A 144179-nucleotide genomic window follows, 5' to 3' on the forward strand; every position below is an offset into this window, starting at 1 on the left:
TGAACCCTGCATGGTGGAACTAAACGTAAGTGATAATTGGCCAAAATAACTTAATGAACTGAAACTAATTGTAAAAGTAACTATCTTGGACCTAACTATACGTATATTGTAAAATGTTACAGGAATATAATAATACTCTGATCAATGAACGTAATACCCATTCATTCGGTTGTTCTCTTTGGTGTTATTATATCGGAAATCATCTCGTGCAATTAGTTGGCAAGGCCAACAGAATTCAATATCGTTGTTTGCGTATTGCTCTTGGCTGTATGCATTCAACGCATAACATGAGCCTGGAGGTGCTTGCTGGAGTCACTCCTTTAAAGCACCGTTACTGGGAGCTCTCACTCAGAATACTGATCAAATGTGGAACAAGTAACACACTTGTATTAGAAAACTTCGATAATATGCTTGAACAGGCTCATCGTTCAAGATACCTGCGAGTCTATCTCAACTACATATCGTCAGATCTCTGTCTTCCATGTTATAATCCACCTCGAGTTCACTTCGTCAACGATAGTTCCTCAATTGAATACGATCTGTCCATGAAACACGGTTTTCAAGGAATACCAGATCATTTTCGACAAATATCTATTCCCTCCATTTTTTCAGAAAAATATGAACATTGCAATATTGCAATAACAGATATTTCACTGATGGTTCTCGCATTAACGGATCCACTGGCTTCGGTGTTTTCAACGTAAGTTCAACCACCTTCCGAAAACTTCAAGAACCATGTTCGGTTTATGTTGCTGAGCTGGCAGCAATTAATTTCGCTTTGGAGATAATTTCCGATCAGCCCGTAGACCATTATTTCAAATTCTATCGAGGCACTCCGGTCGATGAAACCTGTTAAGCACGCATCTTACTTCCTTACAACTATAGGAGAGCAGATGCGTGATTTGGTCGAAAGATCATTCAAGATTACCTTTGAATGGGTCCCATCCCATTGCCTAATCTATGGAAATGAGAAGGCGGACTCGCTAGCAAAGGTGGGCGCACAAGAAGGTGAATTTTATGATAGACAATTCTCGAGCAACGAGTTTTTCCCATTAGTCCGTCAGAGTACTCTTCAAAATTGGCACATGATTTGGTCACACAATGAACTTGGACGGTGGCTATTTTCCATAGTTCCTAAAGTTTCTGCGCGAGCGTGGTTCAGAGGTGAGGACTTAAGTCGAGGCTTCATTCGCACGATGTCGAGGCTTATGTCCAATCACTATTCACTAAACACACATCTCTACAGAATAAACCTGGTCGATAGCAACCTATGTAGGTGCGGAGCCGGTTACGATGACATCGATCACGTAGCTTGGTATTGGTCGGAAAATGACGCCTCCAGAGAGCAACTATTGGATACCCTTGTGGCCCGAGGTAAACAACCCTTCCGGGATATAAGAGGTGTTTTGGGAGATCGCGATGTGATATATATGCAGGCCATCTATGCCTTCCTTTGCTTGGCTGACATCAAAGTTTAATGCCTATATTCTTCTCTTTCTCAGTTTTTTTTTCTTGTCCGATTCTGTTTCTATGTACCATGTACCCCGAAGCTCTGGCCATCCGGAAGATGCTCCCTGACGAACCAAAATCGAGCACGACGCCACGCAAAACCATTTTCAACGTTCAACGTCAAACGCCCGGATGAGCAGCTGAAATAACCTAAACCCAAATCTAAGTTTTTCTAACCTTGAGTCGCCACGAGTATTATGGTCTATGTCCCCTCCCAACTAACTGTTAAGATAAGACGATATACCATGTAAAAATATCATACTTGAGAATTGCGGCTCCGCAAAGTGTCACACACGACTGAGCCTATAAAATAAATGAACATCAGACAGGGAGACCATGCGAGGGTTGACACTTGCGTGTTCAGAGCCGGGTCAACGCTAGTCAGGAAGGACATCTGATCCTCTAAGGTGTCCCAGAAAGTAAAGGCACGAACTAAGTTGTACCTATAGACACTATAGGTTCCATAGACGAGCTGAGGGCGAAGGCGAGTGTAGCCAAACGAACTGTCAGTTAATGTAGCGAAACGAGCATGACGTCACCATTGCAATCCTAGCAACGGAGCGTGTGACGTCAAATTCACGTGGTACATTGTGAAAAAGTGATAAAACACACTTAATCGAAATGACCCACCCGTTCCTCCGCTCGTCTATGGAACCTATAGTGTCTATAGTTGCTCCGAAAGGCTATCATAATAAAGTTAAAAAAACATCTGTTGGTATATGTTATAACAAAGATTTATTGTATTAATTATGTATGAGTTATTCAAAAAAGGAACATTATTAAAGCCTGCATTCAAAACGCAAGCATAATTTACATTTATCAAAAATGCCAAATACCTTAATACTACTTAAGATCGTTGGCCTCCCCTTACTTCCCTTGTGCATATTTAGCGGCCAAACAGTCCAACAACGAATTGAATCCTCGTTCCCGATCGGATTGGCGCATCGCAATCTGCTGCTCAAGTGATCCCTGCTTCTGAGCCTTTCCCTTTTTCTGCACCTCTTTCTTCGAGGCAGCTGCTTCCTTCGCCGCCTTCTTGCGACGACGTTCGCGCTTTGCCTTGGATTCCTCCGTGAAAGCCTTGTACTCTGGAATCTCTCCCGATGCGATCATCGATCGCAGAATTTCGAAGATTCGTGGCTCATTTTCGTAATCCATGTAAGGGACGTACTGCGACATGTAGTCTACGCAACCCTTGCCACCAAGATAGGCTTGCTTGAGGTCGCGTCGTTCCTGCTGCGATCCTTTGTAGTCCTTTTCGAAGTCATCTATGTCGTCGGTGGAGACGGGCTTGAAGAACTTCTGCCAAAAGGCCAACCAGTTGATATCGGATGAGTCGGCGTCATCGTCATCGTCGATGGTACCCTGCTCGTCGTACAAGGCTCGTTTGTTCCGGTCCGAAAGAACGGAGTAGATTTTGCTCAGCACTTTAAACTTCTCGCTTGCTACCGCTTTTTCCGCCTTTTCGACACGATCCGGGTGCACTTTCAGGGATAGTTTGTAGTAGGATTTTTTAACTGAAATAGGGTATTACAAAAACGTGAATTCGTCTAATTAGTTGCTATTCAAACATGTTATCAAGATTTACGAGATTTGCATAAGGAATTTGTTCGGGATTTTAAAACTCCTACCCCTCGATCCCCTCTTCTATATGCAAGTAAATAGAAGTAAATAACAAAAACAAACTCACTTTCACTCTCCTTGGCGTCCTTGGAAACTCCGAAAACCTTGTAGAAATCTCGGGTTCCGTAGTATTTTACACACAACGTCGATGTGGACGGCATGATACAACTTATGATGATTAATTTTTGGCACAAAAATAAGTCAGTAATAAAATTAACAATAATAGAAAATTTAAAATGTTATGTTGTAAAAGTTCAACCAGATTCCGAAAAAAATTGTGCGAAATGAACAAAAAAAATAGGTGCAAACAATCCGTTATAATCCGCTTCAAATTTTGCGCTCATCGCAAACAAGGTATTCGGGAAACAGGTAACATATAAAGAACCGTTACTGGTGTTATGCATGGACATTTCGACACTTATTTCCAGCCCTATGCTAAGGCTCTGTCTCATTTCCCGAATTAAATTTAATTTTACTTAAAACTGACAGTTCGAAAATTTAAAAATCACCCAGCCATAAGAATGGCTGCGTGCTACCCAGCAATTCCAATAAGACATCGATCAAGAATGATTCGATATCTGTCAAAAGTAATCCTGCTCATCCAGCAGGGTTATTCGATAATTATTGAACTGTCACTTTTAAGTTTAATTTGAGTTTAATTATCCAATTGAGACAGACCCTAAGAGCTCATGTTTAGCGTAGCCAACACCAACACCAACGCCGAGCAACGTATACGTATACGTATACGTCAAATCTAAAAAAGCCTAACATCATAAAACATCCAAATTCAGCTTTCTTCAATATTCAACTTTAATCGGGAATTTTAATTAAATATGACTAATGAGTTTAATTGATTCAAAACTTATCTACATGATCAATTTTGATTTTACTTACATGGAGAACAAGAATTTGTCTTTTATTTCATCGTGAAAAGCTTGAGCAGAATTTAAAAATAAATCCTGCTCTTTTATTGTTGTGGATATTTTCAATTATCAAGCTACAATCATTGGTGTTGTTGACGATTGTTGACATCTCATGCAACTGACAGCGGTCTATCTGCACACTGTGCCCGGGACATGGTGGCTATTTTTGGGCTAAAGAGCTGAGCAGAATGGATACGTTTGCGTGCGTTTTGACAGTTTTACCATGGGAAAACTGCCAAAACGTACGCAAACGTATCCATTCTGCTCAGCTCTTAAGGGAGTTAAGCCCTCAGTACACTGTTTGTCATGATGACAAATATTTGTCAAGTTTATCCGGATATCTGTCAGACTGACCAGAAATCGACATGGATATCAGGCTGACTTGACAAATATTTGTCATTATGACAAACAGTGTACTGATAGCTTTAGATAGGGATGTCTATAACCTGCTTATTGTAGAGTATTTTTAAATGTTATGCGAGATAAAGAGTAACATTAGTAACGTTAAAACATGCGTAACTCCAATCTGACAGTTCCGTTGTGCTTGATTTTCGCGACCGCCAGGAAGTTCCCCCATCCGCCGGTTGTATCAAAACAAAAACGCAAATAATTACAATCTGCCTTGTACGCCTTGTAACTTGTATGTTTATTCGTCCGCCGCGGATGTTCAGTATTAGTTCGTTCGTGGGTCGCGTTGGTTCGATTGTTGTGTGCTTCGTTAGTATCTTCTCGAGTCAAAAAGGTAGGCTATCTGTGGCTCAAACGTACCGGGTACCGGCACGGAAGTGTGGGCAGAAAGGGAACCCCGCGATTTTATGGTAGGGTGTCCCATTAGAGATTCCACCTAGCAGGGCCGTTGTCTTGTATTATGAAGGGTTTTGAACCTTTGCTTCCCACGGTAGCTAATAAAGCACAATCAAATGTTCCCACCTTCCAAGCTATTAATATCATTTTTTTCTAAATCATAAATAAAGATCTTTTTGTTTTATTAGATTATATAACAATCTATTTTATATAATAATGATAATTTTTTTTCCTGTATTTTTTATCAAAGGCGATCTTCCTATTGATTTTTTTTTGATAAAAGTTGTGGGAAGGAAATAGTAACGTGGAGCTAAAAAAAAGCACTTTGTTTAAATAGATAAGATATAGGGCCCATAAGTTAGGCAATACATAAACAAAAACGCATTTTCTTTTATTTAAACACTGAAAATTGCGTTGCATACTAGCTGGTCAATTAATAAAATCTTGAATCTCTGTATTGCGGGCTTCAATATTCTATTAAGGGCTGTTAGTCTTATACTCCTTGATATTGACCTATCTTTTGTGCATTTTTATATACCATTGCCTTTTGTAGTACACGAGATAGGCAATGGAGTGCTCTAATAAAATCCTCCTGTAAATTTTTAAATTTGTGGTAATTGGATGAGAGTGAGCTAACTTTCACTGAATTCTTTGAAATAGTTGCAAAAGATGATGAATTTCAGTTTTGATAAATAACGAGGTGAACTGGCCCAGGGCCGAAAACCTCTTTGATGAAGATAATAATAATAAAGTTTTGATAAAGATATACAAGCTTATAGATAAGCTTGTTTTATAATCAGGGGCTGAGAACTTTTTTTTGGGGCACCCTGGTTAGTGCGCTCGGGAGGTGACGCCTATGACATAATCGAGTGTGATTTCTTCTTTCTCTACAGTCGGTCGGGTGAACATTTTGTTCATCTTCATCAGACTGAGTTCGTCCGGATTAGGCGGAAGATATCACAATAGAGAGAGGACCAATTGTCTGTGTAGTGAGCTGACCTTGAGGAAATAATAAATAAGTGATTCTACCTAATAGGAACGCACCGAGGTCTGCTGTGAATATCATTGATACTGGGCAGAGTTTTGCTAAGAACAGTGATGTGACCAGACACAATAATTGTCATATTCTATTGCCTTCGATGATATAACTGCGTGGGCTCATGCGTTTGCTCTGCTTTCTTATCTGGACAGTGTTTCTTATCGCGCGACGTGAGATTGGTTATTCGGCATATTTGTCTGAGAGGGAGCAACCTCCAGTCTGAGAAGTTCGCCTGGAAACAGCGGTTCGAAAACCGGTTCTTGACAAATTCCTCCTGGATTGTGGTCGTTGGATGGAAATGCGTTCATCATTTTGCTAGATTCTGGTGCAATACCTGTGAAATATAGAAGTGGGACGCCTTATCCAGTTGAACATTTTGTGCCAGTGCAAGTGATCGATCCGGCAGCTTAGTTCATAGGTAAGTGAACTTAATGATTATGACCTTTCATGACAATCCGAATGCAATTTTGTTATGGTGCAACTATGAAAGCGAATCTATTTTTATGATAACCTGACTGAGAGTGCGGTACATGTAAAAGCATCTGAAACGATTAGCGGCGTAAATGTCCCAGGGATGGTAGCGGGTCACTTTTTAGTGGTTGGTTCGACATATTTAACCTCGAATTCTAACCAGTTTTTGTTTGTCTGGTCTGGTAAACATTCTTCTGTGGGTGTTGCTTTGCGATAGGCCTTCATGGAAGGGAATAAATTCCACATTGACTTAATATGATGGTTCTTCTCTGGCCGCGCTTCATGATAGGAGTAGCATGCAGAATGAGGGTTGCACTTCGTATCAGCCTATGCGAAAGAGTGGAAACGATTCGCTGCGTTGTTGTTGATGCCTCGCGCTGCTGACCCTAAACACTTGAATTATATAAACGACAATTTGTCGAGAACAATGTGCATTATCTAGGGTGGCCTAAGCAAGAGGAAAGTAAAATTGAAATTGATGATTTTTTCTTCACTTTCAAAATTTTCAACAGTTCTACATTTCGCTACAAATCGGGGCTCGAATAATTTATCGAAAAACTTGTTTTTTTTAACCACATATTAACTACAAGAATAGAGGAGGAGTCTTATTCCATAGAGCATTCAATTTGATTCTACGAATTTTGGAAATTTATATTATTTTCAGCAGTGTTAACGAACGCTATATTTCATCGTTTTACAGCCACCCTACCAAATAAAGTATTGTGTACTTACTACTCTTGTTCCTAAGCACCTCATACATGCTAATATCTAGATATAGCTTGATAGTGTTTTGTATAGGAAAAAATAACGAATAGCTTCAGCTCCAACTGACTTCTGATGAACTAGTTGGATATATGCTCATGTTTGTTTATAGGAAAGCAATGTGCTGTAGAGGCAAAATTGAATCTGTTAGCTTGTTGTATTGAAATCGACACTAACAATACTGCTCCCTTTAAAGCAATTAATTTAAGCAAATTTAAGCAATTAATGTTCAACAAAATCATGGGGCCGACGATTTAGTAATTTGGTTTTGACCGTTTGGTGATTTTTCGGTGACTCGTTTCTGAGGCTGGTTTCCTGCTTAAGGGAGTTAAGATAGTGGAGAAGTTGTGAATGTGAAGAAAGAACGATACGGTGATAGTGACCGCAATAATGATGACCGGTGATCATGATGACTATGTTAACATTAACGTAATGATAGTATATATGATGCGTGATTTCATTGCTTATACTGAGTGAAATGATTCGTAGTGGCAGAAAAACTTATATAGTTTTGTAAAGGTAAAAAAGAAGAAGAAAAGAGTGATGTTGATATTAGTGATGGTAGTTTGACAATACTAAGTGCTTATAATGATGGGGGTGGGCTGTTATACAAATCCTTGTTTTCATCAACACGGCACATAACAGTGACCACATGAGCAACATCGCTTAGGAACGTCTGTGTGATGATGAAAAACGGGAGGCTCATAGAAGCCAATATGGGCGGGGTACAGTGTAGATTAATAGCAAGGGACAGCTGCCATTGTAACCACCACAAAAAAAAAAAAAAAAAAAAAAAAAATGTGCTGTAGAGGCAAAATTGAATCTGTTAGCTTGTTGTATTGAAATCGACACTAACAATACTGCTCCCTTTAAAGCAATTAATTGCTTTTCTGAATACTGATTGAATTCTACAATGAACGAAGATTTTCGTTTATCTCGTAATGGGTACTTTTATGGACGAGCTCGGTGGTCTAGTGGCTACCGCTTCTGCCTTATAAGCAGGAGGTCGTGGGTTCAATTCCAGGCTCGTCCCTTTCCTACTTTGTATTTCTATCTTAGTTCTTTCTGCGTTTCACGTTCTACCAAAACGATTCCTACTGTTATAACCTTCCACACAATCCCAAAATCTCCCATGGCACCTATGAGAGGTCGTAGAGTTCTCTGCATCTTTCTTAAGTAGGTGTCTAACTAACCATCCTTCCCCTTCCTCAGCATTCGCAAGGACGTGGCCAGGACAGATCTCGACTATTGGAGAGTGCATTGCTTCCATCTAAGAGATAGTGATTAGTCCCAAATCAATATCTGTGGTAACGGATGGAAGTGATGCTACCCTCATACAATAGTCTTGGCTTGTACCACCTACGAATTTGTGCGAATTGCTCAATGCTAATGCTAATGCTAATGCTAATCTCGTAATGGGTACTTTTATGTGCTACCTCTTTCTGTCTGTAAAAAAGTTAAATAAAAATAACTCATTAATTAGTTTCTCTAATTTCAATCAAATCTTTCGGGAACCTATCATAAAACCTCACGAATTCAAATTACCGCAAAAATGCCTGCTACTTTGAGGAATAGGATAAGTTTTGTTTCACTCGCCTTGTCGTTACGGAGCACGTCTCTGATGCTTCCCAACTGATGGGTGGTTCTAAGGTAATCCAGATGGGGACATTCGCAGAGTACGTGCTCCACAGTGTTAGGGGTGTTGCAGATGTCGCAAATCTTGCAAAATGGTGATTCGCCAGAGAAATCGTGCGATATCCTGGAATATCCTGTTCGTAGTCTAGACAGGACGACTTGTTCTCTCCAGTTATGTCCGTCTTTCCATTTTCCCGTATCTCCTTTTATTTTTCGGAGGAACAATGATTGTTCACCTTTCCATTCCCTCAACCATGCGTTTTCAATTGTCCGCCTACACCATAGCTTAACGTTGCTTAACATCTGCCCTTACTTACTTACTTATGGATTCTGTACACCTCCGGTGGTGCAAAGGGCTGACTTGAAAGATCTCCATCCTGAGCGATGCCCGGCTATCGCTTTAACCTGTTGCCAGGTTAGATTTCGGTCGACTTCTTTTATTTCTTTATTGAGGCTTCGCCGCCATGAGCCTCTGGGTCTGCCTCTGCTGCGATGTCCCGCTGGGTTCCAGTCTAATGCTTGTTTACAGATTTTGTTTCCGCCCCTACGAAGAGTGTGGCCGACCCAGCCCCACTTTCGATCCCGAATTTCTGTTGCTATCGGCCTCTGGTGACAACGACGATGGAGCTCGTTGTTTGAGATCCAGTTGTGAGGCCACCAGGCCCGAATTATATACCGCAGGCATCTGTTGATGAACACCTGCAGCCGTTGAGTGTTCTATATTGATACACACCATGTTTCGCTAGCGTATAACAGCACAGATTTCACGTTAGAGTTGAAAATTCGTATTTTGGTGCGCTCAATTATCTGCCTGTTTTTCCAGATATTTCTTAAACTCGCAAAGGCAGCCCTTGCTTTCTTGATCCGTGCGCCTATGTCGATCTTGGTACCGCCGTCTGACGCCATTTGGCTACCAAGATATTGGAAGCTTTCAACATTCTCCACTGGTTGCCCGGCTACTGTGAAACTGGAAGGGGTCGCCGTGTTTACATCCAACGATTTGGTTTTGTTGACGTTGATGACTAAACCTGCCGAAGAGGAGCGCTCGGCAAGGTCGTTGAGCTTACTCTGCATATCAGAGCGCCGTTGCGCGAGGAGTGCAACGTCATCAGCCAATTCGAAGTCGTTTAGATGCTCCATGGTTATAGGCTTCCATAACAGCCCGCGGTTTGGTTCACGGTCAATCGCATCTACCAGAATCTCGTCGATTACGATGAGGAACAGTAACGGTGATAGAATACATCCTTGCCTCACACCAGCTACGACCCGGATAGGGTCGGACAGGACCCCATTGTGCAGCACTCTACACGAAAACGCCTCGTACTGTGCTTCGAAGAGGCCGATGATTTTCTCAGGAATCCCCTTGCATCTCAGGGCGCCCCACATATTCTCGTGATTGAGACGATCGAAAGCTTTTTCGTAATCAATGAATACAAAGTAAATGGACTCTTGGAATTCGTTAACCTGCTCCAGACTGATGCGGAGCGTGACAATATGGTCCACACAGGATCTTCCGGCACGTAATCTGGCCTGCTGCCGCCGGAAAGTCGCATCGATCTTCTCCTGAATCCGGGCTAGGATAATTTTACACAGAACTTTGAGAACGGTACACAGCAACATAATGCCTCGCCAGTTATCGCATACAGTCAGGTTACCCTTTTTGGGCAACTTCACTAAGATACCTTGCATCCAGTCGACCGGGAAAGTTGCGGTGTCACAGATATTACGAAATAAACGATGCAGTAGTTGAGCGGATGTCATGGGGTCAGCTTTGAGCATCTCTGAGAATCTCTAGCAGTGATGGAGCTTCGGTATTGACGCGTGTTATACGTCGGATCCTAGGCAGATCATGCCGAGGTGGTGATGGCCTGGCTGGCACTTGAAAAAGTTGTTCGAAGTGCTCGAAACAGCGTTTCAGCTGGTCAGTTGGGTCGGTCAATAAGTGATCATTCGTGTCTTCCACAGGCATCGTTGCATCCGTCTTCGCCCCGCTTAAGCGTCGTGAGACATCGTAGAGGAGGCGAATGTCCCCGGTTGCGGCGGCTCTCTCTTCTTCGTCGGTCAGAGAGTCTGCCCACGCTCGCTTGTCCCGCCGACATGAGCGTTTTACTTCATTCTCAAGAGCCGCGTATCGTTGACGGGCTAAGACTTTGGCTCCTCTGTTTTTTGATCGTTTTTTTCTCTGGGTGCGCAGTTCGCCCAGATTATGCTCGCTGGTGGCGATGAAGGCATTCTTGATGGCGGTCCATTGGTCTTCCACGCTGCCACCTTCCGGAATATCTGCAGTACGCGCCTCCAGTTCTTCAACGAAGGACCGTTTCACCGTGGCATCTTCCAGTCGGCGTGTGTTGAATCGTCGTCCAACTCTTTCCGCCTGCCGACGATCCGCGCAATGCGCAGGCGTATTTCGCCGATGAGGAGGTGATGATCAGACCGTACATCAAGAAGGCTCCGTTTCCATTTTCGGCTGATGCAGATGTGGTCGATTTGATTTTCTGTAAAGCCGTCACGGGAAACCCACGTGACCTTGTGAACCGGTCGATGAGGGAAGAGCGATCCCCCGATCACCATGTCGTTATTACCACAGAATTCTGCGAACAGCTCTCCGTTTTCGCTCATTTCTCCGAGACCATGGCATCCCATAATGCGCTCATGGTTCGAGTTGTCGGATCCGATCTTCGCATTGAAGTCGTACAAACAGATCTTGATATCACCCTTCGGGATTCTATCTACGACGGCATTGAGTTGGCTGTAGAAGTTCTCTTTGTCTTGTTATGTTATGCATCGGTTGGCGCATAACATTGGATTATAGTAAGGTTTCGGACCCATGTTCTAAATCTGGCAACGATTATCCTTTCACTTATAGGTTTCCACTTTATAAGCGCAGAGTGTGCCTGAGCACTCAATAGGAAGCCAACTCCGCGATGCCAGGGAGCATGTTCACCTCGTAAACCAGAGTATAGCAGAACTTGTCCCGACGGCGTTTTGTGTTCTCCAAAGTTTGGCCAACGGACTTCACTCAGTCCCAGGATCTCAAGCTTCATGCATCGTTCCTCATTGGCAAGTTGTGCCAATTTACCCTGCTGGGCTAGGGTTAAAACGTTCCATGTTCCTATTCGTGTCCTATATGTTTCGGGAACAGTAGATTGTTGGCCCAAGGTTCCCTATCCACCGGGATGGGACTGCCATCTTAGATATAGCTTCCGGGGAATAGCATTTCATACGCAGCCGCTGGATGCCAGAACAGACGCTGTTGGAACCGCACCTCCTCGGTGAACAGACGCTCGATCAGTCGGGTCAAATTTGTTTAAAGTCCCACCCAACACCAGGACTAGGCTAGTGCGCTTTGACTAGGCTAGTGCGCGCTGTTTAGAGGCAGCAACATAGAGGGCCGCTGCTTCCGCCGAGAAGACGGAACATTGTTCGGGTAGGCTGTAGAATTTCTTAACGTCATGTCCAAAAATACCCACACCAACGGTATTGACCACCTTTGATCCATCGGAGAATCTCATAGAGTCATAGTGGATGTGAAGTATTAATGATTGGTCATTTCAGCAAAAAGCGTTTTTGCCCGTGTAGAGTTCGTTCCTTTTTGAAGATGAGTATTCATCGTTCGGTCGAATATGATTTTTCTTGCCATAGTTCCATAGCGCGGCAGGTGATTTCAATGCTAAAAAAGAGTCGGCTCCTGGTGCGATTGTTAGTGATATTTCTGATTAGACAAACTCGATTTCAGCTTGAGGGAGTGGTTGCGAAAAGTCAGGTGCCTATCAATGTTGATGCCTAGGATTTTAAGGTTACGCTTAGTTGGTATCGGCTGTTTGTTGATTAGGATGGGTTTCGATGGTGGAACATGGTTTGATCCACAAGCGTGTAATCTGACGCATTTTTCCTGTGCCCATTTGGCGACCGCGGTAACTGCTGCATGTAACTTTCGCCTGACACTTCTCGGGTGTACGCCGGTCACGATGAGAAGGATATCATCAGCGTAAACGAGTATAAGTTCCACTGGGGAGTACGGAGAAGATACCGCTCCCCGAGCAGGAGAAATTGGCTAAATAATACTTAATTCTGTTATTGATACCTTACTCTGTTATGAACTAGCCCTGCATAAGAGGTAAAATACCAAAGGAATAATACCAAAAATTAATATGCACAATACTTGAGCGATAACATACTCTGTTATTAAATTATATTTCAAAACCAAATGCATAACCAATTATTATTCGTTTGGTATTGAAATACCTAAACATGGTATGCTTCAAGTATTCTGCATTTAAGTTTTTGGTACTATTTTTTGGTACTTTACCTCTTATGCAAGGCTAAATCATACCAATTTCTGTTATCGATGTAGTCGCTCCTGCTCGGGTCATGGCCACAAGAAATAGAGTTACCGCAATTACCGAACCCTGTGGAACGCCTGTTTCTTCTTTAAATATATTTGATTCGCAATTGCCCACGAGAACCTGGAAGGTACGTCCACTCAAAACGTTCTTAATGAAAGTAAGCAAGTTTCCAGTAATTCCCAAACTCGCCATCTTATATAGGATACCAGGACACCAAGTTCTATTGTAAGCCTTGGCGAGATCCAAGGACGCCATCTCAATGTGGAGCCCTTTTTTTGTTGCGTCATCGACTCATCAATGATCTGTCCAAGAGATGCCAGATAATCGCAGGTTCCGAGGCCGGGCCGGAAGGCGTGCTGTCGATAGTCTAGTCTCCGGTTTTCTGCTAGAAACTCGATCAGCCGTCGATTAACCATTCGCTCCATTATTTTAGAGATGCAGCTGGCCAGAGCGATTGGCCGGTAGCTGCTGACATCTTCGGCAGAGCCGCTGTTTTTAGGTATAGGTATGACGAAGCTATGACTCCAGCTGCTCGGAAGCGTTCCGGCAGTCCACTCTTGGTTGATGGTGGAGAGAAGGGTGGTCTTTCCTCTGAACGGAAGATTCTTCAGCATCGGGTATCCTATGTCGTCTGGACCCATCGATTTCCCAGAGGCCTTTTGAAGGGCATAATCCAACTCTGCCATTGTGAAGGGGAGGTTGAAATTCTGACCTTTATCTGGTGGGACTGGAAATCTGAGTACTGCTGTTTCGGGAAGTGGGTGTCGTTTTAAAAATGGGTCTGAATAGCGGTGTAGTGAAGATAGCTCGTGGAAATATTCCGCTAGGGAATCAGCGATGATCTTCAGATCTCTTGTGGTTGTACCTTTCACTTTGATAGTCATTCCTTTATACCGTCTTTTTCCTTGTATACTATTTATTCGCATCCAAATCTCTGATGAGGACTGGTTTTCATTAATGGAGTCGAGAAACTCAGTCCAGGACTTGTCTTTCGCTTCCCTTATCACCTGCCTGCAGCTATTACGGGGAGCTTGATACTCCTCCAGGGTGCGAATGGTGTCGGGGTGTTCTTCAGGTAGGTTTCTTCTTGTTCGTTTGACTGCTCGTAATAGTTTTCTTCGCAATTTGACTGCTTTTTTAACGTCCTCGTTCCACCAGTGGAGCGCACGGCGTTCAGGTTTTGTACTGGTTCTCGGGATATTGGACGAGGCTGCAAGGTTGATAGCCGCGGTAAAGTCCGAGATTGAGACATTGGAGCATCGGTGTCCAGTTCGGCTTCAAGTGTGGTTTGGAAGCCCGTCCACTCAGCTTGGTTGTAAAGCTACCGGGGTCTTCTCGAGGTCCCGGATGCAGCCCTGTTTTCCAGTGTGATACAGATTGGGGTGTGGTCGCTTCCTCTGAAGTCGGCGTCCACGGACCAAAGAAAACGGTTGGTGATGAGAGCCGATACGAGCGAAATATCGATCGCAGATTCTACTTGGCCGCGAAAGAATGTTGGTGAGCTGTCATTCAGAATAGTCAAGTTTCGCCGGCTAGCAAGGTTAGCAATGATGATGCCTCTCGCTTTGTTGGTCCGGCTACCTCATGCTTGATGGTGGCTGGTGGCATCCCCAAGAAGGATCATTGGCTCTGGAATCTGGTCAAGGGCCTCGTCTAGCTGTTTTTCTAAGTTTGCCAACTTTCCGTTTGGAAGGCATACCGATATGACAGAGATACGGAAAGGCCATGAGATACGGACGGCAACTATTGGCAGATCAGAGTTTATGTCTATCTTGTTGGCTGCTAAGTCGGTCAAAACTCCGACAGCTACCGAGTGGTAAAGGTTAGACAAACTTTTTGAAAACCATTGGTATTTCTTTCCCAGAGTATTCTTCATGGTAATGGGTGCTGCACGGTGGATCTCCTGTAGTGCTAGTACCGCAGGTTTCATGTTATGAACCAGCATCTCTAGGTCTAGTAGGTTATGGAAGTATCCATTTATACTCTAAGTGGATTTGTTGCAGTGTTGGAGAGATGAGGCCGAACAATACAGAGCTCTTCCAGTGGCAGGAGAATAGGAGTCACCCACCCACCAAAGGCACAGATGTTCCGACGGGGCAAAGAAGGGGGGTAATTGGTTGTCTGGACGCTGATGACGATCTAATGGGGTCAGTGCACATGTACAAGCTCGGCTGTTCTGTTTGTGTTGCATAATTGACTTTAGGAAGTTTTGATGATTTTGCTTAGTTTTGTTTTGATGTTTTGATTGAAAGTTTTGATGAGATGCTTAGAAGTAACGGGTTCGATTTTTGTGGTTTCATCATTTCGTGTTATGTAGAGGGCATCGTACACAGATGAGTTGGTAGCTTCAGCTTCAGTAAGCGGAAGAAATGAGAAAGAGATGGTCTCCTTTTGGTTCACAGGTACATTGGATTTTTGAAAATTTCTAGGTGAGTTTCTTCGCAGGATTAGCTTGGCTCCCGCGTTGTCCTTCAGGCGATTTGGCGTCTCGAGTTGCACCCGATGGAGAGCTCCATCCGAAGGAAGCCAGAAACTAGCCCGAAGTAGAGTTGCAGGGGTCAGACTGGTGCGTGCTTTAAGCTTGACTCCCTCGTCGTCCTTCGATGAAAGGGTGTGTGAACCCTATTGCGTCCCTGCAGAAAGAGCGTTCAGGCGTCGGGGGTTGTCCACCAGTTCCGGTTGGAGTGTATCGTCCGCACTGGTGGGGCCCCGACTACTGAAAGCCTCCGCTGCAGCTGCTATCATAATCCTGGGTTAGTTGTTTGATGTTCTGAAACGCTCAGTCGACTCTGTAGTGTCAATGCCAAAAAGTGTAAACATTGGAGCGCCTGGAGGTTGAATAAATAAGTAATAAATAGAACGTAGTCAGGCAGTGCGCACCCGGAAAAGGTGACGCAGAAAGAGTCAGACGGGGAATAACTCCGCTTCTCTCCCTCCTGTGACACCGAATTCATTTGTTTGCAATCCAGCATCGCAACAGGAGGCAAGAAACAGCATCGCAAGAAAAGTTCTTGAAACGACAGAAACCTTGTTTCTAATTGTCGCATGTCATACGTCTCTCCGTCACCACCCCCGCGATCTCACACACTGCTGACGGTAAATAGACCTTATATTCGAGAGTGAAAAGCTCACAGGTGGCAATCTCGTTGGCCTGTTTGCGATCACTGACCGTGACGCGAAGCTTACTGGACCCAACCAGGTCAATGGTCGTGACGAGAATCGCTTTTCCAGATCTTTGCTGATCTGACTTATATTCAACCGCTTGCCTTTGGGTCGGAAGAAAACAACATATGGCACACTAGAGTCGGGAGGGTAGGCCTTGAGGCGTGGGATCGTGGGGGAAAGATTGGTGTTGCTAGTGTCCAATTATTTTGGCGCAGAGCATCAGAAGCCGACGAGGAATACGATGTACCCCCGCCATCATCGCCTTTGCGCATTGCAGACTTTAAATGTCTCGCAGCAGCGAGGTACACACAATTAAACACTTATCACAGGGGAAAAAATAACACAAAACTAATTACAAACACACAGATTATCACGGATTATCAAAAACAGACGTGGTTCAAATTATCAAAAGAGGGGAAGAAAGGAGTTACAACGAGAGAGATAGAGAGAGAAATCAAAAATATGCTTAGCTTAGCCTTTACACTACTATGTCACCGGCTGGGACTTGTAGCAGCACACACCGAACGGACGGCCTTTCGCCCGTGCCGTGATCGAGGCTGCGGGTGTCGAGACAACGGCGTCTGTGTTGGTGAAGGCGCACGATCAGGGATGATGGTGGTGGTACTGTCGGGTTTGGGCGATGATGACTTCGCCTGCGTCACGTTTGACGCCGATGAGTTTTGCGAAAAACGACGAAAACTTTTGCTTTAAATAAGCACACTTTCACTCTAGTACTTCAGTTTCGGTGAAAACCCCGACTATGTACTGTCTCGCACGGATGCTTAACGTGGAATGATCAATTACTTTGAGATCTCTTCAGAGCTACTCCCAATTCCGAACAAAATTCACATAGTGTCCATCTAAACCCACCACTTGAAAACTCGATCGAAAATTCTATAGGAATTCTTCCGGTTATTTTTTTATGCTTTATTAGGGAGACTCTCAGCCCGAGACTGGTTCGTCTCGACAGCTGCCGAAATTCCTCCAAGAGTTCTCCCGAAAGATCCTTCAAGAATTCATTAGATTTTTTTTTACGAATTCCCCTGGAAATTATTGAAAAATTCTCTCTAAACACTCAACCGTTTATTTCCCCAGAAATTTCTTCAGCAATCCTTTCGTACATTTTCAAGAACTTCTACAAAAATTCCTCCATAAATCGCCTCGGAAATTTTTATGGAAATAATTGAAGGGGCCTGTTTTCAAATTACGTAACGTTGTAGGGGTAGGGAAGGTGGTCGGCCGAGCGTTACAACCCATACAAAAAAAAACCTTCCATACAAAAATCTTACGAGGGAGAGGGTGGGGTTCAAAACCGCCAAATTTATTCATTTATTTAGTTTACATCTAAACAGATAACACAATCAACAATTTGACGCCACAATGCACGGTTCGAGGCCGCATCTCTCCATCCTCGGATACGCCCCACGCTCGCCAAGTCGTTTTGCACCTGGTCTGCCCATATCGCTCGCTGCGCTCCACGCCGTCTCGTACCTGCCGGATCGGAAGCGAACACCATCTTTGCAGGGTTGCTGTCTGGCATTCTTGCAACATGTCCTGCCCATCGTACCCTTCCGGCTTTAGCTACCTTCTGGATACTGGGTTCGCTGTAGAGTTGGGCGAGCTCATGGTTCATTCTTCGCCGCCACACACCGTCTTCTTGCACACCGCCAAAGATGGTCCTAAGCACCCGTCTCTCGAATACTCCGAGTGCTTGCAAGTCCTCATCGAGCATTGTCCATGTTTCATGTCCGTAGAGGACTACCGGTCTTATAAGCGTCTTGTACATGACACATTTGGTGCGGTGGCGAATCTTTTTTGACCGCAGTTTCTTTTGGAGCCCGTAGAAGGCCCGACTTCCACAGATTATGCGCCTTCGTATTTCACGACTAACGTTGTTGTCAGCCGTTAGCAAGGATCCGAGGTAGACGAATTCCTCGACCACCTCGAAGGTATCCCCGTCTATCGTAACACTGCTTCCCAGGCGGGCCCTGTCGCGCTCGGTTCCGCCCACAAGCATGTACTTTGTCTTTGACGTATTCACCACCAGTCCAACTTTTGTTGCTTCACGTTTCAGGCGGGTGTACAGTTCTGCCACCTTTGCAAATGTTCGGCCGACAATGTCCATGTCATCCGCGAAGCAAATAAATTGACTGAATCTGTTGAAAATCGTACCCCTGCTGTTACACCCGGCTCTCCGCATGACACCTTCTAGCGCAATGTTGAACAACAGGCACGAAAGTCCATCACCTTGTCTTAGTCCCCGGCGCGATTCGAACGAACTGGAGTGTTCGCCCGAAATCTTCACTCAGTTTTGCACACCATCCACCGTTGCTTTGATCAGTCTGGTAAGCTTCCCAGGGAAGCTGTTCTCGTCCATCATTTTCCATAGCGCTATGTGGTCTATACTGTCGTATGCCGCCTTGAAATCAACGAACAGGTGGTGCGTTGGGACCTGGTATTCACGACATTTTTGAAGGATTTGCCGTACAGTAAAGATCTGGTCCGTTGTTGAGCGGCCGTCAACGAAGCCGGCTTGATAACTTCCCACGAACTCGTTCACTAATAGTGACAGACGACGGAAGATGATCTGGGATATCACTTTGTAGGCGGCATTAAGGATGGTGATCGCTCGAAAGTTCTCACACTCCAGTTTGTCGCCTTTCTTGTAGATGGGGCATATAACCCCTTCCTTCCACTCCTCCGGTAGCTGTTCGGTTTCCCAGATTCTGACTATCAGTTTGTGCAGGCAAGTGGCCAGCTTTTCCGGGCCCATCTTGATGAGCTCAGCTCCGATACCATCCTTACCAGCTGCTTTATTGGTCTTTAGCTGTTGAATGGCATCCTCAACTTCCCTCAAGGTGGGGACTGGTTGGCTTCCATCGTCCGCTGAACTGACGTAGTCATCTCCTCCGCTGCCTTGACTTTCACTGCCTGTACTCTCAGCGCCATTCAGATGTTCCTCGTAGTGCTGCTTCCACCTTTTGATCACCACACGTTCGTCCGTCAAGATGCTCCCATCCTTATCCCGGCACATTTCGGCTCGCGGCACGAAGCCTTTGTGAGATGCGTTGAGCTTCTGATAGAACTTGCGTGCTTCTTGAGAACGGCACAGCTGTTCCATCTCCTCGCACTCCGCTTCTTCCAGGCGACGTTTCTTCTCCTGAAAAAGGCGGGTCTGCTGTCTCCGCTTCCGTCTATAACGTTCCACGTTCTGCCGGGTATCTTGCTGCAGCGCGACCGCCCGCGCTGCGTCCTTCTCCTCCAGAATCTGTCTGCACTCTTCGTCGAACCAATCGTTCCGTCGACTTCGACCCATATACCCGACGTTGTTCTCCGCTGCGTCGTTAATGGCTGCTTTGACTGTATTCCAGCAGTCCTCAAGAGGGGCCCCATCGAGCTCACCCTCTTCCGGCAACGCTGCCTCGAGATGCTGCGCGTATGCAGTGGCGACATCAGGTTGCTTCAGTCGCTCTAGGTCGTACCGCGGCGGTCGTCGGTACCGAACATTGTTGATGACGGATAGTTTTGGGCGCAGTTTAACCATCACCAGATAGTGGTCAGAGTCGATGTTAGCGCCACGATATGTCCTGACGTCGATAATGTCGGAGAAGTGCCGTCCATCAATCAGAACGTGGTCGATTTGTGATTCAGTCTGCAGTGGTGATCTCCAGGTGTACCGATACGGGAGGCTGTGTTGGAAGTAGGTGCTGCGAATGGCCATATTCTTGGAGGCGGCGAAATCAATTAGTCGTAGGCTGTTTTCGTTCGTCAGCCGGTGAGCGCTGAACTTTCCAATAGTCGGTCTAAACTCCTCCTCTTGGCCAACCTGAGCGTTCAAATCTCCTATGATGATTTTGACGTCGTGGCATGGGCAGGTGTCGTACTCACGTTCCAGCTGCGCGTAGAATGCGTCCTTATCATCATCAGTGCTTCCGGAGTGTGGGCTATGGACGTTTATTATGCTGAAGTTGAAGAACCGGCCTTTGATCGTCAACCTGCACATTCTTTCATTGATCCACCTTTCATGGTGGATGGTATGATTACCTCTAAACGTTCGCACCATTGATCCCTTCCAAGAACACATCGGCGAGTATGCGTGTGCTCCCGATGAAGTTGAGAGATTTGTAAATCCACGAACCGAGTTTCCAATCGCTAGTCCCTTTTCGTCGCAGTGGTTTTCGCCGATGGTTCCGGTCCGTACTCTCTTGTTGATTGTTCGTTGCTTATGATTTTTTAAAGGCTGGCTTGCAGGGCCTGACACCAAACCCCCTAAATTTCCGGAGGACCATTCCTCCTTATTTCCGGTGGACCATGGTGCACAGTTTCACTTAGAGTCCCTCGCTGGCACTCGGACGATGATCAGCCGCCCCTAACATGGAGAACAGACGCTGTTGTGAGCCGATCCTGACATGGAGAACAGACGCTCAATAAGATTTGCACCTCCGGAGAGAAACAAATACACAAATTACCCTAGAAAATTTATAAGAATTCCCCAAGTGAATCTCTATATATAAAAATGAGTTTGCATTTTCTTTGAGGCAATATAACTCACGAACTGGTCCACCAATTTGTAAGATTTTCTCACCAATCGATTGATCTTGGGCTCTTCTGTGTTTATTATACAAAACCCAGAATAATCCACCTAGCGGTGATGGTGCCTTTCTCGTGTCTTATAAAAAACACATTAGAGTAACAAGAAAAACATATAAGAGAGGTCAAAATTGCACTTTATGGAGATAGATTCAGTTATTTCCATCAATTCACATTTATTTGCGTTCATTTGCATGCTTTGCAGCAGTTTTCAAAAAAAAAAAATTTTCGATTTTGAAAAAAAAATTCAAGGGGGAACCCTTGGGAAAAATGTGGAGAAAAACAATATTTTTTAATAACTCCGGAACGCAATGGCCTATTGGGCAAAAAATTAGGAAGGATTCCGCGTCGAATGCAACCTGTTGCAAGCAAATCGGGTAAGGCTAAGTACAAAAAAGTGTGTCTCACATTTTTGAGTTTATTATCAACTAGTTGACCCGGCAGACGTTGTCCTGCACAGTACGCGAGAATGTGCCCATGCAAAATTCGCATAGGAATCACAATTTTAGTTATTCACGGTTTGCTCAACTTTACTCGTAATTTTCGCATTAGGAAATATCATATAAACCCGTCGGAAACTGTAACGAATGTTTCTGCTGAAGAAATGAAAAAAATCCATCCAGCCGTTTTCGAGTTATGCGGATACGAACACAGACCATTTCATTTTTATATATAAGAAAGATTGATTCCAAAATTTTAAAAGTTATCGCCCTCGACAACACACCTCCTTTACTCACCTGAGAGGTTATCAATTGATAATTCCAATCATTATCGTATGATAATGATTCAGCACAACCCTGCTAATAATTATTAATCCCAATAAATTATCTATAGGATGCGCCGAAATTTTCATGGAACATGACATGTATTTAAATATGCCGACTATTTTTTTGTGTGCTTATAATTTCTGGAACAGTCTATAATTGACGTCAAAAAAAGGCCTGGTACATTTCGCCATAAACGATAAAAAATGACGATCTAAACTTTTATAGCGAAATGTATGAGCCCCCAAATTTGACGACATAAAAATTTATAGCGAAAAGCCCATCTGATGATATTTCTTATCAACTTAAAATTTTAATTGGTATGTCTGAATGTCTATGTGATAAGAATCTGCCAGCCATCTGATTCAACAACATGTTTTTCGCGTTTTTCGCTTCGCATAGGAGGAATGACTTGCGAATTCGCGTTTTGTCACAATGTTCTTCATTCATTTCCCTGCCCTTTGGTTCAGAAAGGGTAAGGGCGCGTTCTGCCAACTTGGTCGAGGCAGATTTCAAGTGTGAACAAGTTACTACATGGACGTTCTAAAGTGCCTGAATGAAATGTGTAGCTTGTGAGGAGCCCTTGAAGATGTGATGTTGGATCAGTATCTTGATATTAATCAGAATTTATAATGTAAATTATTATAGAATAACACTACTTTATTCCGTTACGTATTTAGTATACTAGATGTTTTAACTAAAAACACAATGTCAGTTTTGATCACAAATAAAATGTCGGTAGTAATTACAAACTTATACTTATCAGTATTTTTAATTGATTCGCGATCCTAATTAAAAACTCCGATATAATAATATTCATAGTTTATCGCGTGTAGTCAGAACGTTTTGTTTAAAATTACAAGACCTAATAATGATCCATAATTTGCATCCGCTGAACCATTCTGAACGGCCGTATTGAGAATATCACCTATTACTTCTTCTCTGCTTAAATAACAGACGCGAGACGCCTGATGCTGGATTATCTGATTTTCCTCAATCTCTGGTGCTTGGCTTCCCGGTGGAACTTATATTGAGTATCCTTCGGAAAGAATCTGTGCCCGGGATGGGGGAGTCAATTAAGGCAACATTCGTTTGAACAGTGACTTGTCTTTGTGGGCGGGGACTCGAGGTAGCAGAGACCCTCGCGTGCATGTTGATGGTGTTGGTTTGCATGGGAGAGCTGTTGGATTCGTCGGGTCGTCGTTTGGGTCTTTGTTTGCAGCAGCGTATGGGTAGTTTTGAGACTTTGCTGCCGTAGTCTGGAGGGATGACTTGTGCGCCATTTTACAACATGCATGTTTTTCATTTTTCTGTTAAAGAGTTCGATGAGTACTACTCGTTAACACCATTTTGGAAAATGGTGAATACGTCACTTTTTCAGATTGCTGCAGTTTGGTCTTGAAATGATATTCTCAAGCATTTTTCTTACATTATTTCTCCCTCCCCTCGAATATGTTATCTTGCCGCAATGGGTGGGCTTACGCCATTAGCACTGATATGGAAACCAAAGACATATCCTGTCGTGGTGATATCACATGTTGACTATTTTTTGTTTAATGCCGCGTCACATATAATCCGGCATTGATGCACTGATTTTACGCATGTGCATGTGATTCAACGGACATCGTATCTTGGAGCCTTCAATGGTGGTGCAGACAGGTAGAGGTCCTTTTCATCAGTGATAATGATCTCTGCTATGCGGCAATACTTTTCTGAGGCGTTCCCTGATGATGATGAGTCGTAGCCACGCTTAAACATAGCTAGGTAGGAATTAACCAGTAGAAAATATCATCAAGACATCATTAGGGAATTGACTCTTGGATTCACTGAGTAGAAGTTTTATCAAAACTAGGAACGTGGCACCTTTTTATTTTGTTATGTCTCACTTTAACGAACCATAATTAAAAATACCACAAATTAAAACGATGGTATGCAAACAATCTTACATTGGCTTAAATCTCGATATTTTTTTCAAATAGATAGGGTATAGGCGTGATGAAGCTGTACTTTGCCACCGAAAAGTGAATCCTATAGCTGACTACGACCCATAAAATTACAGTAATGCTACGCTTGTATGTAAGGCTTTGAGACTATTAGACAACTTAAAGACCATTTCTTCACGTTTGCTTAACTCTTAAGCGGTTCTTACTTATACGCTTGAACTAGGATACTCGCCTGAGAGGAGGTGACCTTTAACAATAAAGACAATGAACTGACATCAAAACGTAACATAATCTACAATGAGTATAGAATTGAACTGAATAACGTAGGAAACATAAGATAACTAAGGCAGACAGAGTAATAATGACACAGTGCGAAACATTCGACATAATTATGACTAGATTAACAGTAGATCCATAGACATAAAGATCTACCATAATACTTCCTAAGCCTATCAAAAATTCGAATTACCTGTTGAATCTTATTCGGAGGCGATTTCGAAGCTTTTGAAAACCAACAGGCCCATAGCAACAGTATTCGGTGTTGTTAAGTTGAGAATTTTTGATGATTGCTGGGCGCACGGTTCTGAAGTGTGGCCTGGTAAATAGACCAGATAGATTCCAAAATAAATTTTAAACGAGTCATATTTATCAAAATCTAGTGCGTTATTGTTTATATTATATTATATTATTGTTTCAAAAATGCACTTCTATTCAAGTTTTCTCTCTTTGTCATCTTATCTACAATAAGACTGACTCTCGCGATAGATTATAAGCTTATTATTTTTTGAGCTTCATTTGTTTGATGGAAACTGCAAATTTAGAAAAAAAAAATTACTGACTAGTTTTTGTTTGCGTTAACATTGTAGTAGGGGTAGTAGTGATGATGGCTGATCTTGATGAAATTGTGAAAAAAATGGTTGTTGATATGAAAATGGTGATTGTGTGGTTATGCAAGTGTTAGTGAAAAGGTTAATATCCAAGTTGGTATTGGTGGTGTAGACATAGTGACAGAAGAAGCTAGGTAAAAGATAGAGTTGATTTAAACGGGATGGGAACATGTTCGCAGTGAGTATGAAGAATGAAATGCAATATTGAGTTGAGGTGCTAGAAGTGGGAATTATTCTATAATTATACTAGAAATAATGTAAAATATTCGGTACATGTCCAATGAAAGCTAGTAGAAGTGTCGGTTCTGATATGATATATAACAGCGCTGTTTTGAAGATCGATTCATTGTGTGTGTGTTCATGACTGTAAATAAGATATTTGTGATGACAGGGACAATAGTAATTATGATAGTGATGGTGATGAAAACGATAATAAGTGATGCTACCGGGATTATTTTATAGAAAACTATTTGAATCAGGCCTTAACAGTGACCATTTGAGCAACGTAGCTTAGAAACGTCTGTTAATGATCAAAAATAGAGGCTCGTAGAAGCAAATTTAATCACCGGATCAACAGGGAATAGACCTAGTGTTAAGTTGGAGTGATGAGTGATAGTTATAATGGTGAAAACGGTGATCAGTTATGTTATTGAAGGGGACTATTTAATAAAACTATTTGGATCAGGCCTAAAACAGTGACCATTTGAGCAACGTGGCTTAGGAACGTCTGTTATTGATCTAAAATAGAGGCTCATAGAAGCAAATTTAATTACCGTGGGGAATAACAGGGATGGACCCGGAGTAGAGTTTGAGTCGAGAGACTGCCAACGGGTTACATGAAAAAAAAAAAAAAAAAAAAAATGTTCTTCATTCATTTCACAACATTCATATTTTTTTACCGAGTGGCTAGACACAATTCTATATTTGGATCCACTTCTTCCAGCAGCATATTAGTCAACTTTTGAAGTAAATGTTTCCCCGTTCCGTCGATGCATCGCAGTTAGAAAGCAAGAAGTAACGAATGTGTAAATTATTAACTCAATATTGATTGATACAAAGCACACTCGGTTGCACGTGATTGATTGAATAGAATGCGACAATCGCGATAGTGCACTATCATCCCTGTATTATCATCATCGAGTAGTAGTGCTCAAACGGTTCAACATATTTCTGTGTATAGAGAAAATAACAAACAATTTGACGTCAGCTTGTGTTCGCGAAATAAATAAATTCAAACATCATTAGAAGTCGATCAAACTTGTTTGCTATCATCACCAGGATACTTCCACCCCAAAAATAAGTGGGATTAGTGTTGAAGTGTCGCATTTCATAGACTGACTCGCAAAATGCTTCCGGTTCAATGGAACTCAATTAATTATCCCGGTAAACAAGTTTCGTTTGGGTGAGCCTGGCAGGCTTGGAAAGTCATATTTCTGATTAATTTCATTTCGATAAAGGTGCGAATCGCAAACGTTAGAGCGAAAGTAAATTCGTCTTAGGTTAGCGTACCTAAGGTGGGGAAAGTAGGGAAGGGCTATGTTTTTTATGATTGTACGCATGAAAACGAGGGCAGCTTTATCTAAGATGTTAGCTTTAGCACAGCGTATAAGAAACCATGAGCTACTGTTTCCTAAATTTTAAATAATGTTCGAGAAATCGACACAGAGAGACTATGGACTGATTGAAGGACATTGAACTTAAGCGCGAAAAAACTTGGCTCAGTTCCCGAGCAAAGTCTAAAAACATAATGAGAGCATATATAGAAAACATATTTTGATTTTTACATTAAATTGAAATCAAAATATGTTTTCAAATATGAATAATCATGATTGATTACATATTTTGATCTGATTTTGCAGTAGATTTCTAAATTATATGATCTGACATCAAACTGTGTACTTATTTTGCTATCGGAACCAATATCAAATTTAGTTTTTGATTTGCTCTCATCGATAGCAGGAATAGTTTTCGATTTGATGTCACAGTAAGATTTTTCTGCTATACATTTTGTTATTTTAACCGTTAAAACGACAAAAAAAGATATCAAAATAAGTAATCATATTCGGCGATTTCACAACATCATAACAAGTTATCGATTTGCTCTCAAGCTTTGCTCGGGTTTAGGTTGATTGACTGTAGCCTTCGTAATTGCTAGTTGTGACTAGTGATGGATCGAGCAAAAGAAAATCAGAGAACCATTCTAGCTGAAAGGGATCTCGAGACAATTCGGTTTAGTTTTCAATTCCGGAAACGTGGTTCCAGTAAAACCCTTGCGTGTTGGACAGGATCGTTGAATCTACATTGGCTCCGAACGTTTTCCAACGATTCAGAACTGAACAGAGCCACTATAGAAAGTTGGTTAAATTCGTTCAGAAGAATTCTTCCATTGACGATTGTATTGAATGATTTATGTATTTTCTGGAACAATCTGATAGACAGGGAGAAACATTCAGTTCTAGACGGGTTCCAAACCAAGGAGTGCTTGGATGGCAACCTGCGACTTCGAAGTCAGCAGCTGTACGTGAATGCGATTGGTGTTCAATGTTCACTGAACGAAGGTAACAGCATGCGCCGTAGGCCAGCGTCAGAAAACAGGTATAGCTGGATTCTTGTTGGTGCATCGGCAAATGAAACGTAGCGAGGAAATTGTAGTTAAGTTTGGAAAGTAAAGTACATCCGAAAAAAGTTATCACGCCACATAAATCTTGTTAGACGATCCCCACCAGTGCGTAAATAAAGCCAAAATAGCAACCTCTATCATGACGCGAACTCGCACCGGTCGTTGGTAAACGGGTTTGGGAAATGTAAACGCAACCTTCGGTGAATAGCGAGTTGGCAAATTTGGCGACCCGCTCCAACCGTTGCCAAACCATCACACGGAAATATAAAGTAACCCATAAATAAAAAATCTGTCGTCTGCTGAAAAATTGTTCGGGTACTCATCATCAAAACCATTGTGATGGAGGTCAGTTTAGTTTGGATTTCAACTGATTGGCGGCGCTAGTGCATATGAAATAACCTGATAGGTTAGATATCACGAAATCTGGAATTTTTAGAATATTGGCGTCTTCTACAAAGTTGTTCGGGTGGTCAAAACCTGAGACGAGACCTGCAAAGACGCTGCTTCTTTTCTCTTGTTTTGACACTTGTTCTTCTTTTCATCACAGTTGACCATCGAGTTTCAACTGTTTACTTGACTGTTTCACCTAAGCCCCAGGTGGACCCTTCTGAGCACAATAAAAGTGTATCCAATTCACGAAATAGTTAATTCATTTTCATAAGGATTTTAATACCGGGTTTATACACAGGTTTATTACTGATTATTAACAAGCTAAACGGAAGGTTTGGAATACTCGTTAAAGTAAAAAAGTCTTGGTAAAACAAAAATGATGTGGAATATTTTATTTGGGATACCAATACTTTCACTCAAAAAGCTGCTGGTTGCACCTGACAGTTCGTGACAGTAGTTGACTGGCAGCAGCTGAAGTTACATTTTTTCCTCTTTGCAGGTCTCGTCTCAGGTCAAAACCATCATGACGAAAACAAGTTTAATTTGAAATACAACCGCTTGGCGGCGCTAGTGAATTGGAAATAACCTAAAAGGTTAGATATTTCGATAGTTGAAATCTTAAGAATATTGCCGTCTTCTACAAAATTGTTCGGATGATTAGAACCATCATGACGAAAGCAAGTTTAGTTAATAATACAACCGCTTGGCAGCGCTAGTGTATTGGAAATAATCTGAAATGTCAGGTATTTCAAAATATGTAATTTTTAGAATATTGCCGCCTTCTACAAAGTTGTTCGGGTGGTCAAAACCATTATGATCAACGCAGGTTTAGATTAAGATATAACCCTTGGTGGCGCTAGTGTATAAGAAATAACCTGCTAGGTTAGATATTTCGAAAACTGAAATTTTTAGAATATTGCCGTATTCCAAAAAGTTGTTCGGGTGGTGAAAACCGTCATGATGCAAGCAAGTTTAGTTTTAAACACAATCGCTTAGCGGCGCTAGTGTATAAGAAATAAACTGATAGGTTAAATATCTCAAAATCTGGAATTTTCAGAATATTGCCGTATTCTACAAAGTAACTTGCCATAAGACGAGTTCGTACAATTCCATTTAATTCCACCACTTGGATGTACCTTTGACAGATGCTACAGTAAGACCATCTTCAGTGTCTTCAGTGTCAGTGGTTTCAATCTAAACTTCTGGTTTTGACTACCGTTTTAAATCTTACATAATAACCAACCTAACAGATAATTCGGATAACTTTGTAGAAGATGGCCACTTTCTAACTCTAACGGATTTAGAAATATTTAACCTAACAGGCTATTTCTCATACACTAGCGCCGCTATGCGTATGAATTCCAAACTGAACTAGTCTCCATCATAAATGTTATGGCTACCCGAACAACTTTGTAGAAGACAAAATCTTTCTAAGTCTTATATTGTCTGTTTCCTTGGTAACAAAACGCGCCGACCATTTTTTAGGCACTATCAAAATCGTCGCCAACATCTTTATTCTAAAATTATGTTAGTTTTATTAGTAAATAATGTCAATCTGCATTAAAAAGAGGGCTCAATTTTGGGAAATAATGTGATTATTGAGTACATAAAATTTTGTTCACAGTTGATTTGACAGATCCTATGGCCATTTCTGCTGGCGACGATTTTGGTGTCAATTTGTTTTGCGACGATTTCAAATCGTCGCGGCCGATAAGGTGGGAAATTGATAATAGATCTTGAGATATCCACCTTACTAAATTATTGCATATAAGCTAGCGCCATCTAGCAGATGTGTGTCTAGCTAATCTGATAATCACAAAATGCATTACGCACATATTTATATTACAAAAGTTGGAGTGCGTTCTGAAAGATTTGAAAATAAATATAATTTTTTCCTGATTTTATTTATCTCCGTGTTTGCCTCAATAGCAACCGGATATTCACCACCGGTGCGAAGCATGATTGCACTTCAACAACCTTGATAGAAACAACCGGTGCGAGAACAAGTGCATAAATAAAATATGAACGCATTTCGTTCCTATACTAGACACTCATTTGGATACACTTCGGTGGGGATCGTCTTAGTAGCTATCGCCGGGCCAGGCCCAATGGATTAAATATCCTGGCAATGTAGGAGATCACCTTGCGCTTGGTGAGGATTGCTGCAGGGGGCAGCGTCTCGACGTCCCAAATAAGGCTTAATGTTGAGACGGGTTTATCATTTTGGAGATTGTGCAGTGGTTTTATCGCTAAGTCTTCGGATGATACTCCGGTCAAATTGCCGGGTCAATGCTTCTGGAATGTTGGCAAACCAACAGGAGAAAGGAGATCGTCCACGTAGAAGTCCTTGATGACTGCTTGTTTGTTTTCTTCATACCCAACTGTACAAGTGTGCGTGTGCCTAGGTATGCTGCTGCGGTACCGTATGTGATGGTCAGAAGCTTGTAGGTCCCGAGTGAGTGTAGGGGCCTGCACGCTACAGTGCATGTGTACCAAACTTGTGCTTAGAAAAACGCTCGCACGCGCTCGGCAGCGTATTCACTGCCGTGTACACGCCAGTGTGCGCTCTTTCAGGATCGCAGCAGTAAACTGGTGCGATGTGGTAGAGATCGAATGATTTATTTTAAAGACGTTTTCGATTCTGAAACGCTCATGCAGGCTCGCTCGTGCTGTGTACCACGTGCGATGATTTTTCATAAATGTTGTACAAAATACAACATCACGCGTGCTCGAGTGTTAATTTCATTATAATGAATATTTAAGCTTTACTCCATAGATGGTCAGACGCTGGATGAATAGAAGAATAATGTTAAAATGGATACAATCAGTCAAACTATCGTTTTCATCAAATAAATGTAGCTGTTACTTATCTTATTCTTCTTCAATGGTTCTACATTTCAACCAGAACTTGGTATGCTTTTCAACTTAGTGTTTTTTTAGCATTTGCACAGTTATTAGTTAAATGCTTTTTTTGCCCACCAACTGCATGAAAATTGTGTGGCAAGTACAATGGAAACACTGTGCCCAAGGACCCGAGAATGTTTCACGTTATCCAGTGACGAGTCAGCCAAGGCCTAAGGGCTGCAAGTTTCTTTGTCATGTCTTCTGAAAACATCCTAGGCCGGACCGAGAATTGGCCTTGTCATTTCAAGATGGGCAATCCTACGCAAAGCTAACTGGATACCCCAAAAAATGAAATGTAGATATTATTTAATTCATCAGAGATTACAAGTTAATTGAACCAATGCATTATAAAGATAAGAACACTCTCCATCATCATGCGGATACAGTGGACAACGTTAACTTTACTATTGGTTATCCTCTTATGGCATGTTCAATGCATACACTAGGCCCAGGGAGTCGCGAATGATTCCCACCCGAAAACATCCTAGTCCGGACCGTGAATCGAGCTCGTTATCTCCGGATTGGCAATCCTATGCCTTTGCTCGCGGCTAACTGGAGACCCCTCACTCCATTCCTATTGACAAGAAATGGAGCACTCCTTTTATGCAGGTACATATTTCTTATATTCGAGGCTACTTTAGATTAAAGTTTCGCTATGTATATTCCTGGTTTACGCCATCTCCCAAAGGCACACGCCTTTTATTCAGTATCGGCTTCAATAAAATTTGTCGGGTTACAGCAATTCCTCATTTCATTTATTTAGTTAACATCTATTTATTTAGATAACACTGAATCAACAATTTGACGCCACAATGCACGGTTCGAGGCCGCATCTCTCCATCCTCGGATACGCCCCACGCTCGCCAAGTCGTTCTGCACCTGCACCTACAGCAATTCCTACAACTTTTTAATAGGGACACGGCAGGTATTTCCGTTCATCGTCGTAGGGGCTAAAACCAACAAAAGCAACGTACATTTGCTAGAACTCCACTATAGCAGAACGTTTCTCCCTGAAAAAATGTTTATGTAATTAGTGTACGACACCTTACTGCCACTGGGATTACCAAATTACAATTTTTGCATTCGTTTGCATGAGGCTAACACGATGATACTTTTATGCCCGATACCCAAAAATTTCCTAGACCGGACCGGAAATCAAACCCAGTCACCTTCAGCATGGTCTTGCTTTGTACCCGCGCATCTCAGTGCACGGCTAAGGAAGTCCCGAAAAACCAATACAGACCCCATTCGATTTTGGCAACAACCATTCTATTTTGGCAAGACAATTTTTATTTTTTTTATTTTTGATATTACTTATAAATCACGTAAATATCGTAACCCTCTTAAAACAAATTGGTTAGACCCAAAAACCGACGTAAAAAAAGGCGAAAAAATTGCTTAAGTTTTTTTTAAGATAATCGCCTTAATGTCGAAATTTTCGTAGAAGAAATTGATTAGACCCCGAAGCGGACAAAAAAACAATTTAAGAAAAAAAAGCGTGAATTTTTTTTTGTTTAAACGTTTAGATTTCTAAATTAGCGTTAAGAAGGGTCACAATGTGTGTAACGTCACAAAAAGTGAAGAAATGTTGAAGTATCATGAGAATTTTGATGAACTTCTGAATTTAAAGAACATTATGCAATATTTCGTCATTGCAAAAAATAGCGTGTGCAACTCGTTGCAAAACTCGATTTTTTCAGCACTCGTAGTATTTATCCAACTCGGCAAGCCTCGTTGGATAAACGTACAACTCGTGCTGAAAAAATCATCTTTTTGCAACTAGTTGCACAAACTACTATTTTCGTTTGACCGAAAAAGTGCCGTGTGAGAAAATAATTCATTAGGTCAATCATACATGCAAATGGATTAAGCTGTAAAACAAAAGACTTAATCAATATTATTTCCTAAAAAATCGCTACGAACTGCTCAATTAATTCTATTAGCTCAGCAGTAATATTCACACAGAAATGCCACCGGCGCGTATACACGGCCGTGCGCGCGGCTGCGTATTTATCAGCGCTCACTGCAGTGCGTTTTAGGGCTCTTTTTCCACACTGCACTGTTCTGCTGTTGATTGTGCGCTCGGTTCATTTTGTTCGATCTTCTTTTATCACACACTTCTCCAAAGCTGTGGTGAATTCAAACGTAAGAGGCGCGCTCCCGTTCAAATGCAACGGTGCGTGTGAGTGTATTAAAATTTCTTTTCACCACACTGAGGAGATGGACATCTCTGCCAATGACGTAAACCGAATGTGACGTAAAAAGAATTTTTGCTAAAAATTCTTGAATTTTACTTAATTTATAGATCGTTGGATACTTTTAAATACATTCACTTGCGTCTTACATGGGGCATTGTAAGATCTTTTCAAATCCAGGCATATGAGATATTATAAGATTTCCAAATTGTCCTGGAGTTTGAATCAAATGGTCTACCGAATCAACCAAGGCTTCCACGATGTCCTCAGCCGCGGTGTCAACTCCATTTTGTATTAGTCTTTCACTTACGTCTTAAATACAGGCATATGAGATGTTGTAAGACCTCTAAATTGTCCTGGAGCTCGAATCAAATGGTCAATCGAATCAACCAAAGCCTTCATGATGTCGCCCGCCGTGGTATCAACTCAATTATGTCCTCCGAGAATTTGTCTTTCACTTGCGTCTCAAAACAAGACATATAAACTGTTGTAAGATCTACAAATAGTCCAGGAGTTTCAATCAAATGGTCTACCGAATCAACCAAGGCTTCCACGATATCTCCAGCCGCGGTTTTAACTCAATTTTGTCTTCTGAGTATTAGTCTTTCACTTACGTCTCAAATACAGGCATATGAGATGTTGTAAGATCTCCAAATTGTCCTGGAGTTCGAATCAAATGGTCAATCGAATCAACCAAAGCCTTCATGATGTCCCCCGCCGTGGTATTAACTCAATTATGTTCTCTGAGTATTTGCCTTTCACTCGCGTCTCAAAACAAGACATATGAGGTGTTGTAAGACCTCCAAATTGTCCTGGAGTTTGAATCAAATGGTCTACCAAATCTACTGAGGCTTGCATGATGTTCTCAGCTCCTGTATCATCCCAATCATGCCCTCCGAGTATTTGTCTTCCACTTGCGTCTCAAGTCCAGGTATAAGAGATGTTTTAAGGTCTCTAAATTGTCCTGGAGTTTGAATCAAATGGTCTAATGAATCAACCAAGGCTTCCATTGCATTGTGCCCCAGCCGCAGTATCAACCTATATATGTCCTCCGATCAGTGTTGGTAAAATCTCAATCAACGAGCGCTCCCGTGCGATCGAAATCGTCTGCGATTTTAAAGGAATGCATCACGCTTGAATTTTTCATGCTAAACTGCATCATTTCACTCATTTGCCAAAAAATCATTTTAGTTTAAAAACGCATTTGAAATCAATTTGCAGGCAATTTTTCGCTTATACATAAAAGAGTGTCTAATATTTTATACGACAAACGTCAATTCACTGTTTTTAACGAAGGAGAACCTACGATGATTCAAATGGATGATTCAACTCATCCATGAGTTTTTAGATGCTGAGTTGGGTGCGTTTCAACCAAGGATGTTAACGATCATTCAGTGATTTGCTTTCGATCATTAAATAGTTTGTCAATAACACATTACAGAAGCTGAATTTGAAAATATGTTGTATGGTGGACTTCTAGTGCGAATGTTTTTCTACAACTTTGCCTAATGGTTCGTTATTAGAATTCAACTAATAACGGAGTTAGAGCGCTAGTTGCAGTAACTTAGACTAAATGATTGGAATTTTGTTATCATTTAGTCTAAGTTACTGAAACTATAGCTGTAACTCCGTTACTAGTGAAATTCAAACAACGAACCATTAGACAGAGTTGTAGAAAAACCTTCGCACTAGAAGTCCGCCATACAACATATTTTGAAATTCAGTTTCTGGAATGTGTTATTGACAAAATACTAAATGATCGAACCCAAATTACTGAATGATCGTTAAGGTGATTATACAATCAAGCCAAGGGGTGAATTTCAAATTCACCACACGGTTTCTACTCCTGTTATGAAAAGTTCAAATCTAGCGTAATAATTTTCGTACAATGTTGAAATTAAAGTCGATTGTTTAGCATAAGTAAGCAAACGATCTACGGATGTTTCATCTCTATGGGCGTTGTGGTTCTCTCAAATCACTAGAAAAAGCACGTGGTTTCCAAGATGGCCGATTTGTGGCGTTGTTGTATAACCACCTTAACATCCTTGGTTCAGCTCACGCTTGATTTGAATCATCCATGAGTTTTGAGATTTTGAGTTTTTACCAACACTGCCTCCGATTATTTGTCTTTCACTTACGTCTCGAATCCAGGCATATGAGACGTTTTAATGTTAATTGTCCTGGAGTTTGAATCAAATGGTCTACCAAATCAAACAAGGCTTTCACGATTAGAGGTGTGCGCCGGTCCGAAAATAGGCGGCGGCGGCGTTCGTCAGAATTTTGATCGGCGGCGGCGTGAATCGGCGTGGACATTTTTTTACGTTCGTTTCTTAAAGATTTTTTTCTGCTTTTTTTCGGGATATTTTCAAGAGATTTCAGCAGGAGAATCAAAATCCCGAAAATTCTCTGAGCTTCTCCAAAACATTCATTTGAAAATTATTTTTGGATTTTCCATAGCAACTATGAAGTTTCGAGTTTTTTAATTGGAATTTCCAAGGAAAGCACTTTGGAGTTTCCAAAAAAATTGTTTGGTATTCCAGTGAGATATTTTTTTGGAATTTATATGATAAATTCTTCAGAAAAATTGCTCCTCTTTTTTTTTACAAAATGTTCGGAAAATCCACGAAAAGATTCTGTTGAGTATTCTTCGAAATTTACACAGAAAATTCTTCAAAGTTTCCACGGGAGGTTGTTCAAAATGTGTATATAGAAAAAAATGGATTCGAGTGGCAAATTGTTTGAAATTTTCATAGAAAATTTATTGGAATTTGCACAGGGTTTTCAAAAATTTCGGTGGTTAATTCTTCGCAATTTCCACGATGATTTTTTTGAAATTTGAACTACAATTGTTCAGAATTTTTAGGGCATGCATTTTTCAGGATTGGCCAAATTAGGCACTAAGGTGGCCAAAACCGGTACACTTTCCGTACGTCATTTTTTTTAATGTCACGTAAAACTGTTCGGTATTTCTACAAAAAAAAACCCAGATTAATCCACCTAGCGGTGATGATGCCTTTCTCGTGCGGTAAAAAATAGTATTTTGAGCAATATTTTGGGCATTACTTCTGAGCCCATCGTCCGATCCGGCCAATTTTCAATAGGAAATAATGAGACTAGATTCTGCGTCGAATGCAACCTGTTGCGAGAAAATCGGTTGAGGGTTAGTGCATTAAAAGTGAGCTAGATTTTTACGCGCTTTTTCATGAGCAAAAATATTTTAGCCATAACTTCCAAGCCCATTGTCCGAGCTAGACTTTTTGCTCTTTTGGTGCGCACATTCTTCGTATTGGCTATAAGAAATTCTTCAAAAATTCTATGGAAAATACCCAGATTAATCCACCTAACGTTGGTGGCACCTTTCTCGTGCATAATAAAAATGAGAAAAACACATAAGCAGGGATTGTATCCTAAAGAGAAAGAGCAAGTCTCTCACTTATCATCTCTGTATACATATACGATATGTAGCATACCGCGAGAAACTTTTTTCGCAAGCTGTCATGATAGAGAACTGATTCTGAATTATTCCTGCGTGAGCTCTTCTTTGGTGGGGATCGGTCTATCGATCCTACTGAAACTAAATGGTCCCGCCGCTGACTCGTCGACTGCGCTTGTTGTCTTCTTTCCTCTTCCTCTTTTAATTTTAGGTAGTTATCGGTGTAACCCATTATCCCCTTTTAACAAACCAGATCCTATCTGTCTTATTTTTGAATTTCATCGTCTCCGCTAGCTTTTCCCGTTCTACCATAGAGTTGGGAATTTCGAAAACTTCCATTCGCTCAGTTGAGCCGGAATCCAATTCGACTACTTCTTCCTCGGGCACTTCAAGTACTTTCTTCCTTGCTTCTGTTGATGTTCTGCCGGTAGCTGCTTCGAATCCGGTAACAACACCGGAGTATGATTTCCGTTGTTCGTCTTGCCTAATCGTACCTTCCTTTCCGACCGTTTGTTTCTTCTGCTGGTTTACTGTTTTCCATTGTGGACACGCATCCTTCCGATGGCCTTCCGCTCGACACACGAAACATTTGTTCCGCAAACTCTGGTAAAACACCTTCCCATTCCAATTCGAAACTTCCAGCGATGTTGGCATTTCCTTTTTGACATCTATGTACATCCCTATCACGCCGGTATACTAATGATCCAGACCAAGGTTTGGCGGAAATTTTTCCCGGACTACCCGATCCACTTTCCCGTATTCCAAAAGACATGGCTTTAATTCGTCGTCCGGCAACTCCGGTGGCAAGTCAAAAACTCGGACGTATTGAACATTGCCTCCGGCAACCGTCATGTGCACCTCCACCGTATTCCCGTTGGAATATTGGAATTTCCTCGGATCCGTGTTTTTCTTTAGCGACTCCTGCATTGCATCCAAAGAAACGAATTTCACAAACAGCGAACGATCCATCGCTGTTTTATAAACCGTTTCGAATACATCAGTATCCAATTGTCGAACAAACCCGGCGATCTCAACTCATGTTGGTCGGGGAGCGGTAAATGGAAAGCGAAACTGAACGGTGTTGACGATCATTTCGCACCAACCGCACGCAGCAATGGTCCTAAGGGTGCGGCCAGAGTAGACGCGAAGTGCGATGCGAAGCTAAGCGTCCATACGATTTGACAGCTCCTTATTATTGATTGTTATTCCCATCCGCATGGTCTTTATTAATATTTATTATTATTATTCACCAACAGGCTTGTTACCGCCCAGTGCACAATGGTCCCAGAGTCGAATCTAGCAAGACAAAAATGTTTGCGCCAAAACTATTAGTTTTAGATATATAGTGTCTTTGGGAAAAAAAAATCATATTTTTTGACGATTTTTTTTTCCATGTGGAACATAGCCTACTTTGATCGATCTAACGATTATTTCCTTACGAAAACCGTTTTTTTAAATAAATTTTTATGTATTGTTTTCAGAGGGATACTTTGTATGGACCACATTTAGAACTTCTAAAGGCACATCTTTTTGTTGAAGACCCATGGTCCTATCTCGTTTATTTATCAAGTTATAGCCGTTTTTCGATTAAAAACATATTTTTTTCAAAATGAAATAAAACACTTTAAACGAAAAACGCTCCCCCAGTTTTCCCACCATAAACGCAGAAAAGTGCGAGCTTTCGAATAGAACCAATAGATTGAAAATCGGTTTGCTCCATTTTGAAATATACGCATATGAAAAAAACATGTTTTTCATACAAAAACTCAAATAACTTTTTTGTTATAAGAGATAGATCCATGGTTCTTTAACAAAAATGTGCGTCTTCAAAAGTCCTAAAAGTGCTCGGAACAAAGTTTATGCGAGAAATGAATGTATAAAAAGTTAAGTGAAGAAAACCGATTTTTGGGGACCGCCCTAAAGTATTTATTGAAAAAGCTCATAACTTGTGAACCATAAGTGATAGAAAAATGGTTTCTTCGGCAAAGATGCTCAAAATTTATTGCTCTACAACTTTGTGAAACATTGCACAAGTGTTTACCGAAAAATTAAAAAGTTGATATCATGAACTTCTGAAATATAGGTACCACCCTAATTTCACTACATGGAAAAAAATCGTCAAAAAATATGAAATTTTTTTCCCAAATACACTATATATCTAAAACTAATAGTTTTGGCGCAAACATTTTTGTCTTGCTAGATTCGACTCTGGGACCATTGTGCAGTGATGTTATGGATCGGGAAAAATATAATAGTAAAAAAAACAAGTAAGGTACACTGGGGGAAGTGGAAAAGGAAAAATCGATAGTGCATGTTTGAATTAGTGTAAAACCAGTTTAAATGATCTAAATGTGTTCAATCAAAATGGGCTATCAAAAACAGTCAATTTTGCACCAACTGTGTGGTAATTCATACCATTTTGGTCGCTTGAAATTTATGGAAATAGATTTGAAAATTAGGAGTTGTTTTTCCACTTACCCTAGTGGGATGGGGTAAGTGGAAAACCCATGTTACCTTGACCTTCAATAGCGATGAGTAGTTACATAAAACTAAAATCAATACGATAGTTGCTCTGAGTATCTTTTGTGGAATAATTTCATTACCTTAACGGAATAGATCCTTAAGGAATTCTCGTAATAGCTAGGGGAGGGCTGGTTTTGCCTTCTCGAACACTTAATGTACGTAAAGTCTATATGTTCGCCCCAAAGATGAACTTTTTAAAGGAAAAATGGGCCTTACAGGATTATAAAATAATCAACTTGGTTTCACGAATTGAGATGATGTCTGTATGTGCGTATTTGTATGTATGTGTGTGCGCAAAGCACATACAAAATTATCAGCTATTCTTAAGCACTTGTCCTTAACCAATTTGTTCGCAAAAAAATGCATTCAACGGCGAAACTTGAATAAAAATTAATGTGAATTATACAATATGTTTACCTATAAGTGCTATTTTTAACTTTCTTATACATTTTTTTCATATGTAAAACATGTGAAAGACATCAATACCGATAAGTGGATTTATCAGGCATTTTCTCATTTATATGAGTCCAATCACCACTGGAATCACAATGATAACAAAGAATGAACATATTAAGATTCACACCTATCGAAATAAACCCTGGAGGGAAGAAAAAAATTGCGTAATTAGAACATTATCCACTTCCCCCGCAGTGTTTGATACCAGGGGTGAGTGTAAAATCTTTGAATTAATTGCTTTCTTGGTACAAACCACTACCAATTTAATGGGATTAGTTTAATTGTATTAGAATGGTCACCTCTGATGTAAATTCACTTGAAAAAAGAACAATTGGTGCAAATAAGAAGTGATTTTCTGAATGCAAAAATCAACTTTTCGCGAAACCTAAAATAACAGTTCAAGCGTATGTATTACACAAATTTCAACATAGTATTAGTGTGAGCATCAAAGTATATTCTTGCATAATGTTATGATGTGGTAAAAACTGTAAAGTATGTACAATTCCAATTTTTCGAATCGATTTTTACACTTACCCCCTTTTTCCACTTCCCCCAGTGTACCTTATACAGAGTAAGGTGGTTTAAAAAATCGATTTTGCTCCACAGCACTCATCTGACTCTTTATCATGTTCTGAGTGTCCTCTGAAAATTTGAGCTCATTTGGATTAAAACTTATTTAGCACAAGCCGTTTCAAGTTTGCATGCAAATTAGTATGGGGAAATTTATTTTTGACCCTTCCTTCGGAAGTGTCTATAATTTCACTTGTATGCGTTACGCAGCTGTGTAACGTATTAATCTATCAAGAAATCTCGTGAATTATGAAATAAAATGTATGGTATTTGAAACAAGTTCACTTTAATATTGAATATATATTTATAACAAATGATATGATATGGAAACATGCCTATTTTTCTGATTTGTTTCAAAGAAACAAATGATTTTAATTGAGGAACATATAGAAGCATGTACAAACAAATCTTCTCAGAAAAGCGAAAACGTAAAAATTGAAAGGGATTTCAAAAATTTCTTCAGTGGAAGCAAGGTAGCAAATGTGAGCATGTTTTGAGACACTAATAGACCACTTATATGCATGTATGTGTGCGTATGTGTGCAAATTCTGAAATTTACTATCATGTAAATCTCACTCATTTTTAAGGTATTAAACAAGATTAGTTTTACAAAATTAGCAATCCATAAGGCGAAATACATGTTATTATTGAACGCTATTGAGTTTCGCTCAGATTAATGACTGATTTAGTTAGTTCTGGATTAATTAATATCGAGGTCTCTGGAAATTACGAGTACAATATATGCAACCAGCGTTACGATAGTTACTAATCATGTCACAATAGCTATTCAATCCGACGAGTGCCTTATAGATAGGCAGCATGACGTACAGCGCGTTATCATTCATTTTGTTGTAACTCAACCCATGACATCCGCCTCTGTGTAGGCAATTATTTGGTCACTTTCACGTTATATCGCCGTGGGAAGCTGAGTAGTTTTATCTCGTTTCAAATACTGGAGTCCGGAAATATTTCCTTATAACTAAGGAAGGGTCAAAATCTCACTGTAGGTGGATTAATCTGGGTTTTTCATTATTCTGTTAATAACGCCTCCCCATTAAGCGCAGTTTAAAAGAAAACCCACGTAGCTAAATGGAATAGTCAACGCATCTTAATTAATCGTTCCAATAATTAGTAATCCGATTCCCGGTGCCAGTCTAGACATTTTTCGGTTTGGAAATTGTCTCGACTTCCCTGGGCATAAAAATATTATCGTGTTGGCCTCATGATATACGAATTCAAAAATGATAACTTGGATTAGAAACCTCGCGGTTAATATCTGTGGAAGTGCTGAATGAACAGTAAGCAGCGAGGCGGCAATGTCCCAGTGGGGGATGTAATGCCAATAAGAAAAAGAAGAAGATGATCAAGCTTTAGTCTTTGATCAAGCGATACGAATATAATATGCAGTATGAATGATGATGTATGATTTGCGATTCTTGTTATTTCCTGCTACGCCAGGCTTATTCTAGACGTGAATCCACTTGAAAAGGAAAGATAGTGTAGACAGAAGAGAAACCACTCACCCTGCGGTTGATTCATAGATTGTGAAATGGTAATTCGAAAAACATTCAACACTGGATTCGTCACGACCCGCACACATCACTTCATTAGTCAACAACTACTAAGGTTTCGAAAGGAACGTATTTTGGCTGTTTTCTGTTATCGTATGGTTCTTATGTGTAATGAAGCACTGAGGAGTAACTACCATAGGGCAATGAACCAACTTCATGTATAAATGTTCAAAAGTAACTAATATAAATGCAGTGAATGTAGAGAAATCGTATTATACCAACTATTGTGAAAAGTGTATGCAACTCAGACCAATTCAGATTTTTTACCCTATCGGTTCGAAAACCTGAAACAGGAAGCCATTATAAAGTGAAGAAAGCGATACTTCAGTCGTAAATCCACTCGACAGTAGGACTTATTTTAATTGATTTAGTCCAGAAACTTGAAGCAACACTCATCCCATTGATAGATGACTGTCGCCGCCACATGCCCCGTCGTCGTGCCGGTCTGCTGACATGCAGTTCTGTGAATGAGTGACGATTTAATTAAAGCCCCAACAGCCAAGTAACGCGCGTGTTCATCACAACAGTTCTAATAAACGATTCTTACCGGACAGACAAAAAAACCGCTCGTGTTGAGTTGTAAACAATTGTACTTGCTAATGCTTGTACGCTGGTGGTAAGTTCAAAGGCGAGTAAACCATCGTCGCCGGTTTCTGAAGAGTTATAGCTGGTAGGACTAATAGCCGGGAGCACCCTACCTGTCTGCAGCAGTTATCAGCAATAATATTTATAACTGGCAATATCCACTCGACTGGAACGGCCGGAGCTTTGAGGAACTTAGTTGGTCACTAGGCAATAAAATATGGATCATCCGCTGCTGCCGTCAGCCGTCAGACATGCGAGTCGAGTCAGGGCCAAGGCTGCACGGCGTCGGCTTGGTTGATATACAACGGTCATGTTGTAGGCGGAAACGCATTCTAACAGGTGGTACAACATTTTTGTCAATTTCCTGGGAAATGGATTATTTCACGGTGGTGATGAATTGTTGATAATAGTTGGTAACAATGAGAGGGTAACCGGACAGAACCCAGCTCAAATAAAGGTGATTGCACGATTATCTATCTCACATTCACTTTTTGTAGGGTGTGAAAATGAAATAGACGTGTAGTTATTTACTACGTGTTTAGTGGGAAGTGCCGGTATTATGTATGACTTAATATATTTAACCTTCATTTCAGCCGATTTGAACAAATTTCATCGCGATGCGTGATTAGACTATGGCGGAATGGATTTTTAGGACTTTATTAGAGTGATTTGTTTTCTAATTTGAATGTTTACTTTTTCTCGTGCACAAAGGTGTTTTAGCCTATTCGGTTCCTTTCAAATACGATCTTATCCTGAATCCTGGCTAGGATCACTTAGCATAAAACACTTATCGGCGTTGAAGTTAATCTAGAATTTGAGAAAAACACGATAATGAAGATTAAAAACAAAAATGTTAAGCTTTGGGAACGGTCAGCAGCATAATACCAACCCAGCATTCACTCGGTCGAGAAAGTTAGGTTGTCCCAGATATTGAAAAATAAACGTGTAACAGTTGAGCGGATTTCATGGATGTCGGCAGATGTGCGATCGACCCCACGATCACCTTGATAACAAACTACAGAATTCTGCAAACAGCTCTAAGATCGGCAGCATCGGTTGGCGCGTAACGTTTCGAACCCTTGTTCTGAATCTAGGAACAATTATCCTTTCACATTACCAGCCAAATACGTATCGGCGGCAGACCCGTGGAAGCGTGAGTATTGGAACTTCAACTTATAAGAACCAGAGCTTCATTGGACTCTCCTTCCAGGGTATTTAATCACCATTTCGTGGATAAAAGAACAATACTAATGATGTTTATTTCGTTGTTTATTCTATAAATAACAAATGTGTTGAGTGCTGCGATACTTGATATCATATCAAATGGCACTATTTTAGCTTATTTAGCACACAACAAACTCATCCGTGATATTTATTTTTCAAGCTCCGAAACAGATAATAGACCAATCTTTCCTCGTTCAACTCTTTTCAAGCGTTTTTATTGCCATTCAAAACATTTGTAATCTAATCAGTGATGTACCCTGCCTGTGAAATGGTGCACAGTACATATTTTTATTACCAGTCGAACGTGATTATCTGGTATTGTTCTCTGTGTGGTGTCCGCTAAATGAGCTGAGAAAGGCCCCCAACCAGCAAAGCAAATGTTAATGCACCTCCCACAGGGATAATGCCGTCTTGTTGTTAAGACTTTGTGTTTATTGAGACATAATTATAAGCTGAATGGTGGCTATGACAATTTTTCATTGCTACATTTCTGAGTATAATGTTCCACATTGATTAGGTCGATTAGGCATGACATATTGCATGTTTAAAAAAACAAAATGATTGATTGTTGTAGCTCTGTAACTATCACAACAGAACACAAAAGAGTTAGCTGATTGTTGTTACACAGGAGTCGATAAACATTAAGTAAAGTGGTTCTCCCATGCGTTAATTCAATGCGTTCTTATCAGTTATTAAATATACACTTCGAAGCTTTACTTGCCTCAAGCCTGAAGATGGCATATAGATAAGGTGAGGCCTTCAAGGGGGTGAATGGGCGTTGGGCAAGCTAACACTGATATTATCTTTACTTCTAATCTTAGATATCCTCCATGTTGAAAATAGACCTAGCGCTAAAGTTCTTTATCAAACGTTTTCAATCCAACAATATTTTCGATTAAAGGTCTTCCGCCATCACGGCATTTATTTAATTATGAAAATTATTAACATCTATCAAGCAATCCTTTTTTTGTGCTTTAAACTACAAAATAGTTCTAGCATGGTTTTTAAAAACGTTGTATGTCCAAAATAGTAGCTTGAGATAATCCAGAATTTAACGAGACGAGCTAGCCTTGGGTTGAAAGTCTCGCTAATAAAGACATAAAAAAAATAATAACCCAGAAAAATGAAACAAGAAATGCGAAGTACGAAGTGATTCTCACTTCTCATTTCTCCAGTCTCAGTTCTTGCAGTCAGAAGTAACAAATTAGAAGTCCCACATCTTATATCCAACTTCTTGCTTCTCGCTTGTCACTTCTCACAGTGATAAGTGAAAAGTGGACAGTAGCATTAGTTCAAAGTAATCCATGAGAAATGATATGTGAATAATGAAAAGTGAGACATTTCACTTCACATTTCGCATTTCTTATGAGCAGGGTTTCTACTTTCGTTTCGATGAGACCAAAGCACGCATTTTTCGAGCCTATGGAGAATCTATTTTTGTTGTTCATAGTAAGGAACATCTTTCACTAACCAATTTTTTCTCTGGAGCTACAATTGGAGGATAAACGAAAATCGTATCAATTAGATGAAATTCCTTTTTCGTTTCATCACTTTCACCTCTCACTCACTTTTCGCGAGAATTATCGCAGAACAATTATAAAAATTGTCTGGCCACGGTGGGATCAAACCCAGCGCCAGCATATCAACAATAATAGCCATAGGGATACGCTCACTCTAGCCACACCACCACGCAATCTGCATGTAGGTACCAGGTTATTTATTCCACAAAGGCTACTATTGTTTGCAGTGTTGATGACCGGCCGTGTCCGAATGCAGATCAATTAAGGAATAGGTAGGAAAATGTTGACGTGATTACTCGCTTGGATGGAAGCCGACGAGTCATCTGCACTTCCACGAATAACCACTGGGATTTTGGATGAATGGGAATGGCAGTGTTTTCATTTCATTTCATTTATTGTCCAGTAGTGTAAGATATAAATCTTTTTGATAATTACTACCTCCGATTTAGCAAACGATACATAAACGAACATAATTTCTTAATAAAACATAATTATTACTAACTAATTTAACTATTTGTAACATCAATTATTCTAAGGCAGTGTGGCGGAGTTCGTTTTGGTAGTCGGAATGCCGGGTGTGACGTGTATTTTCATTGAAACAAAACAAAAACGCGATGAAAAGCGCAATCATTAATTTGTTTACAACCCTCATAAAACCGAACAAAAATTTCTGAATCTCGTGATCGATTTCCAAGTTTGTACTTATCACAGTATAAATTAATGTTTGACTTGACGTTCTTACTGAATATCATGCTAAGCGAAAACACATCGTCTGTCTAGGAAGTTTCTTAATTTTTGTGTCTTTTGAGTTGAATGGTTTACCGAACAAAAAAATTTTTTTTGTTCGCAAAATAACACGTTACTAGTATAATCATGTTTCTTGTGCTCGAATAATTTTGTATAAAATTCCTTAATTTTCCTTATTGTTCATCCTACGCGAGAATAAACAATCAATTGCTCAAGGTGAGCAATTCTTCACTTTTATTTCAGCTAAAAGTACCTACGATACACATTTCCATCGCGTTATTGTTTTTTTTCTACTTGAGGTCAAAAGGTGAATTGGAATAGAACGAATAAAAAATAAGGTAAAAATAGAATAGATTTAAAAAAGGAAATGGAAAGAAATTTCCCTGTGTTTTAAAGAGATATCGTATCTTCAAGGTGGCCATCCACAGAGTTGCATCGTGTTTTATTCTTCGAAGGATGCTCGCATTGAAAACAGTTTGGTATATTGTATAATTTTTGTTTGCCTGATATCGGAGAATAATCAATTAGTTATTGCTGACATTTGATCATAGAACTGCTATTTTATTTACATAGGTGCATTTTCAATTTATATGAAAAGTAAGTGACCAACATCAGCTGTGTATTCAGATTGGAAATCAAATAAATTTCAGTTTCTACTCGTAGCCCGAACAACCTAGACGTAACTAGTTCAGTTTTTTTTTTGGGTATCCAGCTGGAGCTACCTGGTAGCTTAAATTGTCAAGACTGGACCCGATCAGAAGTTTTGCTTCTACTAGGACCAATACTTAGAAGAACTAGTCTATGTTGACCACTTGAACACTATTTGTTTTAGTATTGTGAAAGCTAGCGAAATCTCAAAATTTCTGTTGTAGTGTAGATTTCCCTTTTACCCTTTTCCATTGTCGTTTTCCCGTCAGTCTGTCAAGCAAATAATGGAAGTTCTAATTTAAAACGTTTTAAACACCCAACGAAGGTTATCTGGCGATTTGAAATGTAAAATTTGTGCAGAATTTAAATGTAAAGTTTAGTTTATAGTTTCTTGGAGCCGACAATCAGTACCTAAAGGCAGTCTATGTTGACAACGGGTGATACCGTTGCCACCTCCAAGTAACACTTCTTGAAATAGGGATATAATTAGATGTTATGTTATTGATTATACTAACATTATTTAAATGGCGAAACACAAGTCTAGACCTTAACATAAGTGTTACCGTTACTAGTAGGTACCAATATTTAGCACAATTAGTTTATCTTCATGCGGTGAACACTGTTTGTATTGAGTATCGCGTAGTAGCATATTGTCAAAATTTCTGTTATTGTTTATAATTTATATTTCGTAGTAATTTTACAGTCTTTCTATCAATTGTTAATCCGGATCAATAAATAGTTACAACAAAAGTGAATTAGTTTAACGTGAAGTAGAACATAGGGTTTCTTGGATATGACATTAGATACCTAAAAGCAGTCTATGTTGACAACGGGAGGTAATATTGTCACCTCCAAGTAACCAATCTTGAATAAAAATGTAATGAAATTTTTCAGATTGTAATCAAATCAGCGAAATTCTGCAATTTTTGTTATGGTAATAAGATATATTCGCTTAAAAGTTGTCTTCATATTTCACCCATAGAAAAAAGGTTTTGAATAATTGTGTATTTCGTTAAGTCATCCTAATATCTGAGTTCTAAGTAACGTTCGATGCTAAAGTTATATGAGTTAAATAGTCAGTATTTTTTTTAATATAATCTGTTGTTGGAGAACGTATCATAATATAAAAAAGCAAGAGAATTGAGAATTGTGTCGTCGAGCCATATGAGTTCAACCTATTGTAGCAAAGCCAGGGGATACAAGTGTTAGTAAGTTTGAAAAGTTCATTTCCCAATAAATCAAACGTTTCACACGATGTCACTTCATCTCACCCTGTTCAATTCACCTATCACCTATCTGTCTCAGTCAATTTCTGTACCTCACGTTATTCAGTTTAAGTCTATAATATTTGCAAATCACTAGATTTCCATTCTTCCCATCTAATACCATTGGTATTATACCAATCTCTGAAGGGTTACCTACGCTGTACCTTGCCTTCGGAAATAAAAGTCCAACTTTAGCTTTTCATACACAACACAATACATAAACACATTTTTGGCCTAATAAATAATTCAATGATAATATAAATATAAACAATGTTGTTTCAAGTTACCTAGAGTTTAAAATTTTTATTAGTTTTAAAGCGTTTGTAGAATGAATTTAAAAATCTCAACGATAATACACTCTACAAAAAGAAAATCGGCCTGAGATCATTACGCTAATAGAGGCAGCGAATCTACTTAGTTTTTGCTACAAGTTACTGGTAATACTACTACAGCTACTGCTATTACTACGAAAAATATATTAACCATTAAGACAACTATTACTACTCCTAAGAGCTACAGCGGATGATCGTTAGCTTCCGAAGTCTTTCTTATTTGTGTATAAGGTTAGTAAAGACTCGTACTGGACCCTGCCGGCTCCTCCAATCTTACGCATAGTCTGCTGACGATAAAGGATGTGCCAGTGTTCAATGCGCATATTAGGGGCGTGGAGCATCAAGTTTCAAACGATTTTGTTTAGGTAGTTAAGAATTGTTAATTAGTCAACAATTGTATGTATGTTTCACAATATAAAATATGCATGTAATTGGAAAATTGTTATGGATCTAAAAAATATTAAATAATGCGAACGCAATACAAAGAACAAAATTTATTGAGAGTGAATTTAGTTTAACTCCATTAATTCATGTTATACCGAGATACTTGACGAACCACCGTCGATCCCATCATCCATGGACAGGGAACTAGTTCAGTTTTTTAACGTGACAATAAAGCTCAAGTGAATCTGTTCTACTGATAACCGATTTGACAACAAGAAAAATTACTATGTGCGACCTGGGTTTTGGATGACTAATCGTGTGGTGCTAGTGAGCCTGTGCTTATTGAGTAGGGTCCTTAAGGCCACATCTTGCCACTCCCTAGTCATTGGTACAGCAGTAAGTGTTTTAGGAAGGAATAAAATGGATAATAACATTTATATAAGATACAAAGTAGGAAAGAGGAGGACAGATTTTATTAATCATAAAACACTACCAATCGCAATAGTTACTACGAATGAACTCTTAAAGAATACAATCTAAACAATGAATATAATCAATACTATGTATCGCCTTACGTGCAAACGTCATGGACTACCAGTAAATGTGTTTGATCATAGAAAAATATAGGGTACGTATACATTTTATAAATATAGATATCTCCTCCTCCTGGCCTGGAATTGATTTTGAAACCGTCAACCCGTAAATTACAACGAAATTCAGCATTTTTTAGATTTCGGTTACTATGAGAAGTGAAATTCCGGCTTCCCGCCGCTGTACCCTACGATATTACTTTTTTGTCACATTACAATGTTTCACTCACCTTTATCAATGAACGTACTTACCACTCACTAACACCGACTTACAGTCCATGTCCCCATGGAATCATAATTTGAAACTGGGCAAAATGAGGTCCCATAATTCATCAGGACATTGGTTTCGGTTCCGTTCGATGATAGCGTTCTTTTGTCACCGAAAGTGGCGTAGGATCCAAAACCATCTTCCCCATCGCTCCCTGGATTCTTGATTCATCTTAGTTGTCACCGCTGTAATCTTCATACTGCCTCCGGAACTGATGCTGCCATCAATGTGCATCTTTCGAAATTTCTATTTCGTCATCGAACGGAATCCTCTAACACCGTAGTCTTTGATGGTCATTCAAACTCTAGGTTAATGGCATTAAGCTGGATTTAAAATTTTCAATACCCGAGATAATTGACGCGTTTAGACATTTTTGCGTCCGACTTCTTTCGCGACCTACTTCGATCTCCTCCTCCACAAATTCCTCCGGGAATTGCAACAGAAATTCCGAAATTCCTCCAGAAATCTCTCGTGGAATTCCTCCAGGAATCCCTCCGGGAGTTCCTCCAAGAATCTCTCCGGAATATCTCAGGATTTTTTTTATTCTTTTCTTCATTTTGTTAGGCACTCTGCTCTACAGAATCCACACAGAATCTTTTTTTAGATTTCCATTACTCATTATTGCTGTCGTTGCCAGTCCATCTCATCGTGAGTCCATTGTATCCGTTTGTCCGTGTCGTGTATCCAATGATCGTTGCATTGCTCGGTTGCCATTTATCTGGGTAACATTGGAGTAATGTCTCCGAGCTCCGAGAAGAACAAGTTGTCAGTCGTCATCGGGCAGCCGTGACGCTAAGGCGCGTACCCCAAAACACCACCGTATGGGCTACGGATTCTGCGACTGACGAGGGTTTGGTGGAGGGCTGGGAATCGAACCCATGAATGACCATCCGATTGTAAGGCGAATGTGTAGCCAACTACGCTTCGGACCCTCCCCCCCCTGTTTCTTAGGAATTCCTGAGTAAATTCAATTTGGAATTACAGTCAAACCTCCATGAGTCGATATTGAAGGGACCATCGACTCATGGAAATATCGAGATGAGGAATAGCAAATCTTTGGAAAGCCGTTTGAAGGGACCATCACAGTAACCCAGAAAATATTTTTTAATATGGCATAATTTGCTTCCATGAGTCGATATCGAGTCATAGAACATCGACTCATGGAGGTTTGACTGTACTTCAAGAAAGTCTAAGGTAATTTTTCCAGAAGGGATTTCTGGAGGCTGGAGGGATTTCTGGAGGGAATTTCATGAAGAATTCACGGAGGAATTCTCGGAGAAGTTCCCGTAGGTTTTCATGGAAGAACTCCAACATGATTTTCTGGCAGAATCCTTGGAATTTTGTTCCAACAATACAATTGCTTCTGGAAATCTTCATGAACTGCTACAAGAATAACTCCTGATTTCCTTCGGGATTTTCGGTGAAAATCTTTACGTTTTTCTCCGGAAATGCCTCCAAAAATTTCTTTGAAATTCCTCCAGGAATTACTTTGAAAATTTTCTGTGAATCTCTTTGAGAATTTCTCTAGGAATTCCTTCGGAGGTTCCTCCAACAATTCATCCAGGAATTCCTCTTGAGATTCCTCTGTGATTTTTTCAGGAATCCCTTCTGAAGGAATATCCGGAGAAATACTCAGAAGAATCTCCGGAGAAATACTCAGAAGAATCTCCGGAGGTATTCTTGGAGAAATCTTCGGATGAATGTCTGGAGAAATCTCCGGTGGAATTTCTGAAGAGATTACTGGAGGAAGCTCCGGAAGTATTCTTGGAGGAAGTACCATAGGGATTCCTGAATGTTTCATTGTTTGCTATTGACAATTGATCCAAACGTACATTGTATTTCGGAAAAATCTAAGATTTTTTTCCCAAGGATCCCCAAGGGTCCCTCTTAGGAAAAAAATCAAAGCCGAAAAACATTGTTTTTTCAGAATGGCGGCAATGTATATTAATTAAGTAATACACATTAATAAAACATGCAAAATGGTAGATAAAATGCGATCTATTCCCCCAAAGTGCTTTTTTGACTTTTTTAGTGTGATTTTTTCATACATTTTAAAAAGCACGAGAAAGCATCATCATTATTTTGGAGTTTTTTCAATCTTTCTTAAGTAGGCTGATTTAAAGCAATTTTACCTACTTGGATTGGGGTGTCAAAAAAAAACAGAATTTTTGATTTTTTTTTGTTTTCGATTTTCCGGAAAAGTCGTCTTCGGGTGACTTTTAGAGCTCAAGAAAATGCAACTTTTGATAAGTAAATATGCTCAATATCTCATCGGATGAATTTTATGCTAAACAGTTTGTTGGTTTACACTCCCCGAACAACTTTATAGAGCATGAGCATGAGATGATCGTACAATTCGTAGTTGCTGTTCCGTGACTGACCAGAACTTGCAGAATTGCGCAAGGAATCAACGGATGGGACTTGGGATTAGCACTCCATCCGCAATGTGCACGTTCCGAAAGCTCAACTTTTAATGGGTCAATAACGGCGCCGGCCACGTCCTTACGATTATCGAGGGAAGGGAAGGAATGTTATTGTAACAACCGTTGTTTTAGAGACCGACGAATCGTCTCTCTACGGTTGTTACGGGAAGAAGTATTGTAAGTAGGGAGAGGAATTGTCATTACTCAGATTAAGATCCACCTTTCTAGGTAAGTTATGTAATCCAAGTAACTAATGTTGACGCGAGAACAACGTAAAGATCAGTTACGACGTATTTTGTTGCGTCATTGTTCACTAGACCTCTTCATGTTTTCAAAAAGTATCAAAAATTCAACCGGTCAGCCCAGAATCATAATTCTTATGCTAAAATAAGTCTCCTGTCAAATTTTCAGCTTATTTGGATAACATTTCGAGGTGGCTCAAATCGATTTAGTGTTTTTGGGCTATTTTCAATTTTGGAAAAAATCTAACAAGAGATATAAACGTCGAAAACTATCGCAACAACCTCTATACCAAATATAGTAGATTAACAATATAGTCCACTTCAAAAATCCCCATATATTAGGCAACGGGCAGCACAATCACACCATCTTGCGTCACAAAAGGCAACTAACGTCTGGAAATGATAGCCAAGGGGTGTGATAATTGGATAAATTACAATAATTTAACAAGTTTTAGCAATCTGAATTACATTTTTCAAAATTTTATTTTCAAACTCAGATATCAAAATGGAATCATATAATGATTTTTAGCACATTATTTAGACACGTCAAACTGCATATTGCATTATACGTCTGAACACCCCTCGACATGTCTTTTCACTACATTGCTTGCCTTTTGTGACACCGCGGCGCTACTGTGCTGTCTTTCGAAATCAGCCAGAGTGGACTATATTGGTAATAGAGTATATTACGGAAGTCTTTTGGTGTGCTCTAGACGGAAGCTTTTGGTGTGCTCTACAAGTCTTGTGAACATTGCGATTCGTTCCGTTCACGTTTTGTCCATGAAAAAGTGATTTTCAAGCTATTAAGTGCATAAAATACTGTTTCCCCCAAAAGTCGTTGTTCAACAAAATTCTTGAATTCATGACAAATGATTGCTAATTTATTATATTATTATTCCTCTTTTTTCCCTGGAAATTTGAAGAATATAATTTCCAATGTGCGAGCTACCGTTAAATTCTTAAAAATCAGAAGCTGAACATTTGTCATAAATTTGCACGCTGAGGTTTTTTCAAACAAGTTGTTAAAACAAAGAGGCTTCGATTTCACTTGTTACTACGATGCACTCAATGTCAAAATCATGCAGACATATGGTGAAATTAACAAAATTTGGAAGTCGTTTGTTGTGAGCGTCAAATATCATATGATTTGATTTATGTTTTGTTCGAACAACTTGTTTGAAGAAATCCTAACGTGCAAATTTGTGACAAATGTTCAGCTTCTGATTTTTAAGAATTTAACGGTAAATCGCACATCGACAATTCTATTACTCAAATTTTCAGGGAAAAAAGAGGAATAATAATATAATAAATTAGCAATAAAAAAGGGGGCCCTCCTTAGCCGTGCGGTAAGACGCGCGGCTACAAAGCAAGACCATACTGAGGGTGGCTGGGTTCGATTCCCGGTGCCGGTTTAGGTAATTTTCAGATTGGAAATTGTCTGGACTTCCCTGGGCATAAAAGTATCATCGTGTTAGCCTCATGATATACGAATGCAAAAATGGTAACCTGGCTTAGAAACCTCGCAGTTAATAACCGTGGAAGTGCTTAATGAACACTAAGCTGCGAGGCGGCTCTGTCCCAGAATGGGGATGTAATGCCAATAAGAATAAGAAGAAGAAATTAGCAATTATTTGTCATACATTCAAGAATTTAGTTGAACAACGACTTTTGGGGGAAACACTATTTTTATGCAGATAAAAGCTTGAAAATCACTTTTACGTGGACAAAACGTGAACGGAACGAATTGCAATGTTCACAAGACTTGTAGAGCACACCAAAAGCTTCCGTATAGAGGTTGTTGCGATAGTTTTCGACGTTTATATCTCTTGTTAGATTTTTTTTCCAAAATTGAAAATAGCTGAAAACACTAAATCGACTTGAGCTACCTCGAAATTTTATCCGAATATGCTGAAAATTTGACAGGAGACTTATTTTAGCATAAGAATTATGATTCTGGGCTGATCGGTTGAATTTTTGATACTTTTTGAAAACATGAAGAGGTCTATTGTTCACCCAACGTAAGGGCAGACAATCAATTGCTCCAGTAGAGCTATTGTTAACTTATCTTTTAACTGTGCGCAATAATCAGCTAGCGTGATTGTTTTATATTCATCTAACACGAGGGAAAATAATCAATATAAAAAATGTTTTTTTCACGTGCAGAAAAAATAGCAAATATAGCTAAATCTCTTTGTACGTTGGTGTACCATGAAGCTAAGAACTATGTACTGTATTGGAATGCAAATTGGTTCGTGAAAATTCTAACACAAGCTTCCCCTGAAAAATGTATGCTGGGTGTTTCTGTAACTGTAATATTACGTGGTCCGACTTAGGAAATGACGTACCGCACATGAGAAAACATCACAATGTTTTAGCGGCGATACGTGAAGTTTTGAGCAGGCCTGGGATTTGTCACCTTCATACAGAAAAACCATGCGACAAAACCAAAGAGAAAACAGTCACCTCAAACTGGACAACACAACCTAACCAACGTAGCTCGATACAGCGTACTACTGGTCTCTCGCTCCGACAAGACATTTTGAATCTTGTCACATACCTATTTTGTTACGATATATTTGTCGTGTGACGCTTTCCATCGCGACTAAGGTTTTGCACAACCAGACGGATTAGAATAGTTGTCATGGTTATTGACAAAAAAGTTCGTCATGTCACCTTTGAGTTTTGTCGCGACAAAAATTGTTGTCGTCGTCAGCAAAATGTTGTCATTATGAATTGATGACAAAATGTGGGGAAACCACTGAAATGGTGTGGTTTCTGGGTTTTACAGCAGTTGAAGTCGAGCTCATTATAAAAACGGCTAATATGTACGGCATAATAATAATGTGTCGAATTTTGGTGATTTTAGTCCAGCTCCTCCTGTTTAACCAAAATGCGTCATTTAATTACATATCTAAAATGTATGTTTAAAAGTCACGAATGGTTCGAAACTATCTATATCCGGAAATCTTTTAAGCGGGCCATTAACACTCCAGCACACAAGCTGTTGTATTTTGAACATCATAAACCAAAAAACATATCACGCTGTACATAGCATGAACAAGCCCTCATGAGCGTTTCATGACCGTACACTTATTACGTAAGCACTTATGGAAGGAGTACTATCATTTTCTTACTCTCCATATAAATAAAAAATAATGTGTAAGAAAAAAATTTTACATTGGAGGGGGCTTCGAAAAACACAGAAAAATGCACCGTAATAAGTGTACGGCCCCACAACAGCGCGTGGCTAGCGATTAAAATTTAATACTCCGCCCAAGTTAACGTGCAGTAATTCCAATCAATCAAAAATGTATCGAATGTTCCTAAATTGCCCCTAATGTAGGATATACGCTTAAATAAAATTCCGTATTTCTCTTATACATAAAATATTGCAGTCAAATAACCGTCTATCAGGCAATTGCTACAAACCGTGTACCGTTAAAACCGGGTAAATTACAAAAACCGCGTAAAAATGACTTTATCAAAAATCGCTGTTTCGTATGCTCCGATTTTTTTTTCAAACCCAAGTGAACAAAATCGGTTAAAAAAACAGCATCAATACAAAACCTTGAAAAGGTTTGAAAAGTACGAAAACTCCATAAACCGCGTGAAAAGCGAGCAAACTTGCGTTGCGTTAAATGGTTCAGTTATTCTACACTGGGGGATCTTTCTCTGTGCAAGAGACACTTGTTTTTGCCTTTCTCGTATACAAAGTATACGTAAAGGCTATATGATCGCTCCAAAAACAAACTTTTTATAGAAGGCCCGGAGACCCATAGTGTTATATACCAATCGACTCAGTTCGACGAATTGAGGTGATGTCTGTGTGTGTGTGTGTGTGTGTGTGTGTGTGTGTGTGTGTGTGTGTGTGTGTGTGTGTGTGTGTGTGTGTGTGTGTGTGTGTGTGTGTGTGTGTGTGTGTGTGTGTGTGTGTGTGTGTGTGTGTGTGTGTGTGTGTGTGTGTGCGCAAAACTAATCAAAAAATGTCACTCATTTTTCGGGCACTTATCCTCAGCCGATTTGCTTGCAACAAGTTGCATTCGACGCAGAATCCTGTCCCAGTATTTTCTATTTGAAATTGGCCATATCGAACTATGGGATCAAAAGTTATGGCCAAAATACAAATTCATACGAAAAAATCGCGTAAAAAATGTCACTCATTTTTCGGGCACTTATCCTCAACCGATTTGCTCGCAACAAGTTGCATTCGACGCAGAATTCTGTCCCATTGCTTCCTGTTTGAAATTGGCCAGATCGAACTATGGCCTCGAAAGTTATGTCCAAAATACAAATTCATACGAAAGAATCGCGTAAAAAATATCACTCATTTTTCGGGCACATATACTTAACCGATTTGCTCACAACAAGTTGCATTCGACGTAGAATCCTGTCCCGTTGTTTCCTATTGAAAATTGGTCATATCAAACTATGGGATCGAAAATTATACCATTTTTGCCTTTCTCGTATACTAAGTACACTGGATTTTGTTTTCACACGATTTACACTTTCTTAATTTTTTCACCTATCCTAAATGATAAACGCATATTAATTACCATGTGATTTTTCTTTGAATTATTTAGGATTTTTTGAAACATGTTGCAAAGATTTTGGTGGCAAATTGAAGTCACACGAGCAAAAATACGAGCGAAAAAAAATCGTGTAAAAACAAAATCCTGTGTATACGTAAAGGCTATATGATCGCTCCAAAAACAAACTTTTTATAGAAGGCCCGGAGACCCATAGTGTTATATACCAATCGACTCAGTTCGACGAATTGAGGTGATGTCTCTCTGTGTGTGTGTGTGTGTGTGTGTGTGTGTGTGTGTGTGTGTGTGTGTGTGTGTGTGTGTGTGTGTGTGTGTGTGTGTGTGTGTGTGTGTGTGTGTGTGTGTGTGTGTGTGTGTGTGTGTGTGTGTGTGTGTGTGTGTGTGCGCGCAAAACTACTAAAAAAATGTCACTCATTTTTCGGGCACTTATCCTCAACCGATTTGCTTGCAACAAGTTGCATTAGACGCAGAATCCTGTCCCATTGTTTCCTATTTGAAATTGGCCAGATCGAACTATGGGATCGAGAGTTATGACCAAAATACAAATTCATACGAAAAAATCGCGTAAAAATGTCGCTCATTTTTCGGGCACTTATCCTCAACCAATTTGCTCGCAACAAGTTACATTCGACGCAGAATCCTGTCCCATTGTTTTCTATTTGAAATTGGCCAGATCGGACTATGGGATCAAAAGTTATGGCCAAAACACAAATTCATACAAAAAAATCGCGCAAAAAATGTCACTCATTTTTTGGGCACTTATCCTCAACCGATATGCTCGCAACAAGTTGCATTCGACGTAGAATCCTGTCCCGTTGTTTCCTATTGAAAATTGGCCATATCGGACTATGGGATCAAAAATTATACCATTTTTTATGGATGAATCGCTAAAAAAACTCACTCATTTTTCAGGCACTTTCCTCAACCGATTTGCTCGCATTAAATTGCATTCGATTCAGAATGTCTCATATTTTCTTATTGAAAATTGACCAGATCGGACTATGGGCTTAGATGTTATGGTCAAATTACTATTTATTGTGCAAAAGAGTTTAAAAAAGTCTAGCTCACTTTTTTAGCACTTAGACTACATCTATTCCCCAAGCTACACAAGTTCAACAAATCTAGTTGCAGTAACCATATTGTGACTGAATCCGGTCATATACCATTAACCTCGATGGTCCGGACTGCTGTGCGTATTATTGGCATGACCTGCGAAAAAATCCCGAGGTAAAACTAAGCCGAAATTTTGGAGGTGGTAGTCTCATGGTGTGGGCGGCATTCTCACGCAAAGGAAAAACGAATATTGCTACCATTTCCACCAGAATGAAGTCGGACAACTATATTGAACTACTGGACTGTATATTGATACCGTTCACAGAGGATGTAATGGACAATGACTTCATTTTCCAGCAGGATAACGTTGCAATTCACTTGAGCAAGGTGTCCAAACAATGGTTTTCGGAGCGGGACATAACCCTTTTGGAGTTGCCAGCGCGGAGTCCGGATCTCAATCCCAATTGGGGAATCCTAGCCAGACGGGTTTACAGTGGAGGATGGCAGTTTGGAACAGTTCGGGAGCTACAAGTGGCTGTAAGGAAAGAATGGCAAAAAATTCCTTTGAAAATGTTACAAAACCTTGTCAATTCGATGCCAAAACGTATTTATGAAACAATTCTGAAAAATGGTAAACAAACAAAGTACTGAAGTTCATTTATTATTGTTAATATGAATTATAATCAATAAAAATAAAGTTGCGATTATATGAATTTCCACCCCTAAAATGTTCTCCGAGTTTTCTCCACATATTGGTGTTATTTGAGATTTTTCCAAACCTTTTGAACGAACGAGAAAGGCACCATCACAGGTGGATTAATCTGGGTTTTTTGTTTATGTATTAGGGTAAATGATGTATCTTGGACAAGCGCAGGACATTCATTAGAAAATATATCGAGATTGAATAGTATAAACTAATTGAAAACCACTAGGTTCATCCAAATACATAACCTATGATTAATCTTGTGTCTCCATTGCCAATTTTTGAGTAAATTACGTTTACAAGGTGTAAACTGTGATATACTGCGAACTGAAATATTTTCTTTTTGGACATTAAATATATAATTTCGACATGGAAAATGAATATATTTTGGACAGAGTCATTTTCTCCTTATTTAAAAATGGCCACCTACAGATGTCAATGGTATGACTTACCTACACGTATCCACATTCATTTAAATGCATTTATTTGCTTAACTGACATAGATTAAACAAGACATTAACATTGTTTCGCAATCTTATCGATATCATTGAAACAGCCTGAAAGTTGGCAATTATTGGTTCATCCATGTACTGTACATGGGGTGACCAATAAATGTCTGATGCATAAAAACATAACTTCATTTTGGTCACTCCTTTTTCATCCGTCTCAAGTTCATGTTAAGCGATTGGAATATGTTAGTATCTCAATTACAATCAAACTTTGGCCGCAGGACCTCAAGATTGCCGTTTGAACCAATTTAAACGTGTTTCAGGGGCATGTTACGAAGAGTCCTATACTGCATGTTCTCCTGCATACAGGCGAGAAGTATACAATGATCATACTTTCCCTTCATTCTAAAATTGATCGAAGAAGCTCAGGCTTGTCCAAAATATGTACATGTCCAAAATATATCATTTACCCTATTATGTACGTAACAACGTAAAAATTGAATAAAATGTCTTATTTCTAAACAGAAAATCTGTCAAGAGAACAAAGAAATAATTAATTATGAAGTGCTCTTTTCAGTATGATATTTCAAATTTGTCCGCTGCTATTGCTCCTCCACGCAGATGGACAACCAGAAGATGCGACATAACTTACTTTCGGGACCAATGTTGTGTCGTGCACAGAGCCGAAAGTGCATGCGTTGTCACACTTTTGTCGCAGATGTGTGCTCTAACAAGACATACAACAAAAGCAAATTGTCGCGGTTGGAAAAAGTTGTCATCTGGTCGTGGGGATCCAGTCGTGCGACGGAAAACTGGAAGTTGACAAGTTTTTTTTGACTGACCATGTTTTTATGTATCTTGTCAGGTGTCACTGACAAACGCGACAATTCCCAGGCCTGGTTTTGAGCAAATCAACCACTTTCTTTAATTGTTATAAATTATTCAGAATACATCAATTAACGAGAAGGATCAAACATTTTCATTAAACACATCTTCAATGAAAGCAACATGCGAAACAGCAACAAATAGAATATCCATTACTTAGGCGAGCATTGAAACTATAGCCTAATTATTGCTTCTATGCATTCCTTCACACCATAAGACTAAACTATCTCGCATTCTGTTTTTTTTTTGTCGAATTTAGTGTTTCAGCAAATCGAGTCACTCAATAATATCATCAAAATATTTTTGTCATGTTAAATGCCATGGCGGTTTCTTAACTAATAATTTGAGAGTACGTTGCTTATTTCCATTTGATTAATAAAACTCAAGCTTTTATAATTCATTCAATAAAAATTTACTAATCAGACGAGTTAAAGAAGAGACAACTAGAATCGATAGTTAAGATATTTATTTGAAGAGACATGTTTCGAAAACATAACAAATTAAAAGTAGATAGTAGTGAGAAGTCCGTTGGCCAAACTTTGGAGAACACAGAACGCCGTCGGGACAAGTTCTGCTATACTCTGGTTTACGAGGTGAACACGCTCCCCGGCATCGCGGAGTTGGCTTCCTACTAAGCGCTCAGGCACACTCTGCGCTTATGAAGTGGGAACTTATAAGTGAAAGGATAATCGTTGCCAGATTTAGAACACGGGTCCGAAACCTTACTATAATCCAATGTTATGCGCCAACCGATGCTGCCGATCTGCAAGACAAAGAGAACTTCTACAGTCAACTCAATGCCGTCGTAGATAGAATTCCGAAGGGTGATATCAAGATCTGTTTAGGCGACTTCAATGCGAAGATCGGATCCGACAACTCGAACCATGAGCGCATTATGGGACGCCATGGTCTCGGAGAAATGAGCGAAAACGGAGAGCTGTTCGCAGAATTTTGTGGCAATAACGACATGGTGATCGGGGGATCGCTCTTCCCTCATCGACCGGTTCACAAGGTCACGTGGGTCTCCCGTGACGGCTTTACAGAAAATCAAATCGACCACATCTGCATCAGCCGAAAATGGAAACGGAGCCTTCTTGATGTACGGAATAAACGTAGTGCCGATATCGCGTCTGATCATCACCTCCTCATCGGCGAAATACGCCTACGCATTGCGCGGATTCGTCGGCAGGAGGAAAGAGTTGGACGACGATTCAACACACGCCGACTGGAAGATGCCACGGTGAAACGGTCCTTCGTTGAAGAACTGGAGACGCGTGCTGCAGATATTCCGGAAGGTGGCAGCGTGGAAGACCAATGGACGGCCATCAAGAATGCCTTCATCGCCACCAGCGAGAACAATCTGGGCGAACTACGCACCCAGAGAAAACAATGGATCACCGATGAGACCTGGAGGAAGATAGAGGAGCGAAGAGAAGCCAAAGCCGCGATAGAGCGATCGAAAACCAGAGGAGCCAAAGTCTTAGCCCGTCAACGATACACGGCTCTTGAGAAGGAAGTAAAACGCTTATGTCGACGGGACAAGCGAGCGTGGGCAGACTCTCTGGCCGACGAAGGAGAGAGAGCCGCCGCAACCGGGGACATTCGCCTCCTCTACGATATCTCACGACGCTTAAGCGGGGCGAAGATGAATGCAACGATGCCTTTGAAAGACGCGAATGATCAGTTATTGACCGACCCAACTGACCAGCTGAAACGCTGGTTCGAGCACTTCGAACAACTTTTTCAAGTGCCAACCAGGCCATCACCACCTCGGCATGATCTGCCTAGGATCCGACGTATAACACGTGTCAATACCGAAGCTCCATCACTGCTAGAGATTCAAACAGCCATCCAAAGCATGAAATCGAATAAAGCCCCAGTGGTCGACCGCATATCAGCCGAGATGCTCAAAGCTGACCCCATGACATCCGCTCAACTACTGCATCGTTTATTTCGTAATATCTGGGACACCGCAACTTTCCCGGTCGACTGGATGCAAGGCATCTTAGTGAAGGTGCCCAAAAAGGGTGACCTGACTGTATGCGATAACTGGCGAGGCATTATGTTGCTGTGTACTGTTCTCAAAGTTCTGTGCAAAATTATCCTAGCCCGGATTCAGGAGAAGATCGATGCGACTCTCCGGCGGCAGCAAGCCGGATTCCGTGCCGGAAGATCCTGTGTGGACCATATTGTCACGCTCCGCATCATTTTGGAGCAGGTCAACGAATTCCAAGAGTCCCTTTACTTGGTATTCATTGACTACGAAAAAGCTTTCGACCGTCTCAATCACGAGAATATGTGGGGCGCCCTGAGACGCAAGGGGGTTCCTGAGAAAATCATCGGCCTCATCGAAGCACAGTACGAGGCCTTTTCGTGTAGAGTGCTGCACAATGGGGTCCTGTCCGACCCTATCCGGGTCGTGGCTGGTGTGAGGCAAGGATGTATTCTATCACCGTTACTGTTCCTCATCGTAATCGATGAGATTCTGGTAGATGCGATTGACCGTGAACCAAACCGCGGGCTGTTATGGCAGCCTATAACCATGGAGCACCTAAACGACTCGAATTGGCGGATGACGTTGCACTACTCGCGCAACGGCGCTCTGATATGCAGAGTAAGCTAAACGACCTTGCCGATCGCTCCTCCTCGGCAGGTTTAGTCATCAACGTCAACAAAACCAAATCGTTGGATGTAAACACGGTGACTCCTTCCAGTTTCACAGTAGCCGGGCAACCAGTGGAGAATGTTGAAAGCTTCCAATATCTTGGTAGCCAAATGGCGTCAGACGGCGGTACCAAGATCGACATAGGCGCACGAATCAGGAAAGCAAGGGCTGCCTTTGCGAGTTTAAGAAATATCTGGAAAAACAGGCAGATAAGTGAACGCACCAAAATACGAATTTTCAACTCTAACGTGAAATCTGTGCTGTTATACGCTAGCGAAACATGGTGTGTATCAGTGGAGAACACTCAACGGCTGCAGGTGTTCATTAAAAGATGCCTGCGGTATATAATTCGGGCCTGGTGGCCTCACAACTGGATCTCAAACAACGAGCTCCATCGTCGTTGTCACCAGAGGCCGATAACAACAGAAATTCGGGATCGGAAGTGGGGCTGGGTCGGCCACACTCTACGTAGGGGCGGAAACGAAATCTGTAAGCAAGCATTAGACTGGAACCCAGCGGGACATCGCAGCAGAGGCAGACCCAGAGGCTCATGGCGGCGAAGCCTCAATAAAGAAATAAAAGAAGTCGACCGAAATCTAACCTGGCAACAGGTTAAAGCGATAGCCGGGCATCGCTCAGGATGGAGATCTTTCAAGTCGGCCCTTTGCACCACTGGAGGTGTACAGGATCCATAAGTAAGTAAGTAAGTAAGTAGTGAGAAGTGAGTACTAAGAAGCGGAAGTGGGTATTGAGTAGTGAGATGTGTGCAGTAACATGTGAGTAATAGAAAGTGAATAATGAGAAGTGAGAAAAAAGTAGTGAGAAGTGAGATGCGATGATTGCGAAGTGAGAAGAAGTAGCAGTGTGAGTGTGTGAGAAAGTGAGTAGTGAGAAGAACAGAAGCAAAGGGTGAGAAGAAGATATGATAATTATGAAGTGAGAAGCGAGATGTTGAGTAGTGAGAAGTGAGTGGAAAGAACGGAGAAGGGAGACAGAAGAAGGAAGATAAAAAAAAGAAGAAAAGAAAGAATCTCGTTTCTCACTTCTTGTTCCTCGGTCCTCATTTCTCACTACTTACTACTCCCTTACTACTTCATACTTCTCACTTTTATTTTTCCACTTCTCACTATTCACTGCTCATTTCTCACTTCGCACATCTCACTTCTCACTTTGCACTTCTCATTTTTCACTTTTCACTTCTCATTTATAACTTAACTTTTATCTCACTTCTGACTTTTCATTTCTCACTTATGACGTTTCATTTCTAACTTCCAACTTTTCACTTCATACTTTTCACTTCTCATTTCATACTTTTCACTTCTCACTGTTCACTTCGCACTTCGAATTTATCACTTCTCATTTTGCATTTTTTGCAGTAAACTTCCCATTACTCACTTATCATTTCTTACTTTCCTCTTCTCACTTCTTCTCACGTTTTTGCGGCCTTTTTATGCTCCGAATATGTGCATCAAAATGAATGTAAATTTACAAAATATTTCAGGCTGTGTAGAGAAATGCAGAAATATGTATCGGATAGTGTGCGACTTCTCGTTGTAGACGAAGATAAAATAAATCCCGGGATTTTTCGTTCCCGGGATTTTTCGTTCTAAATCCGGGGTTTTTCGTTTCGGAATGTCCCGGGATGGAAACTCTAATCCTGATAAATCGTGTATAACGGAATCGTCGCCATTGAGGTGAGCATGCATTCATCTTGAAACATCAGATAATTCACTAAGTTACCTCCAATAAATTGGGGCGGGTGTTAAAGTGTGAAGTCTTCTATTTTAATATTATTTTCCAACACTTGGAACACAGTTTTGACGGAGGAAAAATACGTCCTCAATCCCCGAACAACAGACAGAGCAGAAACTTTCTGAATCCCACAGATTCCGGAATATTTAAACAAACTGATCTCTCATATACAGTAGCGCCGCCTTGCGGATGATTTCTGAATTAAACAGTTTCTCAACATATTGGTTTCCAATCTCCGAACAACTTTGTAGAAGACGTTAGGTTTCTAATTCCCACAGATCCCGAGATATCGAACCGATCTGATCTCTCATATACATCAGCGCCGCCGTGCGGATGAATTCTGGACTAAAAAGTTTTCAACATACTGGTTTCCAACTCCCGAACAAGTTTGTAGAAGGCAGCAACTTCCTCAATCACACAGATCCTGGTATATCGAACCAAACTGGTAGTTTCATATACACTAGGGCCACCAAGAAAAGATATTTTAGTTTTACCAGATAAAGTTCGGTTCTTCACTCATAGGGCTAGATGTGATCTTAGAAGGATTTAGATTTTTTTTCACTATGCCAGAATTTTTAGAATTGTTATAACTTCCGGAGGACCAGCATAAGATTCATTGGACTTAATAAATGTCCACAATGAGAGCATATATCCCCATTGGGGGAAATGCTTATCTAATCTTCCGGTCAATGTCATCATATAGTGCATATACTCCTGTATATATACGATTGTGATGCATCACCAGTGCTACGATGTGAACGTATTACCTGGCAATCTAACTGCATTGATTGTCTGCCTTTTCAGAATTCCCAATAAGATTCCGTTGAAATATCACAAATGATGGTAATTGTTTGTGGTAAGGGAAAGAAAAGTGCAGTGGGTATCGGCCAAGTTTCCCCTGGCGGTGCTAAAATGATAAGCGGGAACAATACCTAATTCCATTTAAATCTTTTAGTATCATTAGTGATTAGCACGCGTTATTATTTTATGTGGGGGGCACGCATGGACCATATTTTTCAACGCGGGTGGCAGTCGGCTGACCCATGCTCGATCAAAATAGTAAAATTTAGCTAGAATATTTTAATTTTGTTTGATTGTTTTTTATTTTTGCCATCAAATGATTAGGAGCTTTTTTTTAGCATCACATAACGCAAGAGAGGGTAAAACTCTGCGTTGCATAGAACAGTTTAGGAGGTCCCCGATTCGGTGCATTGTTGCACTGTCGTGTGGAGCATGGTTGTCCCGTGTCGTTTATGGCGATGTCGTTCCCGCATCTATGACGCCTTTGCTTGAACAAATCATTTTATGTAATGGCTGGACATGTTAATAATTCATTCTAGTTCTCAAATATTTTGGTAGATACTTCTGGAGGCTGTCAAGGCGGTGGGAGGGATATTGCCTATGAGTGGCAGAGGCGGCTGTGCTCGGGGCGGCAAAATGGTGAAAGCAGTTTCGGGACAGTTAGGGTTCAGTTTTCATACTTAAGAGAATATCTAGAATAATATTATATTTTGATGAGCCAACCTCCATCTTTTAATCACGAGCTTTATTTAGTAGCATAGGTTATCAGTACTCGTAATATACTTAATTCGATGGGCACGCTTGGAACACATTTTTAACTCAAGTTTGATCAAAAGTGTAAAATTTAATTGATTAATTTCAATTCAGTTTAATTATTTTAATCTTTCTACGTCAAATGGTTAGGTATTTGTCCCCCCACCCCTCCTGCTCCCTCCTTTTCTATTTTATGTTTCCAAACTTAAACCAACGTGATCATGCTAATCCCAAGCTGCACGTACCTCTATTATATCAATCTACATAGCTTTTTCGACAATCATCAGAAAACGGATTTCAATTATTTCCCTTCTACCATAAGTATAAATCATCTGAAAAGTTTCTAAGCTATAACAAACTCTATCGTTGCGATCCCGAACTGTCTAAACATCTATCATGAACATAAACACAACCGTTTCTATCTTTACAAACAATTCTCTAATAAATAGGTTCCATAGCAGTCGCTAGAGCCGGAAGCGGTTCACAAGCCGCTCCACATTCTCCTCCTCTATCTTCTATTCTCTCACAAGTTTACTACCCTGAAACTGAACTGTTTCGGACCCCTTATGGGTCTGAAGCAGAGGACGGGACGCTCGAGCCTACCAGTCAGTGGATGGAAAGGTCCGTTGTGATAAAGGGTCTATCACAAGCCTCGGATAACCTGGAATAAGTTTTCCACGAGTCGAGTTCACATTGATTTCATGAGTTCTATATATTAATCGTCACGTTGAAAATTTAAGCCAGCAGTGTAAACGTATTGCCTAGTGTTATACAACGTAGATTGGCCACGGCCCGGGGATACGTTGAGTATAACAAGAATAACAAGAATGAGAGCATATATCCCCATTACTGTTTATCTGAAAATCGATTTCTTTACCTTCGCTCAATCTTCAAAGAGTTGAGCAGAGGTGAAGCATTAGTAATAGGCTTTGGAATGCATAAGATAAAAAAAAGTTTTTATTAGCGTTGTCACTCAATTCCGCATTCTTCAAACTTGTTCACTTAGTTCTCTGTTAATGTAAAGTACAACAACTTATCAACAGCATATAGTGAAGGAACCGGGACGGGTCATTACACCTAGTTTACATCACTTGAAGCGTGTCTTCAATTAAATGTAATCATACGCGTTAGCTGACACGAGATAAGACAGAATCAAATATGTAGAGTCATTGTTTTCTGTTGGTGGAAATATAATGAATGAATACAGTCGTCAGTCACTGATCATCTAGTCGATTGGAACAATCGGCGGACAAAAGCTTAGGTAAGATCAAATAATATCAGTGACTTATTTACGGTTGAATCGGTCAGCTTACCGGACAAGGCCGTAAAATCGACGAAGAGAAGTTGATCAGTTATGATACTAAGCGCGTGAATTGTTTGATCAGCTTGTAAAACGTGAAAAGGCTATCATATTCACGTGGTCTTGTAGACTAGACGTTGATGGCAATATTTGCCGCTGCATAGTGTTTGATTAGCCATCTTGAAGTCAAATATTTCGACCAAACCCCACTGCTACGATGAATCACATTAAAGTTTGCCTTTATTTATTGAAGAATGTTTAAGGCTTCTCCTCTGATGATTAATCACTGTGTGGTGCGTGCAAAACATGCGATAGTCGTACCATTGCAAAGAGCTTGATTTGTTGGTAAATATTGCGGAACACAATCAGGAAACAATCTTTAATCCGGCTATAAGTAATGCCCATTGCTGTTAAATTATCTGCTCATGCCTTTATGACACTATCACTATTCCATCTAATCGAAAATCATCGCTTTGTTTCTTATCGTTTCAGCCCTGGAGTGCCACTAGCAGCAGCCATGGAAGCGGACAAGCGACCTGCTGCGCTTCCCGTGTGCCCCGCCCAGCGTGCCAGCTTCCTATCTTACATCGTTTTCGGATGGGTTCTGCCCATCTTCTACAAGGGCTCCAAGAAAGAACTGGGACCCGAAGACCTCTACCAACCGCTTACGGCGCACAAATCGAGCAGCCTGGGCAACAAACTGTGTCGCGCGTGGGAAGATGAAGTAGCGAATAAGCGCGCCAAAGGAAAAGAACCCAGTCTGCTGCAGGCGGGTTTTCGAGTGTTCGGATGGAACATCGCCCTGCTTGGACTGATCCTGTTGGTGCTCGAGTTGGCCTTCAAAGTTACTCAGCCGATCTTTCTCGGTGCTTTGGTGGCGTACTACTCCAAGCAGAATGGAGACGTCAATGAGGCGTATTTGTACGCGGCGGCCGTTGTTCTTTGCAGTGCCATCAGCGTTCTCTTCATGCACTCGTACATGCTTTCGCAGCTTCATCTCGGTATGAAGCTGCGGGTGGCCGCTTGCAGTATGATCTATCGAAAATCACTCAGGTTGAGCAAGACCGCGCTCGGGGATACGACCGCCGGTCAGGTGGTGAATTTACTGTCGAACGACGTTGGCCGGTTGGATCTGGCCGTTTTGTTTGTGCATTATCTGTGGGTTGGACCACTGGAAACGATCGTGGTCACGTATCTGATGTACAGAGAAATTGGCATATCGGCGGTGTTTGGTGTGATATTTCTGCTGATGTTCATTCCACTGCAAGCGTACCTTGGGAAGAAAACTTCGGAACTGCGGTTGCAAACTGCTCTGCGAACTGATGAACGTGTGAGGTTGATGAACGAGATTATTCAGGGAATCCAGGTGATCAAGATGTACACCTGGGAGAAACCGTTTGCCAAGTTGGTGGCCCTGGCGAGAAGGTGAGTAAAATTCAGCCAATTGTTGGACAAAATTTGAAATGTGTTGCGATGTCCTGCCGTATTCAAGTCCAATTCCAGCTTGCTTCCAGATTTCCTCTCACGTTTCAATTTTTAAACGTTAAGTATTTTCAATTTAGATACAATATAAATCGATTTCTTTTATTATTTTTTCTAGGAAAGAAATCAAAGTCATCCGCTACGTATCCTACATCCGGGGAATCCTGTTGTCGTTCATTATGTTCACCACTCGCGTTTCCATCTTTATCAGCTTGATCGCGTACGCCTTGCTGGGAAACTTCGTCACGGCGGAGAAAGCCTTCACCATCACCGCCTACTACAACATCCTCCGTGCCACGATGACCATCTTCTTCCCACAGGGCATCGCTCAGTTTGCGGAGGCTATTGTCTCCGTCGGTCGTATCCAAAAGTTCATGAGCTATGACGAGGTGGAAGCCGCCATCGGTGTGACCATGACCGATCCGGAAAAGGAGGATGAGGACGACAGTTCAGAGGATGGCGCTAGCCACAGCGATGAACCGAAAGCTAAGGATCAGAATCTGCTGATGATGAAGCATTCGGAATCGGATGGTTTGAACGAAAACGGAAAAACAGCAAAACAGCAGCAGCAGCCGCAACACCTATCTGAGGCGGGAGTGATCGTTGATACGGCTACGGCCCGATGGGATCCGAAATCTCAGGAGTATACGTTGGAGGGTGTGAATCTGCACGTGCAGCCAGGAACGCTGGTGGCAGTGATTGGGCCCGTCGGTGCTGGCAAATCTAGTCTGATACATGCGATACTTGGGGAGCTACCTCTAGAAGGCGGAAGCATCAAGGTGAACGGGGAGGTTTCATATGCCTCGCAAGAACCGTGGCTTTTTTCAGCCACAATTCGACAGAACATCCTGTTCGGTTTGCCTATGGATAAGGATCGATATAAGAAGGTAGTTAAGACGTGTGCTTTGGAGAGAGATTTCCAGCTGTTTTCAAATGGTGACAAAACGGTCGTTGGTGAGAGAGGCGTTTCCTTGTCCGGAGGGCAGAAGGCACGAATCAGTTTGGCTCGAGCTGTGTACCGACGTGCTGAAGTTTATCTTCTGGACGATCCGCTTAGTGCGGTTGATTCTCATGTAGGGCGCCACCTGTTTGACCACTGTATGCGGGATTTCCTCAGGGGGAAAGTCGTTATCTTAATCACCCATCAACTGCAGTATCTACAAAATGCAGACCAAATTGTAATACTGAAGCACGGGAAGGTGGAAGCCGTGGGAACGTACGATAGTTTGAGGGATACTGGACTCGATTTTGCTCAGTTACTTGCAGCTCCTGGCGGGAAGGATGAAGATGACACCACCGACACTGATTCATTTAAGCGATCCGGAAGTTTATATCGGAGGCAAAGTAGCGACGCAAGCATGGATTCCAACATTAATGAGGGTGATGTTTCGGCACCAGTACTAAACGAAGAAAAACGCAAAGAAGGCTCCATTGGGTATGGCGTTTACAAATCGTATTTTAAAGCCAGCGGAGGTTACATAGTAATCACTCTGTTGCTTATGGCATTTATTCTGTCGCAACTGGCTGCTTCCGGTGGAGATTATTTCCTAACTTATTGGGTCAACAAAGAGGAATCGCGAATTACGGTGAGCGATGAAACTTTGTTGAATGGAAGTGAAAACAATGCAACGGAACCCTTCGTATTGGACAGTCAAAATGCGACGAGTTTAGCTGCCTCGAACTCTACCAGTTTGTTAGCCGGTGCTTTCGGGACCCTATTGGACACGATTCGACAATTTACCGGGTCGGATGATGATGACCGACAGATTGACATCTATATTTTTTCCGCATTGACTGTTGCAACCGTGGTTATTACTCTCAGCAGAAGTATGTTCTTCTTCCAGGTTAGTATATTATGAAAAGCTTAATTTTGCACTTCTTACTGGTATTCTAATTTCCATTTTAGGCTGCGATGCGGGCGTCGAGGAAATTGCACGACGCAATGTTCAACGGAGTCACCCGCGCCACGATGTATTTCTTCAATACGAATCCATCCGGCCGAATTTTGAATCGGTTTTCCAAGGATATGGGCCAGATCGACGAGTACCTGCCTTCGGTGACAGTCGATGTGATTCAGATATTCCTGTCGCTGATTGGTATTGTTGTTGTGGTGGCCATCGTCAACCCGTACAATTTGATATCCACCGTCATCATTGGCATCATTTTCTATTTTATGCGAGAGTACTACCTTAAGACGTCGCGTAATGTGAAACGCGTTGAAGCAACCAGTAAGTATATTTTCTCCTTTTGTTTGCGTACCTATTTTTGTCTTTTTTGCCTTTTTCGTGCACGCAGCTCAGCGGGTACTGATGCTAGGCTTAGCTTAGTAGAGAAAGCAGCTGTCTAGCAAACTGGGGTCGTGGGATCAAACCCCACCGAAGGAAGTGGTTACCCGCCAATATATTTTTCAAACTAAATCTCACATGTGCAAATGCATACATCGAGTTTCACACGTAGTAATGCTGTTAGTGATTGAGCATGTTCACGTTGAGAAAACCTTTGAGCAAAAGAGGCTATCGCTCTGCGAAAATCAAAGGCAGTGAACAGAATACTTATATTATTTGCTGCCTTTATCCCAAATTTCGCTTTTAAGCGATGTGTCGTTGACGAGAACCAGCGATTCCTCCATACTAAACAAACCCTTTCAGGACGACTTTTTTACGCAGATTTGACGTACAAATTTGGGTTTTTTCATTGGATCCTACCAAAATTAGTATAGAAAGAACATAAAAGTCATTAACATTTTTAACAGGCCGTACAAACTGTTCTGGAGTACATATCCTAGAGTGCATCATAAAATATGTTCACAAACAAAATGTCCTAAACCGAAAAGTATGTCCAAAACTATCCATGTAATCATGAAACATAAATTAATCGAATTTTGAATTACCGCAAACTATTTCAAGTTCTTCAAAACGTCATGGGGTTCAGAACATATGATCTACCCAATCAACCAAGTCCTAAAAGATGTTTCCGTTCAACACTAAATATCCCAGCAAATCCATTAATCCGATCACTTATTACTTTTACCAGCTACTACAGGCTACTACAGTCTCGGAGTTAATAACATATGATCTATGCAACCAAACAAGTAAAGAACGATGTATCTGTGCATCGCTGAACATCCCAGCAGGTCTATTGAGCCGATAATATTTCACTCATTTATTTTACAAACTTCAGTGCCTTCCTTAGTAGTGCGGTACCTTGAACATCTCGTATTCAAGAAAAATTTAGTTTACATGGTGCGCATATGCTTTTTGAACCGGATTGGGTATGCACCGACGATGAGGACATTCCAAAAACCTTGGTTGATCGGGTAGATCAGGTTGGCTGAAGTCGAGAACGATTTAGCGTACGTGGTTGGCGACGTGCAGCCATGGACCGACCTGAATGGAGAAGACTTTTATGCACTGCACAGGGCACTCCGGCCTATGTCTGATAATAAATAAATAAACGATACTTACCAAACAAAAGAAGAAATGCGCGGTTAGAATTGTTGTTCTATTAGTGACCAGGATCACAATCGTGTCGTGAAAGCGCGAGTTAAAGTTTTAACCGTAATCCCAATGCTTCGGCCAGGAATGTGGCCAAAAAGTAAAATTTGACCAGAACATTCGTTCAGAGAGCCAAAGACTGGGAGGGACTGTCAATTTTCAAAGTGCGGTAGGCTCCATATTCGTGACGAACTACAAAATACGGTGATAGAGTCACGGGCCCAAAAAGTGTATACCTAAATGATGACGAAGCTTCATTGTCTCATCATAGACGTTTGAGCACAAGTTTGATGTTCCGGAGGAAATAAGGAAGCAAAAACTACTCATGAGGTATACAGAGTGCGCCGTTAGTGACTACCAGTACTGTAAACAGGGATATCTCTGTTGAAGCAACACGAGAGCCCTCTGATCTTCTGGTCGGATTTCGGTCGGAACTTCTTGCAACTATTCAAATGTTGTCAAAACCCCTCTACGCAATGGAACTAAGGCCCATCGAAAATTTCTGGGCTATTATGAAGCAGGCACTACGGCACTAGGGTATTTTTTTTACAAGGGAGAATGCATTTACACGCTAACCCAGCACACGTGCATTGTAGTTGCCAAACTACCACACGGAAGTGTACTGGAGTGTCGGACTCGACCGTACTGGTAATACCGACTAAACTCCCTTGGGCTCCGCCATCGTTTCCCCCAGGAACTACCTCCCAGTATTACTTCTGGGGGAGAAGCATGCCAAGGGTATTAAATAAAGGAAACTTCACACTTTATTTCATTTTGAGTCATTCCAAAACGTGGCAAGTAATAACTCACCACCTTTATCTGAACAGTACTTGAGCAGTTTACCGGAATATGATTTGAACATACCAACTGTTTCTTTTGCATTCGAAGAGGTGCATAGAAAGCTCCTAAACATTGAAACATCGAAAGGCCCTGGCTCTGACAATCTTCAACCATGCTTCATCAAGGAATGCTGCCCTTCGTTGGCTTTACCTACTACACTGCTTTCCGACCGCTCTTTGAGTGAGGCGCGTTTTTCAAACTTATGGAAGATGGCTGCAATAACTCCAATCCATAAAGCCGGATACGTACATCATGTCTAAAACTACATAGGAATATCTATCAGGTATCAGGTATCAGAACATCGGCTCCAGGGGCACGTTCACCTCAATTTGGGAGATTTGTGCCATCGCCTTCACAGCCTTTTACATCACACACCTGACGGAAAAGGAAGTGAACAAAAGGAAAGGAATGTGGATGGGAGAACAAAGGGAATGTTTGGAAAAGGGCCCTTGAAGAGGGCATACAACGCATAAGCGTACAAGAGCTTATAACTCCTTACCACAACGGGTTATGAACAACAAAATACTCTGAAGATTCAGGTTTCTGAAGTCAATTTCACTAAGTAAGTGTTTACCAAATATTTGGAAGCGCAATTGTGCATAGACTGGGCAGTTACATATTAGATGATAAGAAGTTCCATAATCGGATTCACAACTATCACAAACAGATGATTCAACGCGTTGAATATTTGCCATGTGATAGTTCAGTCGGCAGTGACCTGTCAAGGCCTTGACTAAGACACTGCAATTCTGTTTAGACAGATTAGCTAAATAGCTTGCCACTACCGGAGATGGCTCCCGGATGAACAATTTTGTTTGATGACATGAATCCAGACTACTCCAATGCCATTTGTGCTGAGTGACAGCCCAAGAGTTGATCAAAAGCTTCACCCAACACTTGGATATTGGAATAGCTGGCTCAGGACCAATAAAGTCATGCGATGCTCCATTACGAGCTAACTCATCAGCCATTTCGTTTCCAGCTATGGAAGAATGGCCAGGTACCCATATAAGGTGTAAAGTATTAACTGAATTCAGTTCCTCAATTTGAGTTCGACATGCGATTACTAACTTCGACCTTGAGTTGGCCGAGGCGAGAGCTTTAATAGCTGCTTGGCTATCTGAACAGAAGTATATTACTTTGCCCATAATGCGTTGCTGCAGTGCAGATTGCACTCCACACATGATGGCAAATATTTCCGCTTGAAAGACAGTGCAGTGTGTACCCAGTGAGTGTGACTGTTCCAATCTCAGCTCACGCGAATAGACGCCTGCACCTGCTCTACCTTCGAGGAGGGAGCCGTCAGTGTAACAAACAATGCTGTCCGACATACTTCTCTCCAAATAGCCAGATGTCCACTCATCCCGCGAGGGGAATTGTGTTGAAAATGTCCTATAAGGAAAACTACTAACGTGTGTGAGATCACTTGGAGCAAGGAAAATTTTGTCCCAATTAACCATAAGCGGTAACAACGAAGTGTGTGTAGAACTGCGGTTTACAGGATTCTCTTCCATAAAACCGAGTACCCATAGTCGGTAAGTACAAGAAAATGCTTCTTGTTTGAGATGTATGTGTAGTGGGGCCACGTCGAAGAGAACTTCGAGAGCAGCCGTGGGAGTTGAAGAGAACGCACCAGTCATTGCCATTAGGCACATCCTTTGAAGATGGCCTAATTTAGACTGAATTGTCCTCACTTCCCCCTTTGCCACCACACAAGACATCCATAAGCCAAAATTGGTCGTACAACTGTTTTGTAAATCCATTTGATATATTTGGGTTTAAGACCCCAAGTTTTACCAAAGGTTCGTCGGCATTGGCCGAAAGTTATACACGTTTTTTGATTCTGAACTCAATGTTAGGAGTCCAGGAAAGCTTTGAATCCAAAATTAGACCCACGTACTTTACTTGATCAGTTACATTGATTTCAGAACCAAAAAGATGTAATGGACGAATACCATTACGATTACGTTTTTCCGTGAAAAGAACAATAGATGTTTTATTCGGATTGACCGAAAGGCCATATTGGCGACACCAACTTTCAACTACCTGAAGAGCATTTTGCATCAGGTCGAATAAGGTAGTAATGCACAAACCCACTATCAATGTAAGATAGTCGTCGGCAAATCCATAGGTAGGAAAACCGCCATTATTGAGTAACCTCAATAGCGTATCTGCAACGAGATTCCACAAAAGTGGAGATAATACTCCCCATTGAGGGCATCCGCAGACACTTAATTTCCTAATCGCTGCTTGACGTAATGTCGAGTAGAGATGTCGGTTTTTAAGCATCTGGTGAATCCATTTGGTAATAATATTAGGTAGCCCATGACAACGTGCGGCTTCCAATATTGCATCGAAAGACACGTTGTCGAAAGCACCTTCAATATCTAAGAAAGCACCCAAGCACGATTGCTTTTGAGCGAATGCTTTCTCGATATCGTACACAACCTTGTGTAGAAGAGTCACGGTGGACTTTCCAGATTGGTAAGCATGTTGATTAACATGAAGAGGCATGTTTGCCAAACAGTCATCACGAATGTGATGATCGATAATACGTTCTAAGCATTTCAGAAGAAATGAGGTCAGACTGATGGGTCTAAAACTCTTTGCTTCTTCATACGAAGCACGTCCTCCTTTTGGGATAAACTTTACAGTGACATCCCGCCAGGATATGGGAATATACCCAGTAGCAAAACTGCATACTAAAAGCTTTTTCAACACATGTTTGATATGCTCAAAACCTCTCTGAAGTAGAACGGGATAAATCCCATCCTCCCCTGGAGATTTGTAGGGAGCAAAACTGTTAAGTGCCCATTGAATCGATTCAGTAGTTATGATTCTACGTGCTTGAGCCCAAGAAAACTACATAGGAATATCTATACTCAACTTCTCTAAAGCTTTCGACCGCGTTCCTCACAATCAGGTGGTCGAAATGTTGAAACGAGATGGACTTCCGACTTGGCTTACTAGCTGGATTCAATAGTACCTGGCTGATCGTAGAGCATATGTTAGAATTGGCTCAACATTTTCGGCGCCCTTTTCTGCCCTCCATTTTCCAATCATGTAAAGTAATGTATGCAGATGATCTGAAAATCTATCCAGTAGTGAGTTCTCTACTGGACTGCTGTGCTCTTCAGATAAACATGGATGCTTTGCTTGGCTGGTGCGTAACAAATTGCATAGAAGTAAACGTCAAAAAATGCAGCGTGATCACCTTCTCTCGCTTATACTCTCCAATCAATTTTCAATATTCGATAGGAGATATCATTCTGGAACGAGTTGCTGTCGTCGACTCGGGTATTTCACTTGATAGCATGCTAAGATTTTCTGAGCACATCGCAATTGCTACCGCCAAAGTTTTTGCTAACACGAGGACCTTCACTGACGTTTTTAATGCCTCAAACCCGTTATACGTTTCGCTTGTGCTCCACAGTGCTTATCTAATTCTTTACCATGTTCTGAGTGTCCTCAGAAAATTTGAGCTCATTTGGTTTAAAACTGATTTAGCACAAGCCGTTTCAAGTTTGCATGCAAGTTAGTATGGGGAAATTTATTTTTTCATTATACTGTTTATGTCGTTTCCCCATTAAGGTCAGGTTAAAGGAAAACCTGCATAGCTAGAAGGAATACTCAACAGTAGAGTGGCCCAGCCTAGTATGGGGAGAAAAAAAAGTCGTCGGATTCTACGGGGCACCCTCCAGGATTTTGCCTTTAGGTAAGAAAATCATTCTCTGAAAATTTCAACTTGATCGGTTATTCCATAAGCTGGCGCAATTGATTTGAAGTTAATATGGGGGTTTCAGCCGAAATATATGGGAAAATACACCTCTGTTACTATTTCGTACAGGAAATTTGATGGAAGAGCCCGATTGAGCCCAGATTTGCAGGAAATGAAGTTAACATCCTCATGAACAATTCGACACAGAATTCTACTATTACTAAATAAACTTTAAATCAGTTTTTGGCTGATCTATTTAGAGTTGGGTTGAGCACTTTTAAATTCATTAATTGCCATGAAAACATACGCATGCAATCAAAGGTGCCTGCGATACGTGATTTCGCGCGCACTGAAACATAAGTAACTGCACGCCCGCCACAACACATATCGCAGCTACCTTCGATTACATGCGCTTGTTTTCAAGGCAATTAATGAATTTCAAAGTGCTCAACCAAACTCCAAATAAATCAGTTAAAAACTAATTTAAAGTTTATTTGATCATAGTAGAATTTTATGTCGAATTGTTCATTGGCATGTTAACTTCATTTCCTGCAAATATGGGCTCAATCGGGCTTTTCCATACAATTTCCTGTACGAAATAGTAACAGAGGTGTATTTTCCCATATATTTCGGCTGAAACCCCCATACTAACTTCAAATCAATTGCGCCAGCTTATGGAATAACCGATCAAGTTGAAATTTTCAGAGAATGATTTTCTTACCTAAAGGCAAAATCCTGGAGGGTGCCCCGTAGATTCGGTCGACTTTTTGTATCTTGGGCCAGTCTACTCAACAGCTTTCACCCAACGAAAACCGCATGTTGATTAATCGCCCCAATAATTAGTAATCGACTTTAAGACAGGTTGCGAATCTTTAGTCATGATCGTTAAACTGCTTTGAGGGCATCACTGAAATGTGCAGTGCAACATAGTAGCCTGAATTTGTGTGTGATATCTTTCGCGCCACGAGCAGCAATGTTGCCTGTTGAGGAGTTACGCAAATAGCTCCAGAAAAACCACGGTATAGATTAAATTCGATTACTAGTTATTGGTACGATTAATTAAGTTGCGGTTTTCGCTGAGTGAAAGCTCTTGAGTATTACTTTTAGCTATGTAGGTTTTCTTTTAACCTGCGCTTAATGAAGAGGCGTCATTATCAGTATAGTTTAAAAATAAATTTCTCCATACTAATTTGCATGCAAATTTGAAACGGCTTGTGCTAAATCAGTTTTAATCCAAATGAGCTCAAATTTTCAGAGGACACTCAGAACATGGTAAAGATGGTAAAGAAATTAGATGAGCACTGTGGAGCAAAATAGATTTTTTGAACCACCCTAATGCATAAGTATGCAAATCTCAATGATTTTCTAAAAATTCCCAAAAATTGCACAAACACTTGATCCAGTTGGAACCTTCGGTAGAAACATTTTCATTCCTTGGTATTTGAATACAAACTAATTTCAATTTTTTTGTACACAGCACATGGCGTACCGGCAATAAAATTTTTCAGTGTTACGGTTATGCGGTCACTTTGCATATGTTACAAAACAACTTGGTAGTTTTTTCGAGTTTTTGGAAAAACTTTCCTATTTCACTTGGTCAGCTGGAAGAACAGGGAAGAACTAGCAATTTGTATGTGTTTCATGAGCTTATCTCAAAATCGACAAAAATGCAAATGTTACAAATATGCGATCATGGGCAGTTAAGAGCTCCATAATTGTCAATCTTGGGTGATGTTCCTCCAGTTTTCCTAAATGTTTAGGGTTCGAATCCACCGCGTGCAGCAGCCAGCGTATTCGTGGCCTTGCACGAAGTCGCTGGCCTCTATCCGGATCTCTGGTGAATATTGTTTTTGCTATTCTTTCTTCCGACAATCGCACTAAGTGATGGCCCACTGGAGTTTGTCGTATTTTATACGATTCACAATATTTTCTTTTTTATACACTTGATACAGCTCGTGATTAATGCGTCTGCGCCATGCATCTTTTTCTAGTTTCCCATCAAGAATTGTATTGTGTTCAAATATAAACAAATTCTTCAACAACTGCCCCATCAAGCACTACTACATCACTAACACCAACAGATTTACCTTTATCTTTACCCGCAACCATGTACTCCGTCTTGGTAGAATCGATGGTTTAGCCTATCCTCGCCGGCTCCCTGTTCATTAGGGCAAAATCCTCCACTACTGCCCTGCGATCGTTACCAATGTAGTCAATGTCTTCCGCAAAGATCAGGAGCATATGCGACCATGTGATGATAGTTCCATTCTTCTGCACGCCAGATCTCCTAATCACCCCCTGCAACATTTACAATAAATTTGAAAGCGCATCACTCTGCTTCAATCTCTCCACGGTCACAAACGCGGTTGATACGTCGTCTGCAACCCGAATAGTTTATTTCGAGGCATCAAGCGTTGCGCATATCATCATATTCGCCGTATAACCATGTGCAAACATTATCTGCCACAGCTAATTTCTTTTCACTGAAACGTACGCTGCTTTGAAATTAATAAACAGATGGTGAGTCTGAAAGTTGTATGTATCATCTTTATTTGCTATCTCATATTTTTAGTTATTATTAATACATTTCAATGGCCTCTAGCAGATAGAATTTTTCCTCTGGTTGAATTGAACCATGTAGGAATTACAATGTTTTCAACTTAAACTAAACTTAACCTAATTTATACTAAGGGTACAAGGAGCTAATCGTTGCAATAGAAGATTGCAACGATTTTTGTCTAAAATTGGAAATTATTTTGTTGGACATTTGTTGCAATGTCTCAATATTAGAAATTCTATGAAGTTCATTGGTACTATACCACGGAGGCAACTTCAGAATCATTTTCTAAATTTTATTTTGAATCCTCTGAAGTGCCTTCTTTCTGGTATTGCAGCAACTAGTCCATATTGGCACAGCATACAACATGGCAGGTCTAAAAATTTGTTTGTAAATCAAAAGTTTGTTCTTAAGACAAAGTTTTGATTTTCTGTTTAAAAGTGGATATAGACACTTAATATATTTGTTACATTTGGCTTGAAGGCCTTCAATGTGATTTTTAAAAGTTAATTTTTTGATCTAGCAGAAGTCCTAAATATTTAGTTTCGCTAGACCAATTAATTGGGACCCAATTCATAGTGACAATATGTCTGCTAGAAGGTTTCAAATAAGAAGCTCTCGGCTTATGCGGGAAAATTATAAGCTGAGTTTACAAACTTCTTACAAACGAGCGTGAGGTGATCCAAAGGTGGCGGCAGCACTACGAAGAGCACCTGAATGGCTATATGGCAGACAACGGTGGCGGTATGGTAATGAACCTAAGAGCACGCGCGCAGGACATTCGACTTCCGGCTCCGAATCTCCAGGAAATCCAGGAGGAGATCGGCCGGCTGAAAAACAACAAAGCCCCTGGAGTTGACCAACTACCAGGAGAGCTGTTTAAACACGGTGGTGAGGCACTGGCTAGAGCGCTGCACTGGGTGATTACCAAGGTTTGGGAGGATGAGTTTCTGCCGCAGGAGTGGATGGAAGGTGTCGTGTGTCCCATCTACAAAAAGGGCGATAAGCTGGATTGTAGCAACTACCGCGCAATCACATTGCTGAACGCCGCCTACAAGGTACTCTCCCAAATTTTATGCCGCCGACTAACACCAATTGCAAGAGAGTTCGTGGGGCAGTACCAGGCGGGATTTATGGGTGAACGCTCTATCAAAGACCAGGTGTTCGCCATACGTCAGGTATTGCAGAAATGCCGCGAATACAACGTGCCATCATCTATTTATCGACATCAAGGCCGCATATGATTCAATCGATCGGGACCAGCTATGGCAGCTAATTCACGAAAACGGATTTCCGGATAAACTGATACGGTTGATCAAGGCGACGATGGATCGGGTGATGTGCGTAGTTCGAGTTTCAGGGGCATTCTCGAGTCCCTTCGAAACGCGTAGAGGGTTACGGCAAGGTGATGGTATTTCGTGTCTGCTATTCAACATCGCTTTGGAGGGAGTAATACGAAGGGCAGCCGACGCCGACGACATTGATATCATGGCACGTAACTTTGACCGGTACACACTTAATTTTTTTTAACGGGATCTCAGCAAAATGTTGAACTTTTACCGAGAATCGCACAGCCGTGCCCCAGCAAGCATGTTTTTTGCCGAGATTTCTGTCAAAATTGCTGATAATCAGCAAATAATTTGCCGAAAATCAGCTAACAAACGCTATTTTTGCCGGAATATCAGTTATTTATTTTGCTGGCACACGGCTGTGCGGATTTTTGCCGAGCTGCAGAAATAAAAACTGAGTGTGTAGACCGGTAATTCTCTACGGGCACGAGACCTGGACGATGCTCGTGGAGGACCAACGCGCACTGGGAGTTTTTGAAAGGAAAGTGTTGCGTACTATGGTGGTGGGGTGCAGATGGCGGACGGTACGTGGAGAGGCCAATGCACCACGAGTTGCATCAGCTGCTGGGAGAACCATCCATCGTGCATTCCGCGAAAATCGAAAGACTGCGGGGGGCGTGCACGTAGCCAGAATGTCGGACAGTAACCCGATGAAAATGGTTCTCGACAACGATCCGACGGGAACAAGAAGGCGAGGTGCACAGCGGGCAAGGTGTATCGATCAGGTGGAGGACGATTTGCGGACCCTCCGCAGACTGCGTGGTTGGCGAAGTGCAGCCATGGACCGAGCTGAATGGAGAAGACTTTTATGTGCAGCACAGGCCACTCCGGCCTTAGTCTGATAATAAATAAATAATAGTTTACCTGCAGTGAGCGATCTGATAAATAATTTTGAATCAGTTTAATAATGTACAGAGGAAAATTAAAATTCATCAATTTTACAATCAAACCTTCATGCCAAACACTGTCAAATGCTTTCTCTATATCAAGAAGAGCATCTCCAGTCGAATATCCTTCAGATTTGTTGAGCCGAATTAAATTCGTTTCTCTTAATAACTGATGGTTGATGGTTGAATGCCCATGGCGAAAACCAAATTGCTCATCAGCAAATATTGAATTGTCATTAATATGAACCATCATTCTTCAGTCAAACCTCCATGAGTCGATATTGAAGGGACCATCGACTCATGGAAATATCGAGATATGGAATAGAAAATCCCTGGGAAGCTGTTTGAAGGGACCATCACAGTAACCCAGAAAATATTTTTCAACATAGCAAAATTTGCTTCCATGAGTCGATATCGAGTCATAGAACATCGACTCATGGAGGTTTGACTGTATTTAAAATAATCTTTTCAAACAGTTTGCTTATTGAAGAAAGCAGACTGATTGGGCGATAACTAGAAGCCTCAGCTGGATTTTTGTCCGGCTTCAAAATAGGAACAACTTTGGCGTTTTTCCATTTATCTGGGAAGTATGCCAATTGAAAATATTTGTTAAATAAATTAACCAAAAAGGATAAAGAGCTCTCAGGAAGTTTTTTGATAAGTATGTAGAAAATACCATCATCACCCGGGGCTTTCATATTTTTAAATTTTCTAGTAATAGATCTCACTTCATCCAAATTAGTTCCCAACGAAGGGTCAAAAACATTCTCTTGATTGAGAATGTCTTCGAAGCTCCGTGTAATCTGATCCTCAATTGGACTAGTGAGACCTAGACTAAAATTATGGGCACTCTCGAACTGCTGAGCAAGTTTTTTAGCCTTTTCGCCATTTGTTAATAAAATTTTATTTCCGCGCTGGAATTGGCTTTTGAGGTTTTTTTTAAGAATTTTCGTTAATTTTCAAAATGGTTTCGAACTGGGATCCAACTTCGAGACATTATTCTCAAAGTTGGTATTTCTCAGAATAGCGAAACGTTTTTTAATTTCATTTTGCAAATCTCGCCAAATAACTTTCAAGGCGGGATCGCGAGTTCTTTGGTATTGCCTTCGCCTCACATTTTTAAGACGGATCAGTAGCTGAAGATCGTCGTCAATAATAATGGAGTTGAATTTAACTTCACATTTAGGAATTGCAATGCCTCTGGCTTCGACAATTAAATTTGTCAAAGATACGAGCGCATTGTCAATATCACTTTTGGTATCCAAAGGAATATCAACGTCAAAATTCCTATCGATATATGTTTTATATAAATCCCAATCAGCTCTATGATAATTAAAAGCAGAGCTGATTGGATTATAAATGGCTTCTTGTGAGATTTCAAATGTCACAGGAAGGTGAATCGAGTCGTATTTTTCACGTTGCTCGTACTGGTTTCTTTTTCAAGCCAAGCGGCTTATTGGGCCTGTGCAAATTTTGTGTCTCGTCGGGGGGCTAGCATGTCAAGTGTATTAAAATCCCGCTCCACACTAGGGCATGGAATAGTGTATTTGAGCTGCACACAGTCGTTTTGGTGGGGCCTGTTTATGGATACTTGTAATTTTTTTCATAAAAGTTTCTCAAAGTCCACTGTCCAAACCTTACAACTTGCAGTGGCCAGTAGAGGTGCCATCAAGCCCTTGCATAGTCCCTGCTGTCCCAGTTAAAACATCGAGCAGTTATCAAATAATGTTCACTCTTCTCATTACAGCACGTTCCCCGATTTACTCACATCTATCCGCCTCGCTATCCGGTCTTTCAACTATCCGTGCGTTTGGTGCCGAGAAAGTGCTCGTGAGTGAATTCGACGGCCATCAGGATCTGCACAGCTCTTCGTTCTACCTGTTCATCTCGACGTCCCGTGCCTTCGGGTTCTACCTGGACGTGTTTTGCGTGATCTATATCGCTATTGTAACGCTCACGTTTTTCATCAACGGTGACAGCGGCGGAAACGTTGGCCTTGCAATCACACAAGCCCTGGGTATGACCGGAATGGTACAGTGGGGTATGCGCCAGTCGGCCGAGCTGGAAAATACAATGACTTCGGTCGAGCGAGTGGTGGAATACGACACGGTTGATCCGGAACCAGCGCTCGAAGCCGAAGGTGAAAAGAAACCACCCAAAGAGTGGCCCCAGGAGGGTAAGGTGAAGTTTGAGAAACTATCCTTACGATACGATCCCGATCCGGACACGGATCGTGTGCTTAAAGAACTTGAATTTGAAATTCAGTCACGCGAGAAGGTCGGAATTGTTGGTAGAACTGGCGCTGGAAAGTCGTCGTTGATTAACGCACTGTTCCGTTTGTCCTATAACGAAGGGTCGATTTTGATCGATACCCGCGATATCCACGAAATGGGACTGCACGATCTGCGAGGTAAGCTTTCGATCATTCCACAAGAGCCGGTCCTCTTCTCCGGCAGTCTGCGCTACAACTTGGATCCATTTGACGAGTATCCTGATGACAAGCTGTGGCGTGCCCTGAAGGAGGTAAAGCTCGAAGAGGCTGTCAACGAGCTGCCTTCCGGCTTGTCATCCAAGATCAACGAAGGTGGAAGCAACTTCAGCGTGGGCCAACGACAACTGGTTTGTCTGGCGCGTGCCATTCTGCGAGAGAACAAGATTCTGGTGATGGATGAAGCCACCGCCAACGTAGACCCCCAGACGGATAAGCTGATCCAGCAAACGATCAGAGAGAAATTTGACGACTGCACGGTACTGACGATTGCCCACCGATTGAACACGGTTATGGACTCCGACAAGGTAAGTAAGGTGTCATGAAATTTTGCATATAAGACTTTTGCTTTTTAGATTATTGAAAGCTAATTTGTCAATTTTTGAACAAAATTTTACTTTGTTTTAGGTTCTGGTTATGGACGCTGGACGTTGCGTAGAATTTGGAACACCGTACGAACTACTCACCGCAGAAGATGGGCCAAGGATATTCTACGGCATGGTAAAGCAGACGGGGAAGAGTACATTTGACCACCTTTTCAAGATTGCCAAAGAGGTAAGTCAAATTTGCTAAATTTAAAATCATTCTACTCAATATCTAATATTGATTTCTGTTTCTCAGGCTCACCAAAAGAAACACTGATACTGATCAGATATTGGACATGCTACTTCCAAAGTGTATAAATTGGAATACCCTAATTTAGTCGGCCTCACATCTCATCAATGTTGATCTTCACCCATTCTTCACTATAAATGTAGTTACTTAACTTAACGAGCCAATACTTGGAGTGATTTAAAACTTGGCAGAACTGTTTAACTTAAAAAGTGCCTGAATACAAGTGCTACTTAAAATAGAACAAAAATATTACAATTGTTAGTAAATAAGAGTATACACACGCTAGGTATACGATAAGTACAAAGCAGTATGAACTTTATCGTTATTTAAATGGAAAGAAATGAAGATGCTTTTGACAGTTGATGAACTTCCTGTAAAGTAAGATAAGGTACTGTACCATTACTGCTAGGTAGTAGAAAATGTGAGCGAAATTAAATGCTAGGACGAAACACATGTCTAAATTTGTGTAGTTTGTAATTGTAAGCCGATATTTTTTTTGTTTTTGTTATACTCACAATCGCATGCCTCAACTCGGAAGATCATCTTCCATCTTAGAAACGTGAAACATTTGTACTTACATTTGCATACATGCCTACATCGGAGACTTGAAGTCGAGTTTTTATAATCCATTATTCCATGAAGTCAGAAACTATTTTATGCTAGCATAATAAAACTGTGTTCATCGATGTAACTGAATTTGTGTTGGTTTCATAAGGTCCGAACTGTGTTCCATTTGTTATAGGTTCCGCTGTAGACGAGTTCTACCAGGTTGTTCAGCCTACTCAGCACATCAGAACGTCAATGCGCTAGTAATGCATCATCATCAGCCAAATCGAAGTCATTCAAATGCTCCAGAGCAGTCCACGGTGTGGTACACGGTCATTCGCACCCCCACCATGATTAACAGTCTCAGATAAGTAGTGAAGTAGCGGAGATATAATAAATACTGGCCTCACTCCAGTAACAACTCGTCTGGGGTCAGACAAACCTTTGTAGCACATTTCAAATAAATTTGGTTACAGCAACTCGATTGTGACCGAATGTGATCAGATAAAAACTGCAATAACCTATTTGGAAATTATATGCTGCTAAAGAAAGCTTCGTTACGCAGGATTCTTCACGTAAAAAATTCGCACTGCGCCTCGATGGGGTCTTCAATTTTATCCGGAACTCCCTTGCGTCTATGGATCCCCTCCCCTCGGATATGTTATATTGATGCGTTGGGTGGGCTTACGCCATTAGCACTGAGATGGCAACCAAGAAAGACATATCCTGCCTGTTTTCGTTAAGAGCGATCCACCGGATTTGCGGCCGAAAATCCGCCAGCTTATTGCGAAGAGCCTCAAGTGCACGTTCCGGCTTTGCAGCGAGGGAGTCAAGGTGATGCCTGCTAATCAAGATCACCACAAATCTATCGTGGATTTCCTACAGCCTACAGGTTCACAAGTATAAGTTTAACACTCATGAACTCCCCGGTACGAAGCCGCTCAAGGCTTTGCTGCGAGGGCTCCACGATATGAAGGAGGAAGAGCTTATCACCGAGCTAGAAAGCAGTGGACTCAAGCCTATCGCCGTGAACAAAATCGCTCGCCACGACAAGGCCAGAAAGTACCGTGATCAGCTTTACCTGGTCCATCTGGAGCATGGCTCCATCTCCTTCAAGGACCTGAAGCTGATCGGAGTAATCAACTACACCATCGTCGGCTGAGAGCTTTACCGGCCCGTGCATCGTGATGTGACACAGTGCACCAAATTATACAACTTCGGGCATGGCATCCGGAATTACCACATGGTTGCGCACTGCAACAAGTGTTGCGAACTGCACGCTACGGATGACTCCTTGTCGATCCAAACTGCGCTAACTGTGGCGAAAAACATCAAGCCACTACGAAAGGCTGTCCGAAACGCACAGAGTTCCTGGAAATCCGAAGGAAAGCATCAACCAAAGCCCATCCGAAGAGCAACCGTGTTCCAGTGATCGACGAGGTGAATCTTCCTTCTATCACAGCTCCCCGACGAGCGGTACCAGTACTTCCACCGTTGCAGCCGCACAAGCGACTGGCCGCAGCAGCAGCAGCAGCATCGATTCAAGCCCCAGCACCACCAGCTCTATACTCCAGCGAATGGCCCCCGCTTCCTCCTCCTATGGATTCCGTCCGCAGCCGGAGAATCAAACTGACCCGCCGGAAGAATCTGCTCTGCTCTGCACTCCGGAGCAGCTGATGCCGATCTTTGCACAGCTCGCCACTTGGCTGCGCGACTGCAATACCCGTTTCGACCAGGTTTTCACTCTTGGCATGTTCATATTATTGAAAATGGTTCCTAGGGTGGGCCTGGTCAACTGAAACGCTTGCTCGCTCAAGATCAAAAGCATCGAACTAGCTGATTTCCTCGAGGAGAAGGAGATCGACGTGGTGTTCATCACTGAAACGCACCTTAAACCGGAGGCGAGCGTCCACATCCCGAACTTCCGCATCGTGCGACTCAAACGGCCGTCCAGGGGAGGTGGTGTGGCCATCGCACTTCGATATAGCATCAACCGTGGCCTGCTGCAAGCTTCCAGCTGAGTATGATCAAGACCATCTGTGTCGAAGTGACCACTTCCGTCGGCACAATCACGCTCATCGCGGCCTACTGTCCAACGCAAGCCAAAGCCGGCGATGGATCATCGGCTGCCCTTCGGAGGGACAACGTCAAGTGTACGCGGAGGAAAGGCCAGTATATCCTTGCCGGCGACCTGAATGCTAAACGTCAAGCATGGGGCAACACTCGCGGCAATCGTAACGGCACCATCTGGAGCAATGACATGGAGGAAGGCCACTACACGATCTTGAGCCCGGATTTCCCCACTCGGCTGAGTCGGTCCGGTGTCCACGCAACCCTCGACCTATACATAACCAACATGAACGACCCCGTGTCGCAGCCGGTCGTCTACCAGGAGCTCAGTTCGGATCACTATCCGGTGGTGGCGGAAGTGGGCTCCTCGGTCAATCGGCATCAGCAGTTCCGGCGAAACTACTACCGAGTCGACTGGGGCCGGTTCCAAAGGTGCGTGGACAACAACGTCGACTACGAGGCCGGAAACGCCTGAAGCAATCGATCGGCAGCTACGTTCCATCGAGGAGGCGATTTCGGTGGCCCGGGAACAACATGTACCGACGGCTAGATAGGTAAGAAACTCCCCAAACATCGATACACTCACCAAAAATTTGATTCGATTGCGGAATGTCACTCGCAGGCAGTTTCTGCGTACTGGATTGTATGAGCTTAAGGCACGCTGCAATCTAATCATAAAAATTATACAGGTCAGAATGGTGGACCTCAAAAATAACGATTTCTTGAATAAGATCCGCACTCTCCCAGATTATTTCCCGTTCTGGAAAATGACCAAAATACTAAAATCCAAGCCTCGGCCCATTCCACCTTTGATCCCATTAGACAATAATGACTCTAATGATCGCTATTGATAACTCCTGCAGAGAAGGCAGCCGAAATAGGTCATCATTTCGTCAGCTCAAACAATCTTATACAGAACATCGTCAGTACACACGAAGCAGCCGTCAATGAGCATGCTAACAACTTCCATTTGATTCCCAACGTCTTCTCGGAGAAGTTGGAGATCTCAGCTGGCGAAATGACGGCCTATATCAAATCATCGAAGAACATGAAGGCTCCAGGCTTCGACAGTATCCTGAATCTCGAGCTCAAACACATGAGTGCTCCGTACTTTGAGCACCTCTCGCTGATCTTTAATCAGTGTCTCCGGCTCAGCTACTTCACATCGTCCTGGAAGTCAGCGAAAGACATCCCCATCCGGAAACCTGGGTAGGATCCTTCCTCCCCCAAAATTACCGTCCCATCAGCCTTCTCTCAGGATTATCCAAGCTATTCAAAAAAGCTATTCATCACCGGTTACTTGAGTCGAGAAACAGTTTAATTTCCGACGCGGTTTTTCAACTGTACACCAACTGACCCGAGTTTTCAATGTCCTCAGACGGAACAAGTTTGTCTCAAAAGCATCCGCCACGGCCTTACTCGATGTCGAGAAGGCATTTGAAAATGTATGGCACGATGGCCTGGTGTACAAACTACAATGCTACAATCTTCCCAGCTACCTGGTGAGAATCATCAAAAATTACCTGTTGGCAAGGACATTCCGGGTCTCAATCAGCGGAGCGAGTTCCAATGCTCACAATATCGTCGCAGGTGTCCCCCAGGGCAGTATCCTCGGGTTCTGGTTTTCAATCTGTTCACCTCCGACATGCCAGAACCTCCAGAAGGAAGCATTCTGTCTCTGTTCGCAGATGACACCTCCATCGTCTACAAAGGTAGATTGATCAGAGCGCTAGTGGCAACACTCCAACGAGGCCTGGATGCCCTGACAGAGTACCAGCTGGAAGATCTGTATCAACGCGGCGAAGACCCAGGTGATCATTTTCCCCCACACTTAATCCCCTAAACATGTTCTGCCTGGGGCCCTCCTTAGCCGTGCGGTAAGACGCGCGGCTACAAAGCCAGACCATGCTGAGGGTGGCTGGGTTCGATTCCCGGTGCCGGTCTAGGCAATTTTCGGATTGGAAATTGTCTCGACTTCCCTGGGCATAAAAGTATCATCGTGTTAGCCTCATGATATACGAATGCAAAAATGGTAACTTGGCTTAGAAACCTCGCAGTTAATAACTGTGGAAGTGATTAGTGAAGCTGCGAGGCGGCAATGTCCCAGTGGGGGATGTAATGTCAATGAAGAAGAAGAAGATGTTCCGCCTGGGGACTGTAAAATCATCCTCAATGGCACGACTGTGGAATGGGCCAATAAGGCTGACTACCTTGGCTTGACCCTCGTCAGCAAGCCTCTTTTCAGGACGACGGTGACGAAGTGTAACGTCTTGTCGAAACTACTGTATCCTTTAATCAACTGTCGGTCGTCATTGTTCTTGAAAAATAAGCTTGCTGTCTACAAGCAAATCATCCTCCATGTGATCGAATACGGCATGTCGGTCTGGGAGAGCTGCGCTAAAACCCATTACCTCAAACTTCAACGGGTCCAAAACAAATTCCTGATGATGATCCTCAACACCCCTCCCAGGACAAGAACATCCGAAGTCCACCGTCTGGCCGGGATAAAAACCTTACTTGAACGCTTTGGTGAGTGTGAAAATGTTTAGGGCTCCAATTAGGGCGCTAGTTCCAATCTAGATTATTGTAAATATTAGTGTACATAGTAGTTAGGTTATCAAATTTTCCAAAATTATCAATGCCTCCATAAGGTTATTCTGATACATTAGATACTATAAATTACTTTTGAATTCCAACTATGAAATAAAATCAAAGATGAAGGGCCGAGGGGCCAACCACTTGAAATGTTAAAAATGATGTAACAAACAAAAATCAGAAATAAACGAATTTAAGTTTAAAAAAAGGTAGCTGCGCAGGAACTCGCAGGGACCTGCGAAAAATTATTAGCATGGATGGCGTCTAGAGCGTTTTAGCAGCAAACCATTGAGTGGCAGTCAAATGAAGTTTTCTCACAAGATTCTGGCTCTGGTTTTGTTTTTGTTAGTAATTAGAAATGAGCATTATTGGAATAAATCGATTCTATTTCGGTGTACCATTATGTACAAGACAAGATTGAACGAATTTTCCCTTAATCACATCTTTTACACACGTAATCCTACGTCCGTTGTTTCGCGCTAAGAGTCGTCGCCGTAAAATCAACAGCGCGAAACAACGGACACGAATAGGAGCATGGAACGTTTTAACCCTAGCCCAGCAGGGTAAATTGGCACAGCTTGCCAATGAGGCACACCGCATGAAGCTTGAGATCCTGGGACTGAGTGAAGTCCGTTGGCCAAACTTTGGAGAACACAGAATGCCGTCGGGACAAGTTCTGCTATACTCTGGTTTACGAGGTGAACACGCTCCCGGGATAGCGGAGTTGGCTTCCTACTAAGCGCTCATGCACACTCTGCACTTATGAAGTGGGAACCTATAAGTGAAAGGATAATCGATGCCAGATTTAGAACACGGGTCCGAAACCTTACTATAATCCAATGTTATGCGCCAACTGATGCTGCCGATCTGCAAGACAAAGAGAACTTCTACAGTCAACTCAATGCCGTCGTAGATAGAATTCCGAAGGGTGATATCAAGATCTGTTTGGGCGACTTCAATGCGAAGATCGGATCCGACAACTCGAACCATGAGCGCATTATGGGACGCCATGGTCTCGGAGAAATGAGCGAAAACGGAGAGCTGTTCGCAGAATTTGTGGTAATAACGACATGGTGATCGGGGGATCGCTTTTCCCTCATCGACCAGTTCACAAGGTCACGTGTGTCTCCCGTGACGGCTTTACAGAAAATCAAATCGACCACATCTGCATCAGCCGAAAATGGAAACGGAGCCTTCTTGATGTACGGGGTAAAAAGTAGTGCCGATATCGCGTCTGATCATCACCTCCTCATCGGTGAAATACGCCTACGCATTGTGCGGATTCGTCGGCAGGAGGAGAGAGTTGAACGACGACACACGACGACTGGAAGATCTCACGGTGAAACGGTCCTTCGTTGAATAACTGGAGACACGTGCTGCAGATATTCCTTCATCGCCACCAGCGAGAACAATCTGGGCGAACTGCGCACCCAGAGAAAACATCGCCGATGAGACCTGTAGGAACATAGAGAAACGAAGAGAAGCCAAAGCCGCGATAGAGCGATCAAAAACCAGAGGAGCCAAAGTCTTAGCCCGTCAACGATGTGCGGCTCTTGAGAAGGAAGTAAAACGCTCATGTCGACGGGATAAGCCAGCGTGGGCAGACTCTCTGGCCGACGAAGGAGAGAGAGCCGCCTCAACCGGGGACATTCGCCTCCTCTACGATATCTCACGAGGCTTAAGCGGGGCGAAGATAAATGCAACGATGCTTGTGAAAGACGCGAATGATCACTGATCAGTTATTGACCGACCCAACTGACCAGCTGAAACGCTGGTTCGACCACTTTGAACAACTTTTTCATGTGCCAGCCAGGCCATCAGCACCTCGGCATGATCTGCCTAGGATCCGACGTATAACACGCATCAATACCGAAGCTCCATCACTACTAGAGATTCAAACAGCCATCTAAATAATGAAATCGAATAAAGCCTCAGGGGTCGATCGCATATCAGCCGAGATGCTCAAAGCTGACTCCATGACATCCGCTCAACTACTGCATCGTTTATTTCGTAATATCTGGGACACCGCAACTTTCCCGGTCGACTGGATGCAAGATATCTTAGTGATAATGCCCAAAAAAGATGACCTGACTGTATGCGATAACTGGCGAGGCATTATGTTGCTGTATACCATTCTCAAAGTTCTGTGCAAAATTATCCTAGCCTGAATTCAGGAGAAGATCGATGCGACTCTCCGGCGGCAGCAGGCCGGATTCCGTGCCGACAGATCCTGTGTGGACCATATTGTCACGCTCCGCATCATTCTGGAGCAGGTCAACGAATTCCAAGAGTCCCTTTACTTGGTATTCATTGACTACGAAAAAGCTTACGACCGTCTCAATCACGAGAATATGTGGGACGCCTGGAGACGCAAGGAACCCCCAAAATCATCAGCCTCATCGACTAAACGACTTAGAATTGGCTGATGACATTGCACTCCTCGCGTAACGGTGCTCTGATATGCAGAGTAAGTTCAACGACCTTGTCGAGCGCTCCTCCTCGGCAGGTTTAGTCATCAACGTCAACAAAACTAAATCGTTAGATGTAAACACGGTGACTCCTTCCAGTTTCACAGTAGCCGGGCAACCAAAGAATGTTGAAAACTTCCAATATCTTAGTAGCCAAATGGCGTCAGACGGCGGTACCAAGATCGACATAGGCGCACGGATCAAGAAAGCGAGGGCTGCCTTTGCGAGTTTAAGAAATATCTGGAAAAACAGGCAGCTAAGTGAACGCACCAAAATACGAATTTTGAACTCTAACGTGAAATCTGTGCTGTTATACGCTAGCGAAACATGGTGTGTATCAGTGGAGAACACTCAACGGCTGCAGGTGTTCATTAACAGATGCCTGGGGTATATAATTCGGGCCTGGTGGCCTCACAACTGGATCTCAAACAACGAGCTCCATCGTCGTTGTCACCAGAGGCCGATAGCAACAGAAATTCGGGATCGGAAGTGGGGCTGGGTCGGCCACATTCTACGTAGGGGCGGAAACGAAATCTGTAAACAAGCATTAGACTGGAACCCATTGGACATCGCAACAGAGGCAGACCCAGAGGCTCATGGCGGAGAAGCCTCAATAAAGAAATAAAAGAAGTCGACCGAAATCTAACCTGGCAACAGGTTAAAGCGATAGCCGGGCAACGCTCAGGATGGAGATCTTTAAAGTCGGCCCTTTGCACCACCATAAGTAAGTAAATAAATCCTACGTCCAATTAGCGGTCGTGCCTCGGATACATACTTCTGCATACTTTTATTTAGTCTGTTTATTTATCATTTTATTTAAGGAATGATATGCGCAAAAAAAAAACGACGCGACGGTTCTACGAGCGAACTTCCGAGGTTATGCCAATGCATAGAACGAAGTCAAGTTCATATAGTTACCAAGTATTCGAAATACGTGAGCAGTGTATGGTCTTGTGTTATGCTCATACTTTGTGATTTTTCTTCCGTGAGCTGTTTTGCACAATGGATCTCTCGAGCCCACTGGTACATATTATCAAATTCTAACAGCTTCTCTCGTTCCCGAACATGTGAAACAACTTGAAATGTTCTCAACCAAAAAGAACCTCTGATGTAAAAAGTCGTCATCCACCAGCGTACTTACATTCGTCATCTGCTCATAGTAGGGTGGAACGAAATTCTTAACTTTCCAGCAGTGCTCACTGACCGAATCCAATAAGGCCGATACAAATATTTAAAAACAATTATGTCTCCCCCCCCCTCCACGGATTTTTTCGCTCAAAAATAATATTTTAGGGTGGCAACAAAAAAAATCGGATAATTTTGAGGATTTTCAAGACATTCTTTAACAAACCCGCGGATTTTTTGTTATTTTTTTTCATTTTAATATTTGTTTTTTATTATCCCCCATTGACTTTCCGGCAGGCGGGTGCTAAGCTGTCAAATTTTTGTTGCCACCAATCGAGCGAATGCCGACGGCACTAACACCAAGCCGTAGTCTATGAAAAATAAACACTGCAGTGAGTGAGAATGTTCTGAAACGCACAAAGTTTGGATAATGCAAGAAACAACTGTTTCTGCTCACCACAGAGTTTCTTCTACCAACATAATTATTTATCTGCATATTTCACGTAAGGAATAAAGTGAAAACACTACATATTTACGGGTTTGGTGTATTTTTGTTCGTTGCGATCTTTAATTTATATGTGCTTCCGACACCACTCTCTCTTGTAAAAACGGTAAACAATACAAATTTTTACAAATACCACCACAATTTATAATAGTATATGAGCATTTTGACATTGGAGTATAAATTTATGCGCCAAAAAAGAGGGTACTGTCATACTTGCCAAACTCCATATGAAAAAAAAATCCGTTGTCCCCCCTCTGCTTTCCGGAGACCAGTCGGACACTTCTTAAATTAAATATTTGTAAAGGCCTAGTTGGAAGTATCGCAGATGGTCGCCACATCAGCATGCTGACAAATTTAGAGGATATTTTGGAATACAAGATATCCAGCTTTTGGCTAATTTACAATCCAGCTCAATCAAAGTTTATTGTCTAATTATCAGAATACTGTTCTAAACCTCTATGGTAGGGGAAACGTAATATGCATCTCCGGTACAAAACGACCCTTTGGGATTTTTGACGATTTTTTCGGCAGTCGTTCCAAAGTTTTTCAACAGCGCATGCACTTTGGATCGTGAACTACCAATTCAGCAGTAAACATTCTTGAAAATAGGTCTGAGACACCGCTAAAAACGTCAAAAGGTCGTTTTGCCCCGGGAGTTTACTTTACCACGTAATTCGAAACATGTATTGGATAAAGCGTGTCGGATACCCTTTGGAGAGACCAGACAAGAAGCGACATTCTTGTAAGTACTGTGGAGGAGGACATTGGGAAAAGCATTCGTCTTATCAGTATTTGCAGAAAGCATGGTAGATGCCATTCGCAACATATATCGCACAAATGAGCATAGCTGTCAAGCATAAATAATAATTATTCTACTTAAAAATCCCAATGCAGTCGCACCCTAAGCGTAACTCATTCATAGTTTGTTCATTGCATACGTAAAGATTGACGGAAAATATTTTCAACCAACAATTCGTGGCGACGACATATGGTGTTAAGTTTTCCGCCAAGAATCACGTTGTACACATTGTCCAAACACGTGAGCTATAATTTGCTAACTTGTTGAGTTGATGGAGTGTTTGTACACAACGAATCGCTTTTAGTGTAGCCAGCTGATGTCTAAATGTGACTGGTTTGGCTGGAATAGTGTGCCCTCCGATCAAAGACCAACTTCCGGCTGGCAAAACTTCAAATGACGTACCACACCGATGCAGGGCTTGATGCAGTTAGCACCTGAATGGTTTTGTGCGAAAATGGGCTCGTTGAAAATCGAAAGGTCAAGTGGCTTCACTCTAGTTAATAAAACGGCGGTACAAATATTTTTCATTACACATTTTATTCATCGCTCTATAAATTACAACTTTTTTATTCTTCTTTCATTCATGCTGGAACTTATTTGTTTGTCCTGAGAGTCGCATTCTTTGCTTCATTCATCATTCGGTCAGCCAGGTCGGATACATTGTCGCAGTTCAACTGCTTTTCAATGCTATGGTGAGGAGTTGAAGGAAATGTATGCGGAGAAGGCATCTAACACTGGCTGTAAAAGATAGCACAGCTAAAAGACATTTCCGTGACGAAACGTTCCTTGAGCTATAGAGGTTGAAATTTATCGTCAAGACCATTTGTTTAGTAGGTATGTGGTGAAAACTGAATCTGGTGCACATATATCGCACCGAATGATAGATGTTAATTTTGATACACTTGTTTGTCTGTGCTGAGGGCACCAACAATGAGTAATTGCACTTTCATTTCACGCTTCTGTTTGCCCTGTGTTTCAAGTTAGGATCTCTTCAATAGTAGGATGACGACAACAGCGTGGCGTAGTATCTTGCTGGTGCGGCCGCTGCCACTGGAACCAGTGGGGCAGCATCGTATTCCGTTATCCTGCTGATGCCAGGGGATCCTCCAGATACTCTTTCAGATGCCAGGTATGATGGATAGGTTAATTGTAAAGGTGTTTGTTGCTCAGGTGCGACATAATTGGGAAAGCTTGTGGCGTAGATGATTTCACCAGCCGGAGTCAGGAACGTTGAAACTGGTGTTGCCGAGGCATAAGCCAATAATACGCTAGAGATGATAAACTGAAATAGGTAGGAAGTAAAAAGAATATAAGTGAAAAGATTTTGAATGTAACTATATACTAAATTATTTGGATAAATGTAAATTGTTTTTCCGAATTTTAGGATCCTCTAATGATCCTAACAGAAACCAAAGATTGCACAGATTGGTTTTCGGGAAAATATTTAGAATTTCTGAATATTAGTGATGCCCTGAATTCTATTTACAGACCTCTAGGAAACATTAAAAGGTCCAAGGAAGCTTAATGAGTCAGTTTTATAACATTTTTATTATTAAATATCTTGACAGTGCATATGCACAGCACATGCTTCGAAATGATCGTACATCCGAGTTTCCGAATAATATGCAATTAACTTTTTTCATATTTCTATGTGAAATAATGTTATGAGCTTATTCTCATAAGTCGAGTTATTGCTAGTCCGATGAAGACTATTCCTTGATGGTAATTTTACATATACGTATGTCCTCAAAAGTAAGAGTATCTGATGGATGACTATGCAATTTTGCAATTGACTCTGTAACTGAGCTACGAAGGATCTCCGTCGCTTAAAAGTACCAGTCTAGCGTACTGAGGGTCATGGGTTCGAGTCCCATCGAAGGATAGTGGTTACCTCCAATACATTTTTCACATTCACATTCACAGTTCCACATAATGTACGTATGAAGTTTTATTTTTTCGGAAATTTCGGAACAAAATTGATCCAAATGAAGTTATGGCCAGATAGATTTGGATGGGGTTCGGACTGAAACTTAGGTTAAATCCGGGGGAGATGCTGCGTCGGTATAGATGCCGCACTTTAGAGATCTGGTAGAACAGACTTGATTTATTGACGCAAATGTATGTGAGAGGGTGTCTTTTGTAGCGAAAACAAAAACGTAAGTAGTACCGTGGGGCATCGAAATCCGTACACTTAAGCACCTTAGTACATGAAAAAGTCATTAGAAAACAGGAATCGAACGTAAATAAAACGTTTGTTATTGGCAAAGGAGCATGAAGGCTTCTACTTTTGAAGTGTTTCACATTTACTCATTAAAAACGTCAAAAAACATGATAAAATAATGAATAAAATCAATTACTCCTGACTCGAAATCCGTCCACCGTGGACGGATTTCGAATCAAAGGATCAAAATCCGTACAGCTATTTTTAAACTAAATATATGAATTGAAGCATTCTGATTGACTAAACTACCACTGTAAATAGTTCGAAACGCACCTTGAGAAGCGATCCCTTCGATTTGATTCCGCTTATCTTATGTAATGATTCGCAATTAGCAATTAAAACACAATTACTTTTGGTGCAATTATGCTCTACACGAAAACAAAATGGCGGCCTAAACTCCGCGTTTGGTGGGTGGCGATTTGTTTTTGATTTTTGTTGTTTTAATTCCAAAGCCTTCTTTCCATTACTATGCCGTAAAAGCTTACTGCCAAGTATCTGAACAGGATAAGATAAATTATTTCTTCATTAATCACCTTCAACCCTCTTAAATTTATTGATATCTCATGAGGTGGACGGATTTCGGTGCTGTACGGATTTCGGTCCCGCACGGTAACTGCTCATTCTTATCAGCCAAAAAAGTAATATGACGGTTAAATACATTTATTAACGCCGCGGAGGCCGTAGAACTTCTAACGTTATTTTTAATAAATATGTTTTCACGTCACGTTTCCGAGTTCAGCAATAAGCATTAATAAAAATTAAGAGGAAGGGGATCATCTGACTTCTCTGTGTCTTTCAAAAGGATTCAAAACCTGCCAAAGCGCGAAAAAAATAGAAGGAAGCTGGAGACTGCAGATATTCCTTCCCACTCTAACATTTAAAATAATGTTTCTCCTATAGAACTGAGTAAGGTCCATGATCCATGGTGACCTTTAGCCCAAAAAGGGAATTTGCTGACAGATAAGACCGAGGTGGCTGCCAGATAGAAGCAACGATTGTACGACAATTCCCCGAATGCAATTTCCCCGAATGCAATTTCCTCGAATGACAATTCCCCGAAAGACACAATTCCCCGAATGTAACATTCCCCCGAATGCTTCTCTCTTCTTTTTGAGTGTGGCACAAAGCGATTGTAGGATTTCTGATCCGGAGGTTGCGAGTTCGATTCCCGGCTCGGCTTAAGATGCTTCAGGATGGAAAGCATTTTCGGCTCCTTGAGCGCAGTGGGTCCGTCCACTGCACTTGCCACACAAAACATTCATGCAACTGGCAGGCACGGGAAAGCTTTCAATAACTGTGGAAATGCTAGTAGAACACTAAGTTGAAAAACAGTAAAAGTCGAAGTGAAGATATATTGCCTTCTTTAAATGTATGAGTTTCCTTGGTATGATTAATTCATCTGCCCGGTTTAAAGCAAAAGGAAGTAATAAGGGGCCATGCACAAAGTACGTCACTCTCCTAGGGTGGAAAGGGGCTCCGAGCAGCGTGACGACTCATACAAAAAATTTAGAGGTTTAATATAAAAAGTGTGACCAAGGGGGTGGAGGAGGGGGTTGAAAATAGCCAAATTTTGCGTGACGCACTTTATGGATCTTCCCTAATGTCTTCCTCAAATGAACACATTTGCCTGGTATAAGGCAAAGAGAATAGATAGTCCCTTTTTTAAGGGCAAGCATCACAGAATCCAAAACTAAATTCACTCACGTTTCCAAGGACACACTACTCAATACGGAGGCAGCGGACAACTTTTGTTTTAATTATTTCAGCTTTGCTGCATCGAAGCATGCGTGGAATAATGAAAATGTGCATAGCATAGTTACGGCGTACTTCGTAGATTGGACACTAGTGACACTCATTTTTTTTTAAATCTTTATTCAGATTGCTCTCAGAAATCAAGGAGGGTGTGATCCTTGATTTCAATCTAGGATAAAAATCACGAAAGCATGAGGATTACTACTCCTGGTCACGCCCATCTTCACCCACGGATATTGGATCTTTAAACGCTGTTTATTTTTCGGACGCATACAGCATGAGGATTACTACTCCTGGTCACGCCCATCTTCACCCACGGATATTGGATCTTTAAACGCTGTTTATTTTTCGGACGCATACAGTCGATTGCCAAGATGTGTTTGCCAGAGGTACTATGTTTTCGGGGAATTGTTCCATTCGGGGAAATGTCATTCGGGGAATTGGTTTTCTGGGAATGATTGTACGACAATTCCCCGAAAACCAGTTCCCCGAATGCAATTTCCCCGAATGTAATTAACCCGAATTTAACAATTCACCGAATGCAATTTCCCCGAATGTAACAATTCCCCGAATGTAACATTTCACCGAATGAATCATTTCCCCGAAAATATAGTGTCTCCTGCAATCGCATTATTGCAGTCGAGTGTATGCGTCCGAGAATAGCGGTGTTCGAAGATACTTTCAAGTGTGTATTATTGGAGATTATCAGCTTCCAAGATGTGTTGTTGAATTATAAAGATATCAGAGTACAGTGTTACCAAGTAAGCTTTTGTACTAATTTAGTCGAAAAACAGCAGCATTTCCTTATAATAGAATCTCGAACTACAATTCCGATTGAAAGCGTTTTGGTAAATATTTTTCTATCTTTAAAATCAAACTCCTGTCCTGTATTTTCTTAAGAAGTATAAAGCAATAATGGATGTGAATCCTAAAAACCATTTTTGATGCTGAACATAATATTATAAATTTAAAAAAACACCTAAATGAAGTACAAAAAAAATCCTAGAAACAAAAATAATGCGTTTGCTCGGTATGGTGCAGTGGTGAATGTGATTCCTTCTTTTAAAAATAATGCATCTGCCCAGGACAACTCAATGGTAAATATGTCCCTTCTTTAGAATTGGGTGTTTACCCAAAATAATGAATGTTATTTTCTTTAATAAGCTGTATCTGCCCGGAATAAGATAATGAGGGATGTGATCCATTCTTTAAAAGAATGCATTTTCACTAAATAAGGAAATGGTATATGTGATCCCTTCTTCAGAAATAGGCGTTAGCTCGAAGTACGGCAAAGGTAGTTTTCCTTTTTAGTATAAGGAAAAAATATGTGAGATCCCTTCTTAACCCTTAAAGGCGCAAGGCGATTTTTTTTAAAATCATCGAAAATTTTTAACAATTGTTTTTAACAATGTGACTTAAAATGCGTTTTAACAGACTTGTAATAAGTATATCAGAAAGTTCTTAAGCATCCGAAATTAGAAATTTGTACGGTAAAAATTAGCGACGATGGACAAGCTGTGGAGCCACCTTCACTAGATCAGGTAACATCCAGAAAAATCGAAGGGAGTGACACTGGACTCTCAGTGTTTATGGACTCTAGGGATGAGCATGTAGATTTAATTGTACTGCGCCTCCAAGGAGTAGACGGGAAACCTGTCTCATTGGGCTCACTTCACGAAAAAGAAGTCTGTCTATCGTTTCGTTGGAAGAAACATCGACTCAGCTTTTCCTGAAGGCGGAGGTAGAACGTAAGCACGGAAAATGAGGAACCAAAACCATTTCGAGAAGCTGCAAAAAATGGAAAAGCTAGATGACAGTTCAGCGGTTCAGGTCATCCCCCAATCGAGTTATGTGTGTGATCTCCCAATATTCTGTAGTAAGTGTAACAGCAATCAGCACGGCATCTCTAGCCGGGCCTGTCAGCAACATGGCGGAGAACAACGTTCATCGAATCAAAATCGACTACAGTTGTATATACCCGGAGGCCAGAAGAATCCTCCAATAGGAGAAAATGGCAGAGGGTCCAACGCCGAAGTCACGCAGAACAATCAAACCCCCGCAAGTCTACCGACTCAGCCGACAACAGTAGCAGAAGATGTTTCCGCTCTGCTGCAAGAGATGAGAGCTATGCGCTCGGAGCTGGAATCCCTCCGTCTCGAAGTTCAAACCCTAAGGATCGAGAATGACCTTCTCAAAAGGCAACGAGACAGTATAGCTGTTTTCCCCCAGAGCCGCGATTCACCCCAAACCGATTTTTCTCTCTCTACCGTTCAACCGTCTAAGTCATTGTCTAGCATTTCTACATCTGTCTCCCAACGTCCTCCCCGCTACCCAGACCTAGCAAAATAAAAACGCCAACACTTCCAAGATCTCCCCAGGTCAGGGCGACTTCCATTTCCCCCAACCAAAAGCATCTAACAGAGACCTAACCATCGCTTAAACTACCACCCGTAACGCCAGCGTTGGCTCTAGAGATTCCAACAATCCGAAACGGAATCTTACGAACACTTCACCAGACACTAGAGGCCCCAGAAATACCTCAAAAACCCAGCCTATGGTCAACAAGAAGAGTGGCGGTTCTTTTGCCAAACATTAACCACGTTTTCAATACATACGCAAACACCCACCAGCCTGTTGCCTCCAACGTGCAAAAAACAACACACACTGCTACAACCCATGAGCCGTTGCCTGATCCAGACAGTCGCCTCAGGACCGAACACCATACTCCAACCGGACCTTTGGACGGACCCCGGCGTTTGAGGATGGCATTGGACGAACAAATCATCCACGGTGCCCTGGGGAGTCGGGGCGCCGGTAGACCAGACGTCAAGACCAGACGTCAGTGCGCACGTCTTTCCCACACCGGAACTAAGGAACATACCCCGGCGCAGGGAGATTGACGGAAGAGAGACGCTTTATCCCCTGCGAGCAATCTAGCAAGGGCAAGGCTCCAAGACGCTGTTTCTTCGCAGGGCTCCGTGAGAAGCAAGCGGACGACGGGGGACGCACGCCACCGAGTAGCAGCAAGCTGGTCAACCAAGACCATGAAGAAGTTAGTAAGGATGCTATGAAAATGTTCTGCGAGTGATAGGTCCTACCACTGCCAGCATGTCACCAAATCCAATCCAGCTCCTTATGTCAGCCCTGTATACGGGTCTAGAGATTACCCAGGCTCGACCACCCAAGACACTCCCGTCTACAACAGTTCCGGATACCTCCGAGGATATCCACTCCGAATTTTAAAGCGCTTTCTTCCCTTCTGTATACAACATCATCATCGCCCCTACCTGCGTCGGGTACGGATCTAGTAAACACTTCTGCCTCTTTTCCGACCCCTATGCTTCCACTAGAGGTCAAACGGAATCCTCCGGGAGATCCTTTTTGACGTCCTTCAGTTTCGTGAAGACTTCCCAGTCGTTGGAGTCCGTCTCCGAGGTAGCATTCCTGTTAGTATTGTGAATGTCTTCCTCCCCTGCCCTACTATGAGTGCCGATCGGTCATCCAAGACACCAAAAAGAATCAGTGGGATTCCCTTGACTCCACCAATTCGGTCCAATCCACCGCCGAATTATGTAGGGAAACTCTATGCGTTAAGTGGCAAGCGTAGATCTTCCCCCATCCACATCGATTCGCAAGACCGTACTATTTCCGATTCGCCGGATGTGGCTAATGCACTCGGGGAGTATTTTGCAACACTCGCAGCCTCTCAGCGGCTACCCAGCTGATTTTCAAAGGGCCATAGCCACTAGGGCTCTGACGCTGCAGAACTTTCGAGTCCCCCGGACTTGCTAAGTTCTCCAATAAATCAGCCGTTTTCAATCGCCGAGCTTTTCTTCACTCCTTGCAGAAGCAAGGGGTCCGCATAGACTACTTCCCCCTACCGTCAAAATAGTATTCCTCGATCTGGTAAATCAAGCCTGGATCAATCAAACTTTTCCCAGCGAGTGGCGCCTCAGCAACGTTATTCCGATACCTAAAAACAGTATCTCCTCCCGCGACGCCACTGATTAGCGGCCTATGGTCAACCGTAGGCTGCGAGAAAAGCATGAGTTTTTGAGTTTGACTACACTGGTGGACTGGGGTTCCACTGGTAACATCCTAGCTTTTGTGCACAGCTTCCTCAGCCGCTGGTTCTTCCGGGTCTTTATCGGCATTTCCGCCTCCAGAACCTTCCCAAAGGAGTCTGAGGTCCAGAAGGGGTCTGTTCCGGCAGTAACCCTGTTTCTGGTTGCCATGAATGGAGTCTTCAAGCCTCCCCAAGAACATCTACAGCTTCGTATATGCGGACGACATCCTGCTTGTGGAAGTCGGAGACACTCCGGCGCGAACGCACCATGTCGGCCGGAAAAAACTTCCGCGGGCATGTGTGCAATGGACGGCATCGTCTATCTGGCCCTAGTCTCAAGATAAATGGGCAGCCGAACCCAAACCGGAAATTCGTCAATGTCCTTGGAGTCTCCATTGACCGAGGACTGACCTTCGACCCGTGGAGACCGCGTAAGACGGACAACAGGGCTCTCGATATCGTATCGGCCAAGCGCTGAATTGACAGCTGTTCGGACTGGAACGGACTTGTGTAGCACGTTGTGATCGGTCACCGAGTTGCTAAACACCGAGCTTAGGGACCATGAGTATCGATACACTGACGATTCCCTTACGAGAGAAGGGGTCGGCTTATGCGTTACTGGGAGGAATCTAACGGTCTCGGACACTCTTCCTAAACAATATAGCTTTTTCTCGGTGGAAACCGCAGCTCTGTTGATTGCCGCTATTTCCCCTTTCGACAAATCAGTCCTAGTTCTGACTGATTCCGCCAGTACCATCGCTGCGCTACAAAGCGACCACCCGAAACACCCATGGATCTAGGCCATGCTCGTTTGCGAAGAACAGTCGACAATCGTTGCCTGGATTCCCGGGCACTGTGGGGTGCCAGGGAACGTCACTGCAGACATTCTGGCTGGAATCGGTCACCAAGCCCGGCGTTTCACAAATTCGGTTCCCTCGGCTGACGTCAAAGCCTGAATCAAAAAGGTCGTCAGCCAGGATTGGAAAAACCAATGGGCTGCTTCCAGAACCATGCAATTGCGGAAGACCGAGGGATCCACGGCACCCTGGAACGACATGCCCAGTCTCAAGAACCAGTAAGTCATCTCCCGCCTCCGCACCGGCCACACCCGATTCTTACATAATTTCGGTGGAAGGCCCTTTCGTACCGTTTGTGACATCTGCGAAGTACAAAACTCAGTGGAACATGTGATCTGCCGATGTCCAAAGTTTGACATTCCTCGCTCCAATTACGGAATACTAACAAACATACGAGATGCCTTAGCTGACGATACCGCTAGCCTATCTGTCCTCATCTGCTTCCTCAAAGATGGAGGACTGCAGCACCAGATTTAGATCCAGCTTGGACTTTCCGGGCACCCCAACCCGGCTATAAGTCCCACCCACGGAGGTGTGCCAGTCCTTCGCTCTGAAAAGTTTCCCCTTTCAGTCGGTTTTATGCGCTATGGTTGGATTTTCTATCTGGCTGCAGCGATTGAACTCCGGAGAACAGCGCGACTAAACAATTGGAATTTTGGACATCCGTAAAGCCACAGTTGGCCACCCCGCCAAAGTTTAGCGGTGGAGACTCCCACCGCGGAATACCATGATTGATCCCAAGTAACATTTAAAGTTTTTTAACGCTTTTGAAGACCATAATCCACCCTACAAGAGTGTAATAAAACCAGTATAAAATCAAAATGTTACTAGGGATGTCCTGTTTTGTCGACCAGCTTATTTTTAAGAACCAACCAAGTTTTTACCGTTTTTTAAAGTGTGTAGTTATAATTTTCTTTGTTAATTATTATGTATTGTATTCTCTGCTTGCGGAAGGTCCCTAGGTTGGGCCTGAGAATAGCTGCTTTCACCGCCCACCCTTGCCAGTTGCTCCCTTAGCGCTGGCAATATTATGACAAGTGAAGAACTGAAGTAATTTCAAAATTCACAGAAAAAAAAGATTCACATGATGTATCTACCAAAACACTTCTTAAACTAATCACTGGTCAAGTATGTTAATATCAAACAATATTGTACTCACGTAGTTCAGCATTTTGCAATAACACGAAAATATTCGATCTCTGTATCCGTAACGTGATCTTTCCGCACTATGACTGTCAACACGTACTGGACTCACCGATGCTTAAATACTCATGGCAAGACAACATCTGCCGTTCTATCGAGATTCTAATTTCTCCAGAGATCGACTCGAGAAAAAAAAAAAATCATAAACCAGATCACTGGACCGGATTGTCCCATTCGAGATCGACCAACGACCAATAACCATATTTACGTTCCACGCTAGAAAATTCCTGTTATGCGTTGCAAAAATGTCCGGAGACAGTGGAAAAGTGCAGTTCCCTGGTGATTGCATTAGCATCCCGGCACTCGACACAGCCCGAGAATGCGGTTGGATTGATGTTCTTTGCGTTGCATAAGATTGCGATAGCACGATAAATGGTTCTGTTGAAAAATGGTTAACACAGTTATCTAACGAAAGAAATCTCCGTACCGCCACATGGGGTGTTGTTCTAACATAATATGAGCAAATAATTGGCATCCCATGTGATCAGTGTTTCACGTTGTAATCACTACTGGGAGCGAGACCGGTTGGTGCTGGCTGGGATTGGACTTGACCATGAAATGGGCTTATAGAGTACTGACTTGGGTCCACCTCCTGCACTGCTGTCCGAATGGATGCGAATGGATGCGATGGAAAGAAAGTGAACCACGATGCTGATGCACCGCAAATGCGATTAATATATCAATTATTATGGTAGTGTTCTTTTGATGTATGTGCATAATTATCAGAATGGTGGAACATCTTTCTGCAATCGTTCTAAACTTTCTTCTCACGGTACAAACATTCTGGTTTTTCTTGATTGAAGATTGCACATTTTTCAAGAATGTTTTAATAGGTTAAATGTGGCGATTTTGCGCATCATCATACGAGAAGCGACTTCAGGTAAAGGTTGATACATTTTGATTAGTGCAACATCGCAGCACATTCCATCATTCATCGCTACTTGTTGTCTACCTATCAGGTGAACACTCAATGGCAAAGATTTCCGCCGAATGCATCGATGCTATCACAGGCATTGATTTTGTTGTTGGTTTTATTTTTAAAATCTCAAATGAATTCCACGAGCCTTATACTGCTCATTGGTACGCTCTCAACTCGAATTTGCTTCTGCTGTCTGGAATCCATATCAAGCTGTTTGGACTGCTCGGTCTGAAGCTGTACAACGCAAGCTCGTACGATATGCCCTGCGCCATCTCCCATGGACGGACCCGCTGAATTTACCACCGTATGCTGATCGCTGTAATCTGCTGGGGCTAGATACTCTTGATAAGCGGAGAAACGTGGCGCAAGCCGTTTCCATCGCCTAACTTCTGTTATCAGAGTACGACGTGCCAGATTTGTTGGCAAAAATCCATTGTATGCACCTTCACGATCCCTTCGACCTCGAGATTTGCTTTCCGAAGAAAGGATTATTAACTAAATCGAGCGTATGATCTTTAGCTTTCTTAATAAACTTACTTGATATTTGATGAGCTACAGCTCTTCGATGAACCTACGCCAAAAAGAATATCCTTCTCCACTAGACTCGATCCTGGGCCAATCGCTTCCAGTCGCCATGAACGTTGAGCGCCTCAGGTCCTCTTCAACTGCAAAAAGCCATCGTGTACGCGGCCTTCCACGAAGCCCACCGTAGTCTACCCTGTTGTAAAAGCTTTGCAATATCCATCCCGTAATGTATTGGCCCTCCTTAGCCGTGCGGTAAGATGCGCGGCTACAAAGCAAGACCATGCTGAGGGTGGCTGGGTTCGATTCCCGGTGCCGGTCTAGGCAATTTTCGGATTGGAAATTGTCTCGACTTCCCTGGGCATAAAAAGTATCATCGTGTTAGCCTCATGATATACGAATGCAAAAATGGTAACTTGGCTTAGAAACCTCGCAGTTAATAACTGTGGAAGTGTTTAATGAACACTAAGCTGTGAGGCGGCTCTGTCCCAGTGTGGGGATGTAATGCCAAAAAGAATAAGAAGAAGAAGAATGTATTGAAGGTAACCACTTCCCCTTCGATAGGACTCGAACCCACGACCCTCAGTACGCTAGACTGTTGCTTTAACCAACTAAACTACGAAGGACCTCCGTCGGCCTTCGCAACCTAGAGGTCCTTAGTAGCTTAGTTGGCTAAAGCACCAGTCTAGCGTACTGAGGGTCGTGGGTTCGAGTCCCATCGAAGGGTTACCTCCAATACATTTATCAAATCAGTATCTTCCACATAAATGTACATATTCACATACATATGAGTTTTCAGAACATTGTAAATCAAGATAAAGTGTTAAATATATTTATTTAATTTATTTTAGTTAGGGGAACTGTCCCGATCTCCATCTCACTGAACATATATTCATCTCATCGCAAAACAAACAAATACAGCACCAATTGTGGTGCTTCTTTTTGTCAGTAGTGAGCACACTGAAAAAAAACACAAAAATAAGAAACAAATTAAATTGCTTTCCATTGCATTGCTTTGTTTTTTGTGGGATGAATATTGGAGCCATGGGATGAATTCCAGGAGCAGTTCCCCTACATAATCTTTAAGATATTCTGGTTGCCGCTGCTTTCTTGTAATACGGTTACGTATCGGGCCATTTCTCGTGGAGTTCTTTGACTCGGTAGGGGTTTCAGTTTTGTGCGTATCTTGATTAGAAGCAGAAGGTTCCGGTTTTGCATCTACTAAATGGTCTCGTTGAATGGACTGCTGGAAATAAAGATCTTTACATGGTTAACGTGTCTGTCAAATTCCACCCCAGTGGAGATATTTTTCAATGTTAAGCGAGTTACACTTTTCTTCGGTACAACATGAGGTTGTGAGCCAAAGGTGGGAGTAAGCCTTCTTCTTCTTCTTCTTATTGGCATTACATCCCCACACTGGGACAGAGCCGCCTCGCAGCTTAGTGTTCATTAAGCACTTCCACAGTTATTAACTGCGAGGTTTCTAAGCCAAGTTTACCATTTTTGCATTCGTATATCATGAGGCTAACACGATGATACTTTTATGCCCAGGGAAGTCGAGACAATTTCCAATCCGAAAATTGCCTAGACCGGCACCGGGAATCGAACCCAGCCACCCTCAGCATGGTCTTGCTTTGTAGCCACGCGTCTTACCGCACGGCTAAGGAGTAAGCCTATTTCGTTTGATTACATTCTCGACTATCACATGGTCAACGACATCGGCGGTAGAACTTTTTGTTTTCCTCTTATGATCTCTATAAATCCTCCCATTCTCCTTTTCTTTTCTATCTGCATCTGCAACTTCTTTCCTGATTTCGTGCCTTCCGTTGCAACACATTTGAAACAATACCGGAGCTGCCGATAGACCAAAAACAAGGATTTCATTTTCATTTATTTAGTCTACATCTAAACAGCTAACACTGAATCAACAATTTGACGCCACAATACACGGCTCGAGGCCGCATCTCTCCATCCTCGAATACGCCCCACGCTCGCCAAGTCGTTTTGCACATGTTCTGCCCATCTCGCTCGCTGGTCTCGTACCTGCCGGATCGGAAGCGAACACCATCTTTGCAGGGTTGCTGTCCGGCATTCTTGCAACATGTCCTGCCCATCGTACCTTTCCGGCTTTAGCTACCTTCTGGATACTGGGTTCGCCGTAGACTTGGGCGAGCTCATGGTTCATTCTTCGCCGCCACACACCGTCTTCCTACACACCGCCAAAGATGGTCCTAAGCATCCGTCTCTCGAATACTCCGAGTGCTTGCAAGTCCTCCTCGAGCATTGTCCATGTTTTATGTCCGTAGAGGACAACCGGTCTTATTAGCGTCTTGTACATGACACATGTCATCCGGATATGATTCTAGTGATATTGGCTAACACTAAGGCAGTTCTGTGGCCCTTCAGGGAGATTTCGGAGGCATTAAAATTGAACATTTTCAAAATACTACAAACTATAGCAGTATGAGTATCAACGTTTTGCAAGACAAGTGGGATTGTGACATCCAAATATATATCTGGGGATATTGGCCACAATCTGTTCACAGTGTGATATTTTGAAAATAATCTATTCTGATCAGGGGGATAAGGCGGAGCACTGAATCCCTACCCCAACATGTGCGACATCTGGATTTGGTTCTAAACTGTAAACAACAGTGTTAATTCTCTACCATATTTTTGTTATGGCGAGGCAATTTTTATGCACACTTTTGTTTTCGATATTTTAACAAAATTAAACACTCAATCATGCAGCATTATAACGATGTGGTATGCTTGAGATACCTGCTTGATTATAGGGACTCGAAAAAGAATTTATTTGCAGTAAATAACCGAATATAAAAATGTTCGCATTAACGATTGCGCCCTAACACCGGTTCTAAGCTTCGATGCAGAGTACACGAGCTTTGTTCGCCAGTGACAGGCGTATGAGGCCCTTGATTCTGATGCTTTCTTCATAGCACTTCTGCACTTCACAGAACCTCAGAACTGACCTCAGGATGACCAGTATCCGCAGAATCATATCTGGATGGCCTGACTCCACTTGCCTTGCAAAATACTGAAGTTTGAAACCCATACCCGATCAATAATGCATAACAAAATTATAACACGGGGAGTTATTTATTTCAGAAAAATATTGTATCGAAATGAGTTATAAATTTGACTGGTTAGGTGTTAAAATAACAAAAAATATATCAAAAATCCCTCTAGCCGCAATTAAAACAATTGAAACAGATGCTGATGTCATATTAGAAATAAGGAGACAGTACTCGTCGATAGAAAATCCTTCCGCACGCGATGGCATATGAGCAAGTCAAACCACCTTCCTTTTGCCAGTGGAGATATATCAGCTTCCACACTGATATTCTTCCCTCCCCCTTCATACGGGAGTTTGGCAGAAGGAAGGTCGTGGGATATGTGCCATCACAAATATTGCCCTCCGCTCGCTTTCAAATCAACTTCTATAAAAAACATTCTTCATGCCTGCCGTATCCTAACGGAACTATCAATTCTACACTTTCGCCTCTAATTCTATCATGAACATGTACGTCCAAGTTTGGAAGATGATATTAGCATTTCCATATCATTATAACTAAAACAGAGATTAATATCTTCATATCAACATTATAACAAACGTTGATATAATTATTTGGTATAAAAATCTACTTTCAAGGTAATTGCCTACATTATGGATGCAAATCTGGTACACTACAACGATGGATTTCATCCATAATGTAGGCAATCAACTTTGTTTCAGCTATTAATATCGAACATGGGTTCAAGTGGTGATTCAAGGTGGTGATTACCTCCAATTTTGTTTCCAATATCTACGAAAAATTTAGGCACTTATTTTCGGTACATAATGTTTATTAAAAAAAATGTAGCGGCTTTATTGAAGATCTTAAATTAAATTTTCAAATTTATGCTAAATAAAAACAATCGAATGTGCCAAAAAAAACTAAAATGCACACAATTATGGGTTATTTTTCTTTACTAGCGATACTTTCACCAAAAAATTGATTTCTCTGGTACATATAGCGGAAATTATTAGTTGACGGACATAAACCCGTTTTCTGGTGAAATGGAGATCTTGACTTGGAGCTGGAGAGTGAGAACATAAACTTGCACTATGATTGAAAGATTTAGCTAACTGTAGTTAGGTTTGACAGCTTTAGCAGTAAAAAAAATATCAATACAACAGCGTAGTCCATCAGGCGATTTAATTTTTTCGGCACGATGCTAATTTATTTTAAGCTGTAGGTTGGCGACAATACAGTGAGGAAAATTCGTTTAAACGCAGCGCCATATTTGATTGTTTAACGGAAAGTAAACACAAAAAATGATTAAATGTGATTACATGTGGTCGGAGAATATTACATTAACTCATTCCTTCGTCCACAACCAGTACTTTCTGGCAAAACTCAATCTTGCTTGGATATGAGCTGGGGTGAGATTTGCCTTTTTCGCCTTTTTGGTGTATTTCAAGTGACCACTTCCACGCAATATTTGTGCAACACGTTTGTTTGTGATTGGTAGAAGATCGCAGCAAGCCATGCTCGCGGATGGTTGGTTTTGAATTTGCTGTCACGTTTTCGTTCGTTCGCGCAAGAAACAGATTCGGCTGATGTTTATATTTTGCATATACCAGAAAAGTGTTTTGAAGTTTGGAATTTACCTTTAATAAAGTGTATTTCTTAATTGAGTGCGCGAAGTCGTTTGTGTATATGGGGATGTTTTGGTGAAATAAGTGTGGCTGTGTGGTAATACCAGTGATATATGGTTATTTATCCATTATTTATCGAATTACTCCGTATAGCTTTGAAAGAGTGAAGTAAATTGTTCGTGGAAGTGATTGGATCAATTCAATATGTTTTTATATGATTCCAAAATTAAATGCGTGCTGGATTAAAAAAAATCCGGAAGTTTGTTTATGGATCCATTATCCAGTTGATAATGGTAGCATAAACAGGCGGGGCTTATTGCTAGTGAAAGTGACCTCGGACTGGACGTGAGTTACCAGGCAGTCTGAAATGGGTCTCTGGAGCTGCAGTAGAGCTAGCACCTTCTAACTCCCGGGCTAAAGCTGACTTTATTAAAGACGGCTTTCTTCCATAATACCACTGCCGGACAGTGGGGGTTAGATTGAAGATACACATACACACATACACAACACGTTTGTTTGTGATTGGTAGATCCAGTTCTTGTTTGATTAATGCTGCAGAATATTGGCCAGTCTCTCCCAGCTGCACGATTCGATTCCTGTAACGATTGGTTATCTTAGAACAGCGGTTCTCAACCTTTTTCTTGAGAGGTACCCCTTCGAACTTTTGCATTAATTGAGGTACCCCCTATGTTTTTTGCTGTAAATGAAAATAAGCGTAACTCATAACATAAGATGTACGAAAAATGGACCTGATCAATTGCTTTCCATAAAGTTAGCTGAATCCGTAAAACTTCCCAAGTCAAATTAGGTTTATACATCGAGCTCCCAACAGGACTTTTTGACTATTTAAAGCTTCTGAGCCTCTTCAAAGGCGGTTTTCGAGCTTTTTAAAAGGAGACTTCAGAGCATCTTAAAAGGTCGTCTTGAGCCTCTTGAGAGTAGGCTTCCAAGCCTCTTGAAAAAATAATTCCGAGCCCCTTGAAGAGAGGCTTCCTAGCCTCTTAAAGAGAGGCTTCCTAGCCTCTTGAAAGGAGGCTTTCGAGCTTCTTGAAAGAAGTTTTCAGAGCATATTGAATGAAGGTTTCCGAGTCCCTTGAAGAGAGGCTTTAGAGCCTCTTGAAAGGAGACATCCGAGCATCTTGAAAAGGGGCTACCGAGCTTTTTGAAGGAAGGCTTCTGAGTATCTCGAAAGGACGTTTCTGATCCTCTTGAAGGTGCGCTTCCAAGCCTCTTGAAAAAAGAGTTCGAAGCTCCCAAGCCTTTTGAAAGGAGGCTCCCAAGCCTCTTGAAGGAGGCTTCCAAGCTTCTCGAAAGAAGGCTTCAAAGCCTCTTGAAAGGCAGTTTACGAACCTCTTGGATGGCGGCTTTTGAGCCACTTAAAAGGGGGCTTCCGAGTATCTTGAAATGAGGCTCCCCAGCCTCTTGAAAGTACGCTTCCAAGCCTCTTGAAAGAAGAATTCCTATCCTTTTAAAGGGAAGCTTACAAGCTTTTTGAAAGGAGGCTTCCGTGCCACTCGAAAGAGACATCCGAGCCTCTTGAAAGGAGACTTTCGAGCTTCTTGAAAGTAGTTTTCTTAGCCTCTTGAAAGAAGGCTTCCGAGCACCTTAAAAGAGGCTTTGGAACCTCTTGAAAGAAGGCTCCAGTGCCATTTGAAAGAGTTTTTGCGTGACTTATGTAAGAAAGGCTTCCGAGCTACTTAAAAGGAGGCTTCTGAGTATATTCAAAGGACGCTTCTGATCCTTTTGAAAGCACGCTTCCAAGCCTCTTGAAAGAAAAGTTCCGAGCCTCTTGAAGAAGGTTTCCGAGTCTCTTGAAAGGAGGCTCCCAAGCCTCTTGAAAGAAGGCTTCCAGGGCTCTAGGAAGGAGGCGTACGAGCCTCTTGGTTGGCGGCTTTTCAGCCACCTAAAAAGGCTTCAGAGTCTCTTGAAAGTACGCTTCCAAGCCTCTTAAAAGAAGAATTCCGAGCATTTTAGAGGGAGGCTTTCGAGCCTCTTGAAATGAGGCCTCCGAGCCTCTTCATAGTAGCCTTCCAAGCCTTTTGAAATTTGCCTTCCCAGCTTTTCAAGAGAAGAAGAAAAAAAAGGAAAAAAAATTAAAAAAAAAAACTTAAAAAAAGGTTTGTTGCCCTCTGGAAAGAAGACATCCGGTCCTCTTGAAAGAAGGCTTGCGAGCCTATTGAAAGTAGGCTTCCATGTGTTACACAGCTGTGCGATACCCAACTTCGCACTTGTATACCAGTTTGATAAACTTGTTTTCATGGCTTGTAATAATTCGAAACAGTTTTAGCCTCTCTTTTATTGTTGTTCGTTATCTAATGAGAACAAACTCTGCCATGCATATTAAGTACAAAACAAAGTTTTGAAATGAAAAAATTACACAATTATCAAAACTCTATCAATAAGTTTTGATTAAAATTGTAATTCATCCGCCATTGACCATTTTTGTACGAGGTACCCCCTGAGCCCGGCGAAGGTACCCCCAGGGGTACATGTACCCCAGGTTGAGAACCGCTGTCTTAGAATTTCCTTTGGTTTTCTTTTTAATTCCGTACATCTTGCCTTTCTTCAACATATTGTACTTCCAGTTGAAAACCGAAGTGAGCTCTCGCGACAATCGAGTTTTCTCCCGTTTCCTTTTGTCGCAATTACGTCGCGACTAGTGCGCATCATGGCGCACGGCGGTGGCATAGATGCGCACTAGTCGCGATACAGTTGCGACATCAAGAAATAAGGGAAAACTCAATCGTCGCGAGAGCTCACTTCGGTTTACCACTGGAAGCACAATATTCCTGATCACTGCTTCCGATCTGTGAATTCTCCTTGCAATTTCACGGTTACTGTGACCGAGACTGTTAAGTTCGCAAATCAATGCTTGCTCGGTCTTGCTCAGGTAGGGGCAGTAGGGGCAATATGAACATACGGGGCAATATGAGCCACCCTCATTTTGAGCTTATTGACAAGTTTTATCAAGTAAAAGTTATATGATCTTCAAGAGGATGCTCCACATATGCATCAACGTGAAAACCGCATTAAAATTCAATTCAAACATGAAAATATACTTGAAAATGTAAATTTTCACTGCATAGGCAAAATTATTATAAGATTTCAAGTTTATAAATAAGGTTTTGACACAAAACTGATTAAAATACAGGTCAAAAATACACCACAATCAAAAGATATATTATAATTGAATATTGTGCACACATGTTTATATTGATACAAATCTGAATTGATCATAAAACTTTTTTTTTCCTAAAACCAGTCTCTATGGGGCAATATGGGCATACCTGCATAGAACAAGATATCTGGCCTTAAAATGCGAACAAGTTCAAATTTCAGTATTCAAATACAAGAATATTATCATATATGTAAGATTCATTACAGAAAAATTACAACAGCGCATTACTGCGATAGAAACAGAAAAAATGACCATTGACCAATTGAAATGTAGCTGTTCAAACGATGAAGAGTGGCAAATCAGATCAGATCGCTGTTGTGCAGTTTTTTCATTTTATTTGGTATGGAATACTCACAACTGTTGTAGGAATATCATGTTCTTCCATATTACGATACTTCTTTCGCCTAAATAAAGGTATTGGAAGGATGGCCCGTACTGCCCCAAATGGTGGCTCATATTGCCCCGTATGGTCGGGAACACACATTGAAATCAATACATTTTCAAAAGTGCATTCCAACAATTTCCAAACGCATTTTTCGTCATTCATCGACGTAATATGAAAGGTAACATTCTCTAGTATAAGTCAACTACATTTGAACGATGCTTTTTTGAGCTTTTCAGCGCTTTTCGGAACGATTTCCTTAGGTGGCCCATATTGCCTCGATCACCCCTACTTTCCTTTCGCCATTTTCTCAAACCACTGTTTTAATCCGCGCACACCGCTTTGTTTTTGCTTACAAAATCATCGGCTTCAACAAAATGACAGGTGCCGCAGATAACACCAATACATGGACGCTTTACGTAAAAAAAAAATAGAATCTACAGTTGAATTGCTGTTTCATTGTGGTTTTTTGAATGTCCTGAAAAACATGTGTCATTAAGGCCGTTACAAATATTTAATTTACTTTTTGTCCTACTGGTCTTCGAAAGATCAAGGGGGGGATAATAAAAAATAAATATTAAAATGAACAAATTCAAAAACCTCCCCGGATTTGTGAAAAAATGTTTTGAATCCTCGAAATTATCTGAATTTGATTTTGTTGCCCCCTCAAAATATTATTTTTTTGCCAAAAAAATCCTAGGGGGGGGGGGAGACAAAATAGATTTAAAATATTTGTATCGGCCTAATTTCAAGATATTTAATAATCTTTTTTGGCGTGGTATTGTCGAGTTGGTTGACAGAGAAAGCTTATTTCAATCGTATTTGGAAATGAAGATTTCTGTAAGTTTTCTCCCTTATCGGTTGGCGAATATTTTTGTTTTGACGCCATTTTTTCAATAAACTAGAAGTCAAGTCACGTTGGACATATATAGAACATCTTAACTTGGCCTTCAGAATTAGAGCTGCATTAAATCAGATGAATGTCAGAATTATAACTTATTTTTCGAATTATTTGGCGACTTGAGTGTGTGACTTACGAAACATTTACGCATCATGCTTATGATTTTGAGTTTCAGAAGAACCTACTTATAATTGATATACAACAAGTTTATTAATTTTTTATGTTGATGGATGTTGGACGTTCTGATAGGCGTTCACACCGCGAAAATCGCACGACTGCGGTGGGCCGGGCACGTAGCTAGAATGTCGGACAGTAACCTGGTGAGGATGGTTCTCGACAACGATCCGACGGGTACAAGAAGGCGAGGTGTGCAGTGGGAAAAGTGGATCGATCAGGTGAAAGATGTCTTGCGGACCCTCCGTAGACTGCGTAGTTGGCGACGTGTAGCCATGGATGGAGCCGAATGGAGAAGACTCTTATATACTGCACAGGCCACTTCGGCCTTGGTCTGAATTAAACAAAATAATGTCATAATCTTACTTGTCTTGTAAAATGCTGAAGTTTGACACCCATATTGCCATAGATTATGACATTTCGAAAATATCCGATTTTGTTGCTTTCGGAAACTTTCTCAAGGACCTCCGAACTGACTACAGGGTAGCCAATGTCTCCAGCAAGGATGTTAACGATCATTCAGTAATTTTCGTTCGATCATTTAGTAGTTTGTCAATAACACATTCCAGACGCTGAATTTCAAAATGTGTTGTACGGTGGACTTGTAGTGCGAAGATTTTTCTACAACTCTGCCTAATGGTTCGTTGTTTGAATTCCACTAGTAACGGAGTTATAGCTATAGTTTCAGCAACTTAGACTAAATGATAACAAAATTCCAATCATTTAGTTTGAGTTACTGCAACTAACGCTCTAACCCCGTTATTAGTTGAATTCTAATAACGAACCATTAGGCAAAGTTGTAGAAAAACCTTCGCACTAGAAGTCCACCATACAACATATTTTGAAATTCAGCTTCTGGAATGAGTTATTGACAAACTACTAAATGATCGAACGCAAATTTCTGAATGATCGTTTACATCCTTGGTCTCCAGAATCATATCCGGATGTCATGTTTCTTCTTGTCTTGCAAAATGCTGAAGTTTGATACCCATATTGCCGATATGGAGCGAAAATGTTGAACTGGCCATTTTGGGGCAGGTTCCCAAAGGGTCACTCCGAAGAAACCTGTTGTCCGCCCTTTCTGGAACAGCTGTCACCATGATTTTTGTTTCAGATATAATCCCTTTATACAAATCTACCGAAATGGTATAAATAGGGACGAAATAAACTTTATTTTCTTGGACTTATATCCGGATAGGAGCACCACATTACAAGTCCCAACATGTAACATGAATTCTGGGACCCGTACGAGCAGAACAGTAATAAAAACAGGCCAATACGACATAAAATGACGAAATGGCAGCAATTTGAATCTTTTTCCTTCACTCAGGCCGATACAGGCTAATATCTTGGTATTCGTATTTTACATGATTTTCCAACTTAAAAATAATATCTGATTTTTGTTGTGGCATCTATAGGTACCGATTGATAGACGCCACATCACAATAATTTAAACTCAAAACGTAGACTGCTGACAAACATAACCTACAAGCTTTTTAGAGGATTTACATAATGAAATACACATGTGAATCGTAATAATTTTCTCAAAAGCGTACGAAAAATCTTTATTAAATAAAGCGTTACAAATTTTACGCCTCCGCGGTATAAATAAAAGTGTATAACCATCATATTACTTTTTTGACTGATAAGAATGAGCAGTTACCGACTACTTAAGTTATTGTTTGCGCTATAAAAGACACACTCTCGCGTAAATTTGTGCCAATAAATCAAGTCCGTTCTACCAGATCTCTGAAGTGCGGCATTTATACCGACGCGGCGTCTCACCCGGATTAACTCTATGCCTGAAGCGAAGTTACTGCCTGATTAAACTTAGGAAATCAAATCGCGTGTATCGGAATATTGCATATTGAACATCATAACGGAAACAATGTTGAAACTTTAACTCAATAGTAATATTGAATTAAAACTTCAGCGCTAGGTGACAGAGTAGTAAATGCGGACGAATGCAAATGTAAAATAATTGACAGTTTTCTTTTCAATCAAGCACAACCTGATGATATATCTATGATCGCTAAAGATTTGAAACAAGCATGCGTTTTTTTTAATTCCTGGCTAAAAGACGAATCCACTAAATTTTCCATCTAATTCCCCTACTTGAAACCTACACCTACATATTTTGTCCTCAACTCTTTGGCGTTGTATTTATCATCCTAGACGAAAGCATCTATTTCCAAAATTTCAATTTATACATTCCTTACTTATAATACTTACAATAATGGTCAATGTGATTATAATGAACTAGTGAATCACATTTCAACCTCCGTAGTCGTATTCGTTCAATATTCATTCGTCGTTTCCAAAACAAATCTTCCCCTCCGTTGAAAATGCGAGCGTACTGCTGCGTATTAGCTCACAGCATCCTTTTCTCAAGTGAGAAGCATTCTCAATCTCTCGCACAAGGATGCTGTATCCCATCCAGCATTCGTAAAACATTCATCTCGAGCATGGTTCGTGACATGGCAATGCGTGGAGGATGGCTATAAAAGCAACAGGGATGCTACGATTCTGCTCATTTCCTATCGAATACTTATTGAGACCAAATTCAGTCTAACGGAAACAGTCGAACTTTTCCTAAAGGATAAATTGTTTATAGTGTTAATGAAAACCAATTAAAGTTAAAATGCTGACCTGTGAAAAAATGGATAACAACAACCTTTCCCCGAATACTGGAATTACAACCGGGGCAGGCATCAACAACAACAACAGCAGCGAGAATATCTACATCGATATTCCAACGCCGTCGACCAGAAGTGTTTCGCCACTGTCGTCCTCCTCACCGGGCAAGGATAAATCGTTCGGTTTCTTTCACAACATCTATCGGAAAATAAGCTTAAAATCGAGTGAAGAAATCACAAGTGCTCGTGAAATAGACTCCCGTAGTTCCTCGGTAGACTCGTGTTCCTCACTCAGTGACCGTCTGCAAGAACCACCTAAGCAGCGAAGATCCAGTCCTTGCGTTAAACTCTCCGAACAGATAACCACACTGGACACATCGGGTACGTCCTCCGATTCAGTAAATAATTCTGATAAACCGCGACGTACGACCCGGCGGTCCTCTGTTCGCAAACTGTTGGAATCCCTCTCGATTGGCACCCCGACGAGGGTCCGGTCGCTGTCCTGTAGCAGCACTTCGGTGAACCTTCACAGCAGTCAAAAATGCCTTAAGCAAAAAGCTGAATCGAAAGCATCGCTGTTCAGCTCGAACAGTACCTCGGTCAGCACAACGACCAACAGCAAGCCACCGCCGAAGAAAATCCTCCGCAGGCCTGTTTCCTACACATACATCCGGGGTATCTCCGGACTGCCTACTCAACGTGTTCCCAGGTCTTCCATCTGCTGTAACTACTACTCACGTTAGTGGGGACCACATTGGCCCTCCAAAGCGTCTCAAATGTCGCCATATCACAGCTTAACGGAACTACGGATAGTTATGTTACCCTTCGGAAGCGAAGGGATTACGGAACAGCTGAACGAACTCAACTGACTGATTTGTGTACATGCATGGGACTAGATGTGTTAAGTGATTTTAGAAGATTTTGTGACGAACACAACTCGATTGGCATTCGGTACCTTGGAAATTTGATAGTTTTTATGCCGCCACAACTGATTGGATAACTGTGTTGAGTAGTTTGTAGAAGAGAAATTACGAAAGCAAAGCAAAGTTTAATAACTATGGTCGCTCGGACATTTAAAGTGCAATTAAAATACTCTTTATTATTAGAGGGCTTCGCAGCACTCGAAGTTTAAGGAACAGACATAAAATTGACCAATATTAATTATTATGAATCGACGGAAGCAAACGAATCTTTGTTTGATAAATTAGTGATAAAACTAGCTAAGCACACTACTAGTGTAAAAAAGTAAAGATTAATGATCGATGATGTGCATGAAGTCAAGATGAAATGAATATTTGAGCTAATTTTCAATGCTATGTAGGACAAGTGTGTGGTCGACAAGGAGCTGATAAAACACCAAACAATCTTGCGTTCCATGATGTTACGGTAAATACTATTTCTAGAAAATGTACTCCATAATTGTGTTATATCGTTTTGTCTATTTATATTGGAGTTGTCACACTTGTAAAAATAGTAAAATAGGTGCAAAATATCATAAAAAGAAAATATGACAAATGTAAAATAATTCAAGTTCTCCTTATTTATTGTAGATAATTTTAAACTTCCAATAAAATTTCGAATCGAATTGTTACTTATCACAGTAATTGCCATCTTAATCCCAATAATATCTATCCGAAAGTCCAAACTACTAACTCATTTCATTTATGTAGCTTACATATAAACAGATAACACTGAATCAACAATTTGACGCCAGAATATGAAGGGGAAGGGAGGTATCTTGGACCACCAGTTCGATGGCTCATATTTAGAACCACTGAGTGTAAATTCCTCTTGGTGGTCCAAAATAAGAGCCCCGTAAGGGTGGTCCAAAATACATCCTTTACCCTACACGGTTCGAGGCCATTGCTCGTCAAGTTGTTCTGGTCAGCCCACCTTCTTGTATCTGTCGGGTCGGAAACAAACATCATCAGGGTTGCTGTCCGGCATTCTTGTAACATTCCCTGCCCATCGTATCTTCCCGGCTTCAGCTACCTTCTGGATGCTGGGTTCGCCATAGATCTGGGAAAGCTTGTGGTTCATCCTTCGCCGCCACACATCGTATTCTTGCACACCGCCAAAGAAAAGCCCTAATCACGCATCCCTCGAATACTCCAAGTGCTTGCAAGTCCTCCTCGAGCATGGTCCAAGTCTCATGTCTCCAGTCTTATGAGCGTTTTGTAGATGACACATTTGGTGCAGGTGTGAATATTTTTGACCGCAGTTTCTTCTGGAGCCGGTAGTAGCACGCCCAAGTAACATTTTAAGTTTTATAACACCCTTGAAGACCATAATTTACTCTACAAGAGTGTTATAAACCAGTACAAAACTGATGCTTTAATACATGCCAAGTAATGAACCATTAATTCGGTCTTATAATTGGCCTTTTCCACTTTAAGTCAACTTTTAGGGCTGTGTTTTTTACAAGCATATATAGCTTCATGGTTACTTGGGTAGGTCGTACGACGGCGGCCGTCGGTACCGAACATTATTGATGATGGATAGTTTTGGACGCAATTTAACCAATTTGTTAGCGCCATGTTCTGACGTCGATAATGTCGGAGAAGTGCCGTCCATCAATCAGAGAGAGGAGTGATGATCTTCAGGTGTACCGATACGGAAAGCTGTGGAATTTGCAGTAGCCATCAAGCAAGTACAGTGCGTGTGTTATTCGTCGCGAGCAGAAGAAAGAATATCTGTTTGATATTTGGTGGATCATGCGCTTGTATTGCGCTTTGCTCCGGTCGAGACAAGTGCAATCTTCCATAGTTTGTAGTAGCTATCGGGCAAGTAAATACAGAGTGCTGCGCGTCCGTTCGGTCGTCCATTTTCATATGCCACCGGGCGTGCATGGATTAACTTTTTTTCTCGTCGCGATGCAGCATCCAATAGATTTCATCGCTCACCGAAGTGAATCCAGATTAAAATTATTCTTTGTTACTAAAAGGACATCCTGTCCCACGACAATCGTGGAGATGCAGAGGTATACTCGGTCTTTAGTAGCAACGAGAGTCGAAATAACAATCTTTCTCTTCCCTTATGACTTATGACCATAAGGACGTGGCCGGCGCCGTTATTGACTTTCAATATTTGAGCTCCCAAAACGTGTACATTGAGAATGGGTAGCTTATTTTATTGTGCTCTCTGTACAGTTTCGCAAGTTCTAGTCAATCACGGAGTAGCAACAACGAATTGTGAGGTCATAATCCTCATGCTCATGTACCGATACGGAAGGCTGTGTTGAAAGTAGGTGCTGCAAATGGCCATATTTTTGGAGGCGGCGAAATTAATTAGTCGTAGGCCGTTTTTGTTCGTCAGTCGGTGAGCGTTGAACTTTCCAATAGTCGGCAGTTTTGTCACATTTAAATCTGTATTTCGGAAGTAAAAAATCTGTATTATGATTAAGAAATCTGTATGTGAAATCTGTATGATAGAATGTGACGGACAAATATTCCAGTATTTAAATGTGCTTTTCATTATTTATAAAATTAAAATTATTCTTCTTCTTATTGGCATTACATCCCCACACTGGAACAGAGCCGCCTCGCAGCTTAGTGTTCATTAAGCACTTCCACAGTTATTAACTGCGAGGTTTCTAAGCCAAGTTACCATTTTTGCATCCGTATATCATGAGGCTAACACGTTGATACTTTTATGCCCAGGGAAGTCGAGACAATTTCCAATCCGAAAATTTCCTAGAGCGACACCGGGAATCGAACCCAGTCACCCTCAGCATGGTTTTGTTTTGTAGCCGTAGTAATTAAAATTATCTTTCTACCAATTTCACCAATCGCACCAATCTCTTCTTCGATTATGTTATGGTGGTTGAATAACTTCCAGATTCAGTTGTATTTGGTTTTCAAAATAATTTAAAAAAAATTCAAGTGGCTCGATTCTTGGGTTTAAAATTGTTCCGCCTTGGGTTTAAAAATGTTGTGCTGTTGCTGATAATTGAGATATAAATGAACAATTGGAGTATGAATGCTATGCTCCAAAGGCATAGGCTTGCTAATCCGGAGATGACGAGTTTGATTCTCGGTCCGGCCTTGTATATTTTTAGGCGAGTAACATGCTCGGCTCTCTGGGTACAGGGTTTTGATTATATGTACATATCACACAAGATACATATTCATGCACTTGTCGGCAGGGATGTCAGATTTGAAGACATGTCTTCAATTTGAAGACATTTGAATCTCTGTGAAGACATTTATTTCATGAAGACATTTTGAAGACTTTTTAAAATATTTTCTTCTTATTTAAAGATACTTGAAGACAATCAATAAGCCAGCGAATGGAAAATATAATTTGATGACTAACTTATAAATTTTGTGACTTCTATATGCAGATCATATAAATATTTCAAAAGTTTTACATAATAGACTAATGTTTCTTAAAATTTCAAACGTAAAAACACCAGCCGGTTGATAAGGTTGACAATTGCAACACATTTTAGTTATGTGCTGGTTAAAAAAATCCCGATGGCAGCATTCGTTTAAATTTTCCTTGGTAGCGGTGGCGTTTTCGACGTGTCTGCTAAAAAGGTATTTCGATCATTGTATCAGAACGCAATGACCAATCTAATTTATTTCAAACGGCTAAAAAAGACAGAATTTTACTATGAGTTGTTGGGCTAGAACCATTTTTTCTTTAATTTATTTATAATTCATCTGATCTTTTCGGTATTCCCAGAATACCCGACGAGAAAAAAATTTTTTTTTGAAGAACTCGATGATTTTTTCCGTGGATTTAACAAGAAAAAAATAATGAAAATTCCTTTTAGAAAATTAATTCGTATAAAATAAGGAGAATTGGGTCCCAAAGCCCTACCTTGTTTATGATTGCAAACGATAGTCAGGAATACTTGAACCGAAGTTATAAAAATTCTGGTGAAAGTCTAAATCAGTAAAAATAATATTTTTATTTAAGACATATTAAGGCAAATTTTGGGCTGTGCAACATTTCAGCCCAAAACGTCAGGGCCATATTTCAACTGTCAAAGGTTGAGTCAAGTGCCCTGCGGTGTTTTGATAGTGCGTTTGAATCATATTATTCCGTACGTCAAACAAGACCGAAAATGTCGTGGAAGCATTTTTCATCTATTTTTAAATTTCAAATTAAACAATGTTCCTTTCGATTTTTGAGTCAAATGGAAAACTGTTCATCATCCTGAACTTCATCGTTCTCTGAAAAAAAATTGAATATCGATTCTTCATTTTAGGGCCCAAAAAATCGTGTAAAATAAACAGAATTTCCCATTAATAGTCCGAGGAATTTATCATAAAATTTCAAGAGAATTGAAATTGGAAATTCTTTTCAAATTATCTTGGAAATTTATAATAATTTCAGCATGGGCAGTAAAGAAATTCCCCCAAAATTTAAACGAGAAATTTATATTTATTTCCACAAAATTATTTCTAAGTTCTTGCAGGAAAATCATCTGAACTCCTACAAAGAATTCATGTTTATTTCCACAAGGAATCTGTCTAAATTTGTCTGCCTTTCTGTCTTTCAAATACAAATCCGGAGTATCATTTGTATTTGGAAGTTGAGGGATGTGTCTTTTGATTTTCCATGTACAACATTTTTACGAAAATTTTCACAGGAAATTAGTTTCATTTTCTCAGAAAATTTCTTTTAGTTTCCATAGAAAATTCTTACGAATGTCGACAAGAAATTGAAATTGTTTTGGAGTTAAATGGATATTTCTCAGAATAGCCACCGCAAATTATTTTTATTTGTTCAGGAGAATATTCTGAAAAAAAAATCAGAGGAATTTCCTAAAAAAAACCGCCAGAGTTTTTATTAAAGACTCAGTAAAAAGTTCAGGGTAAACTTGTTACAGTTCCGTGTTGAATTCTTCCTTGAATTCCTTTGATATTTTTTCAAGAAATATTTTTGGGCACTTTTTCAGTATTTTAACTGGGAATCCCTCTAAGAATTTCTCCAGTAAATATATCTCTGGAATTCTTTCTGAAATTTCCCATGAAGTTCCTCCAGGAATTCGTCCAGCAATTTCTTAAGAGATTTTTCAGAAAATTTCTCCAGAGTTTCCTTTGGAAGTACCTCTGGCAGCTCCTCCATAAGTTCGTCCAGAAATTTCTCCGTTAGATCCTCCAAGAATTCAAGAATTCTGTCGGAAATTCCTTTAGTCGCTCCTTCAGAAATTCCTCAGTTTGTTTCTTTCACGACTTTCTCCAGCAGATCTTTCAGGAATTGCTCTCGAAGCTCCTGCAGGCATTCGTTCGGAAATTCCTCTAAAAATCCTTTCGGAAGTTTCTCCAGGAATTCCTCTTGATGATGCTCCGAGAATGTTGCCGAAAGATTCTCCAATAATACCTCTTGAACTATACTCTGGAATTTCTCTGATATTTCCTCCAGTAATTATTTCGGAAATTCATGCGCAATATTCCTGAGCAATACATCAGGAAGTTCCTCCAAAAAGTTATCCAGAAGTTCTTCCGGAAGATTCTTCAGACCCTTCAGAAACCCTTTCAGTAATTCCCAGTAAAATCCTTCAGGAAGTCCTCAGGAAAATCCTCCAGGAATTCTTCAGAAAAATCCTTAAGTAATTCTTCCAGAAAATCCCTCCGGAATTTCTCCTGTAATACCTCCGGAAGTTCCATTAGCATTTCATCCGGAAGTTCTTTCAGAAATTTTTCTGAAAGTTCCTTCAGAAAATCCTTTGGATGTTCCAACAGCAATTCCTCCGGAAATTCCTTCAGGGATTCCTTTAGAAAGTCTCCGAAAAATCCATCAGGAATTTATCCTGAAGTTTCTCCAGAAATTCTTCCGGAAATTTCATCATAAAATCTTATGCAAGTTTCTTCAGGTATTTTACGGTGAATTGTTTCGAATCGCTACAGCCAATTCTTCAAAAATAAATTCAGAAGAATTCCACAAGGAAATTCAGTTAGAAAAATCCGTTGGAATTATATTTAAAGACTCATTAGAAAATCCAAGGGAAAGTCATTTCCCTTACTCATGAAGATTTAAAAGAATATTCTCTTGAATTCTAACAATTTATAATTGTGTAAAAATAAACGATACATAAAACAAGGAGATGATTGAAATAACAAATCTATTGGATTTTAAAATTTTTTCACTGATAATCATAATTTTGATATTGAAGACATTTGAAGACATTTTTACTCAACTGTGAAGACATTTGAAAATATCCCCTGGCATCCCTGCTTGGCGGGCATAGATACGCCTTCAGCTGTGGAAATGCCAATAGAATACTGTGTTGAAAAGCAAGTCAAATTCCAATTTGAATTAAGAGAGAAGAAATTTTTGTGAGAAATAACCTTTTGTCCCTCCGACCTTGTGTCTTTCGACCTTTTCTCATAGATTCGTTGTGAGCCGCTCCTAACATGGAGAACAGACGCTCAGAAAGATTTGCAACTCCGGAGAGTTGCCAAACGTGGAGTTTCTGCCGCCATTTTGTTTTCGAGTAGACCATAATTGCACCAAAAGCAACTGTGTTTTAATTGCTAATTGCGAATCATTACATAAGATAAGCGGAATACAAATCGGAGAGATCGCTTCTCAAGGTGCGTATTGAACTATTTACAGTGGTAGTTGTTAGAGATACTTTTTTGCTGGGGACTATCGTCTACCCTTGTCGTGACCTCAGGGTCGTTTTTCTGAATGCTCTTGGGAGAAATTGGAGGGCGGAAATACTTCCCTTAAATTTAACCGACAAGGTGAACCAAACGATATGGAAATAGATTTGATATAAAAACAGGTGCAATCAATGAAGATAAGCGATAGAACATTTGATTAAAAAACAGGACATAACTTCTAAATGGACAAGACTAAAGCAATTTAAAATATAGTTCAATGATTCATTTTAATTTTCAAATATACATTGTGCACGCACAAAGGAGAGGTATAGGATACATGAGTACACACCTTTAAACATTTCCATCGCCGTGCGAGGCACCCTTGGCCGAATAACGGACACCCTGACAGCCGGGACTAGCGTCGGCTGGAGTCGGTTTCTGACGTTTCATTCTGCAACTTTCTTCAGGCTTGGGTCGAGTAGCGTTCGTCCGGACTTCGTGGGCCGTATGTCTGTCAGCCTCGCCGTCGATCAGTCGATCTGTAAACCGAAACCCTTCCGGTATTGAACAGGTCTTGCGAGCGTCACAGGGAAGTCACGAAATTGCACAGCAGCGTCGACGCGTCTCGTGCAAACGGGAATCCGGTAGACCACGGTACTGGAAATATCCGGCGTCTTCACCAACCCGAAATCACTGTTAGCGTTCGCCTTTGAAGGATCTGGCTGAGTTGCAAGCCAACAGGAGGGGAGCGGAACCGAGGGCTCTTATTGTCACCACACTTGACTCACGGAACCGCACAAAAATGCTGAGATTCCTTTCGTCGGATCGTCTTCGAGGCCGGGACACACTTCCACTTCTTCGATCGGCCGGTGTAATTTGGCGCTCCGAAGCCACGCGTTCACACTTCCGAAACAAAATGGATACTTTAACTGGTCCCTCCAAGAGAGCTCGTCGACTCGTTGTCCGGTAGTTTTTACCGGTCGTCCGTGATGGTGGTGGTGGTCGACGATCAGTGATGCAGTGGTAGTGAACTGTCGCATTGACAGTCGATGTCAACGGTGCGTTACGGGTGTGTTTCAGGATGGGTGTAGGGATGTGCAGGATGATTTCCGTATTTCAATATTCGATGTTTTAGTGTTCAGTTTTATTTTGATTCAATTCCGTTACTTTTAAGTTCATTCCTAGTAATATAATTTTAGAGCAATAATAACTAGTAGTTTATGTAAAAAGTAAGTAAAATTTTTTGAATAATTAATTATGTATAGTAAATTTAGGTAAATTTCTAATGTAAGCAATTTGGCAGGTTACATTCATCCCCCACCTCGAGTAAAAAAAATTAATATTTTTTTTTTTAGCATAGCATACCACATGTGATTGTACAAATCGTGGGTGGCTATCTTCTTCTTCTTCTTCTTCTTCTTATTGGCATTACATCCCCACACTGGGACAGAGCCGCCTCGCAGCTTAGTGTTCATTAAGCACTTCCACAGTTATTAACTGCGAGGTTTCTAAGCCAAGTTACCATTTTTGCATTCGTATATCATGAGGCTAACACGATGATACTTTTATGCCCAGGGAAGTCGAGACAATTTCCAAGCCGAAAATTGCCTAGACCGGCACCGGGAATCGAACCCAGCCACCCTCAGCATGGTCTTGCTTTGTAGCCGCGCGTCTTACCGCACGGCTAAGGAGGGCCCCTGGTGGGGTGGCTATACAATGCTCAATTGAGCAATCTACTGTATATTGTCGCAAATTGGTACTTGGTCTCATCGCTAAACAAAGGAATACAGCACCAAATTCGTCGCTTCTTTTTGTCAACATGCGTACTCACAGCTGAAAAAAAATCACAAAAATAATAAACAAACCAAATTCCTTTCCATTGCTTTGTTTTTGATGGGATGGAAATAGGAGCTATGAGATGAAGTGGCGAACCGTTCTCCTATATGACTGGGAAAAATAAAACAGGTGTATGTACTCCTAGCTACTAGCTCATCTATTTTCAAGCACACACATTTTTCGAAGGTCGATGAAGGCACCTTCACCGCTAGGTGGATTAATCTGGGGTTTTCATAATAAATTTTTTCCAACGGAGAAATTCTTTGGAATTTCCACAGAAAAGTCTTCTGAGCTAACTCAAAAATTCTCCAAAATTTACACGGAAAATTTAAGGAATATCAATAGGAAAATTCTGATGCCATGAAACTAAACTAAACTCGTACAATTCCATTTAATTCCACCACGTTGTTATCTTTTCAGATACGTATTTCTACTTCAACTGCCTGTACCTAACCTAATCCTATACTCCATCTATACTTAGGCCCAGGATAGATGTCGTCTGTTGGAGAATGCATTGCTTCCTTCTAAGAGGGTGTGATGAGTTCCAAATCATTATCTTTGGAAACGGATGGAAGTGATTCTACTGTCATGTAATGGTCTAAGGCTGGTACCACTTAAAATTTTTTGCGAGTAACGTTAATGATAAAGCAACATGCATAAACTAACTAACGTGAAACTCAAACCAGCTTCCTTATACAATTCGATGATTGAATGAGCATATTTTTTTGCCATGATACCATCGGTACTCGATTGATATTGAACGAATGTTTTTCAAAGCAAGTAAGGCCTATTGGTTTGACACGCGGTTCTAGTGAGGCTTCTTCGAATGATGGCGGAGCTAGTCAAAATTGCGTTTCATGTTTGCCCCAATACAATACCCAACCGGCAATCGTCCACGTGCCACTGGCGGAACGTGCCGATACTTAAGTTGAAGCTTTAGCATTGCGGTGCAGTAAAAATTCCTTTCGTCCGATAAGTTTCGGGAAATTGACTTTGAATGATATTGTGCACTGCGCGTTTGTGGAAAACCAAATAAACAATTATTTAAGATCACATTGCTCTGGAAAAATATTATTTTTTAGAGTCGTAAATTCAGTGGAATGTAAGTTGATCCACTGACTATCGACTGCCTACTCAAAGCAATCTACATTATGACAAACTACGAACCATTTTGAATGCGAATTTTTGCTCTAGATCTTCATTCAAACTATGTGTAGACTAACTAGTTTTTAATCGACAACTTTTGGCCACATCATCGATAGTTGGGTTTCAAGGATTTCTATATACTTCTTCATTGATTAGACTCTAATACTAATCGCCATATTAAAAAAACTGTTCGCCATTTTCACAATGTTTGCTTAAATACGGAAGTTCAACTTGAGCAATCATAGCTATTCGATGTGTTTCTGAGTAGTAATTACTATTAATAGGTATTTGTATCCATGTTGAATCAACGTAAACTTATTTCGAATGTTAATTATTCAGTTTCAAACAGTACCCACAATTTTCTGCGCAATATTTTATCACTAGCATCAAAAACCCACGATGAAAGAAACCCACCCATTCTGCGAGTTCCACCTCCCGGATTGACCTACTTCAGCCCACTCGTACCTGTGATCGTTGTTTTTTTTTTTTGTCAAGACGACGTATGCGGTACAACGTGGTCTCTGATTTTCCCAGCCGCCCGCGCCTTGGCAACCCATCACCATTCAAAGCAAAGCATAGAAAACGCGCCACAATACAATCGGCCTGAACGACGTGAAAAAAAAAACCGTGAAAGACGACGGAAATAGGAATTTCCAACGGATTGTCCCGCGTGTGCTGGCTGGCCGTCTTGGCGGAAGAAACTCTGCCAGCACGTGGCAATGCGCGCGCGTTGTCATCCCGTGTGCAGCAGCGTTCTTCAGCGCCGGGGTCATTCTCTTTCAGAAGGCAACTGTCGAGTGGCATGGGCAAGCTTCATATTTTGCCATGTCCTGCTGATGTTGCTCTTGTTGATTATGGTGTGACTACTTTCTTGCTGGATGTGTAGGATGAGCACTTGTTTTGTTTTGATTTCTGCTGCTGGTTCCTCGAGGCTACAGATGATAGCCGCACCCCCACCATCGACCTCAGCTAAGCAGCATATCCTGCAGACGTGTCCCTTCTGTACGCGAGCCACACGGCGTGGCATCATGCCTCGCAATTCAAACAAATGACGACTCATAAACCGAAAGCAAGGAGCACAAACCATCCGGCAACCGAGAAGAGTGATGAAGATTTTTTCTGATATGATGTGTTCTATAAATAGTCTCACTTTCGGAATGCATAATTGCCCATCAGGGTGGAGGCGGAGGTCGCCAAACGGAGTCTCACAAGTAAAGTCTTGTATTTTGTAAGCAGGAAACCGCCATTCGAAGGCAGAAGGGATGGTAAATTGTTTTTCTAGTCATTGCTTATGCATATCGTGGTCGTTTGTTTCAATTTTGCCATCAGTTTGTTTTGCTCGTCATGGAAGCAAAACATTTTTCACAATGTAATACCCAGTACTAAATAATTTCGCTGCGTATATTTGTTTTGACATTGAGGAGATCATTTGCTTGTCGGTTTGGGAAATGTTTGGTTTGCAAATGGCTGCCAATTATTTTCGAGAAACCTCAATCCTTCATAGACCAGACAAGTCGACGGTTAACATAACTTTTGATGCATTGTAAATTTCGACATGGGTCTTTGTCAGTTGAAACATTATACCATTTTCGGCTATTAACATGTCAAAAACAAAAAAATTAGTTGTGCCAGTATTGCACGAAACCGTTGATGTGTTGAATCATATGTTGTGGTTGCAGTCTCCCAACCCGACAATTTAAGCAAGTTCAGTTCAATCAAAGGTAATTGCCTATTTCCGGGGATTAAACCACCCGACTTGGACGTTAATTTACAATGTTATGAAAACTCATATGTGAATATGTACGTTATGTGGAAGATATTGATTTGAAAAATGTATTGGAGGTAACCACTTTCCCTTCGATGGGACTCGAACCCATGACCCTACAGTACGCTAGACTGGTGCTTTAACCAACTAAGCTACGAAGGACCTCCGTCGGCCTTCGCAACCTAGCGGCTACTGAACGAGCTCGAGATTCCCAAATTGGACGCATAGTCAAATCACTCGCAATCCATTTATCAAGCCAATACTTCCACATGTGTATTGTACACGTCCACATTAGAGGAGCGTGAGTATTTAGAATGTCTGGCGGCTATACACATTCTTCATCAGCAACGGTACTGATCAAGTGAGGTTGTGTAAGCTATTTGCCAGTCGGTCGTCAAGCTCAGACCCGACCGCATTGCGTAGGCAAGAGCACGCAACTCAAGTTCAGTTCAATCAAAGGTAATTGCCTATTTCCGGGGATTAAACCACCCGACTTGGACGTTAATTTACAATGTTATGAAAACTCATATGTGAATATGTACGTTATGTGGAAGATATTGATTTGAAAAATGTATTGGAGGTAACCACTTTCCCTTCGATGGGACTCGAACCCATGACCCTACAGTACGCTAGACTGGTGCTTTAACCAACTAAGCTACGAAGGACCTCCGTCGGCCTTCGCAACCTAGCGGCTACTGAACGAGCTCGAGATTCCCAAATTGGACGCATAGTCAAATCACTCGCAATCCATTTATCAAGCCAATACTTCCACATGTGTATTGTACACGTCCACATTAGAGGAGCGTGAGTATTTAGAATGGCTGGCAAGTTGCTAAGTGATGTATGTCATTCATTGTTTTTGGTCCATGTCACAAATTTTGTAGGATTATTAAATTCAATGGAATGTCGCAACCCGGATGGATCCCGTGGTGGAATGGGTGGAGATGGTTTTGGCGGCTATCGTGGTGGTGGTATTGGTCGCGATCGGCAACTCAACAACAGTGCCTCGCTGCGCACGCTAAAGTGAACGAACGAAGAACTGACGCCACCCGTTAGAGATAGACTTCTACAAACAATTGGATTTTATTATCATAAGTGAAGGGATAAACGGGAAATTACGCTCAATGGCAGGCAAATTCCCCACCTCAGCATGGGGTTTGATCGCGCTGATGGTTTACCAGACTACATCGTGGAGGAAGCGAATCAGCTAGGCCTTGCCAAACCAACGGCTATCCAGGATCATGGCACCTCAATTGGTTGGAATAATGGTTGGAATAGATCAAACAGTCATGAAAAAAAAGCTGGCTTACATTGCCCCAGTTTTTTAGTATCTTATGCATCAGGTGGCGTGGCTCAACAAATTCAACAACTACAGTGAACGTTCGCTAATTGGGGTTTTTCTAGTTGGGGCGCTTTTTAGTTGGGGGTTCGCTAATTTGGGCGAAACCCAATTCACAGACAAACAGACGTAACAGCTTGAACATTTTTCAGAAAAATCCATCGCCCAACTGCTCTATCACCATCTTGCGAGCATGTTACACGATACAATATTTCGTATGACATCGTCACCAGAAGGCGCTGGAGTGAAATGTCAAACTCGAAGGGTTTCGACGCTAGCGCCTCTAGTTGTGAAACGCGCAATCGATCAAATTCAAATTGATCGTTGAAGTCATAGTCGATGGGAATTTCTGTAGTGTTACGTCTGTTTGTCTGTGCCCAATTAAAAAGCAGCTAAACGTTAGAATTATAGATAGTGGAATATATAGATGAGCGAAGATAAATCCTCTGTCTCCAAACAAACTGTCAAACGTGTCTCCAAACGAGCATGACGTCACGATTTCAATGGAAACGTTAAGGGCAGTGACGTCATATGCGCGTGTGCACGGGCAAAAAAATCGACTCAGCCATGCTTTCGCTCATCTATAGATTCTACTATCTATAGTTAGAATGTGATGTCAAAAACGCGTTGACGTTTTGTTTCCGTGTTTGGCGGGATCGATATTTTCTGGCGCGTAACATTTTCCTTTGTTCAATGCAAAAAGTAAATAACATTGACGCTTGTCAAAGCGACCCAATTAGCGAACGGCATTCGCTAGTTGGGGTGAGGTCGTACAGCGAACGATCACTGTAATCAACGTAAACAATACCTGCGTGTTTGGATGAGTCTCGAATGAACCGCATATCCATGCCTTGGAACGTGATGCCGAAATTGTCATTGTCACACCTGGTTCAAATACGGTCCAAGAATTACAAAACTACCATAGCTTTTGAAATCATGAAGTTTGGAGTGTCGCATGATGGTATTCGCCAATTTCCACAAAGTGACCCCGGCTGAACATCGGCAATGTGGAATACAGGCCATATTTTGGATCGATCAAATTTGGCACAGTTTATGCGTTATTTCCATTCAAAATATGTAATATAATCATATCCGAAGTATGCGTTCTGGAAAATGCACACCTATTTTCAATACGAAATAGCTCCGAAATCAAGTGGTCAATGCTGGTAATCCAGGAAACCGCTGTAACTTGAATAAATTTAGCTTCTTTTGGTGAAAGTAGGGAAAAAAATATTGAAAGACAGAAAAGTTACAGCAAAAAAGATTTTTATTTTCGATTTCAAGGTTGATTCGATTCGAAGGAAGGTTGGTAACGAAAGAGTTAAAGAAATTAAAGAATTCAGAAATACCTTCAGGAGTTCCTGTGTAAATTCTAGAGCGTTTTCTAAATTTTGTCCTTTATTTTTGGTTGGTTGCAGCGTCGCACGCTAGATCGATTTCCGTTCAAGCTTGATGGCTTTCTTCAGAACTCATGAAACCGTTGTATTTTGACAATCTTCCAACTTCCCCGTCAAATTAATCAACTATTAGCACAGAGAAACAGACGTCTCACTCAACACATGTTCCATCGTTCAGCTTTTTTTGTAGGTGGTCGATCGGCCACCGATGGCGCTTCCATCGGTTTTATTTGTGTTTGACGTTTGACGTTTTTATTTGTGTTTGACGTTTGAGGACAGAGGATTTATCTTCGCTCATCTATAGATTCTACTATCTATATTGTACATTACCTGTTGCCGCTCGACCACACACAGGGCATTGGGCGATAATGTTTTCATGACGATGATTTTGATTGCATTTTGTTCTAAGTAAGACGTCTGTTTCTCTGTGCTATTAGTATATTCAATAGAGGTAATAAACTATAGAGGACGCTTGTCGCTGTCGTCACTGGCGAAACATCTTTTGCTGGCGAGGATGGGGCACTAAATGTTAACAAAGGAAAAATCAGAACGTTTTGACAGATAGGTACCCAACATGTTTGGGGACGATAACAAAGGGAACCGCAGCGACAGTCGTCCTCTATACCCCATAAAAAGTTTGACAGCTCCAAAATTTCACCATCACTCGACGAAATCGGGTGCCTTCCAAATCGACCTATTTTTGCACCGACGACGTCGATTGTCGTAGGCTACATAATTTCGTCGCCAGATTTATTCAACGATTAAGTCGCAAGCAATCGGTTGCCTATTTCATCGGTTAAATGATCGATTGATTGTTTATTTGGTGCTTATTTTGATCATCTGATTAATGAACAGGCGAAATCGGATCCCTGTGTTCACAAACATTGAATAAACAAAGTAAGTAAATGATATTTATTTATTGAAATATTGACCTTATTTGTGAGATTTTCAGATCGAGACACATTACGGAACATCCAGGAAGACCGGGAAATCAAGGTAAGTGATAAAATTTCATCGATTTTAACACATGAATGAATGTTATCCAGAAGACATGAAATGTTTTTAATACAATCTTTTAGAATTTATATTTTTATCGCAACAAGTTCAGTTGTCTTTTTTTTTCAAGTTCTGCAGGATAGGTTATTTTATTTCATAGCATAACATACTGATTTTTTTTTTAAATCCTCATTCAGATTGCTATCAGAAATCCAGGTGAGTGATCCTTGATTTCAATCTAGGATACAAATCACAAAAGCATGAGGATTACTACTCCTGGTCACGCCCATCTTCGCGGTAACTTGGAAGGGGAAGGAAGTGTTGATGTAGTACTTACTTAGTGAGAGCTTCCCGACTCAGCGACCCCGCATAAGTACCACGGAGTTGGATATTGGGGAAGGTTTTCGTTGGGTCCATGATTTGCCTGTAGCTGATAATGTGACCATGGTAGATCTTACAAACCACGCAAACGTGTCTACCCAGCATTACAGGGACAGGTCATTTTATTTCATCATTAATAAGTAAATAAGACATTTTCCAAAATTATAATATTTCCATTCCAGGTTAAAGTAATGTTGGTTTGTTTTGTGTGCTGACTTGTATCGAAATTGGTGCTTTCTTTGGCATGTATGTTTTCTTTAAAAGAAAAAAGGCCATTTTCAGGTAAACTGTTGATTATTATTATGGAGCTTAATTATTTTTACTATAACGTTCATTCATCATTTTTAGAAGTTAGAGAACGATGGTAACATAGAGGAGATCAAAAATACCGAATACCTGTATTGAAACCGCTACTCGTTGGATGCAAAAAATGCTTTAATACCTAGTAACCCTACTAATGTATGTCTTTCTTGTACTATGTTAAATCAAATTTCTATTAAATTAACTTTAAACTATTTTTCAGTTATAGACCGATAACCTTCTGGACCAAACAGGTCAGCACCAGAATGAGTCCGTTTCGTCCGAGGATTCATCTTGCAATCTGGACAGAATCGAAAAACTATCAGCCATGCCACCCGTTTAACTACATCAACTAAACCTTCGATTTTGTTTGTTTTTATTATGTTCTATACCGACCAATCCACAGAATTAGTCTGATCTGCTCTTTGGTAAAATTTAATAAACAGATTAAATACTATATTTCGTCTAATTCCATCATTTTCCTATGCGATCAATCTATTGATTTAGTCTGATCTGCTCCATGATGAAATGTAATAAACCAATGAAACACCCTATTTCATCTGATATCATTATTTTCTACACCGATCTAACTACAGATTTAGTCTGGCCTGCTCTCTGATGAAATTTAATGAGCCGATTAAACACTCTATTTCACCTGATTTCATTATTTTATCTACCGATTAATCTAGAGATTTAGTCTGATCTGCTCTATGATGAAATTTAATAAACCGATTAATCACTCTATTTCGTTTAGTTTCGTCACATATTATTTCTCGCTTAACTTTTCAAAAGGTCCTAAGTAACATTTTTTTCATGATTTAATTTGAGTGTTGCAATTAACAGATTAACATGAAATACGTTGATTGCATTATTCAGATTAAATCATGAAAAAAATGTTACTTAGGACCTTTTGAAAAGTTAAGCGAGATTTACAACGAAATCGATCTTTTGTTTATTCGATTTAGTCGATAATAGTCTATCGATTTCGTTTGGCGTCGCGTCGGCGAGCTCCCCTGTAAAAGTCCCATAAGGCTCGGTGAAACAATCTATAAATTCGTCGGGAACAAAATCGGTCGACCCTACCGACGTGAACCGATTTAATCTGAGGGAAAATCGGGAGGATTTTTTATGGGGTAGTTTATTACCTCTATTGTATATTCAAACATAGTATTGATCCCAAGACGAATCGATTAGTGAGGTAATATTGCAAATCGGTCCTTCTGTTTGTGAGTTATATTGCCTCAAAGCAAACGCAAACTCATTTTTTATATAGAAAGATTATTGTTTAAGGTAAAATTCTAGATTGATTTATACAGTCATACATAGACGAATTTTCCAAGAAATTTCAGATGGAATTTCGGGTGGAGCTCCTGAAGTAAATTACCAAGGATTTCGTGAGGGTGAGATAAATTAGGAATTGGGCGATCCACTTTTAGAGTGCATTGATGACAGATATGCAAATATCGTATAACGGTTTGGTTGCCAACACTGACTAGTAAATAGCAGGCCATGACTTAACCTCTTTCCTCATGGGACAACGAACGGAGTCGAACTCGCGATAAGACAGCACACCCCGTTACGGATAGATCGTTCGGCAGAACTAGGCCGCGCATTTGGCGATTCTGCCAGGTTGTTCCTGGTTGGAAATAATTGTTTTGTAAGTATCCTGTCGGCGTGATTGGGACATTTTTTCATTGGTTTCGACTTGTAATGTCGAAGACGCTCTGGAAGAGCGTCGGATTGAATGATTTGTCTATCGGATTCGACTTGTGATGTCGAAGACGCTGTGGGAAAGCGTCGGAATGAATGATTTGCTCATCGGTTTGGACTTGTGATGTCGAAGACGCTGGATTGACAAATGTGTTGTTTCTCAACGGTTTCGACTTAAAAAAGTTGAAGGCGCTCTGGAAGAGCGCCAGCATAAATCAATAACAACATGTTAGGTTTTATAAAACGATTCTGTTACAATTTTCAGGACCCGTACACAATAAAAACACTATATACAGCTTATGTAAGGCCAATCTTAGAATGTTGCAGCATAGTTTGGTCCCCATTTTCAGCTATTCATGCCAACAGAATTGAGTCAGTTCAAAAACAATTTTTATTATATGCACTACGAAAGTTAGGGTGGACCGAATTTCCATTGCCACCATATGTAGCTCGTTGTAAGCTCATCAATATTCATTCACTGAAAGTGCGTCGAGATTTAGCAATGGTAACTTTTATAAACAATATTGTTTCAAACAGAATTGACTCAACGAAGCTATTATCAAAACTTAATTTTTATGTTCCATTACTATCTTTACGACATCGTCAAATATTCTCCGTAAATTATCATCGAACAAACTATGCAAAATATGGCCCAATAAATCAAATGATGATCACTTATAATAAACATTGTGACACTATTGACTTATCGATGTCCAAAACACAGCTGAAACAGATCTTCTCTCGTATTATAAGCTAATGACACTTTACAATAAGTTTAAACAGCATCAACATTATTTAATGTTATTTAGAATAGTTAAGAATACAAATGTAAATAGGTCTACAATTATGATTGACGACAATAAATAAATAAATAAATAAATAAATGATTTGTTTTCTCATCGGTTTTGACATGTGATGTCGAAACTGCTGTGGTAGAGCGCTGTATTGAATGTTTTGGCTTGTGACGTCGCAGACGCTCTGGAAGAACGTCGAAAAAACTTATTTGTTTTTCATTGGTTTGACTTAAACGAGTTATTGTACGTGGATTTCCCTATTGGACCCGACCGTTCGAAATAGTCGCTCTTTGAACGGTCGTTGAAATCGCCGTTTTCACCTTCACACCCATCTTCATAGTAAAATCTGTCAAAACTGACAAGTCTGCCACGTGTTTTTTGCTGTTTCCCTCGGACTTCTCTTTCTTTTTCCGATGTTTTGACATCTGTTTGATAGACAAGGAGCAAAAAACAAGGTAATCTACCAAATATTTATTTATTTTTTGCAAACCTTGCTGAAATAGGCAAGTGAACCGACCTTCGAATCCATTGGTCAAGTAAATCCACAATAAAATGTCGAAAGAATTCTGGAGTAGCGCCGAAGCAAATGATTCGTTTTCTCATCGGTTTCGACTTGTAATGTCGAAGGTGCCAGATTGAATGATTTGTTGTTCTTATCGTGTCAAAGCAACGTTAATGCGGATCAGCAGAACAAAACTATTCAAATTTGAATTTCGAAGGTGTTGTGTGAGAGTACCGGACTTATTGGCTTGAGCTTGAAGGGCCAATACAGAGTATGTTTGGAGAGCCATTTATAACCATGCAATGGCAGGCATAAATAAAACTTTCAATTAATTACTGTGGAAATGCTGAAGAACACGTAAATAGTAAACCAAGAAACTATGGAAGATGAAGAGAATGAAACAAAAAACTTTTGGTATTCCATTATAAAAACGTTCCAATGTTGGTCTGGGATTAAAAATGTTGTTCATGGAATAGGACTATTGGATTTGCTTTTCGGGTTCATTCATTGGATTTGAGTATCAGATTGGTAAATCATATTGAAATATTTGAATTCCAATTTGAATTAGGATGATTTTGAATATAGGAATTGAGTACGGATATTGGATACTAGATTGTAAAATTAGAAAAAAAAATGCGATGTAAATAGTTGTTTATGAAAATCCTTCTTTTATTCTCTTTTTTAGTGAGAGAAGAAGGGGAATGTGAGGGTGAGATATATTAGGAATTGGGCGATCCACTTTTAGAGTGCATTGATGACAAACATGCCAATATCGTATATCGTATATGGTTTGGTTGCCAACACTGACTAGTAAATAGCAGGCCATGACTTTGCCTCTTTCCTCGTGGGATAACGAACGGAGTCGCACGCGCGATAAGACAGCACACTCCGTGATGGATAGCTCGTTCGGCAGAACTAGGCCGCACAGATTTTTTTTTATAATATCTGAAGAAATATTATAATAGATCAACTGCAATTAAGGCTGCATGTGAAGAAAACCCCCTAAAATATCTAGAATTATTCTCAGGAATTCCAGAAATCAGACATGTTTCTAGAAACGGTTCGAAGAATTTCTAAAGGCTTTTTCACTAAATTACTGAACAATTTCTAGATGATAAAATACAAAAAAACTAAAATTATATTATAGTAATCAAAGTTCTACCGATAACACCAAATTATCATAATCAGCATAATCAGCCAAATAGCTGCTCTCCACCATTACCCGAACTCTGATGCCGCTAGTGCACAAAGCCGAATAACTACGCTTTCTTGTCAAAATATATTACTAGGACTGAATAAAAACTAGCATATGCAAGTAAACCAGGTAAAATTTCGGATGCTGCTAGTATAATGAACTACCATACCCCGCAGCTGAAAACATCGTGAAAGCCTTGTTTGATTCGGTAGACCATTTGAATCAAACTCCAGGACAATTTGAACATCTTATATGCGTGGATTTCAGACGTAAGTTAAAGACAAATAATCGGAGGACATAATTTGGCTGATACCGCGGCTGGGGGCACCAGCCTTGGTTGATTAATTAGATCATTTGATTCAAACTCCAGGACAATTTGGAGATCTTACAACCCCTAATATGTCTTGTTTTGAGACACAAGTGAAAGACAAATCCTTGGAATAATTGAGTTGATACCACCGCTTGGAACATCATGAAGGCTTTGATTGATTCGATAGACCATTTGATTCAAACTCCAGGACAATTTGAAGAACTTACAGCATCTCATATGCCTATATTTGAGACGTAAGTGAATGGCTCATACTCAGAAGACAAAATTAGGTTGACACCGTGGCTGGGGACATCGTGGAAGCCTTGGTTGATTCGGTAGACCATTTGATTCAAACTCCAGGACAATTTGGATATTTATAACACCTCATATGTCTTGTTTTGAGACACAAGTGAAATACAAATCCTCGGAGGGGACATCATGAAGGCTTTGGTTAATCAATTGATTCGATAGACCATTTGATTTAAATTCCAGGTCAATTTGGCAGTTGGTCCCTTTGCCCTGTGCTAAACCAAACCATTTCCCGATTCAGGTCACTGCTAACGAATCTTCCCACCATCACCATGGCGTTGAGATTCAGGATATCAGGCCGAAGGTCATTAGGCCAAATAATCATTAGATCGAATGATAAGTGAGAAGACAGTTTTTTCCCTTTTCTTCTTCGTTCTTCTTTCTTCCTTATTAACTTTTCTTCTTCCTTCTTCTTCATTCTTCTTCCTTCGTCCTTCTCACTTCTCAATTCCCTCTTTCCTACTTCTCACTTCTAACTTTTCAATATTCTCTTTTCGTTTCTCCCTACTCTCTTTTAATTCAGCCCTATGACCATTCGGCCTAGTGGCCTTCGACTTAATGATCTTCGGGCTAATGACCCAGCATCCGATGGCACTATAAGCCGATTGGAAGCGCTTTGACACCAACATCTGATGCGCAATAGTGCATATTACTCCGCTACCGTTTCCCGACTTCTACAGAATCGTCCTCCATGCCACTGGTTGAACCATCCCGCAAACCAGTTTTCCACCTGTACGTCAAGCCCTTCGTTGGTGGTCGTTGGACGAAATGCACTTTGTTCTCAACTTCAGAAGGAAGACCCTCCGAGTACCCTGGTCATCCGGGAAAAGAAAGTGCTTTTATTTTTTTTTATACAAAAACACTATGAATGTTGAAAAGTGAAGTTGCCAAAAGGAAGCAGTGGGAGAACTTCAGTGGGAGAACGCTTTTCTTATGCATCTTGACCTGCAAAACCCGATCCACCGGAGTCAACAGCCTTGGCGTATATTTTGCATCGCTCGTATCGGCACCGCTAGATCCTTTCTTTCGTTACAACACTTTTGAGTTTCACTGGACTTGCCTTTCTCAGCCAAGCTACCCATCGCCCTTTTCAGAAGCAATGGAAAGTCTTCTGGCCTGGACAGAATAGGATATCGGTTGATCAAAGATTATTTCTCCACTGCGAAAATCTTATTCTTTGATTTGGTCAATCAAGTCTGGTCTGACATAACGCTCCCCGAAGAGCAGCGGCTTAGCCTTGTCAATCCCTTCCCGAAAAGCAGCGTCTCCTTCCGGAATGCTCTCAAATACCTCCCTAACTTACTGATATTTTGCGTATTAAATGTTGTCAAGAGGCTGGTCATCTGCAGGCTGCGTAAAAAGCTTGAAGCAGACGGATGCTTCGGCTTCGAACAACATGCTTTCCGCCAGGGGTACGTCACCGGCTCAATATCTCAAAGGCGTTCAACCGTACGTGGACGCCGTTAGTCTATCAGAAGCTAAGTGAATCGGTTTTTCAGGCAATATTTTGGCTTTCGTCCGAAATTTACTTATGAAACGCTCTTCCAAAAATCAGTCTTCGGAGACCTACCAGCAGAAAATATGTGATCCCTTCTGTAAAAGTAAACGCTTGCATGGATTATGGCAATGGAGGATGTGATCCCTTCTTTAAAAGTAGGCGCTTGTCCGGATTGAGCCAATGGTGGCTGCGATCCCTTCTTTAAAAGTAGGCGCTTGCCCAGATTATAAAAATAGTGGATGTGATTCCTTCTTTAAAAGAAGTCGCATGCCCGGATTGAGGCAATGGTGGATGTGATCCTTTCTTTAAAAATAAGCGCTTGCACAGATTATGGCAATGGAGGGTTTGATTCGTTCTTTGAAAGCAGGCACTTGCCCGGATTGAAGCAATGGTAGATGTAATCCCTTCTTTAAAAGTAGGTGTGTGGCCCAAATTGTGGCAATGGTAGATGTGATCCATTCTTTGAAAGATGGCCCTGCCCGGATTGTGGCAAATGGTGGATGTGACTCCTTCTTTATAAGTAGGCGCTTACCGGGAATAAATCAATGGTTGATATGATCTCTTCCCCGAGTAGCACAATTCAGATTGATTTGGTGGCAGTTAATCATATGTGACTTGATTGGTTTAGTTACTCGTCTACGACAAGTGTTTTGCTTGAGTTTTTAAAGTTTTTAAAGGCGCTTGCCAGATTAAGGAAACGGTGGATTAGATCCGGTCTTAAGGCGCTTGTCCGAATTGAAGCAATGGTGGATGTAATCTCTTTTTTAAAGTAGGCATGTGGCCGGAATAAGTTAATGATGGATGTGATCCCTCCCTTAGAAGCAAATCTGCCGTTTTGTTTTCATTTTTCCGGAAAATCTCTACCATCAGTCTAAATTTATCAGAAAACAGCCTCGACCTACTTAATCTACGCTAAACATTACACGAAATATCCCTTCAGCTTTTACAGTTCAAAATTATGCCAAATGACTCACTCTTTTCTTGTAGTTCTAAATTATGCCAAATGGCCGTTATGCCAAATGACCATTATACCAAATGGCCTTATGCCAAATGACCCAGACCCATCTTGGACAGCCTTCCCAACATTTGCAATATCTTCTCTGCTGAAAGCATTCTCGCTAACCAGCGTCAGTACACGTCGTTTGCCTGATTCCCAGGGCACTGCAGAGTTCGCGGCAACAACCCCGACGATTTCCTGGCTGGAGTCGGATACTAAGGAAGACGCTTCGCAAAGACTGTCCCTCTGCCGGACCCAAAAGCATGGATTAAATTAAATTGTGTAACCTTTTCAGATGATTGTTTTGCCACACCATTATTGGATTATTGTTAACAGTAAATGTAAATATTCACACAAGAACATTTTTTCTTATATCGGCACCAACATTTCAAAAGGGCGAAACTGCTTTTGTAAACAAGAGCTTCTCACGTCTCTGGTGGGCTTATTTGTGCTCATCCACGCAATCCAACACCATTAAATGAAAGAAGAGGATTCGATGCTTCCATCAGAGGTGTTGGATTGCCTGGGTGGGCTCAAATTAACCCACCAGCGACGTGAGAAGCTTTTGTTTACAAAAGCAGTTACGCCCTTTTGAAATGTTGGTGCCGATATAAACATAAATACCACCCCCCCCCTTCCCATTTTAATAATTGCGGTAACCGGATTGGGATTGATCATCACGCTGAATTTAAGAAAAAAATGGAATTCTAGCCCGGAAAAAAGAGTTCATGTGCCGTCAAGTGAGAGCTCTCTCAATACGGTGAACCAATAGAGATGAGTGACGTTTAGCGCTCGCACACTAATGTGCAATTCGTCATGTGTAAAAACATATTTGTTTTCGTTCTGCTCATAACCTCAAAAATGATCGGGTCATCACAATGGTTTCAAAAGAGTCAAAAAATATATGGAAATATACCCATTTTTACCCAATCTCTGCTGAGTTGCAACATCTAGGAGTGTTTGTTTTCCTTTTATCGCCACTCACACATTCGGACGTGAGAATCTCAATAGGAGGTAGGGAAAGTTCGAAATTCGAATATAGCTAGGAAGCACGCTGGGGACATGTTCACTGCTCGCAACTATCATCGGACGGCGCCAAAATAATACCATCTAGCAATATGCCCACGAGTTGGTATCATTCGATAGACCATGCGATTGGATCCTCTGACCCTGTATAAGGCCCATCGATCCACATGGAAGGCCTCTATTAGATCCTGAATAGTGTGCCAAACGGTGTTTTATTTCGGCAGTGAAAGTTTAAGTTTTTCAAACGTTATTGCCTTTGGCAAAATGGTTTAGTTCCTAGAAAAGAGACTATTACAGTTTGTGAATTCGTTAATAATCGCGACTGGTAAGGCTACTAGTTAGCCCCGGTTCTCCTTACCGTCAACGTAGAGACCGGTAGTTAAAGTGAGAGGTCGCAACAGGTCGAAGAGTTTAAGTCGGAACAGTGATTGACCGTGAATATACCGACCTAGTGTGCATGGTGCCGCGAGTGAACTAAACCACGGTTAAACTCCTCTCCAAGACACTATTCAGTGGTTTGTCGAAGGTCGTCCGTCAACAAACGACCCCAACGTAAAGTCCTCCACGCAGAGGTGAAAGTAAAGCCTTCCCGAATTAGTGAAATAGTGAAGCCGAAGAGCAGCATTTTCCCGGCAGTTCTAGTGCCGAAAGTCGTCTCCGGCCAGGTGTGAACCGGCGCCATTGCCAACCAACTGGGACCTCGTGGTGGCGATATCACGGGCAGCAGCGTCAACGAGCTAAAGTGAGTCCGTTCCCTATTAACAGTGCCTAGGATTTCCAAATAAAAATAACCTAGTAAGAAATTAATAAATTTCTAGTTCAAAATTCAATTCTTATTTGCCATCTTGTGTGCACCGGAAAATTAAATTTCAGTCCATTTACTTCACTGTGGTTGCAAAGTGGTACAGGTAAGTCTCCGCTAGTGCGATTGTTCGACCTTGAGATAAGGAAAAGAGGTGAGCTAGCTCGGGACGTGCGGATGTCCATGCCAAAGACGCATGGGCGTCATCGGCAGTAACAATTGTGATCGCACCTGGAGGACCTCCACTACGCCGCAACTACTAAAAACTAAGCTTGAACCGTTTTGCCTAACTTTAAGGACTAACAGGTTATCTCCTATTTACTCATTGGGCATATCCAGACAACCACACATCGTATAAGAATGCACGATTATAATCGTTTATCGATAAAAGTTTCATCAAAATTGCATTGTGGTGCGAGGCTTATCAGTTAATTTATAAACTTTACATACAGAGTTTGCTATCACAAACTACATCGCAATGAAGACCAAAAAACGCTTGATAATTGTGCACATCGCTTACATTACCATGCATCGTCGGATAAGAAATTCACATATTCTATCGCCTCCACTTTTGTATGTAAAACGCATTTTCGCAACTGATAAGCGACGGATTTTATGCGCTTAGATGTAATCCTGAACTGGCAAATTTGACGATAAATAGAGATTTAAAAAATTGGTATTTGTTACCAATCGAAAAAGAGTCTTTTCAAACATAGGGGTGATCGGGGCAATATGGGCCACCTAAGGAAATCGTTCCGAAAAGCGCTGAAAAGCTCAAAAAAGCATCGTTCAAATGTAGTTGACTTATACTAGAGAATGTTACCTTTCATATTACGTCGATGAATGACGAAAAATGCGTTTGGAAATTATTGGAATGCACTTTTGAAAATGTATTGATTTCAATGTGTGTTCCCGACTATACGGGGCAATATGAGCCACCATTTGGGGCAGTATGGGCCACCCTTCCAAAACCTTTATTTAGGCAAAAAAAGTATCGTAATATAGAAGAATATGATATTCCAACAGTTGTGAGTATTTCATACCAAATA

General features: G+C 41.2%; 4 protein-coding genes and 3 long non-coding RNA genes across 9 annotated transcripts in view; 5 read left to right on the forward strand and 2 right to left on the reverse strand.

Annotated features, from left to right (window-relative positions):
• The window catches only part of LOC134214766 (uncharacterized), a 1010-nt gene extending 874 nt beyond the window's left edge, over positions 1–136 (forward strand). The window contains exon 3 of the long non-coding RNA XR_009979901.1: positions 1–136. This exon is cut by the window's left edge and continues 85 nt beyond it. This is a non-coding gene — a long non-coding RNA (uncharacterized LOC134214766).
• Positions 137–2227: 2091 nt separating this feature from the next.
• On the reverse strand, positions 2228–3471 carry LOC134214767 (J domain-containing protein CG6693-like). The gene is made up of 2 exons (XM_062694086.1): positions 3200–3471; positions 2228–3026 (listed from the first exon to the last, which is right to left on the reverse strand). The coding sequence occupies exons 1-2, from the start codon at positions 3291–3293 to the stop codon at positions 2377–2379; spliced, it is 744 nt and encodes a 247-aa protein (XP_062550070.1). The 5' UTR covers positions 3294–3471; the 3' UTR covers positions 2228–2376.
• A 1152-nt stretch (positions 3472–4623) lies between these two features.
• On the forward strand, positions 4624–84380 carry LOC134210354 (probable multidrug resistance-associated protein lethal(2)03659). 3 transcript variants are annotated; one of them, XM_062686407.1, is made up of 8 exons: positions 4624–4797; positions 6051–6316; positions 66752–67684; positions 67860–69585; positions 69648–69969; positions 82334–83382; positions 83483–83629; positions 83696–84380. In XM_062686407.1, exons 3-8 carry the CDS (start codon positions 66777–66779, stop codon positions 83714–83716), a joined length of 4173 nt encoding a protein of 1390 aa, XP_062542391.1. In that variant the 5' UTR covers positions 4624–4797; positions 6051–6316; positions 66752–66776; the 3' UTR covers positions 83717–84380. The 3 variants fall into 3 exon arrangements, with proteins under 3 accessions (XP_062542391.1, XP_062542392.1, XP_062542390.1); XM_062686408.1 differs by lacking the exon at positions 6051–6316; XM_062686406.1 differs by lacking the exon at positions 4624–4797 and having other exon boundaries at positions 5916–6316.
• A 9935-nt stretch (positions 84381–94315) lies between these two features.
• Positions 94316–104011, reverse strand: LOC134210355 (uncharacterized). The gene is made up of 2 exons (XM_062686409.1): positions 103853–104011; positions 94316–95079 (listed from the first exon to the last, which is right to left on the reverse strand). The coding sequence occupies exons 1-2, from the start codon at positions 103862–103864 to the stop codon at positions 94789–94791; spliced, it is 303 nt and encodes a 100-aa protein (XP_062542393.1). The 5' UTR covers positions 103865–104011; the 3' UTR covers positions 94316–94788.
• Positions 104012–117152: 13141 nt separating this feature from the next.
• LOC134214768 (uncharacterized) lies at positions 117153–118860 on the forward strand. The gene has a single exon (XM_062694087.1). It carries the CDS (start codon positions 117274–117276, stop codon positions 118009–118011), a length of 738 nt encoding a protein of 245 aa, XP_062550071.1. The 5' UTR covers positions 117153–117273; the 3' UTR covers positions 118012–118860.
• A 14198-nt stretch (positions 118861–133058) lies between these two features.
• Positions 133059–133765, forward strand: LOC134214770 (uncharacterized). Its single transcript, XR_009979903.1, has 3 exons — positions 133059–133207; positions 133263–133306; positions 133504–133765. It is a non-coding gene; the product is annotated as an uncharacterized LOC134214770 (long non-coding RNA).
• A 103-nt stretch (positions 133766–133868) lies between these two features.
• LOC134214769 (uncharacterized) lies at positions 133869–134402 on the forward strand. Its single transcript, XR_009979902.1, has 3 exons — positions 133869–133969; positions 134036–134146; positions 134211–134402. It is a non-coding gene; the product is annotated as an uncharacterized LOC134214769 (long non-coding RNA).
• Positions 134403–144179: the final 9777 nt, after the last annotated feature.

The sequence above is a fragment of the Armigeres subalbatus genome, chromosome 2 (genome assembly GCF_024139115.2).
Source record: "Armigeres subalbatus isolate Guangzhou_Male chromosome 2, GZ_Asu_2, whole genome shotgun sequence".
NCBI classification, from domain to species: Eukaryota; Metazoa; Arthropoda; class Insecta; order Diptera; family Culicidae; genus Armigeres; species Armigeres subalbatus.

Coding starts and splice junctions, on each gene's coding strand:
- LOC134214767 (XM_062694086.1), bottom strand. CDS start 3,293: ATGCCGTCCACATCGACGTTGTGTGTAAAATACTACGGAACCCGAGAT. Junction 3,027..3,199: donor GGACGCCAAGGAGAGTGAAA/GTGAGTTTGTTT, acceptor ACCCTATTTCAG/TTAAAAAATCCTACTACAAA.
- LOC134210354 (XM_062686407.1), top strand. CDS start 66,777: ATGGAAGCGGACAAGCGACCTGCTGCGCTTCCCGTGTGCCCCGCCCAG. Junction 67,685..67,859: donor TTGGTGGCCCTGGCGAGAAG/GTGAGTAAAATT, acceptor TATTTTTTCTAG/GAAAGAAATCAAAGTCATCC. Junction 69,970..82,333: donor GAAACGCGTTGAAGCAACCA/GTAAGTATATTT, acceptor TTCTCATTACAG/CACGTTCCCCGATTTACTCA.
- LOC134214768 (XM_062694087.1), top strand. CDS start 117,274: ATGCTGACCTGTGAAAAAATGGATAACAACAACCTTTCCCCGAATACT.